Source organism: Felis catus, chromosome E2 (genome assembly GCF_018350175.1).
Source record: "Felis catus isolate Fca126 chromosome E2, F.catus_Fca126_mat1.0, whole genome shotgun sequence".
Taxonomy (NCBI): Eukaryota; Metazoa; Chordata; class Mammalia; order Carnivora; family Felidae; genus Felis; species Felis catus.
This window is the reverse complement of record NC_058382.1, coordinates 57652791-57792479: the sequence shown is the minus strand read 5'-3', so window position 1 is coordinate 57792479 and position 139689 is coordinate 57652791. Positions and strand designations below refer to the sequence as shown.

At 58.6% G+C, this 139689-nt stretch overlaps 2 protein-coding genes, 1 long non-coding RNA gene and 1 other non-coding gene across 4 annotated transcripts in view; 2 read left to right on the top strand and 2 right to left on the bottom strand.

The window, feature by feature from the left end:
* ZDHHC7 (zinc finger DHHC-type palmitoyltransferase 7) overlaps window positions 1-1935 on the top strand; it is a 10454-nt gene extending 8519 nt beyond the window's left edge. The window contains exon 6 of the mRNA XM_023245899.2: window positions 23-1935. Within this exon, the coding sequence (XP_023101667.1) occupies window positions 23-199 (177 nt within the window). The 3' untranslated portion in view covers window positions 200-1935. The remainder of the gene's footprint in view (window positions 1-22) is intronic.
* LOC111558005 overlaps window positions 1-19534 on the bottom strand; it is a 27739-nt gene extending 8205 nt beyond the window's left edge. Inside the window, exons 1-3 of the long non-coding RNA XR_006590167.1 lie at window positions 16180-19534; window positions 9014-9122; window positions 3615-3775 (exon numbers count right to left, since the gene is read on the bottom strand). This is a non-coding gene — a long non-coding RNA (uncharacterized LOC111558005). The remainder of the gene's footprint in view (window positions 1-3614; window positions 3776-9013; window positions 9123-16179) is intronic.
* Window positions 19535-28508: 8974 nt separating this feature from the next.
* Window positions 28509-28615, top strand: LOC111558196. The gene has a single exon (XR_002738777.1). It is a non-coding gene; the product is annotated as a U6 spliceosomal RNA (small nuclear RNA).
* A 29837-nt stretch (window positions 28616-58452) lies between these two features.
* Window positions 58453-118622, bottom strand: CRISPLD2 (cysteine rich secretory protein LCCL domain containing 2). The gene is made up of 15 exons (XM_003998300.5): window positions 118474-118622; window positions 104354-104668; window positions 98981-99099; window positions 96194-96326; window positions 95751-95866; window positions 92980-93080; window positions 88858-89001; window positions 87090-87150; window positions 84155-84221; window positions 83571-83701; window positions 81790-81833; window positions 79187-79259; window positions 77541-77616; window positions 71719-71852; window positions 58453-61032 (listed from the first exon to the last, which is right to left on the bottom strand). The coding sequence occupies exons 2-15, from the start codon at window positions 104591-104593 to the stop codon at window positions 60978-60980; spliced, it is 1494 nt and encodes a 497-aa protein (XP_003998349.2). The 5' UTR covers window positions 104594-104668; window positions 118474-118622; the 3' UTR covers window positions 58453-60977.
* Between the last annotated feature and the right edge of the window lie 21067 nt (window positions 118623-139689).

The window sequence follows — 139689 nt, the reverse complement described above, 5'->3', positions numbered from 1 at the left end:
CTGCTCTCCTTTCTGCCCCCAGGAGATCGAGAGGCTGAAGAGTGAGAAGCCGACGTGGGAGCGGAGGCTGAGATGGGAGGGGATGCGGTCTGTCTTCGGGGGGCCCCCCTCGCTCCTCTGGATGAACCCCTTCGTCGGCTTCCGGTTGGGGCGGCCGCAGACCAGGCCCAGGAAAGGAGGCCCAGAGTTCTCCGTCTGAGGCCCGTCGGCGGACGCGGAGGGGTTCAGTCGAGTCCGGAAGGGCGGCGGCAGCTCACCTGTGACCAGTAGGGCGAACGGAACCGACAGACCAGTTGCCTGCAGCGAGCACTTTTATGTTTGTAGTCACAGACCGCAGACTGCCCACGTCAGCGACCGGGGGCCGGTTTCCGCCTGTACGACTAACAGAAGGTACGTGGCCGCGTGAAGAAGTGTCACGACCTTGCTGCACACTTAGGGTTCTGGTTCGGGACACTGCATTTTCTAAGAGGTTGTGTGGGGTATTACACGGGTTATTAAAATCCTGTGTCCTAAAGCTGCTTTTTTCAGTCACGAAGAGAAAAAAAAAGTCAGTCCAGTGAATGAGAATTCTCCAGCTTCACGGTTTCAGGGCGTTCCTGTTGGCCCTGGGATTCATTAGTGCGCGCCCTTGATCGAGGCGGGGCCCTGACACAGAAAACACTTTGGTCTCGATGAGCTTCGATACTTTGCACTGAGTTTGCGAACGATCTGTGCACTGAACGGTGAAGGTGGCCTTCGGCACGCGCCCACGGCCCCGAAGAGGCCGCTTCGACCCTGTCGGCAGGTCTGCGTGTGTGTGCGCGCGCGTGTGCTTAAGATGGGCGGTGTTGTTGCGGCGACCTGACAGGTGACAGCTGCGTGCGGCCGGCGGGCTGCTTTCCAGAATCCGAGGTTTCAGGGATGAGGGGAGAGCTGCCTCGGGACCCTTGTCCCCTGGGGCTTGTCATGAATTATGAATGTATTGCATTTTGGAGAATGTCTTGATCCAAAGAACAATCACTCCCGTGTGGTCCTTCGTTGCCCTCCTGTTTTGACTTCATTTTCCAGGTCCCAAGTGCGTGAGGGCCTCGGAACTGATGTTTTTTTTTGTTCCAGCCACATCAGGAGTGTCCAAGCGGCACTTCGGTGAGAAGTCTCGCGGCGGCCGGGTACGCCGTGCGGCCGCATGCCGCTGCCGGGGGTGGAGGGGGGCGGGCATGGCCACAGACACTCGCAGAGAGACACGGGCGGCACGGAGGACGTGAGGGGACCCCAAGGCAGAGCCCCGGGACCCCGAGCCTCAGTCACTCGCGGAGTATTCAGGACGGCAACAGCTTTATTTTTTGTGTCGTTCATGTTTGTTTTTACACCACGTCCCAAGCGATCCAGTAGGACCTTTGGTGCAGAGCTTAAACTTCCATCAGAAAGCAAACAGCTCCCCTCCGTGGGGACTCGCCTTAAACTTGCCCGGTCTGTACCTGTTTTGCGGGACTCCGGACGAAGCGGTCCTTGACAAAGCCCGAGGCTCTCCTCCAAGCCTGCCTGCACGCTGACGAGAGCCGGTGTTCCCCTCCCGGCTTCTACGCCTTTCCGTTCACCCGTGAGCTGTTTGGGTTTGGGTTTGGGTTTTCGTTTTAAGGAACCCGCACCCTGTCCTAGTCAGGCTTCCGCCCCTGCTGACGCAGATCCACGGGGGACCTACCCGAGACACGCAGCTGTAGCCGGGCGAGCAAAGCGGAGGGATGTCCCGGAGACGGACTGAGAGCCGCGGGGCAGGGGCCGTGTCCCCACCAGAGGGACAGGCCCCAGGGGCCCAGACGCGGCGAGCCGCCAGGAGTCGCGCTGCGTCACACGTCTGCACATCCGTTGTCCGCGGTGGGCGCGTGTGTCCGGCTTCGGTGTGAGGCTTTTAACGTGTGTACCTGTTTATCAATAAAAAGTGGTCCAAGTGGCGGATTCCCGTGAGACTCGGCAAGTGTGTGCAGGTCCGGTGTCCTCGCCGCCTCCAGCACCGCCCGTGTGCGACGCGCGGCGGCCCCTGCCGGCCCCAGGCGCTTCGGTAGGTGGCGCGGGTCCTCGCACGCTGTCGCTGTCTTCGGTAGTTGGCTTCTCCCTGGTTCCCGGCACCCGCGGCCCGGCAGGTGCCGTCACTCCCGCGGCGTTGGCCAAGCCCCCAAACGCCCCGGCGCCCTGACGAGCGGCGTGGGCCTTCGGCGCTGCCCTCGCGGACTTTGCCGCGCCCACACTTCACATCTGCTCCGGCGGGGCGCCTCGCGTCCCACTTCGCTTGGTTGTGAGCATTCCTGCAGTGTTTCTGGTGCCCTTTGAAATAAAAACACTTTTTAAAAAATCTGTCTCGTGGATCCAGAGCCCCGGCGCCTACAGCCTCATTCGACAGACGTAGCGTTTGTGCTCGAGGGAGCCACAGGCCCGTGAGCGGGGCGGCCGGGCCGGGCACTCCCACCGCCACGGAGGGAGGAAGGGCCCGCGCCATCCCGTGAGGCGCCTGCTGGCATCCCAGACGGGTGGGAACACGGAGACACGGCCCTGAGCACAGACGCCGGGCCGGCGGCGACCCTCAGGCTCGCGTCCACGCAGGATTTTGCTGCCACGTGCCCCATGTCCCTCCCCTAAGGGTGTGACGCTGACTCCGTCCACAGGAGTGTGACGGTGGGGTTAAGATGGAGAGGGAAAACATTATCCGAGTAGAAAGGTGGCTAATCCCGTCTTCCATCGTACGTGAACTCGTTTCGGCCGCCTGAGCGGAGAAGAGCGTCCTGCAGGTGGCCCGGAGTGGCATTCCGACGCTCTCGATGAAAGGGTAAGTGGCCTACACTATGGACCAGGGACCAGATTTAAGACTGTCTCCAATTTGAGCAAAGACACCCCGAAGACACAAAGCGAAGATACGCTGCTACACATCTGCGACTTGTTTCGCGTTGCTGTTTTAAAAGCTCGCTTATTTAGAGAGGGGGAGAGAGAGAATCCAGGCAGGCCCCACACTGTCCGCGCAGAGCCTGACGCGGGGCTCGACCTCACGAGCCTCGAGATCAAATCAAGAGCCAAATCAGAGCCAAAATCAAGAGTCGGACGCGTCACCGACTGACGGAGCCACCCGGGCATGCCAGGTTTCGCTTTTGATCTGCCGGAGCAGGCAGGGCTCGGTTGCCAGGCCCGATGGGAAGGGCGAGGAGATGGTACGCACAGCACATCTGCCGTCTGGGGCACGCTGCCGACTTTCCCTTCCCCTCCCCGCTCGCCCCCTATATCCGCACCCCGATACCGTATGACAGCTCGAGATGACAGAACAAATGCTGCTAAACCAAGTAGGGTACTACGACGGGGTTTGTTCCTAGAGCTAACGGTGCCGTGTGTGTGCCCTGTTCCCTGTCACTAAGTCTCCCTCCGCCCCAGCCCGCCTCCCTGGTTACGGGGTGGTTCCTGCCTTGCCGCCCGCCCCGCTCCAGGAGCCTCGGCTTCTCCGGGGGTGCCACGTAGCCGTCCCGAGACGCGTGCGCTCAGGCTCCCCGCCCCCCGGGGTCCACATCTGGATGCCACAGCTGCCCCAGCACATTTCTCTGCCAGCTCCCTGAGAAGGTTCGGGGTTGTCAGCACGTTAGCCTGTTTGCACATACCTGTATCCCACGGTCGTCTCGGCTGACGGGCGCCGTAAGCCAGACTGCGGGTTCTCATTCAGTCTTTCAGCTGCTGAAGAGGGTCTGTGCCTCCTCGGATGGAACCCCATCTCCTCTGCTCAGGCTCACGCACCCCTTCTGTCTCAGACACGTGCCTTTCGCTTTAAAAAAAAAAAAAAAATTTAAGGTTTATTCATCTTTCAGAGACAGAGAGAGGCAAAGCATGAGCGGGGGAGTGGCAGAGAGAGAGGGAGACACAGAATCCGAAGGAGGATCCAGGCTCCGAGCGGTCAGCACAGAGCCCGACGCGGGGCTCGGACTCACAAGCCGCGAGACCATGACCTGAGCCGAAGTCGGACGCTCAACCGACTGAGCCACCCAGGCGCCTTTCACTTCTGGGGGCCGGGGGTGCTGTGCTGGGTTACGTCTTTGCGAACTTCATCCTGTCCGCTTTGTTTTTCTCCTACAGATTGAATGTCGCACTGCCTAGACTGGTGGTGTGATTTTCTTTCTTACCGTCTATTCTTTGTTTCCTGGAAACATCCTTAACTTTGTCTCCTAGGTGAATATTTTATTCAGGCAGTGGTAGTTTTAATATCCGAGAACCTTTTGTTTATCCTTTGTTCTTTTCTCCCTTTCTTAAAAAAACAAACAAAAAAAACCCACCCAGTTTTTTACAAAACTGGTTTTAGATTTACAGCAAAACTGCAGGGAACGTTCGGTGGGTTTCCGAATGCCCTCGTACCCCACTCCCGGCCCCCAGCAGAGGGCACCTCTGTTACAGTGGTGAGCCGACCCGGACGCATCGTTTCACCCAAAGCCCATGGTTCACATTCGGGCCCACTCTCAGTGTGAGCTCTGTGGGTTTGGGAAAACGTGTAAGGACAGGTGTGCACAGGTATCTTCACTGCCCTGAAGAAACCTCTGGGCCCCGCCTGTTCGTTCCTTCCCCTCCCCCCACCCGGCAGCCGCTCATCTTTACTGTCTTCATAGCTCTGTCTTCCAGAAAGCATCGTGTCGTTGGGCTCAGACCAGACGCAGAGCCCGTTCAGATTGGCTTCTGTCGCTCAGCGACGAGCGTACGCGTTTCCTCCGTGACTTTTCGAGGCTCGGGAGCTCATTTCTTTTTAGTGTGGAGCGATGACTTCGTTGCCGGGGTGTGCCGTAGTTAATTTAGCCACCCACCTCTGGAAGGGCACCTTGGTCGCCGCCCAGCTCTGGCAGTTACGAGGAAAGCTGCTTCAGACGTCCGTGTGCGGGTTTCCGTGTAGACCTAAGTTCTCACCCCGTGTCTTCTGCCCTGGAGTTGTGCAGTCGAATCCATTTTGAGATGAGTTTTGTGTAGGTGGGAAGGTAAGGGTCCAATTTTCATTCTTCTGCATGTAGATCTCCAATTTTCCCACCACCACCATTTGTTGAAGAGACTGTCCTCTCCCCATTATGCGCTTTTAGCACCCTTGTCAAAGATCAGCTGACCATAAATGCCTGGGTTTATCTCTAGGCTCTGTTCCATTCCGTCGGGCTGTATGTTTGGGCTTATGCTGTTACCATACTGTTTTGATTACTGTGGCTTTGTAATATATTTTGAAGTGAGGAAGTGTGATACTGCAGCTTTATTCTTTGTTCTCATGATTGATTTGGCTATTTGTCATCTTTTCGTAGTTCTAGATGAAGTTTTAAATTATTTTTCATGGGGCGCCTGGGTGGCGCAGTCGGTTAAGCGTCCGACTTCAGCCAGGTCACGATCTCGCGGTCCGTGAGTTCGAGCCCCACGTCGGGCTCTGGGCTGATGGCTCGGAGCCTGGAGCTTGTTTCCGATTGTGTGTCTCCCTCTCTCTCTGCCCCTCCCCCGTTCATGCTCTGTCTCTCTCTGTCCCAAAAATAAATAAATGTTGAAAAAAAAATTTTTTTTAATAAATTATTTTTCTATTTCTCTAAAAAATGCCATTGGGACTTTGACAGGGATCACTTTGAATCTGTAGATCAATTTGGGTAGTGTGGGCATTTTAATGATCCAATCCATGAACATGGGATGTATTTCCATTTGTGTCTTTAACTTCTTTCACCAATATTTTAGTAGTTTATACAAAGTTCTCCTTGTAAGTTTATCCCCAGGTATTGTATTCTTTTTGGTGTAAGTGGAATTGTTTTCGGAATACCCTCTTCAGGTAGTTTGTTGTTAGTGTGTAGGTATGTGACTGATTTTTTGCATGTTGATTTTATATCTTGCAACTTCTATTACATTTGTTTCTTAGTTTTAACAGTCTTTTTGTTTTGCTTTATTTTTTGTAGAATCTTTAGAGTTTTCAATATATAGGATTAGGTCATCTGCAGACAGGGACAGTTTTATTTCTTCCTTTCCAATTTGGATGCATTCTACTTCTTTTTTGTGTTTAAGCGCTCTGGTTAGGATTTCCAGTATGATACTAAGAGTGGTGAAATGGGCATCCTTGTTCCTGATTTTCACTGCTGAGTGTGATGTTAGCTGTAGACTTTTCACACATATATTATGTTGAGGTACATTCTATTTATAGTTGAGCTTTTTTTTTTTTTTTAATCATGGAAGGGTGCTGAATTTTGCCAGATACCTTTTCTTCATCTGTTGAGACAAGTGTGAGATCCTTATGCTTTATTCTGTTAACGTGGCGAGTCATATGAATTGATTTTTGTTTGTTGAACCACGCGTGTGTTCCAGGGATGACTACCGCTTGGTTGTGGCGTGGGGTTCTTTTAATCTGCTATCGGATTTGGTTGGCTGTTGTTTTGTCAAGGATTTTTGCGTGTCCTCTCGTAAGAGATACTGGTCCGTGGTTTTCCTGCAGCGTGTCTGTGTCTGGCTGTGGTGTCAGGGTAATGCTGGCCCCGTAAAATGAGTTTGGAAGTGTTTCCTCCTTTTCGGTTTTTCCGAAGAGTCTGAGAAGGACGGGCATTAATTCTCTCTTAAATATTTGGTAGAGTTCACTAGGGAAGCCGTCTGGTCCTGGACTTCTCTGTGTTGGGGGGGTTTTGATTACTGATTCAATTTCAGTATTATTTACAGGACTGTAAAGACTTAATAAAATCAGAAACGAAGGAAGAGACATCACAACCAATGCCACAGAAATAAAAACGGCCACAGGGGACTACTATAAGCAATCATATGCCGCCTCACTGGACACCGAGAAGAGAGCGCCTTGCCAGAAACGTACAGCCTATCAAGACCGAGTCACGAAGAAACAGCATAGCCCTCAGAAAGAACTGACAAGGACAAGTGCCGGGGGTGTGTGCGGGGAACAGGACGCTCTGCGTGAGTGTTCCGGGGTGCAGCCGTGTTCATGGCACATATTTTGAGGAAGGATTTTTTGGGGAGGAGGAACTTGAGACCTCAAACTGATGAACAAGGAGCATTTCCACTAAAGGAAACGTTTGACTTCGTCTTTCATTCCTCTTCTCATTTTGATGGTCATCCTTGGGGACGCCAAGGAGGGAGGAAGGTGGGGGCTCCTACCCGGCCCAGCAGTTCCCAGGGGAACCCCAAACAGACAAGCACCCAAGCCTGCTGCAGGGCACATGAACCTCCGAGAGCCTGAAAGTGGCCACAGGGACGTCTGCGAGGTGACGGGTCGGACGTGAACTTGGCCCCTGCACGTTTTCCGGGAAACACAAACACAGCGACTCCGGGAAAGACTGGACGAGCGCAGAGGTCCACGGTGACGTCACTCGATCCCACGGACGAGACTCGGTATCGCCACTGTCACGCTGCCTCCCTTCTCGTGTCTGCCCACCCAGATCCTGGAGGTACCCGGCCCGTCGTGCAGCCGTCTCTCTCGGGACCGAGTTGGGCAGTGGGCGCTCTGCTGCGTGGATGAGATTTTCTCCGGTGCCGGCACATCCCAACGAGATGATGAGATGGGAGCAGGCTTGTATGTTCACTTAGGACCCTCGTGCCCCTTGGGTTCTTCTTAACAGTGGTCTCACGCATGGGCCCTTGGGTGCAGAAGCTCAGTAAACACAGCATTATCCTGACTTCACGGTCAGGCTCGGCCGTGTCACGGGCACGACCTACAAGGTGGCACGCCAGCTGTGAAATCCCTTCTGTGACAAGCTCCTAACGTGGGGCGACCGAACGCGACGTGCCCCTTGGCCACGGGGAGGCATGCGTGTGTGTGCGAGGACACTACCCACGTACAGCGACTGGCCCTCCGAAAACCCAGTGGCTTGTCTTCACCTGGCCAGTAGAATTTGCACGAGTTCTGAGAGGAGCTCCCAGTGCGAGGTTTAATAATAACGATGCCCAGGACACCATTTCGACATTTGCAGTTTCCCAGATGCCCTCCTGGACCTGATCGCATCTCACTACAACCTCGAGGCAGATAACACTGTGCGCATTTCATACACCAAAAGACCGAGGCTCCCTGAGGTTACAGAAGGTCCTCACTAGGGAGGGAAGGAGGAGGATCCCACATGGCCATTCTGGCTAGCATCATCTAGTTCTCCTGTGTTTTTATTTTTCTAAGTACTGAGTTTAAAAAGTAATAAAAATATCTTCTTTGTTTTTTATTTGTTTTTGAGAGAGAGAGAGACAAAGCACGAGTGGGGGAGGGGCGGAGAGAGAGGGAGAGAGGATCCCAAGCAGGCTCCTCACGGTCAGCGCAGAGCCCGACACGGGGCTTGAACTCACGAAACCGTGAGATCACGACCCGAGCTGAAACCGAGAGTCCGACGCTTAACCGACTTGACCACTCAGGCGCCCGTAAAAAAAACCCTTTTCTGAAGAGACAAATCGAAAACAGTAACACGAATTGCATCTTTCACTGAGGTTATTTCAGTAATATTTCTAGCACATACTTCTGAACTGCAGAATCTAGCCTCAAAACGCCATCGTTGCTTCCAGGCTGCATCACGGCCCCGCGACCCCCCTGTGCGCCCGAGCGACGCCCGTCCACGTCCCCGTGACCCCTTCCCTCCAGAGAAGCCTTTGTGTTGGTCCCCGCACGTGTGCAGGTGCTGGGCCCAACCCGGGATTTCTGGGCTCTGCCCCGATATTCAGACCTCATACTTTAGTGTCTGGGATGTGTGTGTCCACACCTTAACACTCCCTGGCTCAGACTCCAGCCCCACGTGGTCTTTTCTCTGTGAGTTTAACACAAATCCTGGGGAGGGTGGGGGCGGGGGGGGGGGACAGAGCTGGGTCAATGGCCAGGACACGGCCACCACAGCCTTCATCAAAGCCTGCAGGAGCCAGCTGCGGAGAGAGGGCACCCGGGGAGAGGGAGGGCACTCTGGCCCCAAGGGTCCCAGGCGGTGAGTCGGAGAGGCTGCTCCAGGACCCACGGGTGGCTCCCGGTGGCCATTTATGTCTAACATTAACAGCAGCAACTTCATAATAATGTGAGAAGCTGGCTGACTTCCCAACTCACCTGGTCATCCGGAAGCAGCTCACAGAACTCCAGGAGCACCAATTTCTGCCGCTTACGTCACCTTGGTGGCCGGGTCCCTGTGCGGGCGGCCAGCCCAGGGGCGGGAGCGCTGAAAGGGAAAGGGGTCGGCTCTCAGCGTGGTATCAGCATCATGCCACCAGAGGGCACCACCAGACCACAGATGTCCCCGTGCCGCGCAGGCCACAGACTCCTCCTACCCGGGGCTCTTCCAGGCCTGTGGTCCACACACGCTTACGGACACCTAATGCCTACTGTGTGCCAGTGAAGCCTCTGCCCTCAGTAGACATCAGTATGACAAAGAGAATACACAGTTATATACTGTGACTCGTGCTATAAAAACAGCAAGGAGAGGGAACATCAGGATGGACATCACGGAGAGTGAGAAATCAGGTAAGGGCCGGGGAGAGAACAGCCATGCAAAGGCCCTGGGGCAGGGAAAGGCTGGTTTACTGCAGTCTATCCACTAGGTTAGTGAGAGTTCTGTCTCTTTGACATCAACCCGGAATGGGAGCTGCTTAAAACCAGAGAATGCTGGGGTGGGAGGAGCTGCTGGAGCCCACATGGCCCAGCCTGCTGGGCTCAGAGAAGGTGCCCGGGGGCCGACAAATGCCCACACGAACGGTCGCCGGCCAGGGGAGGCAGAGGCTCATCCGAAGCAGGTTTCCTAAAGCACAGGCTAGCCGTCTGCAGACAGGCCTCTGAAGACGAGGGACTTCAGACACCTTCCTCCGGGGTGGGCAGCCAGGGTCCTCGGTGGGCACACCGAGGGCAGTGGGAGCAGGGGTGACGTCTGCCGTGGAAAGCAGGGGAGGGGGGCCGAGCAGCCAGGAGGGGTCCGTGCACGGCTTTTCTCCGACCTCAGTCTAGGTGAGACCCTGTCATCTGGGCAGCAGGGGCAGTGGCCTGCTGGGTGACCTGGGCAGCCTGCCGGCGAGGGGCTCCATTCGACACCCCGACAGCTCGGTGACCAGGTGGCGCCCGTGAGGGTCCCCGCTCCACGGGCGGATTGGCTCCGAGTGGCCGTGGAATGTGGCGGAAAGAGCCTCCCAGATGCGGCTACGGTTCCCATCCCTGCCACCTTCCAGCCGCGTGGCCTGGGGCGCCGCCTTCCCCTCCGTGCCTCAGTGTCCTCATCTGCGAGACGATGGCTAATGGTTCTGCCTCGTGCAGTCTGCGGGGGGACTGGAGCCACGGGGCTGGCCGCGACGCCTGTGTGCGGCAGGTACTCGAGAAACGTAGTGCCCGCTACGGGGTGGGGGCTTCGCGGCCACGCAAGACCTCACGCCCGCCTGCCGTGCAGCGGGCGGTTGGGTTCCTCGTCCGTCTCTTTCGCCCTTTTCTTGGTTTTTCCGGACTAACCCTGTGTTCTCGCCTGAGAAGGTCTTGAGGGCTTTTTTTTTTTTAAACAAATAAAAACTCAAGCAGCTCAACAAAACCGAGTCCGTTTACAACAAAGTCCCACCAGAGCAGACGTTTAAACAGGCCACGGCTTAGGTCTTGAGAAGCCAGAAGCATCTCGATGTTTGCCCGGGCCTTTCTCCGCTGGGGGTTCTTTTCCACCCGCCCTCCCTTCTCCCAGCAGTGCCCGAGGAGGTGGGGGCGGCCATCCAGGCGCTGGACCAGGGGTGGGCACTCTGCCCCCGGCTGCGGGAGACGCCGCGGGCCGGTGCTTGACCCGGATGTGGCCCCGGGGCTTTGGTAAAATACCTTGAGTGAGTCTCACGCGTACAAATCAGGAGAGCTCACCTGGAAATGCAGAGTCACGGCTTCCCTGGGTCCCGGTTCCTACCTGGCCAACCTAGCTGGCAGCCGCTCCCCTAAATGCACACGAGCCCAGGACAGCATTTGAATTGTTTTTATTTTTATTTTTTAAAGTGAGCTCTGTGCACAGTGTGGGGCTCGAACTCACGACCCCGAGACCAGGTCGCATGCTCTGCCGACTGAGGCAGCAACGGCTTGTTTTTCTTTTGAAATAACGTATCGAAGCGAAGTTCGTGTGACATAAAACTAACCGTTTTAAAATCAGCAGTCGAGTGGCATTCCGTGCCCTCCGAGCGTTGGGCACCCCCACCCCGGGAAGCCCCGTGCCCGTCAGCTGCCGCGCCACTCCTCCCCCGCTGGGACCACCCATCCGCTTTGCCTCTGTGGGTTTGCGCCTGCCGGACACTTCTTATAGACGCAGTCGCACAAGTACGGTCACCTCCCTTCACGTGGCGCGTCTTCAGGGGCCACCCGCGTTGTGGCCCGGGTCACAGCTCCGTCCCCCTGCTCGACACGCGTCTACCCCTGGGAGCCCAGCCCCTGTCCCCACCCCACCGAGACTGCTGGCTCCCTGCAGCCCCGAGGGCCACTCACGCTAGCAGCTGGCATCCTCTCCGGGAGCACGGGCCCAGACGGCCGGCCACAGAGTGACGTCCTGGCCGGTCCCTGCCCGGACATTCACGCCCATGTCTGTGTGCACGCGTGCGTTATGCGACGGCCACATAACTGTCAGGCACGTGGCTCTTTTTCACTCGATGGTGTATCTTGGGGATCATTCCACACCCACGCAGAGACCCCCCACCTTGTTCCCTGCTGCACGGGGTTCCACTGCACGGCTGCCATACCTACGTGGGGAGGGAGGTCCCCGGCCCTCCACCACTGTGACCCTCGGGTGTGGGCCAGCCCTGCCCGCGCTCCCACACCCAGCCTGGCCAAGCCCTGGGCCCCATGCTGGATGGGAGAGGGAGGTCAGAGATGTCCTCTGGTTCCCTGGCCTCTAACCTCCCAGGACCAACTCCTGACGGCATTTGTACCTCACGGACAGGGGGGAGATGCCTATTAATTGAATGAATGAAAAAGTGAATGGCTCCTTCTCATTGTTTAAGGCCCAGATCAGATGTCACCTCCTCCAGGAAGCCTTCCCAGGGTCTTAGCCCTTCCTCTGGGCCCGCAGGCCCCTACGCTCGGCACAGCATATAAGCCCACTGGTCGTGGCCCGTGGGTGCGGTGTCGGCGGCCACCACACTGGCCTCCACTGGTCCTGGTATCTTCCAGGGGTGGCCAGGACCCCAGCACAGAGCTAGGGGTGAACGGAGAGGCAACGATGCCCGGTACGCAGCCAGGGGATGAACGGATGGGGAAATTCACATCTGTCGTCATCAACGCCACATCTAAGCACAACGAACAGTTTCTAGGTCCACCCAGCTCTGCAGTCACACCCATTTTGCAGACGAGGAAGCTGAGGCTTTGAGAGATACAGCATCTTGTGTGACGCCACACGGTTCCTGAGCGGAAGCCCGGCTGACCCGCTGACCACATCTCTCCGGCTCTTCCCCACCCTCCTGTCGGGGCTGGAAGGGACCACAGGAGCAGAGTGTGCTGGGGATGCTGGGTGGTGAGCTGAGGTTCAGGGGGAGGCGGGAAACACGACCCACGTCCTGGCCCTCTCCGGGGTGCCGGCGTGGAGCATGAGGACAAGGGGGAAAGAGGTGACCCCATGGCCGCGTTGTGTTTGCACACACTCTGTATAAGAACCAAGGCTGGGGACCAAGCCCTTGGCAATGGGAGGGAAGGGGCTGGGCAAAGAGCCAGCCCCCGAGGAGACCCACCGGACCGTCCTCAAAGCCATTCCCCCACCCCGGGTGCCTCCTGAGGCTGGGGCTGCCATATTGGCCCCAAAGTCCAGGTCATGATCTGCCCCCCTCACCGCTCCTTTGGGGACAGTGGGAGGGAGGAACCCGTTCACTGAAGGGAGACTGAGGATGTCACAAGGGCTTCGGCTAAAAGAGGAGAAGCAAAGGGGAGCCAGGAGCTCGTAAGATGATGCGCACACGCGAGTACATCTACACGACGGGTCCCCCCCCCCCAATTAGAGGATGTCTTCGCCCACTCAGCTTCCTCCTCCTCCTCCCTGCCTCCCAGAGTTCTGTTGTTCCCAGGCTGGTTCCAGGTTTTAGGCAGAACTGGGGGGAAATAGAGGGAACCAGGACCTACAGAGGCAGGAGAACCCAGGTGACGGTTCTCCCCCTTATTGTGGAGATTCCGGACCCTAGAGAAAAGCGATGGGACAACCAGCAACACCGGGGAGAGGAGGCCTGTCTTCATCATCGGGCAGGGTTGAGGCCGGGGAGGGGGGTGCAAGGCCAAACACGAAAGCTGGATTTGGGGGGTGAGGTCTGGGGTCGCTGCAGGGGGGTAAGGGAGTCGTGGAGAAGCAGCCGCAGGATTTGGGAACCCTAATGGTGGGTTAAGAAGCAGATTCCCTTAGGGGCTCAGTCAGTTAAGCGTCTGACCTCAGCTCAGGTCATGATCTCACGGTTTGTGAGTTCAAGGCCCGCATTGGGCACTCTGCTGTCAGCACGCAGCCCGCTTCGGATCCTCTGTCCCAACCCCTCCCCGTCCCCCCCCCCCCCCCGCTTGCTCGCTCACTCTCAAAAATAAACATTAAATTTTTTTTTTTAAGTAGATCCCCTTAATGTTTCTAGGGCATTGCAAGTACAACTCCAGATTCCTTGTGGGTCACACTTGTCTGCAATGCCGTCCAGACTGTGCTATCTGGAACCCCAGCTCATACTAGGGTCACATCCACAAAGCCCATCTCACAACGAAGAAATAACGTAATCCCTCACAGCTCGGAGAGGCTGGGGGTGTCATCATTCCACATCAAAGATGACAGAACGGGGGCGCCTGGGTGGCGCAGTCGGTTAAGCGTCCGACTTCAGCCAGGTCACGATCTCGCGGTCTGTGAGTTCGAGCCCCGCGTCAGGCTCTGGGCTGATGACTCAGAGCCTGGAGCCTGTTTCCGATTCTGTGTCTCCCTCTCTCTCTGCCCCTCCCCCGTTCATGCTCTGTCTCTCTCTGTCCCAAAAATAAATAAACGTTAAAAAAAAAAATTTAAAAAAAAGATGACAGAACGGAGGCACAAGGAGGTCACGTGTGTGGCCCAAGCTCACGGAGCTAGAAAGGGGCCAGACCGGGACAAACCCCGTGTTCTCCGGACCCCAAACGCTGACCTCTTTTCTCCACCCAGCTCTGCCCCTGGGGAACGATCCTATGACACCGAATCGTCTCTCTCTCTCTCTCAGAGTTCAGTGTTTGGGGCCAAACCTGAGTGAGGTTTGCTGCTTCCTCTGAAAAGGTTGGCCTGACCTCAGGGCGCCAATGCCCGGCCACCGGCAAGAATCCCCCATTGGTGGGGTGGGCTAGCGGGCAGGCTTTTCTGGACACGATTCAGTAGAGACTCAGATGACCCAACAGACACACTTGCTGACTTCTGTGGTCGAGACACACGGGACAATTGCAAGGTGTCAAGGGTGGCGATGCCCAGCGTTGGCACGGAAGAGTGGGGGATGGGCTCCTCCCGTCTGTGCTGGTGGGAGCTTAAACGTGTACCACTTTTTGGAGAGCCGGCTCGACGCTGCGAATCCAATGACTTCAAAAACACCAGGTCTTCGACTCGGCAGCTCCACTTCGAGAAAACACAGCCCCAGGAAATAACCGTGCGCGATGTAATTATTCTCCTTCACGCATCCGTGGGCCTCAGACGGAGGGCCCCGCGTGGTCGGTGGAGTTCGCATCTGACTGCTCGACTAGAACAATTTTCTCCCACGGGCTGGCTGTGCTGCCCCCCAAATGGGACGGCATGCTGGCTGCTTTTAAAAATAGCGCCTAATGAGGCATACAAATTTCTATTTATGTCGTGGGGCTCGGCTTCCCATTCCAGAAGCCACAGGATTTTCAGTCTGGAGCGGACCTTAGGGATTTTCGAGTCCAACACTTCCCAAAGCGTTATCGCCTGAGAGGGCAAGTTAAAGGGCGGGTGAGACGCTTTTGGGGAGCGAATGATCACGGGTGACAGGAAAGTGGAACCTGTTCTTCCCTGCAGGACTTCTCAGGGCCTTTGCCATACGATGGGCACTGCAGGCAGAGGGAGGGTGCGGTGTTTCTGAGCCATGTTTGGCCGCTGCCTTCATCTTCTGGGGGCTGCTGTGACAAAGGACCAAGAACCGGGGGTCCTGAAGCAAAGGACGTGCTCTCTCACAGCTCTGGTGGCCGCGAGCCCGAGATCAAGGCCTCGGCGGGGCCGAGCTCCCTCTCACGGCCCCAGGGGACGATCGGTTCTTGGTGGCCCCAGGCCACCAAATTTCCTCTTCCTACAAGGACCCCACGTCTTTGCACCAGGGCCCACCCCACCCTAGTATGACCACCTCTAAACTTGACATCTGCTAAGACTCTATTTCCAAATAAGGTCACGTGTTACAGATGGCCACGAACGGTCAGGCCAACTGTTCACCCCGACACAGACGGAAAGCCCTCAGAGCCTTCTAAGCTGGGGAGGCACAGGAACACCCCCTGACCTGCCTCATTGGGATGGAATGTAGGGGCGGTGGGGGCGGGGGGCACAGGGACAGCAGCGGGAGCCCCCGGTGAGGTCCGGGCGAGAGGAGACATGGCTCGGGCCAGGCGGAGGCAGGTGCAGGTGGGGGGGAAGTGGCTGGCCCTTGGGCTGCATTTTGAACACCCAGCATCTGAACGTGTGACCCCAGAAAATGAGGCATCAGGGGATAGGGGCCCGAGACGTCAGAATGACAGAGGTGCCCTCAGGGGGGCAGCCAGCTGGTTACCAGACAGTTTCGGGAGGTCTGTTTTGCCACCAACGACGAGCCGGTCCCCTAGTATAGCCGTCAGCCCCAGCTGCAGCCCGCTCCTGTTTCCAGAGAGGTCCCACTCCCAGAATGGCCCACGGCGCCCCCCGGCCCCGAGCCACCTCTCATCTCACGCCCCAGGGGCCTACACTCTGCCTCGCACCCCAACTTTCTGCGCCCCACGTGCGTGTCCTGTGGGACACGCCTGCCTCCCTGGCAGACCAGCCGGACCTTCCGCCGGTCACTCCCCCTCTAGGGGCCTTGCTGTCCCCTTCTGAAATACGGGGTTCCAGGGCTGGAAGGCGGTCATCTGGCGGTCGCCCTCCCAGCCCCCGTGGCTCTGCAGAAACAGCACCCCGCCCACACGCACGGGGCCCACGGAGCCTTCCCGGCAGGCGGTGTGTGCCTAGCCTGTTCTGGGGACGGAAGGCCGTACCCGGTCTGACCCCCAGCTCCAGGACGGGCGCCACTGTGGGTGCTCAGCAGACAACAGGGCCTGCACAGTGCAGGAGAGGTCACCTGGGTGGGGAGGCTCCTGTGGCTTCTGGTGGCTCTCAGTGGCGGTGCGGCTTGGGCTGGGCTGACCAGTCGGCCTCCAGGCGTCCAGCGGCCACAACCTCAGGCCTGGACGGAGCCCGCTTCTGTTTCGACAGGGCCGAGGGCGGTGTGAGCTCAGGGAAACGGGTCGCGCTGCCCGGGCTGGAGTCACCGACCAGCTCGCTGCCCCACAGTCGCCTCCCAGGCTCTCCACGAAGCAGGTCACAGAGCCAGGCGGCTGTCCTCATTTGAGCTCGGAAATTTCTTGACCTCTCCCCTCTGCCGGGAACTCCGAGGACTCGGTCCAACATCTGGGCGGGAAGGAGGCTGACCCGGGCGGGCAGCGGGAGACGCGGTTGTGGAGAGCTGAGCGACGGCGTGGGCGTGGGGAGCCCCCCGAGAGCCTTGGTTTTTCCATCTGGGAAACGGGGTGTCGCCGGCCGCCTTCCCTTCAGAAAAGAGCAGCTTAGCCCCCAACAACGGAGGAAGCCCTTAAGCTGTGGACAGAGGCCAGCCTTGCCCTTGGACGGGTTCAGATGGGAGGAGACCAGCACGTTCTCTCGCGTCCGTCTGAGCGGTGACCGGAGGGTGACAGCGGCAGTGGGCGCGGGCGGGTCCCGGGGCTGTTGTAACAAAGGGCCACCAGCTGGGAGCTCAGCCCAGCGGAGGCGCAGTTCTGGAGGCGGGGGGTCTAAGGTCAAGGCGCGGGCAGGTGGCCCTCTCTCTCAGGGATGCTCGCTCGCTGCCCCGGCTTCGGGCGCCCCCGGCAGTCCCGGCGTCTCTGGGCTTGCCGACCTGTCACTCCAACCTCCACCTACACCTCCAGTGTCACTTGCCCTCCTCCCGGTGTGTCTGTCCAAGTTCCACTCTTCTCACGAGGACCCCGTCACTGGATCGAGGCCCACCCTAATCCAGCACGACCCCATTCCCCCGGACACCTGCAAAGACCCTATTTCCAAATCAGGGCACTCACAGGTTTGGGGGTAAACCTGTCTTTCTGAAGGACACGTCCTTCTCATGCTGACGGCCCCCCTGGCCATTTTGGGGGAGGGGGGAGAGCCAGGCACAGCCGGGGACCCCTGGGCTGTCCCACCCGCCCTCACAAACATACGTTCCGCGTGTTTCCCTCCCGGGGGCGGCCGGCCAGAGGTCAGCCAGCTGCCCGCTGGCAAAGCCAGGCCAGGGCTGGGCCGTGACCCGGGGACGGAGCCCAGCATCCCAGCGCCAGCCCCGCACCCAGGCCGAGTCAAGGACAGGCGGTGAGAGCAGGAACTCCCGGCAGAAAGAAACAGGTGCCTTTGCCTATCGGATCGCAGCATGGCTTGACCTTGTCGAGAGGGCCCCGTGTGACTTCCAGGCCACGTGCACAGACCCCACGGCAGCACCAGCCCGGCCAGTCCCCTGGACCGGGACCGGATTGGCTCACGCGCTCCCTGGAGGCTGGCCCCGCGTGGGGTCCAAAGAACACACTGCCCAGAGAGGTTTGGGGACCAGCCTGAGGTCACACAGCCAGCAGTCAGGGTCTACGCGACGGGCCAGGGGCCTTGCCTCCCGTCCCGCCAGCAGGAACCTCGTGGCCTTTATCCACCAGGATGGCGTCTGGCAGAACGCCCTGGTTCCCGGCCTTCCTCACAGCTTCACAGCGGCAGCCGAGAAGAAAATGTCCCCCTCGCACGCCCATCCTGCCTGGGAGCCGCCGGGGGCTCAGGGCGGCTGGACTCCCCGCTTGGGCCTCTGGAGGTCACGTCACTGAGCATCAGCTTCCTCCGCGGCGACACGATCGCGAGCTGCAAGGCCTGAGCGGCCGAGAGGATTAGGGACCTCCTCCCAGCCAGCAGGCACACAGTAGGCGCCCGGACAAGGGGACGGTTCGATTTTCTATTGCTTCTGGAACCAGTTTCTGCCAACGTAGCAGCTCAAACGACGCCGACTGTCCGCATCCCGGAGGTCAGAAGTTGAGCACAGGTCTCACTGGGCTCAATCAAGGGGGCTCCAGGGGACCACCCCACTCCCTGCCTTTCTAGCTTGTAGCTGGGTGTTTTCCTGGGCTCCTGGCCCTTGCAGCGGTGTTCACAGCCAGGAAGTATCTTCCCGAGCCTTCTTCTCTTTCCCTGATCCCAGCTGGAAAGGTTCTGGAATTTTAGGACTCAGTGGTTACCTTGGGCCCATCTGGGCCACCCAGGACGACCTCCGTATCACAAGGTCCCAAAGCCAGTCGCGTCCGCAAAGTCCCTTTTGCCGTGTGAGGTCACATACTCACGGGTTCCGGGAATTGGGGCAAGGACGTCTGGCGCGGGGGGGGGGGGGGGGGGGTTGTTTTGCTGACCACAGGTGAGTGGAGCTGAATTCCATCGAGCGAGGGAAGCCGGGCCTGGGCTCGGGCAGTTCTTTTCGGAGGCAGAGGATTCCACTAACACCAGCTCATTCAAGAACCATTTCCATCCTGTTGTTTTTGACTCTCTCCAAAGAGGCTCTGTCTAGCCAAGGAGACTGGGTCAGCGCTGCCAAACCTTCGCTTCCAAATAAACCCTACTAGGAAATTTCCATGGGACCAGGCCCTTTTCTTCCCTCACAAACCGGCCTGAAATCCCAAGCCCAAGCCAGGCTTCTCGCGGAAAGGCCATCGGACCCCGTGCTCTCCAGAATGGGGCTTTTGTCTTCTGTTGGTTTTGTTTGTTTTTCCGCGTCAAGCTACGTGGCATGCAGGCAAAGCGAACCTGGTTGAGGACATCATCACCAACTTGGAAAGGGTTTTCCAGCCCTCCTTGTCAAGAGGGCCTAAAGCATCCCCGCCTAGGTTCTTTGGGGCTCGGTCCCCATTGCCTTCAAGGAGTGCTCAGCCGTCTCGCAAGCCAGGCACGTTCGCAGGGAGCGTGTCTTAGGCCAACACGCAGCCAGGCACACAAATCCCACCCGCCTAACGCCCTGCATCCCTTGACCTTGATTTACCAACAAAGCATTTACCAACGGGCTCGGTGTCGGACGTTTCCGCGTGGATTAAATGCGTTCGTTTTGGATTTCAAACAGGTTGCGGGGACAGACATCATCCCGTGAGTTCGCCCCACGGTGCTGGTGTCCCCACTTTCCTGAGGAGGGTATGGGTGGGACAGGGGAGGGGACTGGGCCATGGCCACTCAGCTGCTAAGGGGCAGGGCTGGGGCTGGAGGCTGAGTCTCATCACTTTACATCGTTCCAGTCTCCGGTGGCAACACTCTCTACGGTGATAAGAAATCCACGTGGTCGGGGCGCCTGGGTGGCTCAGTCGGTTATGCGGCCGACTCTAGCTCAGGTCATGATCTCACGGTCTGTGAGTTCGAGCCCCAGGTCGGGCTCTGTGCTGACAGCTCAGAGCCTGGAGTCTGCTTCAGATTCTGTGTCCCCCTCTCTCTCTGCCCCTCCCCTGCCCATGCTCTGTGTCTCTCTGTCTCAAAAATAAATAAAACATTAACAAAAATGTTTTTTTCAAAGAAATCTATGTGGTTTTCGTTCCAGCTTCCGGGCATAAGAGCTCTCCTAAAACCCTAGTAACTTCTTCATACGGGCATCTTTGCTTATCCCTAAGGAGACCGCTTCAACCACACCTGAGTCTATGCTAATGAGGTGACCCTTGTGGCCCCTGAGGAATCAGCTGGGCAATGAGAAGGTTGGAATTTGCAGCCCTACCCCCAAGCTCCAGGCAAGGGAGAGGGGATGGAAACTGAGTCAGTCACCAGCGGCCGGTGACTACTTCTGTCATGCCTTCCTAACGGAACCTGTATAAACACTCTGAATGAAGGGGTTTGGAGAGCCTCCGGCTTGGTGAATGCACCCATGTGCCGGGAGGGTGGCACCCCCCAATCTCCATGGGACAGCTCGTCCTTCTGGACCTCGCCCTGTGCACCCCTTCACCTGGCTGTTCATTTGCGTCCTTTATAATAAACCAGTAAATGGAAGTAACATTTCCCTGTGAGCTGATCCAGCAAATTCTCAAACCTGAGGAGGGGGTGGGGGGGAACCCTCAAAGTGCAGCCAAGTCGGACAGAAGTGTGGGGGACCTGGGGACCCCCTGCTTGTGACTGGCATCCGAAGTGGGGCAGTCTTGGGGGTCCGAGCCTTACACTATGGGGTCTCCAGGTAGCGTCAGGATCGAATTAAGTTTAGGACACCCAGCCGGTGTCCACGGTGAACTGGAAAACCCATTCATTTGGTGTCGGAAGTGTTATAAGTAAAAAAACAGATCTGTATTCCTTCGTGCATTTGCTCACTCAGCGTTTGGTAAGTTCGTCAAGTCAACTTTGTGCTGCTGATAAAGTGATGGACCAGAAAGGCACGTTCCCTGTGCTCCACAGCCACGGCCCCCCGGGACCCTGCCTCCCAGGACCGCTGTGTCACAGCAGGCATTCTGGGTCAGTTGGTATGGGGTGGGGCCATCCCTCGGGTAATTCTTTAAATTCCTTTTTAATTTAGGTATGTGGCAGGGTGAATAATGGTCCCCAAAGACACCAGGTCCCAATCCCTGGAACCTACACACATTAGCTTCCCTGGCAAAGAGTTTCCAGATACGACTAAGGATCCTGAGATGCGTCAACGATCCCGGATCATTAGGTGGGCCCGAGAGCGATCGCTTGTGTCCCTATAGGGAGGGAGAGGGAGATGTGACCACAGAAGCAGAGATGGGAGGGATGTGGCCACAAGCCGAGGACAGCTGTCAGCCACCAGAAGCCGGAAGAGATGAGCAAGGATCGTCCCCGAGAGCCTTCGGAGGGAGCACGGCCTTGACACCTTGATTTCACAGTTCCGGCTTCCAGAACCGAGAGAGAATAAATGCAGCTCTCTCACACCCCCAGGTTGATCGTATTTTCCCACAGCGATCACAGCAAACCAACACAAGGAAGGGCTTACATTCGGCAAGAGGCGCAAATCATCAGCGCACGACCCGGGCACACGTACCCACGCGTCACTCTGTAGGCCACCACGGAACATCCCCAGCATCCCCGGAACGCACCCTGGACATAACTCGCTCTCCCCACCGCTGCCCGAACAGATTAGTTCTGCCTGTTGTAGAGCCTCATGTACACGGGATCATACGGCGTGGGCTCTGATAGGAGGCTGCTTTCTCTCCGCTCACCATCAGTGAGATTCCCGCAGGTCGTTGGTTTTTTTCCTTCTCTATGGATATCATTCCACCGTACGAAGAGCTCATAATTGGTTCATCTATTCTGTTGAGGGGCCCTGGGGTTGCTCCCAGTTACCAGCTATTACCCACGAAGCTGGTAGGAACCTGAGCTTGTGGTCTTTTGCAAACCTGGTAGGAACCCGAGCCTGTAGTCTTTTGTGGATGTACGCGTTCATTTATTTCAGACCCACACCTGGGTCCGGGCTGGTGTGGGTCTGTAGCCTCCCAGGTGATCCAAATGCATCATCAGGTGTGAGAACCGCTGCTCTAGACTGGCGGTCCCCGAATGGGGCTGCCTTTGCCCCCCAGGGGACCCTTGGCAAGGTCTGGAGATGTTTGGGTTGTCGCAGCTCAGACGGGGTGGGGGGGGGACGCTAACGGAGTCTAGCGGACGGAGGTCGGGGAGGCCGCTAAGCATCCTACTGCACGGAAGGCAGCACCTGCCCCCGCCGCACACACCGGCCCCGATGGCCAGGAGGCCTGAGAAACCCTCCTGCAGACCGATGTCACGACCGCGCGCATGAGTAACCCACCTGCACGAAAGCTGCAGCGCAGAGAACCCGGTTCCTGCGGAGAGGCGGGCCGGGCCGGCAGCGGTGAGGGGCGGAGCCGCGGGCCGATCTTTCTCCAGCTTTGTGGAGATCTTTCTCGAGTGGCCTCCTCCGCCGTGGGCCTTGAGCCGCAGCTCTGAGGCGACTCCCTGCGGCACGGGGGCGCTGGGTGCATTTCTGACACCGCTCCCCGTTCTGCAGTTTCTTCCCGGGTCTGTTGGTTCCAGGGACACGGAAAGCCCCCCCCCCGGGGGGTGGTGTGGGGGGTGGGACGCACGTCTTCTCAGGCGCTGCTGCCGAGGTTTGCTGAGCGAGGGGAGGAGTGGGCTTCCCACGCTGCGCTGTTCCAGGCGCAGTTCCAGGCAGCGTGGCGCAGGGGGCGCTGCAGTGAGGTTGGCGTGTCCACCCAGCGGATCCCAGCGACCTCCATCCGCCGGGGGATGCCTAACGGTGTCGCGCAGGCAATCTCGGAGCCTCCGTGTGCGGGGGCGATCGGCTGGCTGTTCACCACCCCCTTTCCTCTTCCTCCTTCCACCTCTCCCAGCATCCCTTGCAGTCAGGTGCGGCCATGTGACTGAGTGCAGGTGGAAGCCGAGCTGCTCGTAAAAGCCTCCCACACCTGCCCCTCCTGGCTCTGGCCCTACCTGCCAGCTGGGAGCAGAGGGCGGCTGGTGGGTGGCGCAGCCACAGACAGGAACAGCCTGGTCCCTGAGTCCCCTGCTGGACAAACCACCCACCTTACGCCTGCTTAGTGCTACTGAGTGGAAAACAAACTCCGGGTGTGTGAAGCCACTGAAATGTGGAGGCCAGCTTGTTATAGCAGCTAGCGTGTCCTTAACTGGCACCCCAGGCTTCCCCAAACTGGGGATCGGGTTGGTGCCCCAGGCTTCCCCCAAACTGGGGGATCTGATTAGCGCCCCAGGCTGCCCCAAACTGGGGATCGGGTTGGTGCCCCAGTCTTCCCCAAACTGGGGGATCTGATTAGCGCCCCAGGCTGCCCCAAACTGGGGATCGGGTTGGCGTCCCAGGCTTCCCCCAAACTGGGGGATCTGATTAGCGCCCCAGGCTGCCCCAAACTGGGGATCGGGTTGGTGCCCCAGTCTTCCCCAAACTGGGGGATCTGATTAGCGCCCCAGGCTGCCCCAAACTGGGGATCGAGTTGGCGTCCCAGGCTTCCCCCAAACTGGGGGATCTGATTAGCGCCCCAGGCTTCTCCAAACTGGGGGATCTGATTAGCGCCCCAGGCTTCTCCAAACTGGGGATCGGGTTGGCGCCCCAGGCTTCCCCAAACTGGGGGATCTGATTAGCGCCCCAGGCTTCTCCAAACTGGGGATCGGGTTGGCGCCCCAGTCTTCCCCAAACTGGGGGATCTGATTAGCGCCCCAGGCTGCCCCAAACTGGGGATTGGGTTGGCACTCCAGGCTTCTCCAAACGGGGATTCAGTTAGCGCCCCAGGCTTCTCCAAACGGGATTGGGTTGGTGCCCCAGGCTTCCCCCAAACTGGGGGATCTGATTAGCGCCCCAGGCTTCCCCAAACTGGGGATCGGGTTTCAAGTCCACTCCAGTAAGAAGTGATTCCTCCCCCAACAAGGACCTGCAACAAGAATGAGGATGAGGTGCTGAGGCACCACCGAGCGGCGCGTGACCCGGGAGAGGGCAAAGGCTGTGGCGGCAGCGGGCGTCTCCCGGCCATCGAAGAGGGTTGTCGAAATCCCCGGACGGGCGTTCAGAGGTGCAAACACGAGTGAACCATTCTTTGGTCTAGTTCTTGTCAACTGTAATACGTGCACATAATCACGTTAATTTACACATAATCGAAGTCACATTGGCTCTTGGGAAGCACACTTTCTACTCTGACCTGTCATGAAATCCACGCAAACTGAACTCAGCCTCTCACGGCAGGGCTCTGTTGCCCCTAGCGCCCCACTGGTGTCCTGTCACTTGTGTTTCGTTGTCTGAGCCGTGGGACTCTGAGCCCCGATACTACTTGGATCCCTCCCCGGCTTGGCTGTCCTGTGACCCTCCAGCAGGGTCACCGTGCGCCTCTCCCGCCACGAGCGCGCCCACCTGCCCCCTGGGCCATATTCCGCTCTCCCCACTGGGGCCCCCAGAACTTCTCGAACCCGACACGCCGCACACAAGCTGTGGGAAGCAGGCCCTTCTGTCAGGCTCTTTCCCGGTCCCCACCAACGGCCTCCATCCCGTGTCACAGGGTCCCCAGTGCCTGTGTTTCCCGGGTTCCCAGAGTGAGGCCAGCGTGGGCACTGGAGAAGCGGGGTGCCCCTCCTCCCTCGCAGCTACCTCTCTGGTGGCCGAGGGTCTCCTCCGTGGCTCCTGCTCCCTCCCAGACCCCGGCACGCCTGTCCCTTCCTCCCAGACCTGGAGGTCACGTCCGGCGCAGCTGAGCTCCGGTCACAGCGCAGCCCTCCGTGGCCCGCACGACCAGCTCCCCGCGTTCGGTTTGCTCCGTGGAAGTGCTCGGAGGAGCATGTTTCCCGGGCTGGACCCCGATTGCCACGCGGGCCTCCACCCCTCCCACCTGCCTCTCTTGATTTCCCCCCAGAGCACTTCCTTCCTGCCTGGGATGCACCCGCCCTGCAGCCGCCCCTCCGATTCACGCGGAGGCCAGTCTTCCCCAGGGTGGCACTTTACGGGAGAACACCCGGGTCTAGGAGATCCAGAAGCGTCGTCACGTGCATTTGGACACCCGACCTTCAAGACCACTGACTAAGGACTCGAGAAAACCGCAGGAAGTTACTTTGAAGCTCAGAGCTGAGCCCGTAGCCCTTTGTGTCTGGTCTCCTGCCCGGGCCCACGCCGCATTTCATGGCTGGTTGTGACAGCAGAAGGCGTGCTGATGGGGGGGCCCCCCAAAAGAAAACCTCTGACCCGCTTTATACCATTCCTCCCCCCTGGAGAAGTAAAGCCAGCAGCCAGCGAGTGACAGAGCGTATCCACGGGAGCAAATTTGCTGCAGAAACAGGTGATATGTTTGCCCCAGCGTGCCTGGTCTCTCCGGAAGGACAGAAGTTGCTGCTAACCGGGACGGAAACGGGGTGTGGGTGACAGGAACGCGGGGTTCCTGACCATCCCTCTGGCGTGTTATACTGGGCAAGGGCGTTACTTTCTGCAAATGGGGGCGGAAAAACATCGCATCCCTCTTTCCAAAAAGTCTGGTTGGCTCGATTCATCCTGTCTGAAACACAGGGAAAAGAATGAAAAAAACAGCTGCCGAGAGTCTCCAGCTCGGGGCCGTGCTCTGCAGAGGTTCCCTGAGCCAGACTGAGCCCTGGCCTGCCGTTCGTGATAAGCATCTGCGGGCTCAGGCGGACACGGGTCCCAAGCACACAAGGGAGGGTGTGGGTGCGGCCGCCGGATCTCCCGTCTTCTGGCTGCTGGGGGCTTATCTGCCTCCGGTAATGCGGAGGATTAGACTCGCCGTCGTCCCGTCCCTCCTCACTGGCTGGCTGAGCCCTCGCACAGACTCATCTGAGGTCTGAGATCAAAGGTCGCAGATGACTAAAGGGACGGTGATCAGCACCCCTCCCTTCCCTGTCTGAAGTCAGACCCAGACCGGGCCCGCTGGAGGAAACCCGGGCCAGGCAGACCTCCCATTGCCTGTATCTGCTGCAGGCAGCGGTCGGGTCCTTCTGGCGTGTCCTGGAGAGCCTGGCTTGGTGGCATGCCTTGGGAGGCTGGCCCCTGTGAGCTGTGTCCACCAGCATCAACAGGGCGGGCGTCCCAGAAGGACTGTGTCTCCGGACTCTGCAAGGAAGGCTTAGAACTCCGGCCGCGGTTCCTACAGCCTGGGGCCGCCCGGGAGCATCGAAGACGCCATTCCTCAGGCCGCCACCAGAGGGCACTGTCCAATGCCACATCACCACTCCCCGTCTGAAACCTTCCGGGGCTCCCCGCCGCCCTTAGGAGAAAGCCCCGATTCGTAAATCCGGCTTACCGGGCCATGCCGATATAGCCACTGCCCCTCCTGGCTTCTTCTCACCTTCGTGCTCTGCTCCGGCAATAACGGCTGTCTCGCAGTTCCCGCAAAAGATGACATTTCCTGCGGCCGCGGGGCTTCTGTCACCCCCACCCCCGCCCGCCCACTTGTCAGAAGGCTACTCCGCTCCTCATTCGCTCGCCCACTGGGCTCCCAGGCATCCTGTACGTTTGCCCTCCGACAGCAGGCCGTGCAAACGCCCCGATGAGCTTGCGTGGCCCTGAGTGGCAGCGCCGGGACCCTGACCTCCTCGGTGGCACCTGCACGTGCAATTCAGTCGCAGATTCTGTCTTCCCAGCTAGACCGCCAGCGCACCTCGTCGCCGGACGCCCCAGGCCCCTACGAGGCCCGTGCAGCTTTGCGCACCGCTAGAAGGCTGCCTGCAGGGGGCGCTGGTGCCAGCCGCCAAACGCTTCTGGAGGCGGCTCTCCGGGGCGCCTACCCGGTCGGACCACCGGGGTTCAGGGGGTGCGTGTTACGAGCCCCAACACAGCCCGTCCTGATGCGTCCACCGCCTCTGGCAGCCGTTAATTAGCTAGTAACTGATAAATCGATAGATTTATATCAGGACATCATTTTTCTATGAGCTTCACAAACTAATGGCTGGATGTGTATTTAATACAATAATTAAGTTGATGGTTCAGAGAAGGCCATCCTTCCTCCCTCCTGTACTCACGAGATACATTTTCCCACTCGGCCTGAAATGTCACAGTGAGAGTGTCATTTCTTGGGCGTAGGGGACACGGGGGCCTGGCAGGGGGTGTGCGGCTTGGTGGCCCTGGGGGGGCATTTGAACCTCTTTCATGTGGGGGTCGCCCCGGTCCTTTCCTGCCAGCCCCCTGTCCTGGCTTCAGCCCCGCCTTCTTCATGGGGTTGGGATGCTGGGAAGCCAGGCCGGGAAGGCCCTCCCCTGGCAGCCAGGCCGGCCTTGCTGCTGCCCGAATCGGGGAAGGGAAGGGGGAGACCCATCGAGAAAAATTCAGCAGAAACAAATGTCTCAAAACAGTAGCTGGCCACACGTGAATCGTAACACTGGGTCAGAGCCGTGAATCAATCGTTCTGGGCTGTCTCTCCCCCCAGTCCGTGCCTCCACCGGTCAAGCTGGCAAACAGAACCATGGCCATGGCAGACATCACAGATGGATCACAGCTCTCCAGGCAGGCATCACCAATCAAGCTGGGTGAGCGAGAGAGTATCTGTTGGCCGCCTCTGGCCATCCTGTCGGACCTGATGTGTGTGGCACCGTGCTTGGCATGGGCATTAGGAGCTTGGTAAATACCTGTTCAGCGAATGCAGGATGACGCTGCTTGTTCCCAAGATGTAACCTCTGCCGACCAAGGCCACCGCTGCACTCCTGTGGCTGTGTAGTCTGGGCACTGAACAAACACACCTGGCCGGGGCATCGGGGGCTGAAACCCAGCTGTGAGCTAGCAGTGGCCCTGGCCGTGGTGCACGGCCCGGCGATCCCTTCCGACGTTCTGGGCTTTACCCGGCCCTGGGAGACGGGGCCCAGAAACCCAAAGCCGTCGGCTTCAGACAGCAGCCTCTGTTCCAGAAAACGGAAGCTGGGCGCAGAGGAGAGTCGTCGGGCCCGAGCAGGTCCCATCCACGGGGCCCTGGAGCCCCACGGTGGCTCTGGAATGGTGAGGAGAGTGGCGTGGGCGGGCTGACTGCCTAGCGCTCACCCCGCTGGGTGGCCGATGGCGAACCTGACCATCAGGGCAGTAAACGGAACCCACCTGGTTCCACGTCAACACCAGAAATCTCGTCCCCGAACCACGAGAAGCACGTGATCACAGCTCGGCTTCTCCCGGCTGATTTCCCCTCACCCTCTTCACTCACGGCCGAAGACGTTCAACGGGGAGGCGAGCGCCTCTCATTCACTTCATTCAAATGCCTGTTCCCCTTTTTGAAGTACGAGGAAGTCCCAGTTCACCAGTTCGGACCCAATGCAGCAGTTTCCGTCTCTTTCAAACCTGACCCTTCATCTCCCATAGTTCCGCGCTTCCTTCTCACTGGTCCGGGGCCAGCCGGGTCTGCTTCCACAGCCCTGCAGGTGCGAGGCCTGGCGCAAAGCCAGCTCCAGCCGGGAGGACCAGGCCCTCCGCTTCCCTCCCCTTGGGAACGAGAGGCCACATCTCCTCCAACCTGAGAGGCACAGTCCACACGCTTAACATCTCTGAGTTGGTTTACACGTTGTACATCACTGTCCCACGGGTGTTGGTCGTGACGCAGGTGTCGTGGGCTGGGCTGTGCGACCACCGTGTGTCCCGAACTCCCCCCGCCCTCCCCCCATTCAGCATCTCTGCAGGCAGGGGCGCATGGTCTTTCATCGTTGCACCATGTCATGATTATGAAGTGGGTTTAAAGCTTTAGTCCTGACACGCGGACTCTCCTAAGAAGGGCGGCCGTCACCACACCCTTGGTGGCGCAGAGAACGGGGACCGCGATCAGTCTGAGTGCAGAGGTGACGTGGAAGAGCCAGCGTCTGAAAGTGAAGACGTTTAGGGTCTTCCGCAACTCGTTGGTTTCTGCGGCGTTAGGCGTGCCCCAGAGTGTTATGTCTACGCGGAGATGAGTCAACAACAGCTCTTTTGCTAAGTGTCACATGAAAGCTGCATGATAAATGTCCGCTAAAACTGGAACAGTACAGAGAGGACAACACGGCCCCTGTTCAGCGATGACACACAGATTCGCGAAGCGTTCCAGAGTTTTAAACAATCCACAAAGCTAAAAGACAGCCTCCGGAACGGGAGAAGATATTTGCAAATGACATATCTGACAAAGGCTTAGTGTCCCAAATCTATAAAGAACTGATACAACTCAACACTCAAAAAAGCAAATAATCCAATTAAAAAATGGGCAGAGGGTTTCAAGAGACAAAGCAGATGAACATAAGGGAAGGGAAACAAAAATAATATAAAAACAGGGAGGGGGACGAAACAGAAGGGACTCATAAATATGGAGAACACACTGAGGGTTCCTGGAGGGGTGGTGGGAGGGGGGATGGGCTAAATGGGGAAGGGGCACTAAGGAATCTACTCCTGAAATCATTGTTGCACTATAGGCTAACTAATCTGGGTGTAAATTGAAAATATTTTTAAAATAAATTTTTTAAAAAATGTACGTCAAAAAAAAAATGGGCAGAAGGCATGAACAGGCATTTCTCCAAAGAAGACACCCAGGTGGTCAACAGACACATGGAAAGATATTCAACATCGCTCATCGTCAGGGAAAGGCAACTTAAAACCACAGTGAGATCTCACCTCACACCTGTCAGAATGGCTAAAATCAACAACAACAACAACAACAACAACAACAACAACAGGAAACATCAGGCGTGGGCGAGGATGTGGAGACAAAGACCCCTCATGCACTCTTGGTGGGAATGCAAACTGGTGCAGCCACTCTGGGAAACAGTATGGAGGGTCTTCAAAAAAGTTAAAAATAGAACTACCCTGCAATCCAGTAATTGCACTATTGGGTATTTACTTCCAAAATACAAAAACACTAATGCAAAGGGCTACGTGAACCCCTATATTTATATCAGCGTTATGGAAGCAGCCCAGGTGTCCATGGGCAGATAGATGAATGGATAAGGAAGATGTGGCATATATACAATGGAATATTATTCAGCCATAAAAAAGAATGAACTCTTGCCATTGGCAACGACACGGACAGAGCTACAGAGGGTAATGCTAAGCAAAACGAGTAAGAAGAAGGCAAGTATCATATGATTTCACTCATAGGTAGAATTTAAGAAACAAAGAAACAAACCAAGAAACAGGCTGTCTTTTTTAAAAAATTTTTAAGGTCTATTTTTGAGAGAGACAGAGCGAGTGGGGGAGGGGCAGAGAGAGAGGGAGACACAGCATCTGAAACAGGCTCCAGGCTCCGAGCTGTCGGCACAGAGCCCGACGCGGGGCTCGAACTCACGAACCGTGAGATCATGACCTGAGCCGAAGTCGGACGCTTAACTGACTGAGCCCCCCAGGTGCTCCCTGGGCTCAGAAGATTCTCGAAGCAGCCCCAGGCCTCCTTCTGTTAGTGAAAAGCAGAGTGGGATGGGGAACAGCGCTGGGCTCCCATTCCTGCTCTCTCTGGTCCCATCGACTGCCCACCCCTGGCTCCTCCCAGGTGGGGGGCAGTCCCGGGAGCTGCACTCTCTACCACACTGTGTTGGCCTGGCGGGTACTTGGGCAAAACCTCACCGGCTCACCCCTAGTGCTCTGACACCCACACAGCTTTCAGGGTGGAGGCTGCTGGGAGCAGGGCTCGTCCCAAAGCAGTTTTTCCGGGGTGACCACGTGGGGACACAGTCCACCCAGGTCACGGCTCACCTTGTTTGAGCCTCCTGGGGGCCTGGCCGGCCGGCTACTCACGACGAGTGTGACCCATCACCTGCTCCTCCCATAGAAACGTATCGAACACACGCACACACACACACACACACGCACGTGCGTGGACACTCCTAGCCCCTAGAATGGTGCTCGGCACACAGTCGGTACACAGTAAGTATCAATTTAGTGAACGAGTAAGTCATGAAATGAGTCCTCGTCGGTGGGAGGGCCCATCCACAGGGTTAAAGCAGCCACAGTCCTTTCTGGCCAAGACGACACAGAACCCAGATGAGATCGAGACAGAGCCCCAGCCTCTGGCTGGGACCATCCACTAAGCCCGGCTCTGCGGGTCCCACTCCGGATCTGCCCAGCAGCCCGGACGCGCACTCTGCCTCTCGCGGGAGAGAGGAGAGTGGGGGGCTGCCTGCAGGAAGGGGCTTAGAGATGGCAGGTGGGCCGCGGGCAGCCCAAACTGGCTGGAGCGGGGGATCTTCTGAACGCCCCAGGGGGATGAAAAGCCAGAGCTGGCCCGGCCCAGGCCACAGCTGAGTAAGCCGCAGGCAGGAAGTGTGCTATGAGCCACTTCGGGCCGGACAATGTCTTTTTAAGTGGAAATGTCAATCGCCTTTGAGAAGACTCCATCCTTGGGGAGCGGCCAGGTGTCTCCCTGGCCAACGGCCTCGGGCCGAGCGTGGGCTGACCCAAATCGGAGACCAGCTCCTACGTGGCACTTGGAAGCTGGGGGGACTTGAGGGGTCCCCAAGCGGGGCTGCGGAAGCTTTGGCCTAGGAGGAGGGGAGATTGCTGATTATTCCCTTCCCTCCGTTCCTTTCTTCTTTCCTTTCCCTCCCCCTCTTCCTGTTTTTTTGATTTTGCCAGATATTTATTAAATGCCTACTATGTCCCAGATACTCTGCTAGGCACTGGGGATTTGGGAGTGACTGAAGAGAACAAAAAAATCCTGCCTTTGTGGAGGTTACATTTTAGTGGGAGAGAGGGACGATAAAACAAATCAATGAAAATAAGCTTCAGAAAGTGGTCTGGGGAACAAATAAATAGGAGAGGGACGTGCAGAGTGGTGGGGGGCAGGGGGGGCGGCTGCAGAACTCTCAGCTGGGGCAGCCCAGGAAGGAAGGTCTCACAGAGGGTGCTGAGGAAGTAAGATCACCGGGGAAGGGCATTCCGGGGAGCGGGCACAGCAGGTGCAAAGGTCCTGGGGTGCTGGTGTGCCTGACATGTCTGAGGAACTACAAGAAGGCTCAACTCACCCAGTTCCTCCTCTGGACTGTTGCAGAAACTTCCCCTTGTCCCACCGCTTCCAGGTTCTACGTCTCTGACCCAAGGACGAGCCATGAGTGTCCACTTCCCGTGTGACGCTGCTCTCCGTTCTGGGGACTTGGGTGGGGAAACAGACGGGTCTGCCCTCTCAGTGGTTACAGTCCAGTCCAGATACCGAAACTCCAGGTCTGGGTGGATGTACGTGTACGTGTCTTCTCCGAGCTACATGACAGGGAGTCGCGGCCAGCAGACTCTTCTACCCACGCATCCGTGTGACAGAAGCAGCCCACACGTCCCCCCAAAAGAAAGGGCGCAAATGCACAGCACCGACTGGGACGCAGCCTGAAGGAAGGACACCCTGCCCGAGACCACGAATCCGACGAATCCGATGCTCCAACTCGCAGGGGCCGAGGGAGTAGCCCAAGGGCGCGTGGGCTCCGTTCTGTAAGATGAGCAAGTCCCACAGACCTGCGGCACGGCACAGAGCCCACAGTTAGACGTGCCGTGCCGTGCGCCCGACAGCGTGCTGGGAGGGTGGGTCCCTCGCTAAGTGTGCTCGCTCTGAATGAATGAATGAATGAAACCTTCGGAGGCGATGGGCGGCCTGCGGCACGGATCGTGGCGACGGTTTCGCGGAGGTGTCTTCACCTCCAAACCCATCAAGGGGCACACGCTAAACACGGGCAGCTCTCTGAACGTCGCTCCTACGTCGATGAAGCGGTTTAAAAATCCCTGGGTGGACAGGTCTCGAGAACAAGGACGTTGTCTTGCTTGACCGCGGTGTGCAGATCGAAGGCAGGAAACTCGCACGCACACCATTCTGGTATCCAATCCATTTCACTTCTGGTCCGGGTTCAAATCGCCCCAGCTGTCCTAACTATGTCCTCTGTGGCCGTGTTTTCTTTTTCTAAACCACATCACCGCCCGGGGACCCCACACTGCGTTTACCTGCCATGTCTCCTGGGTCTCCTTTGCGCAGGAAGGGGGCACGTGGCCTGTTTTTGGTCTTCCGTGGCATCAGTTTTCAAGTCTACAGGCCAGCTGTTCGGCACAATGTCCCTCGCTTGGGGTCTGCCTCAAAATCAGACCTGGGTTCTCGCGTTCGGGGCAGGAATACCACGGAAGTGATGTTATGTCCCTCTGACCGCATCCTCTCCAGAGATGTGACGTTGGTTTGGTCTAATATTGATGACGTTAGTGTTTTTTAAAACGTAAATTGGGGGCGCCTGGGTGGCTCCGTCGGTTGAGCGTCCGACTCCCGCTCAGGTCATGATCTCGCGGTTCGTGGGTCCGAGCCCCGCGTCGGGCTCGGTGCTGACGGCTCAGAGCCCAGAGCCCGCTTTGGATTCTGGGTCTCCCCCTCTCTCTCCGCCCCTCCCCTGCTCACGCTCTGTCTCTCTCTGTCTCAAAAATAAATAAACGTCAAACACATTTTTTTTAAAACACACAAAACCGAAAGTGTATTAGCCCCAGGAAAAAACCGATTCCTCAAAATCAGTTCGTAAGTTCCCTGTAAAGCGGGAGGCTCACAGAAAGCTTCTCTCTCGTGAACAGAACATCACTGTGCTTTTGGTCCAAGATGTGTTGGATTTCTCTTCCTCCTACGATGACAAACAGATGGAGGCAGTTGAATCTGGGAGTGAGCATGCTCGCCCCAAATGCGCAACATAAATACAGAAGCGATCACCAGGAGACTCACAGCCCATCCTGGAACAGGGCCCGTTTGTAGAATGACCATATGCTGTGTGGCCGGTGCTCCGGGCCCCAGAGCTGGTGCCTCCGCCCGGGTCGGGGTGGGGCAGCCCTGCTCGGCTGGGAGCGCGCGCTGCGGAGCCACGTGGGGGCCACCGGCCTCGGCTCCCACCTGCCAGGCCGGCGTGGGTGGCCTGGAGGTTGCTGATGTCAGTTTGGACCGCTTGAATAGGCTTGGGTCTGCTTGTTGTCTCCACGGAAAAGTGACCATTTTCCCCTTTGTAAATTATAAATAATCTGTGGGGAAGTACTTTGAGACTATGAATATCCTGTTCCTCCAGACATTGTCCCCCGCGAGGTTTTCAGCATCCATGGATGACCACCATCGCTAGTGCATTTATTTGGAGGCAGATGTCTTAGTTGGCAGATACGTGGTTGCCTGGGAGACGCTTTCCTTCGAAGAGAGCGTTTCTTCTTCTTCATTTACTCACTCATTCCTTCTTTTTGCTTCTATGCATGCAGCATGGGTGCTTCCTCCATCCTAGCCGCTGCGGGGGGAATGCACGGGCGGACGGGTGTATCAGCTAGCTGTGGCTGTGTAACAAATCACCCCCCAACAGTTATCTGTAAACATTTATGATCGCTCATCGTTTCGGTGGCCCCGGTACTTGGGAACGGCTCAGAGGGACAGTTCTGGCTTGGGTTTCTTGGGGCCAACACGCAGGCGTGACAGCAGACAGAGGATCCACTCACGGCCGCCACGTTGGTGCTGGCCGTTGGAGGGAGGCCCCACGTTTCTCTCCACACGGGCTCCCCACAGGCTGCCCGAGGGTCCTTCCGGCATGACGGCTGGCTTCCCCCAGAGCAAATGACCCAAGAGAGGGAGAAGGAGGTGGGACGGCATCACTTTCGCCACGTCCCATCGATGAGAAGTGAGACTTAGCGAGGCTGGCCCCTGCTGAAGGGAGGGGAATTAGCCTCCACCTTTAAAGGTCAAAGAACGTGCGGACGGACACGAGCTCCTCAGAGATTATACACAAGGTCACCTTGTGACCCAGACATCCCCCTCCTAGGTATATACCCAGGGCAATGCAATCAGGGACTCAAACAAGTGCTCGTACACGGATGTTCCCAGCAGCACCAATCACATCAGTGAAAGCAGGCCGACAGCCCGAGTGGCCGGCAACCGACGATGGACTAACCAAATGTGGTCTAGCCGTGCGACGGAATTCCATTTTGTCCTAAAAAAGAAGGAAGAGCTGACACATGCTACGACACGGATCCACCTGGAAAACCTCACGCCGAGGGAAAGACGCCAGACGCGAGGGGTCACGTCGTGTGTGATTCCACGTGTACGAAACGTCCAGGATAGAAAAATCCAGAGACGGGGCCCGGGGGGGGCGGGTGGGGAGGGGGGGCCTTACTTCGAAGGGAGGGACACGTTTTGGAAGTAGGTAGAGCAGAAGGTCGTACAGCGTCGTTAAGATCCCTGGATGCCAGCGGCCGTGTCACTTCTGAACGGCTAAAGGTGCGTGAGGTGAGTTTGCCTCGGGAAACTGCTTTGGAACACAAAACAAAAGTCCCGCGTTGGGCAAGCCTGGGCAACGGGGAGACCAGTCGGAGCTGTGCGGTCTAGTGGGGTAGGGATGCGGGCAGAGGGAAGGCCGGGGAGGAGAGGGGTGCCCCGGATTCTAGCAAGGAGAGGGGAGGAGGGGGGTGCCCGGATTCTAGCAAAGAGAGGGGAGGAGAGGGGTGCCCCGGATTCTAGCAAGGAGAGGGGAGGAGAGGGGTGCCCCGGATTCTGGAGGACGGGGCAGGCAGTGAGGACTGTCAGGGTCCGGTGCACAAAGTCCGCCGGCGGCTTCTGGAAGAAGAGTGATGAGCTGTTTGTACACTGAGTTTGCGGTGCTGGGGGCGGGGGGGCCCTTGCGGGGGTGCCGCGCATGGGAGCGTCTGCCATTGAGTGAGTCAGAGGGAGGGCACGTTCCACATCCATCTGGGGAAACAGGCGACATGTCTTGTCATCTGAAACCGGGCCTCCCCACCACATTCCGGGGGCCAAGCCCCCACGTCGGAGCGGCTGGCGTCTCGGCTCAGCCCGGCGACAGACTGGTGAACGTGTCTGTGCCAGGTGGCACGGGGGGGGGGCGTGGGGGTCTGTGGGTTGCTGGGGAGCTGTGCTCACGTCAGAGGCATGTCCCAGAATCCCCTGTGCTTGGCCCAGCTGAGCAGAACCTGCCTCGTGTATGCGGGACTTGCCCTGGGGGCTGGAACCCGGGCACTTGGGCGCTGGAGGGAACCCACTCCTTTACCCCCTGAACAGGGAGCAGAAATGCTACGGAAGATACCCAAGATTTAGAGAGACGTTTGGGGATCGGAGTGGACAATACTTTAGTCAATACCGAGCCTGGGATGTTAGCAGCCCAGGCAATATTCACGACCGTGTGAACCTGAGTCCCCGCCTAAGAAGGCGGGCGGGTGGGCAGTGGTAATCCCGTGGCAAGGTCTGGGGTATGTCGCGGGGTTACACGCTTGGGCTCAGGGTCAGACGGACCTGCAGCCAAGGCTGGCACTCACTAGCAGTTTATCTGGGGGTCAAGTCACCCGACCTCTCTCTGCCTCGACTCTTCCTTCTGTGGAATGGGCTGCCCGCCAGAGGGCGCTGTGAAGACGTGCGCGGGGCGACCCCGGTGATTATCAGTCGTTACCTTTACACGACCGTGATACGCCTGGGGTCCCGGCCAAGCTTTATCTAACCCCCGTCCTGTCGACACCTGTCTGGTATCATGACGATTCTCCCCATTTATTAGGCGGGGGGTGGGGGTGGGGGTGGGGGGAGACGGTTCAGTTCAGGGGCAGTTTGGGTGGGTCACATGCATGTGATCCCAATACGTTCCAGAAGGGTCTGGTCTTAAAATGGCCACAGGGTTTGGGAACTTACAGAGCGAAGCCTCAGCTGTGGGCTCCAGACCCTTGCTGGGGCTGCAGGGTGCGAGCAGGTGGTTACTGACCAGGACTTCCCTGGGTTTGGCTTCAGTACCTCGGGGGGGAAAGCCACCTCCCAGGACAGGGGCTGGACAGAGCGGGTCCCGGTGGGCACGCCCACATCAGGATAACTGAGGGGGGTGCCGGTAGCCATCTGTGCCCGGGGGGACAGGGGAGGCAGGTGCCTGGAGAGGGCAGCAGGAGGGACCCATCAGCCCCCCGGAAGGTCTATAGGCAGGGCCCAGACCTGCGGGTGTGGGACATGGACAGCCAGAGACCCCCGGGGAGGAAACTACAGGAGTAAATACCCACTTACCTCCTCCAGCTCCTGGTGATGTCTCCCACTGGCCAAACCCTACAGTACCCTGAGGGCAGCTGGCCCCTACAGGTAGGCCCCAGGACACAGAGGGTGCAGGACGAATCTAGACGAGCGAGGACAGCCGTCAGAGCAAGCCCCACATCCTCAAAGGCCAGACCGGGAGGGGCCCCACCGGGAGCCATGGTGATGGCAGGGTGGGCACTCCCTGGCCCCTGGAATCTCACACGCGGGCCTCACAAGGGAGAGGAGGGAACCTTATCCTGCTGTTTGTAAACCTGAGAAAGCCAAATGGTCCTTCTTAGAAGCCAGGCCCGGATCTGCCCTGGACATCTGGAAAACATTGCCCTACTCCCCAGTCTCCGCTGACGGTCCTCTGCTAACGCGGGAGTGGGTCCGAGCCGACAGGGGCCAGGGCACCTGAGGAACGTCACATGCGATGGCCAGAGGGACAGCCGAGAGGCAGATCTCACTGGGATCCTAACCTACCCGAGGAGGATGGGCATAGTGTTCTGGAACCTTCATCCTGGTGCGTGAGGCCTCATCTGAGGCCTTCTCTCCAGACCCTCAGCCGGCTTCACATCCTAACACACCTCGAGCCCCTTCCCCGTCAGGAAGGCCGGCCCAGCCCCCTCCCCGCCCCACCGCCGCCCCCTTCAGCTCTCAGGGAAACACCCCCGTCTCCCCAAACTGGCTCACAGCCCCGTTGTGAGCTCTCGGAGGCCCTGGTTAAATAATCCGTCACTGGTCAGTCCCCCGGCTGTCAGCCCCAGGCCGGGCAGGGCATGGCTCCTGGATCGCGTCCACGCCAAGCTTTGTAAGGGGCAGACACTCGGCTGTGTTGAACGAACGGATAGGTCACCGGAAACCCCAGAAACACATGTGCTTCTGCTGCTGCAAATGTGCTCAGAGACACGCGGATGACAGAATTCCTCACTTTTCTTAGATGCGTTTTCAGTGTTTGGAAGGAGAACCACAACGGCACCGAAGCTACTTGCCGACGTGACGGGGACCGAGAAGGTGGTCACAGAAAAACCCTCTGCGGCTTCTGAGCTGCTCCCCTGTTCCCAAGGGGACCGAGGTTCCCCCGGGGGAGGCGTGGCCACCCAGGGGGCCGGGCCGGGCAGGGGGTGCTGGAACCCGACATCGTTCCGGGGAACTGTTTCCCCGCGTGAACCTTAGGCTGAGACCTCAGGTCCCCGTCTGTGCTCCAGGAACCGTGGTGGAGAATTCTGTCTGCCCAGGCTTCCTTCGGGGGAGCGGCCGGTCCAAAGTGGGGCGTGCCTCAAAATGCAGATTCCCCGGGGGGCGCCTGGGTGTCTCAGTCAGTTAAGGGTCCTACTCTTGACTTCGGCTCAGGTCACGATCTCACGGTTTGTGAGTTCGAGCCCCGTGTCGGGCTCTGCGATGTCCGTGCGGGGCCTGCTCGGGATTCTCTGGGCGTTTCTCTCTCCGCTCCTCCCCTGATCGCTCTCTCTCTCTCTCTCTCTCAAAATAAATAAACATTTAAAAATGCAGATTCCCGGGCATTGAGGATTTAGGAGGTCTGGCTAGGGACCCCCCAACAGGAAAGGGCTTGACAGAGCTCCCCGGATGGATGGCCCCATCCGTGGCCACTGGCCAGTCTTAAGTGCTCACGTCTGGACACCCCTCGGGGCCACCTTGGTGGGTTTGCCTGAAGGAGCACACTGAGTATCAGGGTGGCCCTTATTAGCATTCAGATAAGCAGAATGGCTGACTCATCACCAACATCTCAGAAAGCCAGGTCTGGAAAATTTGCGTAAGAAAAAAAAAAAAAGCTGAAATTCACAGGAAAAAAGAGAGGAACGGGTTTTTCTTTTTTACAGGCTGGAACCAATTTGGGGGTTAAACCAGCTGCCCACACAGATTGATTTTAGCTTTTCAAGCGTTATTCTATATGATTTATTTCCTGCTAAAGCATTTGACGTCTATTGTGTACATGGTTTCCATTTATTCTGGAAAGACATCTCCTCCGGCGTTGGGGAGGTCCTACTCGGACCCAACGAAATCAAAAACAACAACAAATGGTTTTGATTTGGAGAAACAAAACCCACAAGAAGACAGACGAGTGAAATACGTGCTGATTCCAAAAGCAATCGTTAGACACTCCACAGTGAGTCAGCCGGGGCCCCTCTGGCCCTCCCTCGGAGATCTAGGTCCAAGTTCTGCTGTGTGTCTTGGGGCAAATTACTTAGGCTTTCTGAGCGTCTGTCTCCTCAACTCTGAAATGGGGACAGCAGTTGGAGCGCCTCACAGGGAGGCTGAGAACATCACTGAGATTGGATACGGTACACGGCGAACACTTAGAAACGGTCATGGTCATTACTCGAAAAACAACCCCTTCGAACCACCGAGGACTGGCTCCCCCTCCCTGGGCTCTAATACGTGGGTTCCTACTGCAAGGGCCCCAAAGAGAACGGGTTAACACCTGGATCCCAGTTTGGGACACGGAAGTGACTTATGACAGGAAAAAAAAAAACAAGTGAGGCTCCAGGAAGGATAAGAGGGACCCATTGGTTCCAAGGGCGCACAGTCGTCTTCTGAATCTAAACAAATCTTTTCATCTGGAAGGAAAGGCGCCTTCTTTAGGTTTGCAGACCTCATAACTGAGTGACTCTGCACAGCCATGATAAAAAAGAAAAAAAAAAATCTTGGAGAACGAAGAACTTTCCACCAGTGGATGTTAAGGCAGGATGCAACTCAGGTGTTGGGAAAGGGGTTTCTGGAAGGATCGTCAGGGCGGGAAAGGCCACCAGCATCGCGGACCGGGGTTGGGGCGGTCGGAAAGCTCGGGTTTTGCCACGAGTGTGGGGAAGGGGCCGCAGGCTGCCCTGCTCCGGTCCACCGGCACATCCGGGCAATGGGGAGACCGGCCGGGGCCGGGGCCAGGAGAGGGATTCAAGGTCAGCCCCGGCACAGCCAAGCGAAGGACAGAGGCACAAGGGCAGGCCAGGTCAGCAGGCCGGTGGCAGCCCCTGGGCTCCAAACCAAGCCGTGGCTGAGCACGCCGGCCAGAGTCAGCACAGAGATGCTGACTGGGCCTCAGAGAGCCCGGGAGCTGCCTCCAGGCCCAGAGGTTCCCGGCAATCACCCCGCCTCTGCCTGAGGACAAAGGCCGCTCACCCTAGGCGACGCTGGGGAGGGGCTGCTGAGGGGCCGTCGGGGAGGCCAACGTGGCAGAGAAGCCTACGTGACCTCAGCGTCCGGGGAAGCACCCCGCGGCTCCGGCTTCTCAGCTGTCACGTGCGCTCTGACTCGAGGCCAAGCTTAGCGCGGGTCTGGAGGGGACTCAGGACAGGGACAGCCCCCAGGTTCCAAGACCCTTCCCCACAGGACAGGGGCAGCTCACGTGGGTGGCTTAGTCTCCCCACAATATTCATGAGCCCCTCTGCCTGGTGTTTGAGGTCGGGCCCTCCGGATACAGAGCCTGAGGCAAGGATTTGGTACGAGTAGTTTATGAGGGAATGTAGAAGGGGACAGATCAGGGGGAAGACAATGAGGAGGGAGGTCCTGAGTGGGCAGCCTGCTGGGGACCCCAGGGGACGACTTGGAGCATCCTGCCTGAGGGGCAGGGAGCTGGGGATGATATACTCCTGCTTGTCCTTCTTTGCTAGAGGGCCGCTCAAGGGACATAAACTCCTCCAAGGGTGACCGACCATTCCAGTCTGCCTGGGACTAAGGCATCTCCCGGGTTCTCTGGGACTTTGAGTGCTAAAGACGGGAGTGATCTGGGCAAAGTTGGCACAAGTTGGTCACCCGACCCTCGGGCTTTTTGGGGGCCCCTGATGCATGCTGAACTTGCTCCTGTGGCCAAAGAATGTCTCAGACAGGGCACTTCAGGCAACAGGCGGTTGGCATGAACCACAATGGCGAGTTCAGAGGGCTTACTTGCGTCTGGGGGAGGTACGCAGCAGATCTGCTACACCAGATCAGTACCGCACCCCCCCCACCCCGTGAACCTGTGACTGCCCCACCCCCCATCCTTCCAGCCGCGTCCCCTTACTGACTAGTCACAGCACTCCAGGCAGCCGCCATGTTCCACAAGCTCTCCCGATCCCTCTGACCTCAGGACCTTTGCACCGGCTCGCCCCTTTGCCTCGAAGTCTCTCTCCCGGACACGCACGGAGGAAAACGGAACCTCCACGAGACAAGTTTGTTGGGTCTGAGCAGTGCACGATTCCCAATGCACAGAACAGTGCCCGGCACAGAGTAAACATTTACCCACTGAACACTTGAATGAAACTCACAGAAAGAAAAGTCTCAAAGGCACCCGGCGACGAGACTCCAGACCTTTCCACCCACGGAGGTTGCCTGCTCCAGAGGACACGGGGGTGCTGTCCAACGTGGACGCCTGAGAAACGCTTGGGATTCTGATGCTTCCCTCAGCTGTTCTGCCGCCTCCAGCCCCGAGCCTCCCCCGATCCCTGAAGTGGTCATTAGAGGGGACGCGGCCCAGGACCAGGATTTCCACATTCCTCCCCTTTAGCAAATCAACCTGCAGACCCTTGTCGAATAAAGCGAACGGTGTGCTTTTGCCTTCCGTAAAGCAGAGGTGGGGAACCGAGACCCTCCTGCTTCCCAGTTCCCTCGTGGGGAGCCCAGAGGACACCCCTAGGGACTCAGCACAGGGCAGACACAAAGCTCTGAGGAGCTGAGATCAGAGCTCCCAGCCGAGGGTCGTTACGTGCAGAGGCCGACGCAGAAGGTCTGAGCACGTCTGACCAGCTCCCGGGTGATGCCAATGGCCTGTGGCCAGGGCTTCGAGCATGCAACAAGCATGCATTTGGCAACGTCCCCCCTCTCTGCCGGAGTCAGGAAGGGTTGATGATCTTGCCCGTAGCTTCCAGAAGCTCAGCAGCGGTGGTGTGTCACAGAGAGGAGGCAGAGGCCCTCGGGGCCACCCGCGGTGTGAGAATCGAGGCAGCCTCTCAGGTACATTCGTAAGTCCGTGTGTCTTAGTTAGGACACAGTGTACTCACAACGTTGTCTGCTGTGACAAAGAGGCCCCCCGGTACGTTGGCTTAAACGAGACAGACGGTATTCTTCTCACCGTCCAGAGGGAGGTGGTCCAGGGCTAGAAGGGCCCTGCCGGCCTCAGCACACGGTTTTTACGCCACCAACACAGACTTGGCTTCCCCCGCCGACGGCCAGTGACAGTAACGCGTCCCCCAGACAAGTCCGGAGGCCCCGCGGGGGCTCCGCAAGTTGCTCAGGAGAACAGTCAGTCCTCCCTGCGGCCGCCTTGGACAGAGGGGACGCCCACCTGCCCCTGTGCCCACTGCCCCAGCGCTCGACGCTCGCGTCTCCCTGTTCCCTGGCAGGAGAGGCTCAGCCGTCCGGAGCGGCTCGCTCTCAGTGTCCCCCCCAGGGCCCCCTAAGCCCCTCTCACCATCCCCCCCAGCCCCATCCAGCAGCACCCGGCCGTCCACACCTTCCCCCAGACAGGAACCCCCAATCCTCCCGACCCCGAAAATGCAGCGTCCCCTTGCTCTGCCTCTTCCTCGAGGACTTCTCGGGAATTTTATAAGCGAGCAAAGGTTTCACAAAGAAGTAACCTAACAAAGGACGCACGCGTCCAGCACGGTGCCTGCCACTTCCCTTCGTGACTGTCCTTCACGGTAAGGGTGTTACCACACTCCTCTTGCCCCTGTTTTGGGGAGGGACGTTGGAGGGGGGGGTCAGGGCTTTCCCGAGGTCACCTTGCAGGGACACAGGCGAGCCGAGGTTTGCATCCAGGTCTGGCCCGGCCCCGGTCTCCGTTGCCCGTTCTGGGCGGTCGCAGGAGCTGGCTGCACAAAACCACGTCCTCTCGCCGGCCTAAGCAGCTTGTCCACGTTTGCTTCCAGAAGGGTGGTCCTCAGGGTCCCCTGGGACCATGTCCCTCTTCTCCTGCGGGGGCAGGATACAGAGCTGGCACACGGGGCCTCGGGCTGGGTGGGGAGGCAGCCGGGCTCTGGCTGGCCGCCCGCTCCGGGGCCAGGACTGATGCATCAGCAAAGACACGGCCCGAGCCGCAGGGACAGGCTCTCCTTGGCCAAAGGACGCGTGGCCTCTTGCCCTGGCTGGGCCTGGCCGCTTTGTTCCTTGAAAGGAACCCCAGGAAGCTGAGGAGGAGGCGGCCGGCCTCCAGCCACGTCCCCTGAGGCTGTTTCTCATCCCTACACTGGAGCAACAGCCTGTTTCCTGCCTCCGGGTGCGGGTGAAGGCCCAATGAGATACTGGCAGAGAGAGCATCTTGCAAACTCACTCCGTTGAACACGTTCCTTCGTAGAGAGCCTGCAGCCGGTGAGGCCGGGGAGGCGGGGCCTGCAGACACGCGGAGTGGGGGGCCACGCGGGGAGCTCAGCCCTCCAGACAGGCCCCCAGACTATCACAGATGAGCTCGGGAGCCCTGCGGTGCCTGGGCATTCTGGAAGGTTCTGGAGGGAGGGCAGGAGGGGAGCTGCGGCTGGAAGGATGAGCGGGCGGCCAGCAGGCCGAGTCTGGAGAAGGAGCCGCCTCGGAGGTGGGAGCCAGTCAGAGCCCCCGCTCCCCCCTGAGCCTCGGAGTCTGACCCGGGCCTGCTTCAACGCAGTGGGTTTCTCCCAAGCAGCCGGCTGAGGCTCCTCACACGACAGTGGGGACCGAGGCCCCGGAGGGAGTGACCTGCCCAAGGGCATGCAGCCGGGACCTGGTGGAGCCTTCCCACCATAGCCCATGCAAAGGCCCAGGGGTGTGGGGAGCGGGGCTAAAGAGTCTGTGCTGGCAGATAGGGGCAGGCCCTGGGGGTGCCCCCTGACCCTGAAGGGTGTGGGAGGGTGATGGGAGGCCACGGGAGGGCCTGAGCAGGAGAGGAGACAGGGCCGCAGACTCCTTCGGCCCATGTGGCAGGAGCCCCCGCCCCCCCTTTCCCCAGTGACTTTCCCTCTGGCCCGCTGTGTCTCTGCTTGGGCCCTCTCCTTCTGGACAAACATTTGGAGCAGGGTGGGGACACTTCCTTCTGGAGATAAGGTCTGGGCAGGCCTCCCTGGCGGCTGCCTTCAAGGACAGCTGTGGATCTGGACCTTGCCTCCCGGGGGCCTGGAGCCGCTGGGATTTTTCTGATGAAAAGTCAGCCCCAAGGCCCTGAAGATCCTAGGGGCTTAACCCATCTCGAGGTCTGCCCGGTGTTTACAGACAAAATCCAACCCGGAAAGTCTGCAGCCTTTGGAAACAAGCCACGATTTGACGGGCTTGGCTTTGCTGTTACGGGGGCCTGACCTTGAACAAGGGGCAAGGGTCCCCAACTTGGAGACTGAATTGAGCTCAGGTACCTTTCCTAAACGTGTTTGCTTAGCAATTTGGGAAAAATTTTAAAGTTCACAGGTTACCTCCTCCCCCCCCCCCATTAACAATAAAAATAGCTTTAGGGCATCTCCTGGGCAAAAACATGGTTTGTTTTGTTTCGTGTTTTTAACAGCTCTTATGAGATCTTATCCACCCCTGACACAGTTCAGCCACCGAACGTGTACAAGTCAGTTTTCGGCATATTCACAGTCACGCTGTCAATACAGTCAATTCTAGAACATTCCATCACCCTGGACCCTCAGGCTTCCCCTTCAGTCCTTCTACGCTCACCAGCCCTGGCCCCCACGAATCTGCTGTCCCTGTGAATGTGCCTGTCCTGGATGTTTCAGAGCCACGGGATCGTACGCTACACGGTCTTCGTGACCGGCTTCTCTCGCGCAGCTGTCAGGGTGAGCCCACAGAGCGTGCACCCGTGGCCCATGAACTATTCCATCGCGGGACGGACCCCATTCTGCTTACTCATCGTCGCGGGTGCGCGTTTGGTGGTTTCCCCTCTCTGGCTGCTGTGAACAGGGGCCGAGCGCATCCGCAGACAGGTTCCTATGTGAACCCAAGCGTTCGTTTCTCTTGGATGCATCCTGCTTATGCGGCCGTGGGCGCTGTTACCGTCCCCACTGTTCAGGGACAGGAAGGGAGGAATCAGAGAGGTTGAGTCACCGAGCAGGGTGGCCCAGCTCGCGTGAGTGTGGAGCAGGGATCTGAGCCCTCCCTCCCTGTGGCCTCCCGACGGGTGGCCGCTCTTCTGGCGCCTGGAAAAGGCCCCGTGGCTCCTTTTTAGCCACATCCATGCTCGTCGTAGAGAACCCGTAACCCTGAGGCCACGGTCTAATTCCTCCTCCTGGAAGTCATTCCAGCTGGGTCACGACGCGGTGCGACCATGACTGACTCATCCATCCAGCAGGGTAAACCAACCGCCTGGCCCGGCGAGGACAGAGGCCCACGGAGGGGGATGCCCTGCTCTAGACCAGCCCCCCGGGGAGCACGCTGCCCCTTCCGTGTTCTTCCTGTTTTTCCTCAGAGCCGCATCGACACGTGTCTGGAAATCAATCACCGCTCCTGTCTTGCCTGACTCATCACAAGGGGTAGCTCCCAACGCGGAGCGGCGCCCCGAGAATCCCCGGAAGGCTTGTTAAAGCCCAAGTGACCAGGCCCAGCCCCCAAAGAGTCTGAGGCTGTCTGTCGGTCTGGGGTGGGGCCCGAGAATCTCCGTTTCCAACAAGCCCCCAGGTGAGGCTGGTGCCCCACTTGGAGAACGTCTGCAGTACTGGGGCTGGTCCGCGGGGACCTTCTTTGTTTTTTGGGGTTTTTTTTTTAAATTTATTTTTTTCAATGTTTATTTATTTCGGAGACGGAGCATGAGTGGGGGAGGGGCAGAGGGAGGGAGACACAGAATCCGAAGCGGGCTCCGGGCTCCGAGCTGTCAGCACAGAGCCCGACGCGGGGCTCGAACTCACGAACCATGAGATCATGACCTGAGCCGAAGTCGGCCGCTCAACCGACGGAGCCACCCAGGCGCCCCGCGCAGGAACCTTCTTTGAATCATGAGTAAGATGCTTGGGCCTCTGCGTGGGCAAAACCGTGGGTGCGAAATTATTCCTGCCTCACTTGCGGACCTTTCTGGACCTCTGCCTGGTGTTCTATATGCTAAGGAACACACTTATTTGGAATGAAGGAGTGGGGCTCCCTAGACGGGGGGGAGGGGAGGGGTATTGCCACTTACCGGGGTATTAATCGGGACCCCGGGATCTAGATTTATAAACCGATCCCTGGTGCTCTGCTGCCCCCTGGTGGCGGGCAGTTCTGCACCACCTCCTCGGGGAGGCACCCCGTGGTTGCCGGCTGAGGCCGGGGTCCCTGCCCTGGGGACCCGGAGGCCCGGGTCCTCCACACTTGCTCTTTCTTGCCAGCTGATCTGCTAGCAGTCATTTGTACTTGAGTAAGTTGCAGCCTTGACTGTCTGCTCCTGGGAGAGTTCCACCTCCAGCCCACAGCTCATCACGGCAGAGCAGGAAAGCTCCCCGGCGGTTCTGTGTTGCATATGCACCAGCGAAGCAAGGGGCCCCGGCTGTCCCTCCAGACGCCCCCCCCCCCCCCCCAGAGCAGCCGTCTCCTCTGACCCTGGGACACGCGGGTCAATGGTGCCTGAAGGCAGGGATGTGATGAACTTTCCCGGGGGTGGGGGGCAGGGGGAGCAGGAGGAGAGGCCGGTGACCGTGGCCGGATTTGGCAACATGCTCTTTGCCATCGTAATTAAGCTAAGGATCTCAAATGAGATCATCCTGGATCATCTGAGCGGGCCCTAAACCCAAGGACACGCGTCTTTATGAGACACAGGCAAGGAGTCAGCACGGTCAGAGGAGACGCTGTGTGACGACAGAGGCAGAAACTGGGCGATGTGGCCACAGCCAAGGGACGCCTGGAGCCCCCGGGAGCTGGAAGAGGCAGGAAGGACCGTCCCTCAGAACCTTCAGGGGAGGTGACCCTGTGACACCCTGATCTGGACCTCTGGCCTCCGGAGAGAGGGAGAGTGTTCTTTTGTGGTTTTTAAGTGACGTGGTCGGTGAGCATTTGTAACGGCAGCCACAGGAAACTCACGTAATCCATATCAGTGTATCTATACGTGTCTAACTACGGGAATTTCTATCTAGAGAGAGAGAGAAAACAGAGGTCCCCCTTGTGGATGGGTCGCATGGCAGGGAAGAGGACAATATCCCACCCGTGTCGGTGTTTCCCCAAGTGTGGCCGGGGGAGGGCTGGCGTCGCAACTGCCTGGGGCCTTTGTCAAAGATCAGGATCCCTGCACCCACTCCCAGACCGATGGCACTGGCCTCCCAGGGCGGGGCCCCTGGAACGGGCATTTCAAACCAGCTCTCCGATGGGGCCGGAGGTCTGGGGACCGGCGGTCCCTGGATGCGGCCGTGAGGGTGACCTGAGGACAGGTTGGAAGAACCCCATCACACAAGAGGCGTCAGGAACGTGTCCAAGGCAAACAGGAGGGGAGGCCATCGACATGCCTTCCTCGAGGCTGGCGTGTGCTGCGGGCCCAGATGTCCGGGGTCACAGGGACCCAGCTCCACCCCGGGGTGCAGCTGCTCTAAGGGAGGGCCGGGGGCACACAGGGGCCGCTGCCGCGCCGATGTGCGCACTCAGCACGCTTGGCCTCCCCAGGGTTCTAGCAGCTGCTCCCTATCAGCCTGCTCCAGGAATTCCAGGCCCGGGACCGTGGCCAGGGCCGACATCCTGGGAGCAGCTGGTAGGGTGGGCCGCGGGGCCATCTGGAAGATTCCAGGCCTCGGGGAACACTTATGTAACCGGTTCAGCGGGGAAGTTTGGACGATGGCTTAGCTCGGAGCCAAGGACAAACAGTGCTCCACACTCTGGGCCAGGAGGCACTGCGGTGGCACCTGGAGCCCGGGCCTGGTGACAAGAACCTTCTCTTACTCCTCAGCCCCTCGACACCCCCTCCCCGCCCCCCAGGGCGCTCGTGCTGTCAAGGACAGAAGCGCCCACGGTGCTCCGTGTAGGGCTTGGCGCATAGTAGGTGCCCAGCGATGCTGGTTGAATGGAGGCATGCCCTTACCACCACTGTCGCGGTTACTAGGATCGCCGTGGTGGCTTTCTGAGAGACGAGAGAGACAGAGTGTGAGCGGGGGAGGGGCGGAGAGAGAGGGAGACACAGACTCGGAAGCGGGCTCCAGGCTCCAGGCTCTGAGCCATCAGCCCAGAGCCCGACGCGGGGCTCGAACTCACGGACCGCGAGAGCGCGACCTGAGCCCCAGTGACCACTACTGTTGCTCTTTGGCCAAAGCAGAACTCTGTCCGCTAAGTTTCTTTGAGGAAGGGCAGTCGCCTCCCACGCGGGAGTTCTGGGCTCCCTGGAGCGGGAGCTCAGCCCCGAGTCCCATGCGTCGCGGAACCCAGACCCCAAAGGCTCAGAGTCTTGCCCGCTCAGAGGCAGAGGGCGACCCGCTCTCACTACCGGGAGGCACGGCCCTTCCTGCACGTTTCGGGAGCAGGGCGGCGCCTCTCCCCTGATGGTTCTCTTCCCCAGATGGTTCCCGAACGTCAGGGCACCACCCCGCTGTGCCCCTTCCCTCAGGCTCGCGCTTTCAAAGCACCCCAGCCGTCTTCCGTCCTTCCCGAACAACGCGATGGCATCCGTGCCGGGGGCTTCTGCAAAGTGGTTCTTCCCTACCCGGATCCTGTCTTCTCGGGGCCAGAAAGGAAACGAAACAGAGCTCGTCTCCCGGCCTCGGGAGCCGGGGGAGGGTCACCTCTTATGTTTTGAGAAGCCCCGGGGCTGCAGGAAAACGCCTCCCACCTCAAGCCGCGGTTTGCTTTGCAGGTGTCTTTGAGAGAAAGGGAGAAAGTCTAACAGGGAGGCTAAATTCAACAATGAACTTGGGGCTCGGCACTAAGCACAGACCCTGCTTGGGATTCTCTCTCTCCACCCCTTCCCCAAGGCGATTGTCTCCCTCCACCCCTTCTCCACTCTCTAAAATTAAAAAAAAAAAAATTTTTTTTTTTTTTTTTAAATAGAAAGGAAAGAATTGGCTGGAGGTCTCTGACCAGGGCTGGGTGATGGCCTCCCACCTGGTTTCTGGCTTCTGCTCCGGACCCCAACAACCCATCTTCCACACCATCGCTGGAACGTGCTTGCAAAATGCAAATCTGATCACATCGCCGCCCCGCGCCCCCCAAGGTTAAAACCCGAATGGCTGTAGCCCACTGCTTCTGGGATCAAGACCAGATTCCTCCTCCAGGAAGCCCCCCTGTCTGCACACACACACACACACACACACACAAAGACCCCCACCAGGGCACCACCTTCCTTCCGCTCACCGCTGTGCTCACAGGTGTCTGTGGACGCGTCACCCGCCCTCCCCGAATCACGGCGCCTCTGGGAACCGCTCTGTCGGGGCAGAGAGCACGCGCTCTGAAAATGCACCGTGGGTGGAACGAATGCCAACGCTCTCCGCGCCGTGCGTGACCACAGCGTCAGGGCGGGGTTAAAATTCACGTGGCAGGGGCAGGCCCGTTTTCCGGACCCCGGCCTTCAGGACACCCACCGAATTTAGGTGTTGCCGCCCCACAGGCTGAGGACGGCGCGGTCGTGCGGATTTTCCTCTCCGGGAGACACATCTGCTCCTTGGTCTAGGGAATTTCTGGAGCTCGTCAAAGAGGGGAGATTAGAGACCGCGAGCCCCTGAACCCCAGCGGGGTTGTGGGCAACTCTCCGCCTCCCGGGCGTGGGAAGGTACCAAAGGCACCCCATCCTGCTGTCCCTTCTCCTTGCTCGTGGTTTGGAGATGCCGTGGTCTGTCCCATGACGACACCAATCACGGCCTGCCATTATCGAGGAGCGAGCCACCAGGGGCCAGTGTGTGTGTGTGTGTGTGTGTGTGTGTGTGTGTGCGCGTGTGTGTGCGCATGCACACACGCGTGCATAGTTGACTCTGCCTGGGGCCATGCTGAAGGACAGCTGCCGGGGGAGCCCGAGGCCACAGGTCCAGCCCGGAAGAGAAAATGCCAGACTCTTCCCGTGGCCAGCCTCTAACCTCTAACCCCCCCTCCTTGGCTAGAACTTTGGGGTTAGGTCCCGAGGCCCCGGGGCCGACGCAGAAATGACGCAGGAAGAGGCCACTGCGGGTGGCACGTGGAGAGCGTGAGGCGATCCCGAGCCGGGACCCATCGCTGCGGACACCTCAGGGTTTCCTGCTGCGATCGGTGTCCTTTTGGTTAGAAAAACAATCCTCCTCTTACCGAGGGGGCAGGTGGTGGGGTTTGTTACCAGCAACAGGAGAAACCCGCACAGTCTGGAAGGAAAGCAGGTGGCCAAGCAGGGAGATGGGGACCTCGTGCCACAGCATCTGGGCCGCAAATGGGGAGAACGACGAAGCGTTCGAGCCTCGGAAGGATCACGGCTCTGCTCAGCATCGCCCCGCTGTCGCTGCAAAGGCGAGCCAACGCTCCGGGCCCTCTTCGTGTCTGTTCTGGAGACAAAGCTCTGGAGGCTTACACTCCAGACCCAGGGCTCGTAGGTGGCAAAGTGGGCCCGATTCCCTACCCGCGCGCCTGCACCTGCCGTGCGCCCCCTCCCGGGCGGTCCGAGCGGCTGGGGTGGGGGGAGGACTAGAGCCCAGGGGGCAGGTTAAGGTTAAGGGCGGGGCCCTGGGTCCTCTCCCCGCCCCCCCCCCCGCTGTGGGCACCAGTGGGTCCCAGCCCCCGGTAGATGTCACCCCTCTTTCTTACGGGGTGGCGGTGGTGGTGTTTGGGTGTGAACCCCAGGGCTGCCGTCCCAGCCCCGAGGCCGCAGGCCAGCGAGTTACACACTCAGAGCCGGTTTCCCACCTATAAAAAGGGCTAACTCTACCCACCGCATGGACTTGCTGGGAAACACGTGGCCCCCTCCCCGCCTCCCCTAGCTTTTCCTCTCCTCCTGCCCAAACCGTTCCCGCCTGGAAGCCTTCCCAGCTCCCAGCCTGCCCCAGACAGGGGCCGGGGGCCCCTCAGCACCCGCACCTCTGCGTTGGAGTCTCCCCGTCCTTCTCCTGTGTCTGTGGGTTCTCAGAGGGCAGGGGTGAGTCTGCCTCTTTGACCACGGGTCACCTCCAGTGCCCGACACACACAGGTGCTTTTGTCCCCGTTGGAGCTGGCGGGGGGTGGGGTGGGGAGGGGAGGGTGTCCGGGGCACCTGTGGCACCTCAGGGCTGCCCACCCGAGCGTGAGGATGTCCTGCGGCCACTCGGCGGGCTGAGAAGGCACAGGTGTCCGTGTTGGGGACGTCCGTGCCTGAGCGAGACGTCCAGACTGCACTCGTGACGGCACCGGGTTTTCTAGTCATTATACTCTGTAACTTTTTATTTTGGTGTAATTGCAAACCTGCAGAAACGTGTGTGTGTGTGTGTGTGTGTGTGTGTGTGTGTGTGTGTGTGAGATACTACAGCGACACATGGGTCCCTCCTGTTCTGAAACGCCTCCGTGTGGATTTCCTACCAACAGGACTCTGACCTACCGCAGCACGACCCGGGTCGGGGACACACGACCACTAGGGCAGGACGGTGTCTTTGGTTCCCCGTGAAACTACGGTCGCCCGACACCCAGCCCGTGTCGCGGCTGCCCCCACCCAAGCGCTCTACGGCCGTCCCTGCACCTGGGCCCGCTCACTTGCTGTGGCTAAGCCGGGTCTCTCGTCCCCCTAATCCGGAGCCTTTGCCTCTCTTGACTTGCTGTTTTTGAAGAGCGTGTTTCTCATTTGGACCCGCGAGCTGGGAACCGGGACAGCCGTTCTGAGCCAAGTTTGGAGAATGAAGCGCGTTACGAAATGGATGCCCCCACGTCCGGTCGGCACCCGTGTCCTGCCACGTGGCTCCGGCCTGTGGCTGTGGCGCGTGCGAGGGTGAGGGTGGCCCGGCCCAGCGGCGAGGGGCATGCTCCCCCACCTGCCTGCTGAGGCTCAAATCCCAGGGCCGTCCCTTCCAGGCTGGGCGACCGTGGGCAAGCTGCTCACCCTCTCTGTGTCACGTGGAATGGGGACGACACGGGCACCCACCCCGTGGGATCGCTCCGAGGACTGAGACGTCACTATTCGTAAGGAGCCCATGGGCAACAGCCAAGTGCCGCGTGCTGTCGTGAGCAGCTTCCGCACAGTCTCAGGGAGTCCCTGTCACCCCCCCTGGGAGACAGGAACCGTGACTGTCCCCCCGGTGCCGATAAGGAAACGGAGGCACAGAGAGGTTAAGGTTAGGGAGCTGGCCCAAGGTCACACAGCTAGAAGGTCCACGCCGGGGCTCTAACCCACGGGCTGCTGACCCTTCGGTTACCCCACCCCCATCCGATGGTCCTGGGGTGAAAAAAGTCCGGGGGGAGGAGGGCTGACGGCACAGGCATGAGGGCGTGGGGAGAGCATCCCCAGGAAGCGGAAGCCCCGAGATTTGAGACAGCGGGGGAAACCGAGTCGCGGCCACGCCACGCGGGGGTGAAGCCCCGCTCAGGCACCTACCGGCCGTGTGACGAGTTTCCGAGGCAGGTGGCTGCCCCGCTGGCACCCCGAGGGGGGCACTGAGGCTGGGCACACCCCACGAGGCAGGCTGAGCTGGGACGCGGCACTGCGTGCGCGTCCCCAGCACTCCCTCCTCGGTCACCGAGGGCGGCCGGGTCTGTGCGGAGCCCGGCCAGGACCTGGCTTCCGCCTCTTGTCTGCGCATCCTCGGCTGGACGTTGGAACTCACGCCTCGGTTTCCTCCCGGGCAGGTGGGCACGACCACTCCCGTGACGCGGGGCTGTGGTGAAGACCGTGGAGGCCCGGCAGGCTCAACCCGGTGAAGAGAATCAAGCGGGCCCTGTGCCGTGACTTAGCGGCCTGTTTGCCGCCGTCCCCGGGCGAGCGGGGAGGCCCCGGGGAAGGATCGAGGGAGGAGGGCAGTGGTATGGTTCCAATTAAGCTGTTTATGTGCGTCCTTGTCCGGCGACAAATGTCTGCAGTGACGGAGGATGGTGGTTTCAGTTTTCCGTTTGGGATCAGACGTCTCGCGGGGAGTGGACGGTGGGTGGTTCTCGACCCTCAGGCCTGCTCCGGGCCACCGGCTCGGCCAGGGCGGGACGGTCCCCCCAGGCCTCGGCCCAGGGCCGCTCGGGGTCCTGACTGTTGTCCCTACACACCTGGGCCCGCACACACCCCTGCGTAACAGCACCAGCTTGTTTGGGGGTAAGACCAAGTTCACGAGCATCCACACCCATCAGCAAATGCTTCTGTCTCCACTGACCCATTTGGCCAGAGCGGGCCGTTTCCAGGCCAAGCCGGACAGGGAGGGCGGAGGGCTGCAGGCAGATAGGAGGGCCTGGTAATTTCCATCTTGATTTTCAAAGTCCCACAGAATGTGCAGGCGAGCCAGCGCAAGTCCGGCTGCAAGGAAGCTTGACAGGAAGCCTCTGCGGGGACGGCGGCCCGGGGTGGGCCCGCGGCCGCGGCTGGCGAGGCGCCTGGCCTCAGTGGGCCTCGGCTTCCTCGTCTGGAAATGTGGCGTCCACACCTGCCTCGTGGGCTCGTGAGGAGGAAGAAACGTGAGGAAGGAAGGAAGGGAAGAAGGAAGAAAGGGAGGGAGGGAGGAAGGAAGCAAGGAAGGAAGGAAGGAAGGAAGGGAGAAAGAAAGAAAGAAAGAAAGAAAGAAAGAAAGAAAGAAAGAAAGAAAGAAAGAAAGAAAGAAAGAAAGAAAGAAAGAAAGAAAGAAAGAAAGAAAGAAAGAAAGAAAGAGAAAGGAAGGAAGGAAGAAAGATGGATGGATGGATAGATGAAGGAAGGAAAGAAGGAAGCATGGTGGATGGATGGTCTGGCTACAGGCTGGGGAATTCTGCAAATTCTGGAAGGAAGTAGGGGAGGAGTCCCTTCTAGGCTCCTGTTTCCCAGGCTGACCTGGGAGCTTCCTCCCACCTCCCCCACCTGGCTCCGGCACAAGAGGAGGTCACAGCTGGCCCTTCCCAGTGCCCTTCGCTCCTGTGAACAGAAGAGGGACTTGTCACCCAAGGACACTGAGGATCCCACAGGACCTCAGGGAGGGCGGGCGGACCAGGCGGGAAGGTTCTGCAGCCGGGGAAACGACGCCCAGGGTCACGGCACAGAACCGGTCTGGTGGCACCCGCCTGCTGGGTGGCTGAGTGTGGGCTTGTGGCCCCGGCCGGGGGCCTGGACTCTCCTGTCAGCCCCAGGCCCGCGGTTGCCACGTGAGACACAGGAGACCCAGTTCAATTTGACGTGCAGATAAACAATGAACCCCCAGAAGCCCCCACCGTTCCCCTGAGAGAGGTCTCTGGACACCAGCTTCCTTGCATCAGGGGCTCCCAGTTCAAGGCCAGGGGAACAGGACGCTTGGGTGCACCCTCGCTGCAAGGGAGTCTGGGAAGCGAGCATCAGATGCTGGCAGTCTCTCCAGGGGAGGGGGGGCTCCGCCTCACGGGCTGGGGAGCCCCCCAGACGATGGCCGGCACCTGGCTTTAGGGTTGTCCTCCCCTCTCCTCCGGAGAGCCCGGGGAGACGGGCCAGATCCTCCCACATCTCTGTGTGTTCCGTGAGGTTTTGGCTTTTGCGACGCCAGCGTCCTTCCATCTCCGCCAGAGACTTTCATGTCTATTTACATACAATCCCCGCTGAAAGGAACTAGGGCTCCTTGGAGAAGACGGCTGATCCAGGGCCAGGGCGAGGAGAGTACAAGACGAGCCGGGAACACGTTGTCGTGCCAGAAAGTTGTGCCAAAACGGATAGGACCATGTCAGGATCACGGAGAAGCCAGCTGGAAGGCGCCCCCCCACCCCTGCCGCAGCCGGGGGTGAGCGGACAGCGAAGGAGGAAATGATAGAGAAGGGCGTTGTGTAGGCACGAAAGAGGACTCGGCGAGCCGTCCCGGGGTGTGTGTGCGTGCGTGTAAGGTATGCATATCACGTAGCAAGTACTTATAAGACACAAAACCCAACACGTGTGTGCGTGGGAAGAAACGAGGAAGGGGATGGGCCAGCATCTTGCCAACCAATAAAGGTGGACGGCACAGTGTGATCACAGAAGTTTCCGTCGGGCAAGTTACCATCTGACAACTGCCCTGGGATACTCGTTTCGGGCCAGAATGATCTCCGAGGGCTAACACCAGCCACCGAGGGTTTCGGGGGGAATGGGGCGTCTACACGGTCTCAACACACGTCTCCGCAGGTTAATGATCTGGAGGGTGCGGGCGGAGGGTGTATGGGAATTCTGGTGCCGTTCTCGCAACCGCTCTGCACGGCCGAAACGATGTCGAAATAAAGAGCTGAGAAAACAGACGCCAAGCCTGGCTGGAAACTTAAAAGCCAAAATTCACCCTCTTGTGCTTGGGCTGTCCCTCCGGGGCCTCCCTTCCCCGGGGCCGGAGCCGGGAGGGCGGGTGCTGCCACTATATCATCAACTGCTAAGAACCTGAGGTCTTAGGACCAGAGGACCCAGAAAGTGGGGGGGGGGACCCCCAGAAAGGAGAGCGCTGCAGCGGGGGCGTGTCCGAGTCTCCGCTGACCCTTGAACTGCGCAAAAGCCCAGAGCCGCGAAGGCCGGCAAAATCCAAACGATTTCGGCTGCAGGCCGTGCAGTGTCAGAATTTGAGTCCAGGCCAAGTGAATTTCCCGCTCAAAGCAGAACAGTCTAGTCTCCCTGGTGCGTTAACACAGTGTCGAGATACAACCTAAAATTACCAGACGCGCAAAGAAACCGGTTTGCAAGGTCCACACTCGAGAGAAGGGGCCAGTGAACTATGGCTCACAAACTGTCTACTTTTTATTTTTTTTTATTTTTTTTTATTTTTTAACATGTACGTCCAGATGAGTCAGCATATAGCGCGACAATGATTTCAGGATGACCTTGTTAAACGGCAGCATCTATTTGGAGCCCAGCCCGGACCTGGCACATAGGGGCACCCGCATAGGTGAATTCCTTTGCCGCCTTCCCCTGTCAGGGGGGTGTTGGGGGCGGTGGGACGGGGAGGAAACCCCCTGGAGACCGCAGCCACCATGGCGTAAGGAGGTGAAAGCAGGTGCTTGCTGCCGGGCCGGCCCATCCCCGTCCCTCGTGGTGACAGCCACAGGGCACACGGAGACATCTCTCCCCCCACCTCAGAGCCAGGCCAGGTGCCGACGGAGGGAGCAGCACGATAAACTTAAACTTTTTGTTGAGCTTATCTATTTATTTTGAGAGAGAGCGCGCACGAGCCGGGGAGGGGCAGAGAGAGAGGGAGAGAGCGAATCCCAAGCAGACTCCGCGCGCTCAGCACAGGGGCTCGAACCCACGAACCGCGGGACCGTGACCTGAGATGAGACCAAGAATGGGACGCTTAACCGACCGAGCCACCCGGGTGCCCCTTAAGGATCCGGACGAGTTTTTAAGCCCCACTGGAGGTTCAGGACAGGTTTCGGTTTGGTGTGAAACACTGGAAAGTGGATAGGTGACCGACGGAAGGGACCCCACGCGACATGATGGCTCTAGGACCCCCTGCAGAGCCACGAGGCTATTGTTCTTTCCTTCTTTTAGAACGAAGCTGTCATGGTCTCAGGATTTCGTGGCCCCACGTCACCGTCCCCGGGTCCTCAGGGCGCTCCGGGCAGGGCAGCGTCGGGAAGGGCAGGTCTCTGCCAGCAGGCCAGAACCAGGGAAGGGGCCTTAAAGTCATTCCGGTCCGAGATTCTTCCAGCTTCTGCTTGTATTCTTCTAGGGACAGGGAGCTCACTCCCTCTCCACGGGAGCCCTTTCATCTTTGGGCAGGTCTGCCAATTAGGTAGAGATCTGTCTCCCTGGGGCCCCACACCCGTGGGCGTTAGCTCTACCTGTGGTGCAACAGGGTAACTGTGCGTGCACGCCAGGTGTGAGCACATCTCAAGTGTGGCCCCACCTAGTCCACAACCACCCGGTGGAACAGACACCGTGACCATCGCCCTTTTATGCAGGAGGCCGTGATGCTCAGAGAGCTTTAGGAGCTTGCCCAGCCTCCCACAGCTGGCGGAGTGGAGCTGGGATTCGAACTCAGGCACATCTGGGTCCTGACTCGTAACTCCTTGTGCCCCCGCTACGGAAGCAAGTCTGCACGTGTTCAAAACAGCCTCCGAGGCCCCCTGGGCCCTCTCTCTGCTCTTAGGGAGCCTTCCCGTTCTTCCGGGGGCTGCTTGGGACAAGCCTAGGAGTGGGCATGTGGCCTGTTTATGGGGAAGGGGACTTAGAACAGCCCCAGTGGGTGACACCGGGAACGATTTCTTCCCTGATGAGACGAACATCGTGGGAAGAAGGCCCTTCCAGTCCCGCCCAGCGACCTGTCTCAAGCCCTGAGCATGGGGACGGCGTGGGTAGGTGGGGGGGGGGCATCCTGGGCACCGAGGAGGGGTGAGGATTTGTAGGGATGTCCGCCAGGAGCCCCCAGGAATCATCTGGTTTACCCCCCCCCCCCCGGGCACCGGTGATCGCCGTGAGGCCCCAGAGAGCAGAGTGGCTTGTCTGAGGTCCCGGTGCCGGTAAGAGGTGGGGACGGCCCAGGGACTCCCCGGTGCGTGCTCTCTGCCGCCGTGTCACCTGGTGCTGAGCCCCCACGACACTCAGCACGGACTCACACTACTCTACCCCGTCTCCGGTCACTTCTACGAGGAGGAAGGTGGCCCCCTCCTCGCGGCCGCCGCCTCCCCCAGCCGATGCTGCAGCTTTGACACGCGGAGGTTTGGGGACAGCACAGGACTGAGGTGTCCCGGGACATCAGGACTTCCGGATGCAGGAGGAAGGGGCTGCAGACCCAGGGCGGGGGTGCGGGGGGAGGGAGCTTCCCGGTGGCCTGTGAGAACCGCCATCAGGGCACTTCTACGGACTTGACCTTGCACTCGTCAGAAACCAGCGTTCGCCCAACACCGGTCGCTGTCCAGTCTCCGTGAGTTGGGCGCCCCAGTCGCACAAGCGCTCGTGTAATATTTTTAATCACATCGACATTTAAACAGCCTAAATATACTCATCACGGAGGAAAGCTATCCCACCCCCAGTGAAAAGAACATAAACAGAGGTGACTGAGCACACAGAGGCAGAAGCGTGGACGGTGGACGAACAGGGCAGCCAAGCCCCCGAAAGCCTCCCGCGACTGCCGCGTATTGGGACGCGCGGGGACACACGGCTGCGATCTCACCGAAAGGGGCTGGTGTGCCCCCTCGCTCCCCAAGTCCATATGTTGAAGCCCTGACTCCCAAAGTGACTGTACTCGGAGACGGGACCTCTAAGGAGTTCATTAATTCAGGTTCAATGGGATCATAAGGGTAGGGCTCTCGTCCGATAGGACTGGTGTCCCTCTAGGAAGAAGCGCCAGGGGCACCTCGGTGGCCCCGTCGTCGAGCCTCTGGCTTCGGCTCAGGTCATGATCTCACGGTCCGTGAGTTCGAGCCCCGCGTGGGGCTCTGTGCTGACGGCTCGGAGCCTGGAGCCTGCTTCGGATTCCGCGTCCCCTTCTCTCTCTGCCCCTCCCCAACTTGCGCTCTGTCTCTCAAAAGCAAATAAACATTAAAAAAATTTTTTTTTTTAAAAAAGGGAAGCAAGCAAGCAGCAACACGAGGGATGCACGCACAGAGACAAGAAACGGGGGAAGGCGGCCGGCTTCCCAGCCCTGCGGACGCCTTGACCGTGAACGTGCAGCCTCCAGAACTGGGAGAAAATAAATCTCTGTCGTCTGAGCCCCCGGGTCCGTGGTGCTTGGTTGGGGCCGCCCGAGTGGACGAACGGCTGACACACAGCATATGCTCCGGGGGCGAGCAGGGTGTGCGTCACTGGGAGCTCGAGAAACGTGCAGGCGCCCGGGCCCCCGCCCAGACCCGCTGGGCCGGAAGCTGCATTTTGGCAACCCCCCTCCCCCCACCCATGCCCGGTCTGCACCCTTTAAGGCACACCCCTCTTGCCGCTTGTCAGGCGGGGGTCTCCCCGAGGCTCCAGAAAATACCGCGGGGACTGGCACCCCCGGGCCCGTGTGTCACACGCGTGGCGTAAACACAGTCGCGAGGCGGTTTCCAACGTTTTATTTTACAGACTGTTCGGATTTGCCCGACGAGAGACACGTCACAGAGACACGTTAGAAATCAAACCGGGTTTATTGAAACAACAAAACAAAGGCAACGTGGTCCCCGTTCGTGCAAAGCACACACACACACAATTTACAATAAACTTTTTGTACACAGGAAGTAGTAAAATACATCATTTTTCATAGAAAAAAGCACACATGTAAGCTGCAGGCTGAGTGAGCCTACAGACAATATAAAAAAAAAAATCAGAAAGAACACGGTGGGGGGCAAAAATCGGAAGGAAACGAGGACTTTTTCGTTTGGGGGGCAGGGTCAGACCCTGAAACACCGCTGGCCTGATTCGTCGTCTCTTTGTGGGTCAAGTGCCCACGGGGGCAACGGGTCCTGCGAACACGCGAAATGAGAGATGGTCTCTGACTACAGGGGCCGTGCCTTCGTCGGCCTGTTTCCATCTTCGGAAGGAAAATGGTTCCAGTTTCAAAACGTTTGGGAGCACGGGAGGGACGAGTTCCGGTTCGGGGCGGTGGGGGGGGGAGGGAGGGGGGATGTGTCTATCCCGTTAGACGGGCCGGTTCATAAGACATGCGGGGACCCAAACGAGCCCCCAGATGATGGGCTGGACTCGCTCTGGAAGTTTCAGACTCTCCCTTGGGTGGGACGCCTTCACGGCCAGCCCCCCCGGGACACCCGCGGGCCGCCTCGACTTCTAACAAGCCCGGAGCCCCAGCGAAGCCACAGCCGCCAAAGGCCGGTCACAGAGGAGAGTCTGATGAAGCGGAAGTCCCGCAGCACAACCCTTAGAATCCAGAAGTTTCCAAGTACCCAGATCTTGGGCTGTAACGAGACCCGTCACTGACAGGCTGACCAAATTCTTCTGCTCTGACATTCGGGGTGGAGACGTCAAAACGTACAAATTACTACAAGCCCACAGGGCACAGAGCGGGGAAGCGGCTAGTTTCAGCTCTGCGCGCGAAGAGTTTCACGGCTCTCACCAACTCCCTCCGGCCGGAGGGAAGCCATTCACCTCCAGTCTGTGAATTTAGTCGGGATGCACTCAGCAGCCTGGAACTTCCTTCCCCGGGGGAGGCTTCCTCGTCCGGACCATCCCAGCTTTGCTTTAAAACAACCCCGACAAAACGAAACACGACAAAAAACCCGTCTGCCGGTCCCTTGGCCTTTCAAATATTTTGACGGCCAGGTGAGATCGGGTTTGAAACCGGTGTTCCCAGAGGTGACCTGCCGGCCGGCCGGCCGGCCTGGGGGAGGCGGGGAGAGCGTCACCTTCTGCGGAACAACGCTATTTACCAAAGGGTGTTTTCTTGCCCTGTGGGTTTTTGGTCTGGGCTTGTGAAGGACTTTTGCAAAGTGGAAACCAGAGAGCCCCACGCTCCTCAGAGCCGGAGGAACGTCTGGCAAGAGCCGTTCCACAAAAACAGGAAGAGAGATCCTTCTAGAGTGTTGCTTCTTTTGCTGTTATGCCGCAGGACGGTTTCATAACCACACGCGGCCCCCCCCTTCCCAGAGCTGCTAACCTCGGCGAGGAATGTACTGAGGAATCCATTCCTCCCGCTGCTAAAAACTGGGTCATCCCACGGATGGGGACTCTGCACATCTGACTGCCACTTTTGCAAGGCAGCAACGGAACAGTGGAACCGACGGGCGCTAAGAGTTTTGTTTAAAAAAAAAAAAAAATTAAAAAGTGAGGCTGTCGACAGAACCACTCGCAAAGCAAAGCCCCGGTGGGAAACATCGTGCATAAACCAGTCTGGGCTGGGGTGAGGGCCACGGGGCGGGGGGGGGGGGGGAGGGGGCAAAGAAAGGATCCTGGTTCATTTGTCCTCAAGGAGACCAAAGGTCACGGCAGCAAACAGACGGGCCACGCAGACACAGGGAAGGACGAAGACGAGATAAATCTCTGGGGTTACTGCGGAACCCTAAAGAAGCCAGCCCTGCCGTCCGCAGAACCAGCCTGTGCGAGGCAGGGTGCCGGCGAGGACGGGGACCGGGGCCGAGCCCGGGCCTCACGTCCCCGGCCCCTCGTTCCAGCCCATTTGTCTGACCAGCAAACATTAAACCCATTTTCCTCCACTGGTGGGGACGGACTGTGTTTTCAAAGTTTTTAAATAACCACCTTCCACCCCCTTCCTGAAACCCTTTGGATGCTCCCTAAGCCCCTTCCCGCCCCCGCCTGCCTCCCGGCGTGAGCTCCGGGTCCTGCCACGTCCGCAGGCCTGGAACCTTCCCCACCCCCCCATCCCCCCCACCAAAGAGCACCGGGAAGGAGCACCTTGGCGACTGTCCCTGCAGAGGGGGCGCTCGGACCGAGACCCCGGCCTCAGCAGGGCCAGTCACCAGCCGTCCGGCCGGCACCCCAAGGGCGCGGTTTCTCCGTGTGGTTTCAGACAAAGGCACAAAGGGTGTGACACTGAACGCCATTGACAGGAAAGTTTCCTGCCTCTCTATATCCCCAGCCCACCGCCCCCCCCCCCCCCCCGCCCCAAGTGAAAAAATAAAAATAAAAAGCAAAACCCTGAAGCCCTCTCGAAGACGCCCCCTTCTCCCCGGCGCTGGGAATTCACTGCCTGACGGCAAAGATCCGGAAGGCCTTTCCGTCGCGAGGGGTCCTCAGGCTGAAAAAGAAGGCAGAGGCCACGTTACCGCAAGGTCTGGAGGGCGTTTTTCAGGTAGCCGGGAAGGGGGAGCTGGGTGTCCCCTGGCCCCAGGGTGGAAGCATCGTGGCCCAGGGACACTCGCCCGCAACTGCTGGACACACGGCGTGCCCCTGCCAGGAACAGCTGGCAGGCTCCACTCTTTCCGCGAGCCGGCCCGGGGGGCGGGAATCTAGGTCAGGCAGGGCCGCTAACTCATTCTCCTTGAACTCCGGGAGTCGCCGGCCCAGCCTGTCTGAACCGAGCGCACCCTCCGAGACCGCTGCTTGGCATCGGCTGCCCCCCGCCGGCTCGACCGGTGGCCGTCTGGCTGACCGATCGGCAGGACAGCATCGTGACGAGGACGCCTGAGCCGCTGTGATGAAAATAGCACACGGGCTAGGCTCGGAGGCCGCACGCTCTGTACGCGCCTTTGGCCTTCTTCCCCGGGGGCTGCGCGAGTGACCCTGGCGTGCAGGCGAGGAGGCTGAGGCAGCGAGAGGGAAGCAGGACTCCCCCGAGGCCACGCAGCCGCCCCAGGTCGCGCATCTGGTAGGTAACAGCCACCCTCTCAAGGCAGGGGTTAAATCCCGCAGCTAACTGAAGGCTTTCAACACAAACAAAAGCAAGACAGCGCTGCTGATTGTCACAAAGCCACCAAACTGACCCCTTTTCGGTGTCCAACCCAGTGATTGTTAGTGATTTTACGGGCTTGCGGAATCCCCTCCACAAACCCCCCCGAGAAAACACCACCCGCACCCAGTTTGGATCAGTTCCCCTCCCACAGGCCCTGCCACCTTCCGTGCGTATAGACTGGCCCGTCCCGGACACTTCGCGTAAACGGAGTCACACACGACGGGGCCTCGTGCCGCTGGCTCGTCTCGCGCAGCTTGGTGTCTCTGGGGCCCATCCCCCGTGGTGGCCTGGTCCCTGCTTCATCCCTCGTTAGGGCTGCGTAACGCGCCCTTCGGGGGACGGCCCACATTTTCTTCACCCATCCCCCGGGTGAGGGGTATTTACACCCCGTCCGCTTCGGGCTCCCAGGGCGGAACGCTGCTGTGAACGTCTGTCGATGACGTGTCCGTAAGGACACGTGTCGGCCGATTCTCGGGGACAGACGGCTAGGAGCCGCACCTGCGGGGTCACACGTTACGTGACGGCTCTTTCTTAAATAGCCGCCAGAGGGTTTCCCAAAGCAGCCGCACCGCCGGACGTGACCCCCCCCCCCCGCCCCCGCCGCACGTGAGGGGTGGGCAGGGTCCCCACGGTGTCACCAGCACCTGCCGTCTCACGGCTTCGTAGGCGGCTGCATAGTACTCGGTTGTAGGGAAGCGGCAGCTGACCGGGTCCCTGTTCACGGACACTTAGCAGGTCCCTAATACTCCGCTCTCGTCAACGGTGCCACGGGGGGCACGGGACTTTCTGCACGGGTCTGAGGGCACCCGGGGATCAGCCCCGAGGAGTAGAGCGGCTGGATCGCAGGACACGTGCTTGTGCAAGCCGGGCGGCTTGCCCGACGGAAGGTTCCAGCGACCGACCAGTCCCGTCGACAACATGCCCGGCGGCCCGTTCAGCCCACCAGCTGGCCAGCGGCGCGTGGGATCCGGCTTCTGGTTCTGGGCCATTCACAAGTAGGGAGGGGCGTCCAAACGGAGCTTTCATTTGCATTTTGCTCGTCCCCGTGAATGAGTCTGAGCAGAGGAGTAACAGCCCGGCCGTGACGTCGCCATGACTTCCTGTGTGGGGGGGGTCTCCCCTCCCGCCGAGAGGGGCCCGGGTTGGAAACTGTGGGACCGAAGGGCCCCCGCGCTCTCAGACTTCTCGGCCAGGGCGGCGGTCCTCGGGAAGCAGGCCGCTCGGAATTCCTGCCTGTTTTCCCCTCGCCTCATGGCAGCTTCGTGCTCTTGGCTACCCCGGGGCTGAACTTCTGGAACGGGCATCCGATGGGAGCACTTGGCGAGATGGGGCTGCGAGGAAAAGCCAGGCAGTCCAGACGGAGCAGAAGGGGGGCCGCCGGCCTCCGTGCCAGCAGCTCCCCCCGACCGCGCAGGGGGACAGTGGCCGTGCCGGGGCCGCGGTTACCCCGGCCGCCCTGCTGGTTTCTGGAAAGCTCGGGTTCCAGGGCCCTCCTCAGGCCTCTGGGCTGCGAGACTTCCCCAGATCCTCTGCCCAGATGAACAGTCTGGAAGAACCACCCAGGGCCGCAAGGCTCTCGGCCATTCCTCGCGGCGGGCAAGCCACGCTGGGGAAAATACCAGGGCTCGTGTCTCTGACCTACTACTGTATGTTTTGCAAACGGGGCAGGGGGTTCTCCGCGTCACAGGGCCCCAAACGACCCAGGGACGGGGGGCCCTTCAGGAGGTCATCCGGCCAAGCACCCAAGGTGCCCGCGTGACTTGCCGACCCCCACCGAGCATCCCCATCGAGCAGCCCGCCCACGTCGGGGACGAGGGCAGGCCCACCGAACGGGACGTGTGTTTCTTAACACATCAGACCAGCGGGCGGCCGTCGCCCAGGGGGTCGGCACCACAGGCGTGGGGCTCGGCCGCTGTCTCAGGCCAAGAGTCCCTCCAGGTTTGGGCTCCCCGAAAAAGCCTCTGGGTGGCTCCCCATCTGTTCGTGCCCCAAACGCTTACTGAGCTGCAGTCCTGCCGGCCTGTGGGCGGCTGTGCGGGTCTGAAGCGTGGGTGTGACTGATGGACCGTAAACCAGCCCGTCCGCCCTCCGGCTCTACACCTCGCCCTCGATCCTCTCTGGACTACCTGGGACGCCCAGACACAGAAGGGAGCGCCCGTCGCACAGCAACTCCGGGCGATGTTCAGAAAAGGGGTTTTAGGAATCCCTCAACGGGTTGTGAACCCACTTCTGAATTTGTTCATCCGGCCACTGTGAAGCTGAACACCTACTGCGTGCCAGGCACGGGCCGCGTGCTGGGGACACGGGGTTAACGGGGCGGGTGGGGTTCTCGCTTTCACGGAGCCCAGGCTGGTGGTAGGGGCTAAACGGCTACGTAGGCTAAGAGATAATCCCAGAGAGCGACGGGTCCTTGGGGAAAGCCACCCGGGGATACGGGATCAGAGGAGGGCAGCGGTGAGGGACGCAGGGACATGGGACAGAGCAGCGTGGGGAGGCAGCAGCTGTAGACGCAGGGGTGGAGAAGCCCTGGTCAGGGAGGCGGCATCTGTGCGTTGGGATGAGCGACAAGGAGATCCCCCCGCCCCCGCCACACACACGAACGGGAAAACACGGCAGCCGGGGGTCCGGGGTCGGGTGAGAATGGGTGCGACAGCCCTGGTCTCAGGGCGTCCCCGGAACGGAGAAGCCAGCGCGTGATGGGTAACGAGGAGGAACGAGGCGTCAAGAGGGTGGACGGACGGGGGGATTGCATCAGCTGTGACCCTGCGAGGTAAGGGGAGGGGGGCTCGTCCCGGCCGCCCTGGAGGCCGCTGGGGGCCCGTGTCACCAGGGGCTGATGTGCTGCTGTGACCAGCCCACTGAAGGGAAGTTGCCTTGCGACACTGTCGGGAAAGCACACGGGCTTGTGCAAAGATGTTCTCTGCTCCGTTGTTTATCACAGCAGAGAGCACAGGAAGCAGGCCGGACGTCCGTCGGCTGGGTTAGAAGCGGTGGTCTGTCCACACAGGGGGACAGTGCATAGCCATCACGTGGATGACGGCGTGGCCACATCGGACGTGGCTTGGAAGGACCTTCGCCAGCTGTGGCTCGCTGGAAAAAACCATTAGCCTGACAATACAGGGGGTCTGACCCCTTCTAGGTAAAAACAAAAACAAACAAAAAAAAAATAAGGTTCTTGCGAACAGAAAAAAATCTGGAAGGAAACACACCAGAATGTTCACAGTGGTTGTTTCTGGGACTGGGATTTCCAGAGGTAATTTCTTAACTTTAAGACACTTTGAGCAAATGATTTTAGGACTTTAATTTCTTAAGATTCGTTAAAACATTTTTTTTTCTAATGCTTATCTCTTTGAGAGTGCAAGCATGTGCAAGCAGGGGAGGGGCAGAGAGAGAAGGAGAGAGAGAGTCCCAAGCAGACCCTGAGCTGTCAGCGCAGAGCCCTCCGCGGGCCTTGAACCCACGGACCGCGAGATCACGACCTGAGCGGCAGCCAAGAGTCGGAGGCTGAAGTGACTGAGCCACCCAGGCGCCCTCGTAACATCGATTTCTTAAAACCATTTTGAAATGTAAATTGTTTCCGGAGGCCTAATTTTATTTTGAAAAGAAGAACAGGAAGGAAGGAAGGAAGAGAAAGCCAACACGCAAGGCCCTTGCAGAGCTGGGGAGAACCAGAATTGGCGGGAGAAGCCTCGGGAGCCCCTCGGGCTGACTCAGCGCTCCAAGAGCCTCAGCTGTTGGCGAAGTCGTGACCAGGGCGCCCTGGGAAGCGTCCAGGGTCTGCGGCCTCAGGGGGTCACAACTCAGGCCCGGTTAGCGGTCTGCAGCCTTCCGGTGGCCACTCACCCCGACCCCCCCCCCCCCCCCACCGCGTGAGCCCGCGGCCCTGCCCAGCTGGACGACCCGACAATGCCACCGCGGTCCTTACGCAATCTTAGCACCTGTGGCCCCTGCAGCCACCCCACGAGATCTCCAAGGTTCTCGCCACTTACAGAAAGCGAACCCAGGCTCGGCGAGATGATGCGATTTGTCCCCAATTAAACACCTGTTTCAGGTGCCACCAGGATGGGGACCCAAGAGGGTGGAGACCCCGGGACCCTCTCCTAACCGTCATCCTAAGCCATCAGGCTGTGGCCCTGCTTTCTCTGAGGGTGACACTGGCCCACCCCAGGTCGCAGTGGGGGGCTGGGGTGCGGGGAGCCCCTTGGGAGGGGAGGCTGCAGCCCCACGAGCAGCCGCGAACACAGGGCTGCGTCCTGGAGCCGCCGGTGAAGGCCACTCCGGGAGGGACCGATGGCCGCTTGGTCGCGCACACAGACTGCATGACGGCACAGCAGGGGATTCGGGGCGGCCTGTCCCCGGAGAGACCGTGGGCTCACCCACGAGCTGGCAGCTCGCTCCGCGGACTCACGGGACCCAGCGTCACAAGGACTGCGGGAAAGGAACTCCTGACCGTCCTTCCGGCTTTTAAGCGTGCGATTTCTTTTTTATTATTAAGAAATATCATTCCTATGTGTGTGTGCACACACGCGTACATAATATGTATAAATGCACGCGTGTGTATATGTGTGCGTATTTTGTTTGTTTCAAGGAGGTGAAGCCTATTCTCCCAGAGTCTCACCTGTTTACTGATCTCTCAGGAGATTTCAAGAGTCAGAGTGCGGATCTCATCTGCAGGACCTTGGCCGATCCACTTTGCTGAGCCTGCTTTCCGCACAGGGTGTGTGAACGCGCCCTTTCCTTGGGGACATTGGGCAGAGGATGTGAGTCTGTCCAGGGCAAGCGCCGGGTCGGGGCGCGCACCCAGCAGGAGCTCGATGGCCCCGAGCTGCAAATACTGTCCTTCCTCCTGAGTTTAAACCCCGTTCTCCCACCAGGGGAGGGGTTTCCCCATCAGCGCCTGGCACCTGGCGGGTACACGCACGGTGATGAACGCGTTAGCCGCACGAAAGCATCGACTCCGGGGAACCGTCTTCCGTGAAATGTAAAAATATTTCGGCGTGATACGAGCTTCATTTTGATTTTCATGTGCGTTGTCTGTATGGGGGCGGAGGCTGGGGGAGGGGCAGGATGCCCTGAAAGGCTATGAAGGGGCAATTCACGGAGGTTAACCGTTGGGCACCTGTAGGGAACCCTTATTTTCTACTCCCTAGACTTCTTATTTAAATAAGTACGTACTTCTTTTCTAATAAATACTTTTAAAGTTACAAACAAGCGTACCCGGGCACTAAAGGCTCACTCGACCCCTCCTGTCTACAGTGGGGCGTCACGCGTACTGGTGGAGAGCGTGGGCGCTGGGGCAGGCGGCCTGGGTTCGAGTCGTGGTTCCGGCTCACCTCACACGAACCACTTAACCTCTCTGTGCCTCCCTTTCTTTACTGATAAAGTGAGGATTCCTGGGGTCCCCCCATCATGGGGCTCTTGGGGGAATCAGGTGTGCCAACGTGTGTATAGACCTTAGAAGGTGGGAGGGGAAAACCCACCGGTTTGCGAGCAGAGGGAGCCCGGCGCCCGGCCTTGGCCCAAGCTGGCGTGGGGGAGAGGGCAGAGCTCATCTCATCTGGAAGCAACAGCTTCGTGGTGCCGGCTCAGCTTCTGGGCGCACGGAGAGATTTTCAGACGCCCAACCCTTGAGAGTCCAGAGCCGGGGTGCCCAATATGGCAGCCGCCAGTCACGGTGGCCACGGAGCACCTGTGGCTCGCCCGAACTGGGGGGGTGCTCTATGTGTGCAATACGCAGTGGACCCCAAGGTCTTATTTGAAAAGGAGAATGCATATTCTTTCGTAACTTCCTATTATACACGCTAATATTTTGACATCCCAGCTAAAATCCCACATATCCTAAATATCTCCTCCCATTCCTTTTTACTGCGTCTACTAGAAACTTTAGAACCCGTGTGGCCTGAAGAGCGTGCCAGACGGGCCCCGGGAGGACAGTGCCGGGCCCACAAAAGCTGCTACATGGACTGTCCACCTTTGGATGCAGGTCCGTCCGCACAGATGCCACAGAGACCCACGGGTCGTGTCTGTTGACAACAAGTGACCAAGAACATTATCTGTCATTGTTGGTGCATTTCCCAATCTCTCCTTGTGAAACCTGCCTTTTCAAAATGGTCCCGGTCTAGGAAAAACTCCTGAACGGACATTCACCCAGATGTCCAGCTTCTTTCTGAGAATATTCGGGCAAAGTCCAGTTCTAACGTCAAAAGCTCTTCCTGATAACCTTTCCTTTCCTCCGCTATCCTTCCCGGACACGTGTGTCAGGACCGAAGATGCCTGTCCTCTTACGATGCCCCAGTTCTACAGACACCTCTTTCAAAACTTTCAGGAAATCCTCTTTTAGAAAAAAAAAACAAACAAGAAAAAAACCCACCACTAAAACCCAAGTCACTTCACTTTACAGCAGAACCACCTTTGGCCCGTGTGCTGAGAATTCTGTTCAGGAGGCTTTTGTTTGTTTTTCTGGAGGATTCCCTACGTTTACAAGGAAGTTTGCTGTGAACAGGTCCCCGAGGGTCCAGCAGCCACAACTCCCTTGGGGACCCACTGTGACCGCTCTGGGGTCCCAGCAGGCGTTTGGGACAGAGCCACCCTCCCGGCCCAGGCTTGGTTCCCACGGTCCCTAATGGGAACAGGCTCCGCGGAGACTTCTCAGTCCTGGCTCTGTGCAGAAGGTTGCTGAGGTCCCATCGAGACAAGGGCAGCGGGGGGGGGGGGGGGGGCCTGGAAGGAGCCATGCCTCCGAGGAGGGGCCTCCAGATAGTGAGACGGGCCCCTGCTGGATGTGCTCAGCCCCCCGAGCCTCCCTCCGTCATAGTGATGCCCGGGGCCCTACTTCTGTTGTCATTTTTCTGGTCATCTGTGCCCCCTCTAGATGACAAGTCCCACAGGGGCAGAGATCAGGCCGTGTGCTCCCTGCTGGGTCCCGGTGCCTGGGACACGGTGCGGGCTCGCCAAGTGACAGGGGAGGGCACACCGGAAAGATGGTGGTAAGGAGGGGCTCCTGGGCGGTGCTCTCCCTCCAGTCCTGAAAGATAGTCCACAGAGGCTCTCGCGTGCGTGTGAGAACCACAGCGCCTCGAGGTGCGCAATGACCTTGTAAGTTGCTGTGGCGACGAGGGCCACCGGCTTCACCGGGCACTCACGGTGAGCCACCGGGAAGTGCTTGGCACACACAACCTCCCCACAACCGCGTGACACAGGAGGGACCGAAGCCCAGGGAGACGCCCACCCGAGGACGCCCAGCTGGCGGGCGGGGGGAGCAGGGTCCCAAACGCCATCGGGCCCCGCGTGCCCTCCTGGCCTCGCCTCTTGCCTGCGTGCAGGGTGGACCCTGTCATCTCGCTGCCCCGGGGCCCCGGGACGCCGGGACCCAGCCCTGGTCCTGGCACCCCATGAAAACGCAGCGAAAGAATGAAGTTTAACCACAAACGATCGGAATCCCGCACGGCGTGTGCCAGGGACACGACAGGCCGCCTCACGTCACCGTCCCGCGTGCGCCAGGGCCCCTGGAGGCCGTGTCCACACAGAGTGCCCAGCCCATTCCCGGAGCTTTGGACTCAGCAGGCCTGGCGGGGGGGGGGGGGGGGGCAGGCTCGAGAATCCTCCTTTCCAGCAAGCTCCCTGCTGATTTAGATCCTGCTGGTCTGGGGGGCCGGTCTGAGACCCCCCGCCTTACCACTACCCCAGGGGGCAGGTACTATCACCTTCCCCTTTACAGGTGGGGAAACTGAGTCACAAGAGCGCATCCGAGGAGGAAGGGGAGCAGGATCTCAACTCTGCATTTGCCTAGAAACTCACTAGAACCTTCTGAACAGCCCAGCGGCCATCAGGCACTTCGGGGCCTGGGAAGGGCTGCCTGGAAGGTATTTATAATGACGGCAGCCACCCTGGGGGGTCCCTCAGGAAGAGAGAAAAAATGACGGGTTTCCCGGGGTGGGGTTGGTTACAGCAGGGAAGAAGCCACTTTGGGGACCCGTCCCGGTCCCCTGCCGTCCCCGGACACCCACCTGTGGGGGCCGCACGTGAAGCCGTTGCGGCCGCCCTCGGGGGGCCGCTGAGCTGCTCGGGGGTGAGCCGGGCAGAGGGCACGCGGGCCGGTCACCACACTTCTCAGCAAGACCGTGTCCTCTTTGAGGGGAACAGGGCTCAGCAGAGCGGTGTCCCGGGATTTCTTTCCCGCCTGCCCAGGAAATTCCACCTAATCACTGCCTTGTTTCCCTCCCATTAAAACCAATGGAATTTCCCTTCATTAGGCTTTTTCCAAAAAAGGTGGCCCAGGCTAAAGAATATGCCAAGGCTGTTAGCTCTGGCGGTTCCGGGCTAAGGGCAGGGTTACCGCGGGGCCCCTGGGGGTCTGGATGTGATTCTGCCGCGTCTCCACGTACAGCTGAGACTCCCCAGCAGGCTGGGAGGCCGGGAGGCCGGCACGGGCACCGAGCTCCTTGGAGCCACGAAAGCCCAGGCTTCAAGGTTCCCGGCAACTTTTACGTTCTAGATTTTATACTCTTTTTCAAAAGAAGGCCCCCTCTGGGCGCCTGGGTGGCTCAGTCAGTTAAGCATCCGACTCTGGCTCAGGTCACGATCTCGCGGTCTGTGGGGTCGAGCCCCGTGTCGGGCTCTGTGCCGACAGCTCGGAGCCTGGAGCCGGCTTCGGATTCTGTGTCTCCCTCTCTCTCTGTCCCTCCCCTGCTTGCGCTGTCTGTCTCTCTCTCAAAAATAAACATTAAAAAAAATTTTTTTTTATAAAGAAGGCCCCCTCAAATATAAAATGTCAGCATTCCCCTCTGTTATGGGCTCAATTGTGTCCCCCGCCCCAATTCCTATGTTTAAGTCCCAACCCCCAACGTCTCAGAAGGTGACCGTATTTGGAAAGAGGGTCTTCAAAGGGACAACTAAAGTAAAAGTGAGCTCACGAGGGTGGACCCTGACCCAATCAGACCGTCCTTAGAAGAGATTAGGACGCAGATTCGCAAAGAGGGGGGGCCGCGTGAGGACACAGAGTTGGCCGTCTACACAACAGGAGAGAGGCCCCAGAAAAGCCCCCCACCCACATGTGGCTCGCGGACCTCCAGCCTCCTGAACTTTGAGGATAGAAATGTCTGTGCTCTGAGACCCCCCTGCAGCACTAAGAAGAAATACACCCCCGACAGGGATCTGCCCCTGGGTGGTCTGAGAAAGGCTGGTGCCTTGTGTGAGCTCACGGGGCTCTCAGGAGGAGGCCCCAGGACTGGGGCCTGGGTCCCCGGGCTGTGAGGCCTGGGACTTGCTTCCACGGACAGCAGGGCACAGGTGAGAATGAGCGGCATGGGCCAGAAACCGGTCTGGCAGCCCGAAGCGGCGCTGGGACCCCTCGTGAAGAATGTTCTGGAAAGGCGTACCCAAAGCCTTTGACGTTTGCTCCAGCAACTGAAGCAAACGATTGTGGCAGGTGCAAACGTCCCCTGCAAGGCTGCTTACCACGGTGACGATCAGCCCCTGGGCAAAGCGCTGAACTGTCCAACCGGGAAGGGGGGCACGGTGCGCTCACCGGACGCAGTCGTGTGGCCTCGCCCACAGCGACACTGGGAGCGGGTTTGGGAGCGGCCTCCGTGACCTACTGAGGGCTCGTCGCTCTCAGACGGGCACTGGATTCATCCTCCAGCAACCGTGCGAGGCCAGGACCAGTTTGGTCCCCCATCACGGGTGAGGAAACTGAGGCACCAGGAAATGGGGTGGCGGCTCACGGTCACAGAGCTGGCGAGCGGCAGAGCCTAGTCTATTGGATGCCAGACCCTGGGCTCCTCCTTCCGTAAGTAACTATACTGTCACCTCGCTATAGAGGACCACCGCGTCACCACGATCTGCCCCTGCTTGCTCCGCAGGGGACGACGCACGCTCCTCCGTGCCCAGAAAAAGTCCCACCGCGTCTCCCGGGTGCTTCTGAGCTTTCGTCAGAGAAAGAAGTTCTTGTTTTTAAAACAGAAAGGCAGAGAATTCCGGTGGGAATGCCCTTGGCTGGCCTTGGGTGTCGAGAGCCAGAAGACGCACCCCTACCTTTCAGACTGCACTCCGTTCCTGAGCGAGCCCACGTAGGCCTTCTTTTTGTCCACGGGCATCACATCCACGTAACCCCCGCTCTCGTGCCCGATGACTCCCGCGTGCACGGCCGTCTTACAGATGCTTGAAGTCTGGAAGCACAGAAGAGCCGCGATCAACATCGAGAGTGTTGTGCTCGTGGGTGAGGCCCTAATGCCATCGGCCAGCACTTGGTGGCCTGGTTGGGGGTGGGGGAGGGCGCTGATCAAGTTACGGCTAAGAAACAACCATCGCCTCCTTGATTCCCCCGGGGGTGTGCCAGGCACTGAGCTAGATGCAGAAAAGTTCCGCAGGGAAAATAAAGACTCTGCCTTCAGGGAGTTGAGGGAGACCGACAAGTAACAAATACGCAAAATAGCAACTCTGCCTCCGAAGGAAATAAAGCCAGATCGGGAGACAGAGTGGCTGGGTTTGGAAGGGCTCTTTTAGGAGAGTCAATCAGGGGTTCGACTGCTCTCGGTGTGGTACTTGAGCTCAGATTTGGACGGCAAAAAGGAGTCGGCCACAGCCCGGGAACAACTCTGGGCAGAGCCACCCAGGCAGAGGGAGCAGCTTGTGCAAAGGCCCTGGGGCCTTTGCGTGACCTCGTCATGTCCAAGAAACAGAAAGAGGGCCGGGGAGGCCCAGACCCAGCATCTTCCACACCGGTCAGGTGGCTCGCACGTGTGGCCGGGGCCTCACCCACCTGTACCCAGATCCGTCTGTGGGGCGCACAGCCCCCCCCCCCCCCCCCGTGATCAGCAGGGCGAACACGGACTCTGGGCTGACCGTGCCCCAGGCCCTGGCCGACCACCTTTGGCTCTTATCTCGTTTACACTTCCAGTGAGACGCGTAACTGCTGCTATCCCCGTTTCACAGGCCGGGAAGTGTGGGTTTGGGGAGGTCCGAGAACTGGGCCAGGGCCACGCGGGCAGCTAGTGGCTCCGCAGAGATTCCAGCTGAGGCCTGGTGGAGCACGAAGTCTGTGCTTCTGGGGTCCGCGGGGTCACAGCCTCCAGAGACGCCCACACCCCCACCCCCAGGGCCCGTGAGGACGTGGACTCACGCGTGGCCGAAGGCCCCCGCAGAGGTGACTAACTTAAGGGCCCTGTGCGGAGATGAGCCTGTGTTACCGATGGGTCCACAGTCATCACAAGGGTCCTCACGAGAGGGGAGGCAGGAGGGACAGAGCCAGGAGGCGGCGGCCCAAGCAGGGGCCGTGGGCGGCCTCTAGAAAGTGGGAAAGGCAAGAGAACCACAGGCGGCCCTGGAGCTTCCGGAAGGAACGAATTTCTGCTGGTGGCTTGACCCTGGAGAGACCAGTATCGGGCTCCTGACCTCCAGCCCGTAAGCATGTGTTGCTTTTAGGCCACGAACTTATGCAGCTTCTAATCGTCCCCTGATAACAAAAAAGCTTCCACTGATGAGGCCCCTGAAGTGTGAGGATCTGCAAGCCTTCAGAAAAGAGAGTCAGCGGGAGATCGGCCCCAGGGACGTCTGAGAATGTTAGGCCAGGCTGACGGAGCCGCTCAGAGACAGAAAGTCAAACCATGCCCACGGGTCAGGGAGCTGACTCCGGTGCTGCCTTCGCTCATGACCTAGTGACCTGTGGCCGTGGCCGTCACGGGGGCTTAGCCGGCAGACCCCGTGCGTGTTGAGAGCCGCCAGGGGGCCGGTGCGTTGTGCGATCGCGTGCGGTGCAGGGAGCGGAGGCGAGGCTGCTGCCGACCGTGTCCCAGCTCCGCAAACACCGCCAGGTGCCTGTCACCCGGCGGGAAGGTGGGTCTGGCCTTTGCTGCCTCCCAGGGCCCCCTGTCTGCACGGTGCCTGGGACCCAGCAATCACCCGTGAAGCGACTCGGGTCCCGACCGCTGGCCAACCGGGCCGGCACCTCCTCCGGGAAGAGGCAGGGCGGCCAAGAAGAATCCTGCACGGTCCTCCTTTATGTGACGCGTCAGCAGGGGTCAAGTCCACAGACACAGCACGGGCAAAGGAAGCGTCTGCTGAGGTGCCCCTGGCCTGGGACAAGCAATCCGCCATCCAGCGGGTTCCTGACCCCAGACGTGAGTGGGCAGATCGAAAGGGGCTGTTTGGAAAACCCCCGTTCGTTCGAAATCCCACGCGGGGCCGCCACCCGGTCCTGTTCCGAACCTGCCGAGCCCCCTCCAGGCTGTGGGCCCCGGCCTCCAACCCCAGGCCCTTCCAGAGAGGCCGCTGGCTTTGCAGAAGAAAGTCGCTTCCCAGTGGCAGAGGCCGCCCGGCGCCCTGGGAAGCTAATACCGCGGCCGAAAGGGGGAGGGTCCCAGAGCCAGAGCGCACACCCGCACTAAGGCCCGGAGGACAGGACCGCGTGCGGGCTGTGACTCAGTCGCTTGAGTTACTGAAAGGCAGTTGCGGTCCTGCGCGGCCCCATCTTTCCTCCGTCAAGAGGCAAGCTGGGCGAGGTGGCCTCCAGGGGACCTGTGAGGCCCCAGAGGGTCGGGCAGAACTCTGGGGGCCTCTGGGGTCAGCAAGAACTTCCCTGATTCTAGCGCCCCGTGCGGGGAGACCCCTCGGGCTCAGGGAGACCAGGACAGCTGGTCGCCCCGTCTGCACAAGGAAGCCTTCTTAATGCCCGTCCTGGGGAAAGGATCCGTCAGCCTCCAGTTCCCAGGAAGGGTTTGTGCCCCGCCAGGATTCTGAACCAGTGCGCCTGCCTCTGTCTCCGAGAGAGACGGGGGGGGGGGAGGGGACTTCCAAAACGCAACGATCAGCTTAGAGCCCCCCTAAACGCACGGTCAGTGGAGGCGAGCTCGGCGAGTGAGTACCAACACGCTTACCGTTCTGACCGCCGGGCAGAGCGGGCCCGCCGCTCGCTACGCTGACCGAGTTGCCAGATGTGAGGCCCCGATCCCGCCTCCCGCAGTCCCAGCCCGCGGAGGCACGTCCCCCAGGCTCAACGCTCCCAAGAGGCCGTGCACGCTGCTTTTGTGCCCTCCGTGACGGCCCTTTGCCTCCCGGGCCCTGATTTCTGGACACCAGTTGTGACAACATCGAGCCCTCGGCCGGGATTGTGAGAACCTCACACCGCCAGCCCGATCCTTCTCGACAGCCGAGTGGGGGTCATCGTGGGTAACATTTGGGAGCGTGCACCACACGGGCCCCGTTGTGTTTCACACGCAGAAACGGAGACGTCTCTCAATTATCCTCCGTGGGAGGGGTTACTCTCTCTTCACAGCGAGAGGCCCCGGGAGGTTAAACGATTTGCCCAGCAGCCCGCAGCTGGCCAACAGCAGAGCGGGGACCCACTCGGAGCCGGCAAGCGGGACGCTACTTTTCACGGGAGTATAAGAGCCTGCAAGGGCTATCGTGGAGCTACTACGGGCTCCGGGGTTGAATGCGGGCCAGAAGCATCAGCATCATCTGGGAACTTACTCAAAATGCAGACTCTCTGGCTCCCCGCCAGATTCGGAGTCAGAAACGCTGGGGTAGGGCCCGGAAGTCTGTTTGCACAAGCCCTCCGGGGAATTCTGATGCGTGCGGGGCCCAAGCGTGAGGACATATCCAGCCACCGAGGGAGATGGGGAGAAGAGGTAAGAAACTGAGGTCCAGGGTGGGGGAAAGGCTTGCCCGCCATCTCACACCTGAGTCGTAAACTCGCACCTTGACCCGGACTGTGCTCTTTGGGCTGCACCCCGATGTCTCTCCTGCCTGCAGCTCACCACAAAGTGAGGCGAGCAGGCGGAAACGGCGGCACTATGAGGCCCTTCGAAGATCTGGAGACAACTCTCCCAAAATAAATCTCTTAGCTAAACAGACATTTTCCAAAAAGGCATCATCATTTCCCAGAATACAGAGTGACCTAGAAACCGAGGCCAACAAAGAACCTCTAAAATGGGATGGAGCTTGCTTCCTTCTCTCCTTACTCGGCCAACCTCCTCTCCCCGTCTCCCCACCCTGTTCCTCTCTTTTCCCCTTTTTTCTTTCCTTCTTTTAGTTTCTGAACAGCTTAACATTTAAACATCGACTAACGCCACACCGTCACTTATTTATTCCTTCAACAAACATTCACCGAACAATCATTTATGTGCCGAGCTCCGTTTGGAGCACTGTGGTTGTTCCAAAAGCTCAAAAACCTAGTGAACAAGGTAAACACTCCATAGGGCTCTTCACCCACGTGCCTGTTCACATCAGTGTAATTATGAGTGCAGGTGCATTCAAGCAAGGCACAAGAGAGTGGGGAAAGGACAGAGCCTGGAGCAAGACCTTCCTGGCACCTCACCTTGGCCTGTGTCAGCTGTGTGATTTAGGGACAGCCTAAAGCTGCCCTGTAAGATGGGGACACCTAAGCCTGTAAACCTGTAAGATGGGGACACCAATACTTAGAAATGGTGTTTTTAAAGCACCTAAAACAACAAAAGATAGCTTTATAGTGTTAATTTCCATCAAGTTCTCCTTGCAGTTCTAACCTTCAAGAAACAACTTTATATGTTCAGCTGCTATGTTGTTTGGCGCATACAGATTTGATCTCATAAATCTGATCTTCATAAATTATACCTTTTGTGCCACCGTGCAATGAATTGTGGTGTCCCACTCAGTACGTTTAACCTTAAATTCCACTGTATCAGACAGCAATATTGTCACTCCTGCTTCATTGTTTCTCTGCATTTGGCTGGAATCACTTGGCCCTATCCCTTTACTTTTCAATCATTTTAAAACCAAAGTCTCTGTCTTTTAATAGCAGACTTTGGCTCAAACATTCACTGTAACAATTGATATACATTATTTTACTCCTTCATTAAACTTTCAAAACTCAGTTTGGGCTTAATGGCTTCTGAGAAGAAAAAAAAAACTCATTTGAAGAGGAAAGGACAAAAAGGGAAAAAAAAGGGTGAGCCATGAAGGTTGGTTTGACTTTACAGGACTTAGTGACCTCACACTTACAGGAATCTGGAACAAATCAGCAGGTGGAGGCAAAGACAATGGTCGTGGGCGGGAGAGAACAATTAAAATGAAAATGGAAAAAAGTTGAGTAAAAACGTTAGCCGTTAGCCGGGGATAAGCAACGCTGATCTAATCATGAGATTTTTTAGATCTCGAAGATTCCCTGGACTAGAAAAATCCCAGCTGGCTCCTTCCACAGAGAGGTAAGCAACTTGGCAAGAAATCACACAGCCTGTTGGGCAAGGCTGTGACCACATTCCCATCTCTCGGGACGCCACGTCCCGCCACCCCGGGCAACTGGAGGGAACAGACTACGTTCTGGAGGATTCGCTAAGAAAACTCAGGCTGAAGCTTCCTTGCTAAAGTCAGTAAGGAAATACAGACGAACAGACTCCGGTGTGATAAGAGTGGTCATCAGCAAGTAGTAAATTAGTGTCATTTGTATTTCCTCCGGTGTTTTTAGCTAGGCGGGCACGTAGCCAAAGAGAAATACCGTGAGGAGAGTGGACCAGTTCTATTAATGCATCAGGAGAGCCGGAAAGGTGTTAAATATCCGGAAATGAAGTTCGTGATACAGGAAAGCCGGCACATTACAAATGCACCTCAATGGGGAAGCGGGAGTCAATCGACCGAACTATGAGAACATGTGCGTGAGACGAGGTACGCCTGCATCTGTATTCGTGAACATACACGAGCGGAAGTAGTCGCTATGAACCGGGAAACGGGGGCAACGGTTGCAGAAAGAAATGCTGTGGTCTAAAGTCAGCTAGAGACACAGGAGTGAGATCTCGGGTTTCTGGCACCCAGACTTTGGAACGTGATTTCTGAGGGCTTAGCGTGCTTCGAGAGGTGGTCCCGGAAAACACCAGCATACTCACGTCTGCGTAGATGTTAGTTCCAAACACGGGAGCCCAGTAGGACGGCTCGTCTTTGCAGTGTGCCGGACAGTGAACTCTGGAAAACAAGACACGTTTGTGCGATGGTCACGGCCAGCAGAAAACAGGTCCCGAGAAGCGGCTGGCCCTCCCTCTTGGAGCGTCAAGGTTTAACGACTTGGATGGGAAAGGAAACTACCACAGCGTGTACTCTCTGAGGAAAAAAACATATACCTCTCGCACCCTAGCGGTGGTAAAGATATCTTCCCTCTTCTTAAATCGTGCACACGGAATTTTAAAAGTCCGTACCAAAAGAGGCACGCAGAAACGAGGTGAAAGAAAATAAATATGTGAGAGATGGGAATATGGGCTTGTCGGAGGTCATACCTCCCACTCTCGGGGGTTGGCCAACTCATACCGGGAGTACATCACGGAGATTATACTCAAAAGACTTTTTTAAAGGCCGGTTCCCTGCATGAGGGCGGAAAGGGCGGAGGGCCCTCACCTCAATGAGTCAGACTAGTACAGAGAGGGGGCGCTGATAACCTGAGGCGGAAGAGGTTAGATCACCACTGCGTCAGTCAACCACATCCCTGCTGTGGGCCTAGAGGATTAGGAGAGCACCTCAAACTGGAAATGGGTGGGCCCCAGCTGGTGTGAGAGATTCAGACCAGGGAAAAGCATGAGCCCCACCTAAGAAAAGGTTTTTTTTTTTTTTTTTTGCCTTTATCTACAACGGTTTGCCATGTTGCTGGAACCCAACCCAGGGACCAGGAAACCAACATGGCGTCCGCAAGCCATCTGGCCCCAAGGCAGGCAGGATCTTGGGAGGCAAGAAAGGCAGACAAAGGGACTGGGAAGTTAAAACAGTCCTGCGGGAGGGAGGGGACAGGAGTGGACCGAGAGAATATGCGTGTGAGATTTTAAGAAAGAAAACAGAATGTGGGAACGAAAACTCTTTCTGACTTTCTCTAGAACGGCAGGCCAGAAACCTCTGTTTTCTATACTTGTACCGTGTCAAGCTCTTGTTTTTGTTCATTTGTTCTTTCCAAAATAACTTCCTTGTGCTTCTCTTTAATATTTGGGTTTACTATTGAATAGTTAATAAAAGGATGTGATCCTTGGAACATTCAAAGGGGATCAGCTTCGCGGCGGAGGGCCAGTGGGGGCCAGTGAGAGGGCCCCGAGGGGAGTGTGAACAGCAGAGGGGAGGAGTGGGGGGGTCCCCGTCCAGGGTGTGCCCCTCACCAGCAGCCTCCTGGGGCTCTTCCCTGCTCACACCTTGGGGGTCTCCACATGTTAGTTTTAAGGTCCGTCTCATGGAGGGAGAAGGGTTCACAGCTCCCGAGAGGACCTAACAGGCGCCTCAGAAGGAAGTGTCACCGGGAACCTATTGTTTTGTCACGAAGCATCACCCTCCAAAAATCAGCCGGAGAAGGTTTAGGCAGCGCACGTAAAACCTAAGTGTGGTCCAGGCACAGAATGGAAACCACCGTGAAGAAGGAACCACCGACGTGCTCAGCAGCACAGGTGAGTCTCGAAAGCATTACGCAGAGTGAAAGAAGCCCCACGCGATGACCCCCGACGCAACATGACGCCGCCTTCTCTCGGCCCCTGTGTTGGCAAAACCAGACGCTAGGCAGTCTCACCTTGGGCAGTGGGTCCCCGGCTTCTCGAACGGGCAGAGCTGAGCAACGGTGGTGTAACAGTCCAAGTCTTGCACTGGGGACAGGAACGCGATGGGAAACGGTCAGGTCGCTCGCAAGCCGGGGTCTCGGGCTACCCGCCTATGAAATGGGCTGCTGGACAGCCGGGTCCAAGAGGCTCACTGGGCCTTCGGACAGAGGTGGGATGGGAAGCCCACAGGTGCCCGGCCCCAGCAATGCTGGCACCTCACCTCGGGCCCCTCAAGGGGTGAGAAGCCCCGTGGCCTGAGCGTGGCTACAGCACAAAGGTGTCACCACCCTCGATCGTTCCTCCGTCGGACCCACGATACCTTTCATTTGCTTTTCTATTTTGAAGCTGTTCACCTTCCTTCTCTTCACGGTAGGTATTATTCCAATTATAGAGTTGGAAACAGAGGCCCAAAGGCCAAGAGACAACCCTGGGTCTGCCCAGGACACGGTGGGAGGCCAGGCTTCTGATTCCCAGTCTAGCGATCTTCAAGGTCACGTGGGTTTGAACAACAGAGGTAAAAAGGGGCTCTAATACTGCCCACCTGTAGTCTCCGCGTGTCTTCAGCTAGTCTGGGGCTCGGCTAACTCTTCCGAAAGGGCCAGAGGGCAAATATTTAAATATTTCTGGCTTTGGGGGCCCTACGGACTACGTGGCAACCACTCAACTCTGCTGTTAGGGCAGAAACCAGCGACAGAGGACGTGTAAACGAATGGGCATGGCTGTGTGCCAATAAAACTTTATTTACAAAGACAGAGGGCAGGCAGGATTCGCCCCTGAGGGTGGCAGATCGCCAACCCGTGGTCCCGCCTATCATTTGGGTGGGTCGGGGATCGATGTAGCAATCCAACAAAGGGGACTGGTTCACTACACCAGGGGCCGCCGTATCGTGGCAGGCAGATGAGGTCATTAACACTGGGTTCATGGGCCGCCTGCGTGGCTCAGTCGGTTAAGCGTCCGACTTCGGCTCAGGTCATGATCTCACAGTCTGTGAATTCGAGCCCCGCGTCAGGCTCTGTGCCGACAACTCATAGCCTGGAGCCTGCTTGGGATTCTCTGTCTCCCTCTCTCTGCCCCTCTCCCCCACTCGTGCTCTCTCTCCCTCTCAAAATAAGTAAATAAGCTTTAAAAAAGTGGCTTCTTGGGGCGCCTGGGTGGCTTGGTCGGTTGAGCGTCCGACTTCGGCTCAGGTCATGATCTCACAGTCCATGAGTTCAAGCCCTGCGTCGGGCTCTGTGCTGACAGCTCAGAGCCTGGAGCCTGTTTCAGATTCTGTGTCTCCCTCTCTCTCTGCCCCTCCCCTGCTCATGCTCTGTCTCTCTCTGTCTCAAAAATAAATAAAAGCATTAAAAAAATAATTAAAATATTTTTTTTTAATTGGGTTTAGAACACCACTTAAAGGCACAGAAGTAGCTTCCTGATACAGTATTATTTGAAGAGAAAAATCAGGTTACCAAACTTATGTAATTCTGTTTCAAGTTTTGAAAGTGTATCAGTGTGTTACCAGGGCATATACTCGTAATCAGAGGGAAAACACCTTCAGAAGTATCCACCAAAACGTTCACAATGTTATCTGTAAGTGGCGGAGTCTGGTCAAATCCTTTTTTTTTTTTTTTTAAGGCACCTTTGTATTTTTAAATTATCTGCAATGAATAGGCATTATTTTGTAATAAGGAGAAAAGCCGCTATGTGTTCTTATAAAGACATCTAATGAGATATTCTTGCATCCAGGGCCTGTGACAAGCCAAGAACTGCTTTCCCAAAGGAAGGGGTTGTCGGGCCAGCTTCCCGAGGAAGGTGCCGGGCGGGGCGCCCCTACATCTCGGCTCCCCTGAGACCGTCCCAGTCAAGCGCTCTTTCTGCACGACCAGAACCCAAGGCTCCGCTTGTGTCCGCAGGACGCCCCCCAGGGGTACGCCCTCCCCCGCCAAGTGAACGCACCGTAGACAGGATTATACAGCGAGGCCGGGGAGGGCACGGACGGGCCGCGTGCTTCCTCAAGTTTCCCCTCTGTCGTTCAGGGCAGACATTACTAATCTATCGAGACCTGTTTTCTGAGGAGCCCAGAACAAGGCTGCAGAATCCTACTCAATACTCCACCCACCATCGCCAACCAACAGAAACAGACTCTCCGTCTACAACCTATTGGCTGCTCCAGACCCAGGCATTAGGACTTCTGGGACATTCAGCTGGGAACCCCCGGGGCCTGTGTCGCCCGTTTAGCGATTTAGGGCCGATGCCAGGTGCAGATACGTTTAGAAACTAGTTAAAGAATCAGCATTGTCAGGAACCTCTTTAAAAACCCTTTACGAGGGGCGCCTGGGTGGCGCAGTCAGTTAAGCGTCCGACTTCAGCCAGGTCACGATCTCGCGGTCCGTGAGTTCGAGCCCCGCGTCGGGCTCTGGGCTGATGGCTCGGAGCCTGGAGCCTGTTTCCGATTCTGTGTCTCCCTCTCTCTCTGCCCCTCCCCCGTTCATGCTCTGTCTCTCTCTGTCCCAAAAAAAATAAATAAACGTTGAAAAAAAAAGTAAAAAAAAAAAAAAAAGTAAAATAAAATAAAAAAGACCGGCCAGCTTACCTTTTACTTTGGACACCATGAACGAGCTGGAAGGCTTGTACTTGCTGGAGAAGAAAACAGGAGGCTCAATGCAGACAGAATTGTTTCTAAAAGTGCAGGGTTTCTCCCATGTTTGTTTTATTTCGGACTCAACTTTGTGTTTCCCTACTCGTTTCCCATCAGCTTGAAAGCCCTTAGACCATTCTCGGGGGGGGGGTGTCAACCTACTTTGTGCCAAGAGCCCCTCGGGCAGGCTGGTGTCCCGCTCAGAATAGTGACTTTAAGATGCAGACCATAAACTTAAAAGGTTAACGGGAAATCAGTTATTGGTGGGATCACTACCAAAGCATCAAAAGGAATGTGTGGGGCCCCTGGGTGGCTCGGCCGGCTGAGCCTCGACTTCAGTTCAGGTCATGATCTCGGGGTCTGTGGGTTCAACCCCTGCATCTGGCTCGCTTGCGGTCAGCAGGAAGCCCGCGTGGGATCCTCTGTCCCCCACTCTCTCTCTCTGCCCCTCCCCTGCTCACGCTCTCCCTCAAAAATGAATAAACATGGGAAAAAAAGGAATCTGCCTTTGGGTAAGAGCTGTGCTTCCTTGCAAATGCACTCGAAGCAGAAACTGTCTTCCAACCACTGTCTTTCCAGGGTCCTGATGGCAGACGTTTGCAGACGCCTCACCCCTACTCCCGTTGGGGACCAACACTCCGCCAGCAAGAAATAACTATGTTTCAATTAGAGGTTGGAGAAAATAAAGCTTCCGTTCGCTTTGTGTCGAGGTTGGCAGACTCCCTGGGACGCAAAGAACTGCCCTCCAGACGCAAAGCTGGCCGCCGGGAGGGCCCCGACGCGGCTCCGGGACAAGCTGTGCGGGCCACGCGGGGCCCGGACCCGGCCGGCCCACGGCGCCCTCGGTGCCCCCGCTGAGCCTGGCGCGGTGGCCGGCGTTAGGTCACCGGGCCTCCGCGAACGCACTCTCTGCTTCTGTTTAGACATCCTCACTCTCGTGGTGACGTGGCCCCTGAGACCCCAGCTAAGGCGAAGAGGGAATCTTGCGAGCCCTCTTGTAGAACCAGACCTTTCAAGGGGGAATGACTCATGCGGTTTTTGAAACGTTCTGCGTGGAACCCCCTGGAACACACACAGGCGCTTTGGCCGCCGTGACCCTGGCTGCAGAGGCGGGACGGGCCCTGACGCAGGGAGGCTCTCTTGATGCGAGGCACCGTGGCCCAGGGACGCAGGGAGCTGGGGCAGGGGCCTCGGTGTCCCTGCTAGGCCAGGCTCTAGGTGTCCTGGATGGGGGGAGGGGACTCCCGGGCGCGAGGGGCCTTTCCAGGGGCGACAGATCTTTCCCAGCGACTGTGGGAGAGCTGCATCGTTTAAAACACTGGCTGCCTGCACCCGTGTGGACCAGCCGGGTCCTACCATGGCCCTCTTTCCCCAGCGAGACGCCGTCACCCGGAAGGGATGAAGACACCCGCCCAAGGTCACAGAGCAGGGGCGGGGGCACCAGGTCTGTCAAGAATCAGCCTCCAAACCCAAGGATGGGAGGAAAAAGCAGGAGTTGAAACTCGGCCGAATTAAACACTTAAACGCACGCCCAGAAAAACCCACGCGGGTGAGAGGCGGTGAAACGCCTACGGGGTGATGTCTGAGCTACGGCGTTCAAGTTCACCGTGGCAGTTTGTTTCCCTGCGTCTTGATATCGTTCGGTACTTTTCAAAATTTCGACAATACTTTCATAACCAGGAAAAAAAAAAAAAAAAAAGAAAAGTGTTAAGGAATCCTGAGCACGGGACAGTTACCTCAAAGACTCCACGCCGTTTCTCTCAGACCTGACGAAGAAGGGGACCTTCCCGTTCCTGGTGACGTCCACCAGGCCACCTTTGGCGTCCAGGATCCCGTAGTGAATGGCGGCCCGGCATATGCTGGACGACTGGGGGCGGGAAGGGAGACGGTAAGTACGTCTGAATTCACCTTTGTCCAGTCTGCTTTGGAGATGCCCGAGGTTTTGTCCCCAAGCCACAAAAAGCCAAAACGTCGGGCCAACGCTCACCCCGCTTCTAACTCCCGCCTTTCCCCAGAACATGTCTTTGCTCCTGGGGTTGCTTATCTGAGAAAACCCATCCGAGGCGCTTTACGAACTAAGAACGGTGACAAATGGCCCTTTCTCCCCACGCAGCGAGGCATATTAACGCTCGGCCTAACATGGAGACTGACCTTCACGAGGGTCCGCCCCGGGTCCCAAAAGTGGCTTTACTAGTCTGTGCGCCCAGAGACAGGCGCACATCAGCTCTGGGACGGAGGGGGTGGAAGGAAAAAAACCTCCTTGGGCCCAAACCAGCCACCTCCGTTCCAAACGCGCTGGGAGTCCACACGGGCCACTTACGCTTTCGTAAAAGAGAGTTCCGAACACCTGCGCCTTGCTGCTCAGGCAGCCCGCTGGGCACTGGTACCTGATGGAGAAGAAAGCAAATGATTCCCACAGGTGAACGTGTGTGGATGAAATCCCACCAGGAATTCATTGGGGTCCTTCTCCTCTGGAACTTCTACTACGGACACCAGGGAGAAGCAGGCTCCGAAAGTTTTCAAGGGAGTCACGACAGGCCCAGGTGAAGTTCATAGTCACGGGAACACCATCGTGGATTCAATTGGACCTCGTTTTCATGTGTTTAACATTCATGTTATAGGGAGGGGGGCGCCTGGGTGGCTCCGTCGATGAAGCGTCCGACTTCAGCTCAGGTCGGGATCTCACAGTCCGTGGGTTCGAGCCCCGCGTCGGGCTCTGTGCCGACGGCGCGGAGCCTGGAGCCTGCTTCCCATTCTGTGTCTCCCTCTCTCTCTGCCCCTGCCCCGCTCACACTCTGTCTCTCTCTCTCTCAAAAATAAACATTAAAAAAAATAATAAAAAGATTCATGTCAAAGGCAGAGACACCGACCGATGGACAATTCACGGAAGAAAACCAAGTGGTTTCAAAGGCACCAGAACAAAAATCCTCAAACATCAGTCATCACAGAAGGTGCAGATGGAAAGGACAAGCCTCTTTCTAGGTGTCAGATTCCAAGGGGTTTTGTTTTTTTTTTTTTTCTTTTTAGATAGGATAAAATGCAACGATGGTGCTCTTGCCCAGGAAAAGGCACCTTTCCAGAAAGCCTTAAAAATGCCTATCCTTCAATTCTTAAGTTTTCCTTGTAAGCGCGTAGCCCAGGCCAGAAGCCGGAAAGTCAGGCCCACGCACTGCACCAAAGGTCTGGAATCGTTGAAAGACCCGGAAGAAGCCGGCACCGTCGGAGGGACGGCCTAACACATTTTTGTGCGGTCGTACGTTAGGGTATGATGCATCCGCGAGAAATGAGGGTTTTGGAAAACATGCGACTTCGGAAAATCTTAAATGAAAACAGTAGCACGTGAGGGGCGTTAGCTGTGGGAGCCTCCCCGGTGCCCAGAAAAAAGACCGGAAGGGAAGCTACATCAAATCTCTACGGATATCGCGGAAGGGCGGGGCATCTTTAGTTTTTTCTCTACACTCTGGTGCTGGTGGTGTTTTCCTGAATTACTGACGATACCCGTGAATACTTTTTAAAGTCGGGGGAGGGGGGGGAGGCCCGGTCAATACTATAACTGTAAAAGCACCGTGGACAGAAAACTGATGAGCCAGGGGATGGGCTGACTTCCAGGAGGCGAACCGTGGACACTCCTGTGTTTGCAGGTGGGGGGAGTCGTAGCTCCTGATCAGAGGCCTCTAGTGGCCTTCGTGTGGCCGGACCCCTGCCTTCTCCCTGCTTGCAGAGGGTCCCATCGACCCCCGGCTCCGGAACGTTCTCGAGGCTATCTGACGGATGTTCTCCAACCTCGTCATTTTTTTCCCACTGACGACTCTGGCGTGATGTTCTCCTCACGAGCTCGCGGTACAGAAAAGCACGTCACCGCGGAGGGACAACTGGGCCCCAGGGCCACGCAAATGTGCCCTCGCGCCGTGCCCGGGTCATTCCGGCGCCCGTGGTTGCCGCATTTGCTCGTCTGTCGACAACCCGACTGCTTTGACGTCTTCGGCACCTGCTGGCCCTCGAGCCACCTCGCCCTGGGATGCCCCGGGGCCACTTGCTAATAACGTTCCTGCCAGAGTCCGAGCAAAGCCTCCCCCTGGCACACCGAATTCCGAGTCGCCCGGGTTCAAAGCAGGATCTGCTGCCTTCTCATTCTGGTGTGCGCACTAAACAGCACGATTCGCGTTCAGGGGAACGGTCGCCGGGAGCCACAGGCGGACGAGGCGGCCGGGCTCCACCACCGACACGGGCTGCCAGCCACGAGCCTGGGGTTGCGCGTGACCCCGCGGCACGTGGTGGCCGCTTGCTGCCCGAAAGAGCGGCCCAGCGGCCGCCTCGCCAGACCCAAGCCCGGCCTTCCTGGCAATCGCTCCTCAGCGGCTGAGTGGGCAACACGAAGCGAGCCCATCAGCCGGACGGATTCATTCAACTGCCGGGGAACAACATCCTGGTGGCTCTGACTCCAGTGGGGACGCGGGTTTCACAGCCGTGCAGCCGGATCTGCCCGCGGCCAACAGCGCCGGCTCACACGTGTCCTCCCACGGCCCCCGCCCTCCCCTGCTCTGCACGGGACCCGGGCCACCCCGCGACCCCCTTCGCGCAGCAGGTGGAACGGGGCCCCGGCCATGCACGAGCTCCGTGTCTACAGCGCATCTGCCTGGGGATTCTCTTTGGACCAAGGACCCAGAGCGTCCGTCACTCGGGCCCGTCCTCCCCACGAGACGTGAAACGCTTCACTGGAATATTCGTCCAGGTGAGGGGACACCCGGTGGGAGCCTGGGCCAGCTCCCTGGTCAAAGGCTATCAACCGGGACTGATTTTAGCCCTCAGGGAAGGTGGGGCAGTTTCTGGGGCCATTTTTAGGCATCCCAGTTGGGGGTGGGGGTGCTCCTGGCATCCAGGGGGGTGAGGCCAGGATGCTGCTCGACGCCCTCCAGTGCACAGAACAGCCCCGCCCCAGAGAATGATCTGGCCCTAAACGTCAGGAGTGCCGAGGCCGAGAAGCTCGGGTCTAGGCACTAAACGGTGGCAGTCGGAGGGAGCTCTGAGACGCCACGGCCGGTCTAGCCTATGTCAGGGAAGGAGCCTGCCTAGCATCCCGCTCGACCCGGCACAACCGTTGTGCTAAGAGTAGAGGAGGGCATTTTCCCCCGAGTCTCTACCCAGCTCGGCCCGGCTGGCCGGCAACGCACTGATCACGACGTGGCCCGTGACCGCGGCACGCGCTTCGAAGGGGGTGCAGGCGTCGGCCAGAGAGGGGTGCAGCCGGGCCTTACCTGTTGCACGTGGACCCTTTGCACTTGTCCTTCATCTTGGTGTCACAGCTGACAACTTGGGCTAGGAGAGAAGTGCGGAAATACACGTCACAGAAGCAGGGGGATCGGTCTGAGTTAACAGACACCACCCCCCACTCCGAAGAACTTTCTGGAACACTCCGGAATCCGTGCCACAACCTGAGCAGGAGCAGTGCCCACTGGCTGCATGCTTCAGCTGTGAGGTTCCAATCCCCGACCTGCCCCTTTAATTTTTTTTTTTCAACGTTTATTTATTTTTGGGACAGAGAGAGACAGAGCATGAACGGGGGAGAGGCAGAGAGAGAGGGAGACACAGAATCGAAAACAGGCTCCAGGCTCCGAGCCGTCAGCCCAGAGCCCGATGCGGGGCTCGAACTCACCGACCGCGAGATCGTGACCTGGCCGAAGTCGGACGCTTAACCGACTGCGCCACCCAGGCGCCCCAACGACCTGCCCCTTTAGAGAAGCAGTGTGACCTTGGATATGTTCCTTCCCCTCCGTGAGGGTGTGTCCGCATACGGAGAGTAGGGATAGGACCTTGGGTGCTGTTTCTGTCAGCGTTAACTGAGAACGTGCATGTGGCTTTGGAGGGGGGGCCTGATACGCACCAAGTGCCCTGAAGCCCCAGAAGGTTCCGGAGGGTGGGACTTACAGGCCTTCTCCAGCCAAGACCACTGCTGTCGAGCATTACTTTCTTGTCTGTCTTACAGGGACACGTCAGAATCCTGGCGTGGGGTCAGAGTTTGTCAAAAAGACTTATTATTTGGGCGCCCGGGTGGCTCAGTCGGTTAAGCATCTGACTCTTGATTTCGGCTCAGGTCACGATCTCACGGTTTGTGAGTTTCGAGCCCCACGTCAGGCCCTGCGCTGGCAGCGTGGAGCCTGCTTGGGATTCTGTCTCTCCCTTTCTTTCTGCCCCTCTCCTGGTCTCACGCTCTCTCTCTCTCTCTCTCTCTCTCTCAAAAGCGGATAAACATTTAAAAAAATCTTGCTTGTTGATTTGTCTCTCTTATTTAAAAGAAAGAAAGACATTTATTTTGTAATGTTAAATTATCATTTTCTTAATGGAACCGGCTTAGGGGGAAGCAGAGAACCATGAGTGGACGGCCCAGGCCTGTGTTGTGCTCGTGAGAAAACACCCCTCCAGAGCCCCGAACCTTCAGGAAAGGCGCTACCTTGGGGAAACGGAGCACTGAGCTCCAGCCAGGGCAGGTGAGGGCATTGAGGGGCAGGAGAGGGGAAAGCCTGACAATACCCTGCATTTGGGGACTTCCAGGAGCCTTGGGGGGGAGCGCGGGTGGCACTGCGGTGATGACCTCAGAGCTGACACTGGGTGGCCCCCATTACTGCAAAGGATGCTCAAAGCAACGCCACATGGGCCTTACTGTCCCCTTTTATGGATGAGCAAACCAAGTCTCGAAGGGGCCAGCGAGGGTCCGAGGCACCAGAGCCGGGCCCGGATGCCCGCCCTGCCGGCACCTCCAGGGGGACCCAGTTTCAGCCCAGGCCCCCCGATGAAAGGGCAAGGCCTCACCTCGAAATACCTGCCTGGCGGGAAAGGCCCCCCAAGCACCACTCCCATAACGCTTGCTTTGGAAATGACTTAAAAGTATCCTTTTTGGAAAACACCTCGGGGCGGCGCGTTTGTACCCAGACCCGCCCTGTGTCCCCACTGTCTGCCCGCTCGGAGCCCTCCCCACCCCGCAGCGCCCCTCCTGGCCCCCCCCCCGCAGAGGCGGCCCCCACTCACTCATGTAGTTCACCGCGGCCGCTTTCTTGGGCTTCGTGGGTCTGGTCACCCTCGGCTGGACCCAGACGTGCTTCTCTTCCGGGACGGGAGCCACCTCCACCTCGTTCATCTCGTCCGTTTCGGGTTTGGAGACGAAAGTCTCTTCTTCACGGCGGGGGCGGGGGCGAGACAGACAACACGAAGGATGCCACAAAAATGCACTTTGCGGGGTGGCAGGGGCGGGGGGGGGCGGGGGGGGCGCACGGAAACGGCGACCGGGAAACCGAACTTGCTTGCGGTTCGCTTTCACAAAGACTCGTTTCAGCAGCAGAGAGAAAGTTCCACGGCAGCACCCAGCCGGCCAGGGGGCATCCCACCCGCCCAGGCGAGGCGGCCGGCTCTCTGCTCGTCGTGTTTGCTTTGGACCCGGGGGCAGCCGCGACCAGAGGTGCGAACCCCAGTGCCCGCACCCGGGTGGTCACACTGGCTCCTTGTCCTACCTCCTCCCGCTCGCCACCACCTGCCCGAGGGCGCGGCTTCGGGGGGCCGCCTCCCCGTCCGAGCCCAAGCTGGCACGGTCTCCCCTGAGCTCCCTCTGGCCCCCGGGGCTCTCCCTGGGGGAGGGGCCTTCCTCGTCTGTGCGCCCACCGTGGCGCACGGGGCCCCGCGTCGCTGTCCTGGGACCGCGCTGTGCCCGGCCACCGGCAGGGTCTGCTCCCTTCCGCGCGCCTGTGAGTCCCTGCTCAACCGCGGCTTTCGGGCTTTCGGGCACCGAAGCTTCCCTGCCCGGCGCTCACGGCCAGCTTTTCCACATTCAGAGCCGAAGCTGGGTTGAGTTAACCCATCTCCGGGTTAAACGCAGAGTTACGTCACCCCGCTGCCGTCGCTTCTCCAACCTCGACCACGACCCCCGAGTTTTCAAACACGCTCAGTGGCCGCACAAATTCCATTTCTCCTAAGGATCAGGTGCACCTTCGAGTTTGCATCCTGAAAGACAACTGCGAGCCACTCCTCGGAACCACCCTCAGGCCGCCACGGTGCCACGGTCCCAAAGGGTGAACTCCAGCCGAGGCGCAGAAAAGTGTTGCCGGTTTTATTTCCTTGAGGCCTTGTCGAGGGCCGACTGATGCGTGCGTGCCTTTGCCGGGGAAGCCCTCCCACCTTCACGGCGTGCACACCCGTCCCCCAGGGGCGTCCGTGGACCAGAGCTGGAAACTGCTGCCTTAGAGCCACCCCCCGCCCCCCGCCGCCCAGTGACGATGACATTCGGGGCCTCCCCGGCCTCTCTGTGGCACCAGATTGAAATCCAAGTCCTGGCGAGCGCTCACGAACCCCCTCGCCTCGTTCCTGAGGAACAGCGACCTCTGTTCTCCAAAGGGGGAACCAAGTGTCTCGGAGCTAAGCAAAACAAGCATACAAACGAGGGGCCAAGTGTCCCCTGCTTTTCAAGGCTGGGGCGCTCTGCACCTGTGTCCCTGGCCGGTCCCTCAGGCGAGGAGAGCGGGTGGGATTTAAGGGGGGGGGGTGCGGATTTAGGTCCAGAGCCGGGGTGCTATCCTAATCAGAGCTCTGTTCACAGGTGCGATGTCACCACCACCTGGAAACCCCCTGGGGCCAGGAGCGAGCCAGCCTGTTTCTGTCCCCCCCCCCCCCCAACGGACATCCGGCTCGGCACAATTTTGCCCAAATAAATCTGCTGAATGAAGGATGAGCTAAGTCTTAAAAAGAAGTGTGTCTTTGAGTTCTTGGGGGGAAAAAGAGGAAAAAAAAAACAAAAAAAAAAAAAGAAAGAAAGAAAGTCCCGGCTGAGTTCAGAGGCATTCAAGATGGGAATTCTGGCATTCGCCACTTGTAGCCAAAAGCTATCGGTGACGGCTTTTTACAAAGACCCCGGGTTTGCCTCTGCGTCTGGCCGCTGTTCCTGTCAATGTCGCCATTCAGGTTGGCCCTTCAACCGAAAGCCAGAGCTATCTCGGGAATGAGCCGGGGTTTCTTCCACTGGCCTGTAGGATTTTTATACCTCATAATCGTGGCTTTATTCAGCCGAATATAGTTTGCTAGAGCATTCGAAGCATTTGAGGCCTCACTATTTAAGCAAATGGGCAGACAGTCCTCGCCCTCAGACGCACACATGAAAAGAGGTGTGCTTACCCAGAGGACAGGCTGTATTTGAGCACATCCTAATTAAGGTGCCCCGCGTACAGCAGCACAGGACTGGGGAAATTCCGTGCCCAAGTTCACTACAAGGTTACGGTGCACGCTGTCCAGCCCTGGGGGTTCAGGGCACACGGCTGGGCCTACGTCCTCCTGCGGCTTCCTCCGTAGGTAGGGACAGAGCTCACGGCTAACGTCTTCTGAACACAAACCGTGTGACCGCCCGCCGGCTCGGCCCTTCCTCGGTGTGCGGTCCCGTCTCCCCAGGAGGCATGATCAGCCCCATTTCACAGACAGGAAAACCGAGGCTCAGAGAGGCTAAGCTACCCGCCCAAGCTCACACAGCTGAGGGTCACACTGTCCTTCCGTGAAGCCCATGTCCTTGGTCGCCACACAGGGTCCCGGTTTCAGGCTGGAGGGGCGGAAACTTCTCTCACAGTCTATCTGTATCCCCGCTCCATCTACCATTATAGGTCAAGGCCTTGCCAGGCACCCTCAATAAACGCTTATTAAGTAGCTTACGCAGATAAGCTGCTTTAGAGGAGACTTTCTGCGTGGTTGGCTGTGGAAACGGGGAGTCCTGCCAAGGGAAGTTGGGCGTCTTCCACCAAAAATAAAGAAACGAGTACAAAGGCTTCATTGGGTGGGTAACTGAGCATCTAAGGTGCCTTTGTGTGCGTTTGCTCTTTGAAAATGACCCTCTGGGGGTACCGGGGACATATGTATTCAGAACACATCTGCTACAGGACCCTGGAGGCCCCAGGGTGAGCGGGCAGCTGTAACAACAGGTGACCAGGGTTCACGAGGGGTCTCCGTACAGTAAGACTGCAGAAGCAGGTGCACTGCCTGTGTCATCAGGGAAGCCTCCCTGGAGGAGGTGGGACGCCAGAGCTGTGTCTCCAGGAAGAAGGTCGGACCCCACGCAAGGGAGGGAGTGCCACCACACCTGCCCACTACTTCTCCGAGGGGTAAAGGGCCCGTTCACCGAGCATCATGTGCCGGCGGCTGGCGGGAAGGAGCTCCCGTCCCTCTCTCTGCTTCCTCCCAGCAAACCGCCACAGAAGGAGTCTGTCGCTGTTACAGCTGGGGAAACGGAGGCACAAAGCAAGCCAGCGGTATGCCAGAGCGCGCACCGCCAGTGACAACACAGATGCCCCCCCAGCCCAGGCGGCTGTGGCTTGGGCCCCTGGCGCCCCTCACGGAGGGGCTCCGAGAACAGTGCTCTGAGAACAGCCCTGTGGTGAGATCAGGTTTCCGCAAAGAACAGCGGGAGAGCCAAGAGGCCAAGAGCGTCCCTCCCTCACGCTCCCCAAATCAGCCCTCGGGATCCGACGGGGGACTCACCCCTGCTGGGGTCACTGGAGTGCGGCCAGAGGCCCTGCCTGCCAGGGACACGGGGAAGGCCGGTCAGGCCCGAGTGCCAGCCCCCGCCCGCTTTCTCGTACCTCCGTGACCCCCACTTTCAGGCAGGGAGACTGAGGGTCAGGGAGGGGAGGCAGCCTGCCCAGGGTCCCACTGCTGGAATGCGGCGGGCGGGCTATTCTCAAAGCCGGTGTGTGGGGCTCATGAGTGCAGGACTCCGAGCGGGGACACCCAGGGGGGTTTCCCTAAAGACAAGGGTGTGGAGCCCCAAAGACAGAGAAGAGGGACGGGCCAGCGGGAGAAACCGCAGTTCGCAGCCTTTCTCTCTCCCGGGCTCATGACCACACGGTCCTCACAGCTCCAGACACAAGTGTGTGCTCCGCTTCCTGCTCTCGCCCCGAGGCTGCATCTCCCTCCCCAGGGGCCACCTGCTCAGGAGGCTGTCATCCCCAGCCCCGCCGGATGACAGTCAATGCCCCCGCGGTAAGCCCCGTGGCATCAGCTATTCCCCTGGGAAGACACACATCACTGCTCGTGGCAATGACCCCGCTGGACCTCTGTCCCGTCAGGTCTGCATGTCGTACCCCGGATGGGAGCAGAAAGGCGCTCCCGGGGGTCACGACCTACCTCGGTAACACAAGTTGTTCCTGCAGCCGCCTCCGTAGCTGGGCGGGCACTCGGAGCAGGGCCGGCCGGTTTTGTAGGGGGCTTCTCCAATCCAGTTCCCCCTGCGGACAGACCAGAAACACCATCGGGGGGGGGCCGCCACCCCAGGGCCTGGGGCGCCCCCCTCTCCCCTCTCCCAGGCTGTCTGGGGGAGGAAGGAGGGCATAGGTTTCTGGGCAACTGCAAAGAGTCTAGAAAATTCTAGAAGAATCCCAGTCGTGTTCTGTCACATCAGTGTGCGTGTCTACATACCCCTTCGGCCCCACACCTGCCCGTGTCCTGGCCTACGCGACTCTGAACGCCGCGGGCCACCCCCTACCCAGGCCCCAACACCTTGGTGCTGGGAAGCTTCTGAGATCCCCCTCTGAAGCCACTTCTCAAAAGTTGGCAGAGGTTTCATCGCAGTCTTTGGCCCCCAGATGGGCTCGTCCCTCCCCACCAGCCAAGTCTGCCCCCCATCTAGGGTTCCACATTTCCTCAAAGACGAACCACTAACGTTTATGGCCTGATGGCTGGGTGCCAGGTCCTAGGCCACCGTCCTGCGAGAGGACAATGGTCCTTGGAGTAAGCGTCCCCCCTGACACACGAGGCCATCAGGCTTCGGGATCCCCCGCTTCTGCCCAAACACCACCCCCGAGCCCACCCTGTCGGCCACCCCCCGGGTCTGGCCCCCCGGGGCGGCGTCCTGAATAGCCAGCGGCTCGGACTCTTAGGAAAGAGGCCGCGGACGCCGCGGGGTGCGAGGCGGCAATCAAAAAGGCCCGCCGAACAGCCAACACTGTGGATTAATCTCGAACACCCGGTGTTGAGCAGAAGACACCAGGCGCGAAAGAGCCCATCTGCCTGGCCCGTTGCCGTGTGGGTCCCAACCAGACAGACTGACCGACGGGGAGAGATGTCGGAACGGTGGGCCCTCTGGGCAACACCCTGGGCCCCTGAAAACACTCTCCGTCCTGGGCTGGGTGCTAGTTCCATGGGTGTAGACGTATCATACGGACTGAACGTTTGTCTTCCCGCCGGCCGCTAATTGAGGCCCTCACCCCCAGTGTGGAAACGGGGCTTCCCAGGAGGGAAGTGGGGTTCAACGAGGCCACAAGGATGGGGGGCCCTGAGCCACCAGGACTCGAGTCTTTATAAGAGGAGACACTAGGGCCCCCCCTTGCCCCCCATGCACGCACTGAGACGCCACATGAGGGCACAGGGAGGAAGAGAATCACCAGAACCCGGCCTCGACCCGGGGCGCACAACCCCTAGAATGTGAGCCCCCAGCCCCTGGCACTGGGTCACGGCCGCCCGCACGGGCTGGTCCATGCAGACACGGGTGGGATTTATCGAGCCGCACACTTAAGACTAGTGGGCACCGAGGACCGCAAATCGGTTTCCTAATGGGACAGATCATGAACACGGAATATTAAAAATAAAGGTCTGTCAATCATTAAAAAAAAAAAAAAAAAAAAAGACTAGCGTGTACCATACAGACGTTATTCCTTTTGGGGAAAGAACAACAGAAAAAAAACCAGCCGGAACCAAAAACAGGCAGCACTTTTTTCTGCTAGGTTCTTCTGGTGGACTTTTTTTTTTTACATCAACAGTCAAATGGAATTATCCCTCACCCGCCACCTGCCACCGGGCCGGGGTTGTGGGGGGGGGGGGGTCCCACCATCGTGGGCCCATCACTGGTCTTTGTCAGGCCTGGGCCTCCCCCCAGCGATGACATAATCGGCCGGCCCTCAGGCCTGCGGGCTGCCGAGACGCGGCCAGATGCTTTCACCCAGAGTGGCTATTTTCTTCCCGACCTTAGCGATGCTGCCCCCCACCCCCCGCCCCCTGCCGCCTCCTCGCGGCCACTCCCGGCCCAAACCAAATAAGTGAGGTCATTTGTATTGCATTCGGTCACGGAGCAAGCACGCGCCAAGGGCACACCGTGTGCGCGGCTCGGGGCGAGGGTGGCGGCCAGCCCTGTGGCCAGCGTGCAAACCGCGGGCTGCCCGCTGGGAAGATCGTGCTCTGAGAATCGGCACGTATTTGAGGGGCAAAGGGGGTGAATGAGTGAAGGGACCAGTGGCACGCCGACGGTATCAGCATGGCGTGAGGAAGAAGGGGGCTGCCACACAGAGGTGCCACACGGGCCTTCCCAGCGGGGGAAGCGTAAAAATGCGAAAACCAGGTCTAGCATGACTTTGTTTGCTAGAATGCTGTCCGCTGCGTATTTTTAGAGAAGAAAAAGACCAGGGTATTGCCATGGCACACCCCACTGGTTGGCCGGTCAACAGCTATTCCCACTTCCGATTTGCTCGGACGGTCCCAGATGACCGGCAAAGCCAGTTAGGGCAATTTCATTGGTTAAAGCCAACTGGGGAAATCTTGTGCCCCCCTCGTCTGTGAGTGGCCTGGTTCTGGCCAATGATGTGAGAAAGTGGGCCGGGGGTGAGGAAGGCCTGAGAGAAAGCTCTTTTCTACCATTCTCTTCCCTTTAGTTTGGGGGGATGTGATGGCTGGTGCTCTGCAGCCATCTTGGGAGCAAGAGGCTAGGATAGCACAGCCGGGAAAGAGAAAGAGCTTGAGTCTTCGCCGATACTGCGGCGCTTTTCAGCTACACCGGATGCACCCATCGCTAGGTGTGTCGTTATGTGAACTCGTGAAGAGACTTCACCACTCAAGCCGATTTTAGTTGGGTCCTCCATGGCCGGCGAGCGCATCCCAGCCCTTCCAGCCACGTCACGTGTTCTTACTTTGGAGAGTAATTGCACACGAGGTAGACCGCGTTCTCCCAGACATCTCCCCACACGTTCATCCTCTGGCAGGTGTTCACAGCACAGCCGACCTTGTTGGTGGCGGCCCAGACTATCTGAAAAGAGGACACCCGTGTGTCAGAGTTAAGGACGAGCCAACACGACGTGACCTCGATCTACAGGCTGCTGGTGCTAAAGGGGTATGATGTGAAGCGGGGAACGACCAGGTTTTTTTTTCCCCTCACCCCCTGAAGATCCCTACGTTACACTCTCAGCTTCCGTACTTGGGTCACAAACACCAGCCCGGCCCGCCGGCGACACCTGGAGTTAACGCCACGTCAAAGAAAACAGTTGTGGCAGCGAGAGTGCAGAGTTTCCCGGCTGGGTGGCGGTCCTGCGCGGCCAGGTGAGTGAAGGGGTTCGGGGGGCGCCTGGAGCGTTACCTGCGTGTAGTGGGTGCACATGGGCCCGGAGCACCTCTCCGGACACCAGGGGTCGCACTCGTGGGGGTAGGGGTACGTGTAGTGCTTCACCTCGTCGTACCAGGACTGCACATGGAAGCCAGGAGAACGGTACCTGCGGGGGCAGACCAGCCTGTCACGTCCCGGCCCCCGCACCCCCAGCAGACAGAGACCGCAGCTCCCAGCGCCACCACGCACGGGCAGGCGGGAGGAGGGGAGGCTCCGGGCAAGAGGCCGCAGATGCCGCCCGGCGCCTGTATCACTGCCAAGAACCCCGACTTGCAAGGGCTCCCCTTGCAAGGGTACCCCCGGGGTCCCCCTGGGCGCCAGGAGAGTCCCTGGGGGGCCCACATGCCACCTATGTGTGCGGGAAACGTCCGCCCGGCCCGCAGCGAGCCATTCTTTACGTTACAATCAAGCGCACATTTGGGAAAATATACGTGGCCCCTGAGCCCCACATTTCCCAGATGTCGCTTAAAACACAGGTTGACGGGGCGCCGGGGTGGCTCAGCCGGTTAAGCCTCCGACTTCGGCCCGGGCCATGATCCCACAGTTCGTGAGTTCGAGCCCCGCGTCGGGCTCTGGGGCTGACAGCTCGGAGCCTGGAGCCTGCTTCCCGTTCGGTGTCTCCCTCGTTCTCTGCCCCTCCCCCGCACATGCTTGCACTCTGTCTTTGTCAAAAATAAATAAACTTAAAAAATAAAAATAAAAAAAACAAAGCAACAACACAAGTTGATTTCAGGCGTTGAGTCCGTTTAAGGTCAGTGCAGAGAACAACAGCGAGTAACTGTCCAGGTAAGGCTCAGATAGGACATCCACAGCGGCGGGGAAGGTCTGAAAGCTGGGAGATGGCTGGCTACGGGGGGGGCGCGGGTCCCTGGCACCCCCAAACAAGAGCCCGGAGGCTCTTGTTTCCACGTGGTCACGGCTGGCCGCACTCCTGCCGGGGACCCCAGGAGTCAGATACGAGGCGGAAAAGGAATTCAAGACACAGGAACCGGCAGGCAGAGCTCTGCGGTCACGTGGGCAGACCCTTTGGGGAACTTCCTATTTAGGGTTTTATCACCCGAGCCCTCCCTTGCCCCCAGGGGGAGGGGACGCCTGTCCCCACCCGGTCATCACCCTTGCCGGCCACTGCTCCGTCCGCTGGGTTGGCATCATTTTCTCCTTACCAGGAGGGAAAATAAACTGGATGTAAATCCCCAGTCACCGTCACCAGCAAGTCTAAACAAAGCGGATTCGATAAAGAGGAAAGACGAGAGGGGTCTGGCCGTGTCCACGAGCCCTGCGGTGAGCGGACAGTTGGAGGTCTTGGAACACTGTCAGAACCCACAGTGAATGGTGGCGGTCTGCGACGTGGCCGGGGAAACGGCCTCTCTCCTGAGGGCCCACGTAGGAAAAGACGCTCGCGGCCACACAGCCACAGAGCGAAGGGACACTCTGGCCCGCCCGTTTCCCCGGAGCGCCACGGCCGGGCTGCCGCCGGGTCCCGGAGAACGAGGGGCTCTTTGGGAAGGCAGGTGGGCACGACGCACCCAGGAGGGGCGAGACCTTAGCGCCCTCTGCACTGTCACACCTCCCAGGGGGGTCTGAGGCAGCTACGGCGGAGGCTAGGTCCCAGGATGGAGCGGCTCACTTTGGGCCTGTCCGCTGGGCGGCCCGAAGGCAGCCTTTGCCGACGACAGCCGGGACGGCTACGGAAGAGAAAACCTGCCTGACGTCGTCTGAGGAGGGAGGATAGAGGATGAAAAGCTGTCCTGGCCACCGCCTCGACTGTGTAAAAATATGCCAGCCCACAGCCAGATGCTACGCCAGAGTCAAGCGCGGGCGGCTGAGCCGGGGCCCTGGGATGAAGGGCTTCCTCCCTGTCGACGTTGTCTTTTCGTGCGACCGGAGGACAGATTTTATCAAAAGCAGAATTCACCCAAGGACAAAAAAAAAAAAAAAAAAAAAGAAAAAGTGTGAATTCGCTTCCGGGAAGTCACGTGTCTGGGCCCCTCGTGACACCTGCTCCGATTCTGTCCCAGGAGAGCGCGTGGCCTAAGGGAAGGGAACTGCTCGTGGCCACGCTGAACGCGAGAGCCGGGAACCATCTGGGCTCCAAGTCAGGCCAACCCCGACCCGTCCTTCGAGGGGACGCTTCAAGTCCAGTCCAACTTGTCAACGGTAGAGGCAAAGCCCAAGGGGGCCCTGAGCCCCCTGGCTGGCTCTGGGTCCGGGCCTGGAGGACTTGGGGACACAGCGCATCGTCCGGCTGGGCAGCGGGTCTGCGCTGGCCCAGAAGACACGTTCCCCACCCCCCACCCCCGCCCCGTCCTCTAAGGAAACCACCGTCAGCCGCGCAGGGGCTCGGCCGTGCGCCCAGCTGACCCCGGGGAGGCCAGGGGGCGACATGTAACAGACCACCGTCAAGAGGCTCCTCCAGGCAAGGGGGCCTTGGCCGTGAGAGCCGGCCTGCCCCGGACAAGGAGGGGAGGAGGAGGGCAGCCGCTCGCGAGGCGGAGCCTGGCTGGCCCTGGAGAATGAGCAGGACTCAGACATCCGAGGGCGGAGAAGACCCTCTGGCCCGTCCCTGCAAGCAACGTCCCCGTGTTCCCAGCTCACCCAGCCGGCTCCCTGAGGAATCCATTCAAGGACACGGAACGGAAGAGCCCGGCTCCAGAAAGCCCGAGCCCGGCGATCGGCGTCTGGACCGACGAGCAGGCTGGACGTGACAATGGACCGTGGTGGCCAGTTCACAAGTGAGGGCGGGACCGCGGCGGCTCTTACCTGCCCCAGTGGACGGCCAGGTTCTGCCCAAGGGACACCAGCAGACCGGTGGGCCCGTGCTCCCAGATGCACTCGTGAGCCCACGCCGCGGCCGACCTCTCCAGCTCCTCGTCCCAGGTCTGCAGGGGGAGGGGGCACGGGGGAGGCCAGAGTCAGGCACGGGTGTCAGGACCGAGACTGCGGCGACACCCCCACTTGGGCCCCAGGTGGAGCCGCGGGCCGGGGCTCAGCCCCTTGGACACCGCGTTCTGTGCACACGTCGGACGGGTTCCTGAGCCGGCAAGGGGAGAGCAGCAGGTCAGCCAGGAGCCCAGAGAAGCCGGGCCTCCAGCCGTTCTCACAGCTCCCGCCCGGGCTCGGACTTACCGGGGACCCCGGGCAAGCCCGTGGCACGGCCTCCCGGCCTCTGCCAACTGCCATTGGCCTCATCCCCGCCATCGGGCAGATACAGCGGCCTGCGGGGCAGGCAGGGGCTGTCCCCTCTCTGCAGAGCCCCAGCCCCTGGCACACAGTAGGTGATCACTGAAAGACCGTCGGCCAGAGCCCCGGGACGTGGCCGGGAACGTGAGGCTGCGGGACCCCGGTACGGAACCCCCGCCAAACTGAGCGCCTCCCCGGCCTCCTGCCCTGCCACCTCTTTCCAGCCTCAGTGACACAGAGTCCCGAACAGCCAGGGGCATTCAGACGTCAGACTCCTCTGTTGCCGACAGCACCCTGCCTTTAGTGCCCACCGAGCGCTGTGCCGCTTCTGCCTGGGGTCCTTCTCCAACGCCCAGGCACAGCCCGAAGGGGGACGGGAGCTGACATCCCAGAGGCCACACGCAGTCAACAGGGGACGGGCCTGCCTTCGGGCGGGTGACCTGCCTGCTGATGCCCTTTCCTTAGCAGATCTGAGCCCCCGCTCCCGCCATGAGACGCCCCCTGTATTGTAGCATGATGTGGCACCACCTTCTGGATTTACGGGTCACCCCCTCCCAAATACACTACGGAACCAACTTGGTGACTCCTTCTCCAAGCAGTGGACCACCCAATGCTCCGGGAAGGAATAGACACCATGCACCGGGTGGGGGGGACACAGTGGGGATGGGTGGCAGCTCGCACCGAGACCTCTCTGGAAGCGGCCGGCCGGCTAAGGTCCTTCCCGGAGCCCAGGGAGGCAGGGTGGAGCCTGTGCAGGCAAGGACCCCGCCCTGAGGGGTTTCTCAGAAGCTTCTCAGAAGCTCACTGTTTATTCTGAGCAGCGTGAACCCTGTGTGCCTTTGGTCCGGGGCCATAACATCTTCTACAACTCAGCGGGGAGGTGCGCGGGGAGGGCGAGGTCATGCCTGGCAGATCTCGGAGGTCAAAGGCGTCTGAAATTCTGGCTGGAGATAGGCAGACTCCACACGTGGTCTGCACCAGGCCGCGGCCAAACGGGGACCCAGCCCTCCCCGCCCCTGCATCCGAGGCCTCCTCCCGGGGTCTGCCCTTCACCTCCCAACCGCCCCCTCGGTTCCGACCGTGCCCGGCACGTAGTAGGGCCTCAGAACGATGCTTCCCGAACAGAGGGGCGCAGGGCTGGCAGTCAAGGCTGTGACTGTGTGCGACACCCTCTACTGCTCAGTGCCCCCCTGCCACGGCGGTGTCGCAGGCCACGACTCTCGCCCCGGCATGACGCACGCGTGCCTGGGTGAATGCAGGCAGGGCGGACCTGGCCCCCTGCTCACTCCAGCCCTCAGGGGTCCCCTCCAGTCCCCACCTGGCCCCTCACCCCCCCCCCCCTGCTCAGCCTGTGCTTTCCCAGCTGAAGATGAGCCCCGCCGACCAGTCCACGTCTCGCGGAAGGAAGGACACAGGTGAATACTCTTTACCCCCCAAAGGGGTGACTGGTGGAAGAAAGGCGGAAAGAACAGGGCCGTGAGGGCACCGGGGAGAGTGTTCGTGTTGCGTGAACCTGGGTGTGGGGCCCCGCGCTGCCCCTTGCTGGCTGTGTGACCGTGGACGAGTGGCTTCACCTCTCTGGGCCTCTGTTTCCCCATCTCGTAGGGGGGCTGCTGGTGCCTGCTGGAATAGGATTTGGGGGGAGGCTGAACGAGCAGGCATCCAGCCCCCAGGTGAGGTGCGAGGTGGCTCTCAGTAAACACTACAGGAGCATTAAGGAAATTCACTTTCTCAAGCACCTACCCTGCCCCCGCCCGGGGCAGTGCACTTGCCAGGGAACAGTATCAGCCCCATTTTCTTATGTCATTGTCACCAGTAGCCCGTGGGGTAGGTCTGATTTTCCCATTGCTGCAGACAGAAAAAAACAAAAAACAAAAAACAAAAAACCTTGACGCTAAGAGAGGTTAGGTAACTTGCCTAAGGTCACACAGCAGGAAGTTACAACTTTACCAACCCAGCTTTAACTGGCGTCCAAGGTTGGGGATGGGGGGGGGGGGGGATTGATAATAGCAATGATATGTTAACACATATTTAGTCCTCATGCATCGTCTCATTGACTTTTCTCAACCACCCTAGGAAAAAGGGACTTTTACATCCCCATAGTGCAGGCCAGGAAACGTTAACACAGAGAGGCTAACTAATCTGCCTGAAGTCACACAGCTACCAAGCCAGGAAGGCTGGCTCCGGAGCCTGTCCGCTTATAAAACCTCAAAAGAGGGTGCCTTAACTCTTTGGAGATTGAAAATCCACCTTCCGGGGCACCTGGTTGGCTCAGTCGGTTAAGCATCGGACTCTGGATCTCGGCTCAGGTCAAGATCTCACAGTCCGTGAGCCCCGCGTCAGGCTGTGTGCCGACAGCATGGAGCCTGCTTGGGATTTTTCTCTCTTCCCCCATCCCATCTCTGCCCCTCCCCCCACCTCTCTCTCTCTCTCTCTCTCTCTCTCTCTCTCTCTCTCTCTCTCTCTCTCTCAAAATAAATAAATAAACTTAAAAACAAAACCACCTTTCAATGCTGAGGCTATTTCAAGGGACCGCAGCTCAAAGCCCCGGCAGGCAGGGCTGAGCCGGAAGCGAGATTTTCATGACGTTTTCTCGAATTATTGCCACTTGCTTGTCTGGAAGCAGGATGCACAGAGGGGCAGCACCGGGGAGAGACTGGGACTCGTGCCTCCTTCCCTGCCTCGTGGCCCTGCTCAGAGGTGGCCCCGACCACACCCGTGAAGGCTCAGCTTCCCTGAAAGGCCGTGTAGACCCAAGGACCCAGATCCCAGCTCCAATCCTGAAGTCATGCGAGTAAACAAACACGAAAACACGCAGGCCCGTTCCAGGCTGCACTGGGACCCTCCCTGCTGCGTAGCTAAGCCCTGCTCACTTGCGCTGAATCTCCCACAAGGCCCCTGGGCAAGCACGGGGCAGTGACGAAAAGACCAGCATAAACCTAGCCTATTCCCAAAAGGAGGCAGGAAGCAGACGGGATCCCGGGGGTTTGGGGCTCAGTCAAGCTTCAGGCCAAGGAAAATTCTCTGCTCCCTGACGGGCACCACACAGGGCCTTGGGGTGGGGAGGGGCACGGGAGGAAGACTGACCTGTCCAGAGAGGTAGAGAGTGTCCCTTCCCCACAGGGACCAAGGCCAAACCACCAGGTCCTGGGAAGGATGGGGGAAGAGTCCACACCCAAAGCCACAAAGAAATCCGCTCTAATTCTCGACGGCTTTAACCCTAAAAAGGTCTGCATCAGCTGTCTCATACATCAGCATTTTGAAAGGGTGCCCACTCTTCCTCCTAAGATTAGCACAAACCCCGGGGCGCCCGGGCGGCTCAGTCGTTCAAGTGGCCGACTGTTGGCTTTGGCTCAGGTCATGATCTCAGTTTGTGAGTGCGAGCCCTGTGTCGGCCTCTGTGCCGACGGCGTGGAGTCTGCTTGGGATTCTCTCTCTCCCTCTTTCTCTCTGCCCCTCCCTGGCTCACTCCCTCTCTCTCAAAACAAAACAAAGATTAGCACAACCCCTTCCGAGTAAATGCCCGGGTGGTTTTCTTGAGGAAAGAAAGAAATGGTTTCCTAACAAACTCCCAGAGGACAGCCGTGCTCGGGGGTGCTCTGCCCACATGGCTAGCCTTTCACGTGCCCTCTAGCCGGGGATGGGCCACCTCGGGAGGGCACAGACGGTGACGATGAGGGGTCTGCAGGCACGTGGGATGACCCCTGACCACGAGGGCCTCCTACGTCACGGCACAAAGCACCATGAAAAGGGACGGTGAAGTCCAGGGGAGGGAGACGAGCCGGGTACCGAGCGACGGTTGCTTACGTCGGGATAAGGCATGAGGTGGGGACCAGACTCCTGCGGGACGGAGGGCCTGCAGCATCTTCGGGGGACCCCGAACGGCCTCTCAAGACAGAGGAGTTCCTGATCAGAGGCCCCGAGTGCCAGGCCTGAGCATGCGGGCTCCACCCTGGGCACACAGGGGCCTGGAGGCTTCTGGGCAGGAGACAAACCTCGTGAATGTCAGGAAGGTAAAAGGAAGCAGGGTTCAGGACGGGCCAGCGGGGGCCACATGGGAGGTGAAAAGCCCCAGGGCTGGTTGAGGTGTCGGGGGACAGGCACAGAGGATGGAAAATGCTGGAGAGGCCGTGGATGCCGGCGGGGGCCGTGCGGGTGCCAGGGTTTAAACGGAGTGCGGAGAGGTGGCTTTGAGCCTGGGTCCCGCAGTCGGTTCTGCCACGACCGGCTCTGACCTGGGGCCTCAGTTTCCTACTCTGTAAAATGGGAGGACAGCAGCAGCTACTTGATGGGGCTGGGGCGACCGGAAGCGGTGCGGGCAGGAACGGAGAGGCGGGCGGGGAGGCAGGGCTGGGGGCACGGACTTGGGAGAGCCGGCTAACCTTCTACTCCTCCGTGTCGGATTTCCCCAGGGTCACGGGGGACCCTCCGCTGTCCCCCGTCTGCCAGCCCCCTCACCAACAGACACCCCATCTCTCACGGACTCGGCCCCCGCTGCTGCTCCGACAGAGCAGGGTGGCCCGAGACCGGCCGGGGACCAAGCTGCGGCGTGACGACAGTGACCAGGGCCCCAGGGGTGAGCACCTGTGCCCCGCACTTTACGTGACGTCATCACACCGTCCCAGAGCCGTGAGAGGAGGGACTCTCGAAGTGGAGGCCGAGGCTCCCTCTGGCTGGGGACACATCACAGCCACACGCAAGGAGGCAGTGGGGCTGGGACTGGGCTCCCCAAAGCCCAGCCCTTAGACGGCCTCGAGGACGGGCCGGCGGAGAGCCACGGGCGGGACCCGGGCCGGGCTGCTTCACGGGAACTCACAAGCGCTGTCTGGGTGTGAAGGACGGAGGCGGGGGGGGGGGCGCTCTCTCGCCAGGAGACCCCGAGCCTGCCCCCGCCCCGCCCTCGGGACAAGAGCAGGTGCAGCCCAGGCCCCCCGGCGGGAGCGCGGCACTCACCATGTACTCCATGTTGGAGGCCGGGGGGTGCACCTGGCCCCGCAGCTTGTTGTGAAGCATGAGGATCTCCTCCTTGTCCGACCTGGGGATGGCCCTCCGGACCCGGGAGTGGGGCTTGTCCTGCTGGTATTTACTGAGCAGCTCCTCCAACTGGGTGACGTTGGGCAGGAAGAAGCCCTGGGCCCCGCAGACCAGCAGCAGCAGCCCCAAGGGCACGACGCCGTTCAGGACGCAGCTCATGGCGCCGGGCAGGCAGCGGGGACCGGGGCGACGAGGCGGGCTGGGCTCCCGAGGCGGTGCTGGGGCGCGAGAGCTCTGAAGGGAAGCGGAGGGCAACAGGGACATCAGTCAGTATGAGACCAGCGACAGCGCGGGCTCGAACGGGGCAGAGAGCAGGACAGCCATCGCTCGCCCCGCCCTGCAGACGTGAAAACCGAGGCTCGCGGAGGCTCAATAACCAAGGATCCCCGCCCCCCCCCACAGACCGTGATCCTCGTCCTGGCTTGTCGTCCGGTCCGAGGGGACAAGGCAGGGCTGGAGGGTGTGTGTTTGCTCACCGGGCAGAGTCGGTCAGTGACTGGGACCTTTACTGGGCATCTATCTCTGCGCCAGACCCCGGGACGCAAAGATGGAGAGGACACTGTGCGTCGCCTCAGGGAGCTCCCACTCGGGCTGAGGACAGAGGCGAGGAAACCCACAGTCGCCCCCGGCGGGGCGGACAGCGTGAGGGACGCCGAGCCACCCCGGACCCCGAGAGGCTCCACCTTTGCCTCAAGCCTCCTCTGGTCTCCCCCGACATGAGCAGTAACCAGTTCTCACCCATCGGGTTGGCTGGGTCTGCCAGGGGCACGACGCAGCGGGCAGGGAGGGACGGGAGGCACAGCCTGGAACCCAGGAGCCATGGGAACGGGGCAGTTCCCACTCTGACCCTGGAAACTCTCCAGGGTCCTGGAAACTCTCCAGGGTCCTGACCGAGCCTTGCTGCAGACAAAAATAGCCACCATCCAGCAGGGAGGCCCGGCTCTCTCTGGATCTTTCGCTCCCAGGGAGTTCCCTCTGGGGCAGAGCCCCGGAGACCGGACGGCACATCAGTCCAGTAACGCAGACCCCCGGGGTCCCGACCTCCCTCCCGGGTTAGTGGCGTCACCATATATGAACATTTCCCAGCTGCAGAAGGCCGGCTGACAGAGATGCCAAGATGCTGACCCTGGAGACTGCCATCGGACGGACTGAGAGCAGAGACCGACGTCACAGAGCGGCCACCGGGCGTCACGACCGCACCGGGTCTGTGCGTCCCGGCAGCTCGAGGGCCAGGGCGCCCCCGCAGGCGCGAGGCGTGAATTGCTCGTATGAATCAACCGTGACTCGCCCGAAGCCCGGGTAGGGTCAAATCACCTGGGGGCCCCACTCAAATGACTCCCCCACAGGGACAGGTAAACACACCGTGGGGCACTGGGTCCCAGGATCACACAGCAGGGCAAAAGGAACGACCCATGGCCGTGGGAGCGTCAGCATAAACAAATCCCAAATACGACGTCGGGTTAGATAAGTAAGTTGTAGCGGGGAGCCTGGGTGGCTCAGTGGGTGGAGCGTCCGACTTTGGCTCAGGTCAGGATCTCACGGGTCATGACCTCAACCCCTGCATCAGGCTCTGCGCTCACAGCTCGCAGCCTGGAGCCCGCTTCGCATTCGGTGTCTCCCTCTCTCTCTGCCCCTCCCCTGCTGACACTCTATCTCTCAAAAATAAATACACGTTAAAGAAAAAGAAAAAAAAAAAAAAGAATGGGGCCTCCTGTGCCCAGGGCTCATAGGCTGGTCCTTCTCTGCCTGGCCCCCATGAGAATCCGTGCCCGGGAGATGCAGACTTGCCCCAGGTTGGGCCACTCACAGCACCTCGTGGGCAGCATGCCCAGGGCACTGTTGGTTCTGAAGGTGTTTGGGCCTTGCCGGAGCTCGGGGGGCCTGGGGGTCCCCACTGGGGAGGGGCAAGGCCCGGGTCCTGATGCTCCAGCAAAGCCTGTGCTGCAGGGGAACCACAGGGACAGGAGAGCTGTGGCTCTGTCCCCAGATACACATGCTGACACCCCCGGCACCTCAGAGTGTGGCTGTGCTTCGAGGCAGGGCTTTAAAGAGGTCATGAAGTTCAGACGAGGTCACTAGGCGGACCCTGACCCAATCTGACTGCTGTCATCATAAGAGAAGGAATGAGGAAGCAGACAGCCACGGAGAGAGGCCCCGGGAGAAACCCACCCGGCCCACACCGGGGCCTCGGACCCCGAGCCTCCAGAACGCGAGAACTGTTGTTGGAGCCGCTGGCCGGTGAGGCCTGGTCACGGCTGCTGTGGCAACCTCACACGTGTGCACCAGGCAATAAATGGATGAAGGGGACTGCGTTCCTGATTTCCCGCCGGCCGCTGCACGGAAGGAGGCAAGGGGGGCACGGAAATCAGGAGACCGAGCCCCACTTCCCGGGGCCCGTGCGCGGCATCCGGCCTCTGCGGCCCCGATAGCTCAAATCACAACTGAGTCTCCCACCCACAATCAAAAAATTAAACCGGTTTTTCAAACGAGACACGTGCGCTGTCCAAGGCTGCTTGCGGCTTCCCGGTGACAGGCGCGCTCCCCGACCGACCCAGGAGGCTGACGCTGATGAGACCTACCTCTCGACGACTCGTCTTACCCACCCGATGAGCCAGGGGTTTGGGCTCTACTGCGCCCATTTCACAGGGGAGGAGACTGAGGCCTCTGGGGTTTCAGAAGTACCCAAAGTCATACAACAGGGGAGCAGACGCCGTGGGCTTGGGACACAGCCCTTCCCTTGCGCTGCCCTGCCTCCCCGAGGGTGGGCTTCCTGGAGGAGTTTCCGGCCCCACCCTGCCAGGGACAGGCCCCGCGACAGCCCAGCCTCAACTTACAACCCTCTTTCCACTGGCCTCTGGGTCTGACAGTGGTTCCTGGCCATGAGAAGGCGCCCATGTGTCACCCCCCAGGGGACTAAAACCTTTACATCACGGTGACCCTTCACCAAAATGCACCTCCATCACCAGCTCTGGTGGCCAGCCAACCTCCATCTGCCAATGTGCCCTTGATGGCCCCATGCCAAGCTGACCTCCGACCCCCTGGCACGGACAGATGCTCTCTGATGCGGACCCCTGATTCTCCCGGGGTTGCTAAGGGCAAACCTTGTTTCTAGAAAAGTTCTGCTCCATTCTGTCATCCCTGGCCTGTTCCCACGGCTTGAGCCACGCGTTGGGGACGGCTGCCCAGCCCAGCAGAAGCACCCTCCGGAAGCTACGGCTCTCCCTGGCCGCAGTCGCAGAACCAAGCCCGTGAGGGTGCGAGTAAGAGTGGCACCGAGGTCTCACGAGAACATACCGGATGTCAGGCCAGCGGGGGAGGCGGGGAGGGAGACGGACGGCAAGACCCCAGCCTGGCAGAGGGAAGTCGCAGGGATCAAATTCCCACAACACTGCCCGGAGCTCTTAAATGCATCTGGAGTCCGTCAGGGAGGTGGCTGTTTCCCACCCCCCTTTACAGAAAGTAAAACCGAGTCCGGGAGACCCTGCCGGGCGTCTGTGAGGCAGCCAGTTAGGGAGGGAGCCAAGCCGTGACAACCAGCTTTCTGAAAGCTTGGGGGAACTTCCTTTTTTTTCCCTTAATGTTTTTATTTATTTTTGAGAGAGACAGAGGGCGAGTGGGGGAGGAGCAGAGAGAGAGAGGGAGACACAGAATCCGAAGCGGGCTCCAGGCTCAGAGCCGTCAGCCCAGAGCCCCACTTGGGGCTTGAACTCGCGAACCGCGAGATCATGACCGGAGCTGAAGTCAGAAGCTTAACGGACTGAGCCACCCAGGCCCAACACACGGCTGCGGCCGCGGTAGGGGCCCTGAAACCCACACGCCACCCCGCCAGGGCTCTGTGCACCTGTAGGGGATCAGCAGACCCTTGTGTTCCCGACCCAGCAACGGGGTGCCCTCACGGTCACCTCCCGGGCAAGGCCGCCCCCCTCCCCCAAACCCGCCTCTCGGGAGCCAGTGAGAGAAAGAGGGCTTGCTCCGGATTCCGTGCGTCACCCTCGGGGGCTGCCTCCGCCGTGTTTGGGAAAGCCTGCCAGGAAGATGAATCTCCGCGCTGGGCTTGTCAGCAGTCAGCCGCGAGAGGCGCCAAGCTCTTCCCTCCTGCACATGCTGTTCCCACAGCTCATCCCCAGGCCCCGACCTGCCCCCCCCCCCGCCCCGCCCGGCCCAGGCCAGGCACATTCACGTCTGCTCTTTCGGTAAAGACTCAGCTCCGGGGTCACTGCTGAATCACACACCCCGGGACCCGTCAGGCTCATTTGCCGCTGAACCGCCGACATCAGACAGGTCGGTGCTCCATAAATATTTGTGGAGTGAATGTGTGGGTCTCCTCCTCCCGACGAGATCAGAAGAGCCGTATAAGGCCTCCGTGTGGCGCTGGCTTCTCGGTCGTCCCCCGCAGCCCGGGCATGTAGCTTCTCGGGGCCCCAGAGGCCACGTCCACAGGGCAGAGGGGAACGACGGGGCTTGTCTGACACTGGCGAGTCAGCGGTGAGCAAGCCGGACAGGTCTGCGGACGTGCTGACGCGCCAGGAGGCTTCCAGAAGGCGGCGGCCTCTCACCTGAGTGCTCGCTGAGGAGCAGGGCTTCACCCCCCTGGCCTGGTTGGGGCCATGGGATGAGCCGTGTGCTGAGCAACGAATGAGACAACGAACCTGAGCGCCTCGTACGCGTTCCCTATTATCATGACGACGACGATGCTCAATGTGCCACAGAGCATCGCTTGGGGAAGTTTCTAGAAGGATGGGATCAATAATGGGGAATGGAGTACTGTTCTCTCTTTGTGACTTCACTGCACTATTTCAAAGCCCCGCCTCTGCCTTGACGCGCGAAACCTGATTTTGGAAAATTGCATTACGTGTGTGATGCTTGTGGGGGTCAAAAACTCTCCCCCGAGTTTGAAACACACTTTACTCAGTACGTGCCTTGAGCCGTGACCACTTTCTCCCGGCTTTCTGGGTAAGCAGGTTCCAAGCCATCACGAGCCAGGTCTGGAGCCTGGCTGGCTCAGTCGGTAGAGCACACGACCCTTGATCCTGGGGTCATGAGTTCAGGCCCCAGGCTGGGTGTGGAGCCTACTTCAAACTTTTAAAAATTAAAATGAGCCCAGTCTGGGCATTAATGTTGACTATCTGGCCGGGAACTGCCTGTACATAGGTACACGGTCATTCCAATTGACAATGACCCAGTCACGTTGCCCGGACTGCCACGAAGCTCCACCCCCTTCCAGGGCCCAGCCTTGGCTGAGTTAAGAAGCCCTAGACCTCATCACCCCGTGTGGTCATGTTGTGCCTGCTGGTACCATTTGCCTCTCCAGCTGGACCGTGTGCTTCTTGAGGGCTGGAACCAGCGTGTGTGGATAAATGTCTAACAACCGACACTCAAAAAAAAAAAAAAAAAAAAAATTCAGCGGGGGGGCGCCGTCGGTGGAGCGTCCGACTTCGGCTCAGGTCACGATCTCACGGTTTGTGGGTTCAAGCCCCGCGTCGGGCTCTGTGCTGACGGCTCGGAGCCTGGATCCCGCTTCAAATTCTGTATCTCCCTCCCTCTCTGCCCCTCCCCCATTCATGCTCTGTCCCTTCCCCTTCTCAAAAATAAACATCAAAAAACGTTTTCTTAGAATTCACCCTGATAAGTACTGTTTGCCAGTTCCCTTGGTATAAACATTCCCACTGTGGCCAATTTCAAGCAGCCCGTGTGAGGTCACTGGACATGGGATTTCTGGAAAGTCTCAAGCTAGCACAGCAGCACGTGGTCTTTCCATCAAAGAGACGGGACAGACACTAAGAACCTCACGGGCAGAGATAACAGGGAAGTTCTGAGTTTTTATTAGCCTCGTTTTCAACAGGACTCATTCAACTGTAGGTTTATGTAATTTGAAGTTTGACGATGGCTGTGTTTAACTGGCTCACGACCTTTCTGGAAATTTAACAAAACGTCACGAGCCGGTTCCAGCACGATGCCGGCTGGCACTGAGCCTCGTTCCCCCTCACACCCCAGCGGGTCTTAACTGTCCCACAAACAGTTATCCCAAGTACCACAGCCAACAGCCGGGGAGCGCGCACGGGGCGGCGCAGGGTGGCGGGTCCCCCACTCCCCGTACTCCGCAGGCCGATGGGATCACCGCGGTCGTCGGCCCCGTCTGATGCGCGAGGGGCCGGAGGCTCCCACACGAGCCACTTGCTCCGCAGTCAACACAGAACGCCCGTCGCGCCCTGGTCTCTGGCCCACCCTGGCCGTCGGGGCGGCTCTCCCGCCCGGCAGGGCACCTCTAGCCCCCGGCCCGTGCCAGCCGGACTCACTCAGTGACATACCGGCCCAACGGGACAGCAGCTAACCCGACAGGCCCGGGGGGCCCCAGGCCCTGCTCTTTCTCAGAAGCACAAAGAACTCAAAATGTGACTAAGGCCAAGGGCAGATCCCAGTCATACCCACAAACCACCCAAAATTCTAGGAATGGAGTGGTGGCTGGGAGTGGGGAGGAGGGATGCCCCGGCGTGTCTGGGGCAAATCCCAGAACGGGCCAGAACCTCCAGGGAAGAGCGTCTGGGTGAACACCAGACACCCCGGGCCGTGGAGGGGGGAAAGCGGGGTGGGGGGGGGGGTCTCGTCCTCTGCAGGATCCAGTCAGTGTTTCTTAAACTCTTCTCCACAGGATCAGGGCTGGACACAGCGGGAACAGGCCTGTGCCCTCCCCTGCAGTCACCCTGCCCCCAGCCCTGGGCTGTCCTCAACCCAGGGGCCGACAAGATCCTACAAGAAACCCCATTCAATCTTTTTAACACTATGCCGAGAACACACAAAATCCTGGACAAAGAGAGAACTCATTTTGCAAAAAAAGAAACTAAAAATCAGGAGTGTTCAACGTCAACCAAGAGCCATTTTAAAGCGAGTAGACAATAAAATGCTATATTCTCCAAATCCCCTGTCCTTGACTCCTGGGGCCCCTCGTCTGCCTTCTCGTACACACGCGAATATTTAGCAAAGCCTCAGATAAATGGCAGGGAGCCTCCGGCCCCCAAGGACAAGCAGGCAAGGACCGCCCGAGGGCAGTGTGGAAAAGTGTGGACGTGGGGTGAGACCCGGGTTCGAACGGTGACTCCCCCCTGCGGAGCCCCGTGCTGCCCAAAAGGTCCCTCAACCTCTGAGTCTCGATTCCTCAGGGGGACAATGAGGCCCTGAATTTCTCCCAGGGAGAGAGGATAGAGGGTAAGAAGAGGAGAAGAATAGTGGCTCCAGGGGTATCTACCGACCGACCGACCGACCGTGTCTTTGCTTTCTCCTCCCGGGTGGATTCAGGCATCTCAGATCATTTCTGCTACAGGCCACGGGGCACCTGCCCAGCCTCCTGCCCGACATGCACGATTCACTGCTGTCGGGTGACATCTGTGAGGGCGAGTCACAGCCCCCGGCTCTGGACCAAGCTCAAAGACACCGGGCACGAGAGTCTTACGGCACCAGGCTGCGGAATCTCCACACTGCCCTGCAGATGAAAGTCCCAGGGCAGGCCCTCAGGGGGCCACAGAGTCCTTGGGATAGTCGAGGCGCACAAGGCAGTCTGCCCTCGAGAACCGGAGGAGACATCACGACAGACAGTTAAGAAAGGCGTGAGGACGCGGCTTGGAGAATGGGGATGGTAACGTTCGGCACAGGAGGGGACGGGGCCACTCTGGTGCGGTGGACGGCAAGGTCCCGCTGAACTCTCAAGGCAAGGGAACGCCACACAGCAGGGACCACAGGGACAAAGCCTCAGGGACGGTCACCGTCTCGGCATGACCGAGGACAGGCACAAAGCCCGCGGAGCTGGGGGGAAACGGGGGTGCTGTTCACGTCAAGTTCAAAACCAGGCAAGACCAACCTAAGGCATCAGAGGTCTGGAAACGGTGGCCCCTGGGGGCGGGGCCATGGGAGGGGCCTGGGGCTGGTCAGGCTCTGCCCTGGGGCGGGCGGCCAGCCCAAGCACTCTGGGAAAAGTCCCCCCCCCCAGCACAGCCCACGAAGGGGTGTGCATTCCTCTCTGCCTTGTGAAACTTTAAGGAAACTTTTTTTTTTTTTTTAAGTTTGAAATCGCTCTGGCTTCTGTTTGAAGAATGGATCAAGGAAGCCCTGAGCGGCAGCTGCCCCCGGGGCAGGGCGGGGTGGGGGGGTGGGGGGGAGGTCGCAGGGCAGGGGCCCCTCCAGGGCCTGGCCTCTGACAGCCCTTCAGAGCGGAGCCCGGATGAAACCCGGCGGCCGGCTGGGGCCTCCCACTTGGACCAGACACAGACTCTCGCAGACAGGGCGCAGTTCATCCCAAGTCTGAGAGGGCACTTTGTCCAGCGACGCCAAAGCTGAAAATACCTTTGGTGCCAGTGACGCCCGAGCCTTGAAGGTTCCCGGGAATAAACAGGGTTTTCAGCGGCCAGGCGCTTCCCCCCAGGAGAACAGACGGGCTGTGTCGGAGCCGGTCTGGGGGCGGGAAGGGCAGCGGCCGATACACACACACGCAGACACGTTTTCGGGGCCGTCCAGGGAACGGCTCATTGTTTCAGAGGGGGCGTGTGGGGCTCACACACAGCCGTGCTTCGAAAGCTCCGAGGCACACAGGGCCCCACATGTGCCCTGAAGGAAGGTGCCAGAATCCCCAGGGCACTCGCTCCGGCCCCAGAGCAATGAGTGCCACCAAGCCGAGCCTTCTTCCGGAAGAAAAGCTAGGAGTCTGCCGAGAACTTGCCAAGGGGGCCTCTGGACCTTGCAGGGAGGTGGCCGCACCGGCCCCCAAGGGCTCTTCCTCCCGTCTGGCCGTGTGAGCTCCCTCCGGTCGCACCGGGCGCCCCGAAACAGAACCTTCCACGCGGCTCCACACCACCCACCCCCACTAGCCGGCCATCCCCACCCGGCCTCTGGGCTGGCGCCCCAGAGCCAGGCTTCACCCGCTTTCTAGGGCGGGACGTCCCGCGTTCAGGCCTGCAGCAGAGAGCACCGTTAGGACACAGATTGCTGGCCCCACGCCCCCCAGCCGCTGCCCCAGACTGTAACGGTCTCAAATCCCGTGCCCCACCTTAAACTAATTCAGCATTCCCCAGACTCCAATCCTCGGCAGACCCCGTTCCCCAGCTCTGCCCCACCTTCCCACCGGCTACCCGCGCTGGGCCGTATTTTGTATTTTTCCTCGAGATGGCCCGCATGGAGGGTTCGCAGCAACATACCAGTAAAGGGGAATTTTCGGTCGCCACCACCTACAAAGAACACGATCAATTCTGCCTTGACTGGAGGGGAGGAGTAAAACGTAACGTGTGGAAATCAGAAAACAAGGTCCTCCCAGCTGGGCATGAACGCCAGCCCCAAGCGCTGACGCCCGGGGTGCTCTGTGTTTGCCGTAAAGGGGAGCAGGGTGCTGGGCAGACGTTAGGGGCAGACAGCATCACCCACATTCGCCCTGACTGCAAAGGACAGCTCCTGGATGGGGGGGCCTTGGCTGCTGGGTCTGTGCACAGGCTGAGTCACCTTGGGGACCAGTAGGGACGGCACCCCCCACTTTGGGGAACACTGTCCATTTCACAGTGATCTGCTCCGAACTGCACGCCCTGCAGCCTGTAGCAGGAAGTTCAAACTCAGTACAGCTCAGGCCGCCTGCAGGGAGACACCGGGCCACCCGGCCTGATGCTTAGATTCCCAAGCCACACCAGACTTCTCACCATTTTCCCTAGGTGCCTGGCCCTTCCCCATCCCCAGGCCTTTGCACAGACACACGGTCCCTCTGCCGGGGGCGCTGTCACTTTTCCCTGTGTCTGTTCCAGAAGGATCTCTCAGGCTCTGATCAAGTCAGTCCCAGCAGATGCCAGCAAGGTCCCAATCCCAGAGAGATCAGAGAAGGCTCTTTCCAGTCCAGGAGAACTTGAGAGCAGGCTCAATGCTCCCAGGACCACCTGACTACAAACAGAACGGAAAGGTCTAGGGGCGCCTGGGGGGCTCAGTCGGTAGAGCGTCCGACTTGGGCTCAGGTCACGATCTCACAGCTCGTGAGTTCCAGCCCCGCATCGGGCTCTGTGCTGACAGCTCAGAGCCTGGAGCCTGCTTCCGATTCTGTGTCTCCCTCTCTCTCTGCCCCTAACCCACTTGCATTCTGTCTCTGTCTCTCTCAAAAATAAACAAACATTAAAAAAAAAAAAAAAAAAAGAACTGGAAAGTTCTGTTCTTTTTTCCTTCTGGGATACCGCCTTTCTGCACTCACAACGGGACGCGGTCCAGAAATCTGGATTGAAAATGTGGGATTTCATCATTTATAATATTTTTTAAGTGATGGTCCAGAGGTTGCACGATGCGCATTAGGAATTTCTTTTTCCCCCGGATCCCGTGGTTTTGTCTAAGCTGACACAGCACCCGAGACAATCAGAGAAGAGAAATCTCCTTGGGGCTGAACCACAAGAAACCGTCTGTCCTTGCAGCCTTGACAAGGGGTGTCTGTCCACAAACACCCACAGTTGCACAGGCTGGGGCACAAAGTCTCAGACAGGATTCTCTGCCAGTTGCTGCTGTGACCCCGGGTGGAATGTCAACACGTCCCCCCAAACACCCAGACGCCAGATTCCCCCGTGTCCACCGTGGAGGGCACTGATCTATTCTGGAACGAGACGACCTATGTCGATGCTTCTTCAAGAAGGAAGCCAAGAAGGGAGAATGGGTAAATGAAACGTGGTCCATCCACGCAGTGGAATATTACTCAGCCACTGAAAGGAATGGAGCCTGACACACACTACAACATGGACGAGCTTTTTATGGGGCGCCTGGGTGGCGCAGTCGGTTAAGCGTCCGACTTCAGCTCAGGTCACGATCTCGCGGTCCGTGAGTTCGAGCCCCGCGTCGGGCTCTGGGCTGATGGCCCAGAGCCTGGAGCCTGCTTCCGATTCTGTGTCTCCCTCTCTCTCTGCCCCTCCCCCGTTCATGCTCTGTCTCTCTCTGTCTCAAAAATAAACAAACATTAAAAAACAAACAAACAGGGGCGCCTGGGTGGCGCAGTCGGTTAAGCGCCCGATTTCAGCTCAGGTCATGATCTCGCCATTCCCGAGTTCAAGTTCCGCGTCAGGCTCTGTGCTGACAGCTCGGAGCCTGGAACCTGCTTCCGATTCTGTGTCTCCCTCTCTCTCTCTGCCCCTCCCCCACTCACGCTCTGTCTCTCTCTCAAAAATAAATAAATGTTTTAAAAAAATTTTAGGGGTGCTTAGGTGGCTCGGTTGGTTAAGCGTCCAACTTCAGCTCAGGTCATGATCTCACAGCTCATGGGTTCGAGCCCCGTGTCGGGCTTTTTGCTGACAGCTCAGAGCCGCGAGCCTGCTTTGGATTCTGTGTCTCCCTCTCTCTCTCTGCCCCTCCCCTGCTTGTGCTCTCTCTGCCTCTCAAAAAAAGAAAGAAAGAAAAACAAAAAGGTTACGGCTAGTCCTACCAACCACCACCCAGATCTGTCCTACCCTGCCTGTTCCAGAACAGAGCGTGCTTCATTTAGGACTTTATGAGAGGCTTGGAATCCCCATCCCGTGAAGGTCTGACCATCTACTCAACTCCGTTAACGGAAGATAAAATGAAATGGTGCCTGTGTTGTATTTTCCTTGCTTGACAAGCCATCAGCCCCGTTGAGTGATGCTGGGCTTGCACATCTGGGACTGATCAAAAACCACTGACTTTACAAAAAATAAAAAATAAAAAGCTTCCTAGGTCTGGAGCAAGCAGACACACAGGCACCTCCCATACGTAGTAAATTACACTGGTGACAGAGACAAGAAATGTTCCAGCTCCCACAGGCCGAAGAGGTCAGCATTTGAGGGTCCTGCCTCCGGGAGACGGTTTTCAAACGCAGCCTACAAAAGGCCAGAGACCCAACGAGGGGTCTTTGAGGGAGGGACGGAGCGTGGGACTTGAGCCAAGGCCCCAGGCCCTCTGTTACCAAGTCCAGAGATGGGGCTCTGGGAGCCAGCACGGATCTGGGTCCCAGAGCAGGGTTCTCCGCATGGCGACACCGGTACCTGTCAGCAGAGTGGAGCCCGAGCCCTGGGTCAGGACAGCCCCTCTCCAGGCCCATCCTTAACCCGGGCAGGGATCCCGACCCCACACGGCACGAGAGGCCCTGACCAGCCGCAGCAAGCAGGCTAGCCACTGGATGAACACCTTCCTCCAGGATCTGGAGGGGGGCCCAGCCGGGGGGGGGCGGGGGGGAGGAGGGGGGCCAGCTGTCCCCTGTCCTGGCTGCGTCATGTTGTATACATGCCTTAATCATCCGAGACTCAGTCTCCTTCTTGTAAAAAGGAAGACAGTGCCCACCTCATAAAGAAGGCAGTGAGATCATCCATGTAAAACCCTGAGCACATCTGGCTCATTCTAAGCTTCGGTACCAGGTGCTGGTATTCTTATAAATGTCATCATTGCTGTTCCACTTCTACGTCTTAAGAGACTCCGTTAAAAAAACCAAAAAATCAAAATCGACTTCTTTCTCCTCCCAGGGCGCACGTCACTGGGAACTTGGGGCTTGGGCTTAACTCTGCCGACAGTTTTCACCTGGAACCCTCTCGGACAATACGACATCTCGGGTCAGGTCCAGAGGGAGAGTTAGCGGCTGGGCAGAGAACTGTCTTCAAGGAGGCAGGACCCAGCAGCTAAGAGCACAGCGTCTGCAACCAACCAGCCAGCCAGCCAGCCAAGGGTCCTGAGGCACAACCTTTACCTCTCCGAGCCTTGGTTTACTCATCTGTGAATTGGGGACCAAGAGGCCTCCTGCCCAGGTGTGTGCCAGGGGTGAAAATGCAGGGAGGTGGCATGGCCTGACACCTGCCACACCCATGTAGAAGCAGCCAGATCAGAGGCAGAAACAGAAAATCAGGTGCACAAAACACCAAGAGTCTCAGAAGGCCTCTCGGTCTATCTGGAGAAGAAGGCGTGCCCCTCACCGCGTGCTGCTGGACCCTCAGCTCTCAACCTGGCCAACTGTGAGCCTAGAAGACCCCACTGGGGTAAGGCAGGGTCACGTCATTCTGCCAGAACACGGCACCCAAGTGCTCAAGGTGGAAGTTCACAAACCCACTTTGCAGGACAAGCTAGGCATTTGCACAGGCTCCCAGGCGCTTCTCTCGCCCGGAGCAGTAACTCACCTTTTGCCCAAAAGACGTCCAGTTCAAGTTAGACTTCAGTGGGCGGGCACCAGCTAAGCCTTTTCTGGCTTGTCCACCAGCCGAGCCCTGGGCAAGGTAGGCTCTGACTGTCCCTCTGGGGGTCTCCCCAGGGCCGCAGAGCCGAGCCCTCAGCGCTCAGGTCAGGAGCCTCTTCCCCCAGCAGGAGTGTATGCAGATGCCCACTCTGGCCAAGAGACCCCCGCATGCGTTCCCAAACCCGCAGGCACTCTGACGCGCCCCGCGCCTGGACACCTCCATCTGGAGCTTTGGAGGCAGGGAGAGCTGGGCTCCATCCAGCCCTGGCTCGAGGTGGACAGACCCACTTCCCCTCTGACCCTCGGTGTCCTCATCTGAAATATGGGAAGAGAAAGGCTACCTGGCAGGTTTGTTGCAAATAAAACCGTAAAGGGGCGTGGCCCTGTAAACCGGGGCAGAACGCACAGGCGGGTGGATGACCGTGGCCATCCACGTGTGGGTCGACACATTCAAACCCCTGCAGCATCCACGCCATCAGCTTTCCGTTTACTGACGCCCACACTGTACACAGGAACGCAACAGATGCTGGCGAACTGCGTAAGGGAGGCAAGACTAAATAAATACCCGGGGGGCTCCCGGAGCACGAATATGCGGTCAGACCGTCAGACCGGCTTTGAGTCCCGACTCCCTCGCCTCCTGGCTGCGAGGTCTGGGGCAAACGTCTTGTCCCCGCTGAGCCTCAGTTTCTCCACCTGTGAAAGGCCACTCGGCCGGCCGAGCCGGGTTCCGAGCCGCAGGCAGCGCGCCCAGCACAGTGCCTGCGCAGAGTGAGCCCCAAGAGACGGGGTCTGCCCGGGGCCCCTTCACCTCCTCGGAGATGGCGGGAACGGATGGCAGCTTGGAGAGGAGAGGAAGCGAAGTCACACTTACCTCCGCAGGGCTCCCCAATCACCGGCGTCTCCCGTGTCGTGCAGCGGCAGCAGCGCGGACACGGCGGGCACGGCGGGCTGGTCGCAGAGGCCGCGCACCGGGGGCAGCGGAGGGATGTGGTGGACGCAGGGCCCCCGCGCACCGCCTCTTGTAGGCTCCTCGCGCCACGCCCCCCCGGCGGCCAGCGGCGCTGATAGGGCCGTGGAGCCGAGGCCCCGCCCCGGCCCCGCCCGTCCCTCCCGGAGAGAGCCGCAGGCGCCGATCCGGGCGGGCGGGGTGGGGGGCCCCCGGAGCAGGCGACCAGAGATCTTGGCTGGAGGAGGACAGGACGCGGACGCGCGCAGTTTCTTCACTGCGACCATGAAAGTACCGTTTCCACTGAGCGCTTACTATGCACCCGGCGAGGCGCCAAGCACTTTCCACCAGGAGTTTGCAAACTTACCAAATCCCATCTCCCTGTGGTTCAAGTGGAAAATGGGAACAGGGAAGTGACCTCCCGGGTTTGCAGCAAATAAAACCGGGAAGGGTGTGGGCTCCGTAAACTGTGGCACAGAATACACATTTGCTGAATTTACTCCCATCCTCCACACGGTGGTAGAAAACTCCACTCATCACACGCACAGACACACACACGCACACACACGGCCACAGGCACACACACGTACACAAGCACATTCCCAGCGTGCAGATAAAGAAAGGAAGGAAGCCTCAAGAGATGGTCCCGGATGGGGGCAGTTAAGCGATGGTCCAGACTGGGCACTTGACCTTCACGATCCCAGAACACTGTTCACAGGAATCCAGTGGTGTGGTGGAAGTGGTCCCGTTTCACAGATCAGACAGCTGAGGCCTGGAGAAGAGAGTGCCCGGAGTCCCGCTGCTGGACAGCAGTAGGCTTGGTCTAGCTACATTATGCCCGCAGGCATTTAGCGTCCTTAACCGGTGCAGGTAACTACCTGGTCAATTTAGAGCCAGGAGAAACTGCCTTTGAAACACAAAAATCCAAGGCCCTGGCCAGCAGGTGAAGAAACCAAGGCTAGAGGGGCTAAGGGACTAGAGGAGGGGGTGGACCGACTGTGTGCGGACCAGGGCAGGAAGAGCCTGTCCTCATGGTGCCCGTCCCTGCACAAAGACCGCCAGGAGTCCAGCACTCTGCACCAGCCCCTGTGCTCCGAAGCACCAGCAGGGCGGACAGGCCCCTCTGGGATCTCCCGCGTCAGGGGCACGCGGAAAGGTCAGAGCATATGGGGGTACAATGATGGAGAGCGAGTGGGGCAGGGACGAGGGAAGGCCCTTCGATGACTGGCAGGGCACGTGAGGCACAGATTCAGAAATCCGCAACGCTTGCCCAGGGTTTTGGTGCAGCTCAGAAGCAAACAAAGAGCGGCACAGGCCTCCTGTTACCTTCGTTTGTTTCCTTCACGTTTCTCACTTTTGCAGCATCATGCCAGCTCAACGTTCACCTAATACTGACTAAGCAAGCACCTACTGTGTGCCAGGTTCTGTTCCAAACACCGTGGGGTACTCAGTGGTGCGCAGACAGGTCCAGAACATGTGCCCCGTTTGACAAAGGACAAACCCCAAGCAGAAGAGATGCTTCTCAGGCACCGGGCCTCCCCCGACCCCCAACAATTCTCCAAGGCTGGTGTCGCTGTCGTCAGGAAAGGCACAGAGGCCATACTGCTCCCGAGGGGAGGAACTGGGGTTTGGACTCACGTTGTCGTCCCCTCAGCTGTCACTTCTGCCATACTCTCAGTCGAATCACAGAGCTTGCCGAGGGTCAAGGAGACAGGATGTCAGTCACACGTCTCAACAGCCGGAGATCAAAGCGTTTGCAGACGAGATACGTGACAACACATGGCCTGGCCCCGAGCAGACCCTCAACAGAAGAGAATCCATTCTTCTTAGGGGACTAAGCTAAGTGGTCCAGTGGAACGGGCACCATATTTCCACCTCCATGGATGAGTGTCAATCCTGACCCCACCATGCACAGCTGTGTGTCTTTGCTGAACCCACTAGAACTCTCTGGGCGACAACTGCCTCCCGGGGGACAGACTGAGTCCGTAACTCGCTGGTTGGCGCCATCGTTTGGAACCGGTCAGGCTGGGTCCCAATCCCAACGCCTCCGCTTTCCAGCTGCTGGCCTGTCCTCAGGTCCCCGTCTGTAAAGTGAGGGTGACGACGATGGCATCCTTCTCCCTGTGGGCGGCCTTTAAAACGTTAAATCGTTTCAAGGTATAAGTTAATTAAGGGAAAATAATTAGAACCGGATCTGGCCCGTAGCAGGAAGTAGTTAGTATCGTTGCTATCAGAGCCAACCAAGTAAAACAAGAGACCGAGAATTGTGATTTTGGTGAACAGTTTTCCACCATTGTGCAATCTCAGAATCTAATTTCCACAAAGTAATATGCGAATTTGAATCAGATGATGTGTCATGGGGAATGTGGGTTCCTGAGAGGCCCTGAATGGGAAAGGGCCAAGATGTACCCGAGCCCTCGTGGGAAGGGACTGGCCACTTCTCTCCTTGGACTCCCAGCCAAGGATCCTTTTTGCTAGCCCGGCAGGAGTCAAGTCATGGAGCATTTGAGACAGAGGAACGTCTTTCGGGCTATAATGGAGCATAGCCTGAAGACGGAGCATGTATGCAAGCCTGTCCCGAAATCCAGAAGGTCCCTCCCTCTGCCCACTTGCTCTCAGGGCCCAGGTGGGCTGCTCAGAGGGCCGGACACACAAGTGCGGAACAGTGGGTCGCACCAGATGGTCCCGAAGGTTCCACCATTCGGAGCAGAGGCCTGGTCTTTCCTTCCTATCTCGACGTGGTCGCCACAGGGCTGGTGGGTCTGGACTCACACCAACATCTTCTGCACCAGCTGTTTTCATCAGAAACTCTTGGGCTGGACATCAAGAGCCCAGGGGACTTCCAGCTTCTGGTCTGTTCCTGCCACACCCGTTGAGCAGCTGCAGAATCGAGCCTCACTGCGCCTCAACTGGCATGAAAGGCCGCTGACCATTTGCGACGAGGAGACGTGGAGGGGGTGCCATTTTGCGATGGGCATGGCTTTGAAAGAGGAACCAGAGGGTCATGAGCGACGATGGTGACAATCGTGTGGTCCTCTGGGACCTCAGGGGTGGGTTTGCTTGGCTTGCTAACAGAGGACAAGTTGCTGTTGGCAGGCAACTCTCTGGGGGCCGTGCAGGCCCCGCCGGTGGGGAGACCTGGGGCAAGGTCCTGACGGAGTGAGGTTGTAACGGAAACGCGCGCAAGTCAGCGGAGGCAGAGAAGGGGCTTCTGGGAGGGCGGCAGCTTGGTGTGGAACCCCAGGACAGACAAGACCCTCAAAGAACCAGAGTCGGTCCTGGAAGGTGACGATGCCTCGTGTGCGTTTCTCACAGCCCCGATTTGGGGGCCCTTCCGCCCTCCCTCTGCGGCCAGGCCTCCTCCACCTCCCGTGGACGTGACCACCACACCAGCACGGCCACACACCCCTACTTCCACGGACGGGTCAGGCTGGGCCCAGGCACCTCCCAGTCGTGAATCCCGGAGACAGAATCTAACTGGCCCTGTTTGGGAGCGGACGTCCACCCTGGTCAGTCGAGTGACACCCAGGCAACACAACCACGACGGCAGGCACCACGGGCTGGGGGGACGGGCCCGATGGCCAGGCTGGTGGGGGTGGCCCCCGAGGAGTCTTCAATCCTTCCGAAAGGGGGGACCCCACTTTGTAGTTTCACGAGGCCCCCTGCTCATCCTGCTTTGACGTTAATCGTGGTCAGCCCACGCCAGCGTCCGAGACATGCCTGGGTTCCCGCCACCGTCGGGGTTTCCGCGCCCTCCCTCTCCGATCTCCAGGCATCAAGGCCAAAGGACGCCACGACCATGACTGGAAACTCTTCAGGAAACCCGGCTCTTTTGGTGAAGGCTGCCACGGTGATTGCTTTCTCCCTGGGTCACGATCAGGCTTTTCCAGGGAGGCTTGGCCCGGAGGGTCACGCCCAGGGTGTGGTGTTTCCGGAAGATTCTAAACCTTTCTGTCAGCCTGGGAGGAAGCCAAGCCTCCGGATGCTGCTCATCTCCCGGGTCCCCCAGGGCCTGTGCTGGGTCCTTCTGGGAGCTGGGCCCCTGAGGGCAGCACCACGCCCCCTGCTGGGGAGGGGCCCTCGCACACCTCCTCACGGCCCGAGCTTCCAGATGCCCCCTGGGGCCTTGAATCCAAGCCCCATCAAGCCTGCCTTGACGTCTCTGTCCCCCCGTCTCCTCACCTGTAGATGGGAATACGAATAGCACACGTTACGGTGCCATGGCCGGGAATGAGCTAGTAACGGTTGAGAATCCACAGTATCAACCCTTCTATCTTCGTTCTCCAAGTTGTCCACACTCCCGTTCCTATAAACGCTGTGCCTGCCAAGCATGACCCCCCTCACCACCCCACCCCAGAAAACAGTCAAATAAGTCTGTGGTCAACGTTTGAAAAGCAGGGTGCGTGAGTACATCTGGTGACGGATGACCACGGACGGGGGGGGGGGGGGGGAGTGTAAGCGCCAGGATTTGTCCTCGCCCAGAACCCCGCGTCTGAAACCCAGGTGTCGGCAGGACCGTATTCCCTCTGGAGCCTGAAGGCGGGGGATTCCTGCCTCCCCCGGTTTCTGTTCTGTTCGGATCTTGTCTTCTTCGAGGGACACCAGCCACGTACGATTAGAGCCACGGCAACTCTGATGGCATCTCATCTTACGGCACCTGCCAAGATCCTTCTTCCAAATATGGCCACGTTCTGCGGTTCCGGGTAGACGTGAGTTTGGGAAGGAAACCTCCTCCCTCGACTCTGGACTACATGACCAAGAATGTGGCAGAAGCGACGCGTGCCCCTCGCGGAAGCCCCCCACCATTGCTGTCAGGAAGCCCAAGCCGCCCTGGGGGGGAGGAACCAACAGCGGGCGGCAGGCCGGGACCCGCAGACGTGCCAAGTCCCAGCAGGTGCTTCGACCCGGGGACAAGCGTAAGAACGACCTCGTCCTGGGGGCAGGTATTCGGGATCACGGTCCTCAGTTCCGTAACAGGGGTCTGGCGCTCATCAGGTCTTGCTCTCAACCCAGGCGGAAGGTGAAGATGTCCCTTCAGAAGAGAACTGCCCGTGTAAGTCGCTGAGAGATCGTTATGACGATGGCTCCCAGGGAACCCTGCGTCCCCGTGTCCTGTCCCTTGCGTGACCCTGCCCCTTGGAGCATCCAGAGGTGGCGAGGATTTCTCTTGCGCGTGGGCTGGCCACGTGATTCACGTTGGCCAACAGGCCGTGGTGAAATGAGGGGTACCCGTTCCAAGCTTGGGACCGAAGGGCTGTGCAGCCTCTGCTCTCGCGCTCTCAGACCGGGGACAGCTGTGGAGGAGCACGGTCCAGCTTCCTGGAGGTGGAGCGGCCACACGGAGGCAGATCAGGGGGCTGAGCTGTCAGCCAGCACCATTCGAACGAGTGACCTTGGCCCCCCCGCCCTACTCAAGCTGCTCGCGCGAGCCCAGCGAGACCACGGAAGGGCCAGACTGCCACCCTACAGAACGTGAGAATGACACGGTGCCGTTGTTTGAAGCCCCTACAGTTTGGGATGCTTTATCGCGCAGCGAACGCGAAGAGAGCACGTCGTGGCGTGACCACCGTTGTCAAGGAGAGATCCTTCGGAAGGCCATCCGTTTCCCCCCCAAACAGCCAAGGCTCCAGTAAAAAATCCCGGGGAATATTCCATGCTTCTGATATAGCACCCCCACCCCTGCAAATTCACATGTTGACGTCCCAGCCCCCAGGACCTGAGAAGGGCACTGTATTTGGAGACAGGTTTTTCTTTCTTAACGTTTATTTGAGTGAAAGGGGGAACAAGCGGAAGAGGGGCAGAGAGAGACAGAAAATCCCAAGCAGGCTCCACGCTCAGAGGAAGGGGCTTGATCCCACAGCTTTGAGATCATGATCTGAGCTAAAATCAAGAGCCGGACGCTTAGCCAAGTGAGCCACCCACACGGCACAGGGAGATAGGGCTTTAAAAAGGTCATTAAGGAGGGGCGCCCAGCTGGCTCAGCCAGCGGACGTGTGATTCTTGATCTTGGGGTTGTGAGTTGGGGCCCCACATGGAGTGTAGGTTACTTAAAAAGGAAAATCTTAGGGGCGCCTGGGGGGCCCCGTCGGTTAAGTGTCCGACTCGGGCTGGGGTCTGGATCTCACGGTCCGTGCGTTCGAGCCCCGCGTCGGGCTCTGTGCTGACAGCTCAGAGCCTGGAGCCTGCTTCCGGATCTGTGTCTCCCTCTCCCTCTGCCCCTCCCCCCACTTGCCCTCTGTCTCTCTCTCTCAAAAATAAACATTAAAAAAGATAAATAAGAAAGCCTTCTTTAAAAAAGGTAATTAAGATAAAACAAGGTCATCCCCACGACTGGTGTGAAACCAATTTCTCTTGTTGAAGCCCCCCGGAGCCCCCTTCCCCCCGCCCCAGTCTGGCACATTGTCACAGAGCCCAAGCAGAGCCATGCAAGGCTGCGGTCCCACCTCCCTGCTTCTCCACACCTTTGAGCTGGAAACTTGAACTGACCTTGACTCAACCCCTGCTTTGTCATCAGACGACAGGGAACCAACTGTTCCTTCCCCCTGAGGGCCCAGCTGGCCTCCAGCCCCGAGCCCCCGCCTGACGCTCAGGTGCCCACTCAGTCCTCTTGGACTAAGAGCTTACTTACAATACGGCCCTTGCAGTCTGTTGTGCAGTCCACACACATACTGCAGGGCATGTGCTGTTTTCTCCCTTCTCCCTTGAAGGACCCGAGGCCCAGAGGGGCTGCTCATCCCGCATGCGTGCACAGCTGAGGCTGTGAGCCCCAGAACCTCCAGCCTGCGGCCCACCCCCCACACGGGTGCTCCTCCTCACCTCTGAGGTTCTGTGGTTGGCTGAATAATGGCCCCCGAGGAGGTCCCTTCCTGCTCCCTGGCCCCCGTGAATATTAGGCCACAGGATGCCGCCTTCTGGGGCTGTTGTGACAAAGAGCCACAAAGGTGGGGCGGGGACAACAGAGCAACAGAAACTCGTGCTCTCCCAGCTCTGGAAGCCAGAAGTCCGGAATCAAGGTGTCAGCGTGCTCCTTTCTCAGCTCCCGCTGGCCGTGGACAGTTGCTGGCGTTGTCTCCTCAGGCCCCGGTCTCTGTTTGCATCTTCAGGCGGCCGTGTTCCCTGTGCGCCCTGGTCCAGACTTCCCTTCCCTTCCGAAGACGCCGGTGCCTGCCTGGATCAGGGCCCATCCTGACCCACTACGACCTCGGCTTGGTCCCATTTTCACACCTCGCAGACCCTGTTTCCTAACAAGGTCACATTGGGGGGGGGGGGGCTCTGTTCCACCACACACCGTAAAAGGGACTTTGCCTATGTGATTAAGGATCTTGAAGTGACGAGATTATCCTGCACTACCCCATGGGTCCAAGGTGACCAGGTGGGGAAGCAGGGGAGTCAGAGATCAGAGAGGAGGTGACGTCGTGATTGCAGCAGAGGTGGGAGCGATATGCACTGTCGGCGGAGGAGGGGCCACAAGCCAAGGGACGTTGGGGGCGGGGGGGGCTGCCTCCGGAAGTTAGTGAAGGCCAGGAAGCGGACTCTCCCTGGAGCCTCTGGAAGGAGCACAGCCAGCCCTGCCCACACCTTGACTTGGGCCCCGCGAGGCCCATCCTGGACTTGTGACCTGCAGAACTCGTTACAGGACACGGACACAGACCCACGATCGGCTACGTCTGCCAACGGGGCACGGGGGCTGCAGAGCTGGGCCAGGGGCCCCTGCACCGCCCGTCGGTGGGAAAGCCCCACGGAGCAGCACAGCGCAGAGCGGCTTCCAGGCGGAGGGCTGTGCAGGCTGGGCAGCTTGCGGACCACACAGCACCGGCCTGGCCCGGAGTCATCCGGCTCCGAGAGGCGCCCCTTTACCAGAAGGGCCCCGGGTTTGCCCTTATGATTTTTCCAGCGATCGAGTAACACTTTCCAGATGCAAGCCCAGTCCCCCCAGTCTCAGCCTCTGCGTGGTCTGGGAGGTTCCTGTGAGCCACTCGGGGGGGGGGGGGCGCTTTGGCCCTCGTGGCCGTCACGGCACCCCCCGTGCCCTGGAGTGCCTGCAGGGTCCCGGTGGGCAGCAGACGCCCTGCCACCATCTGGGGAGCCTGGACGCGCCTGCAGGAGCCCCGACCGGGCCGCGGGCAGAGAGCCCAGGGCATCCTCGGTGTCTCCCCGAGCCACCAAGCTCCACACACCTCTCAGGTGCGTGGACGGGGCAGCCGCTCGCTCAGAGATGTGTGTACCTTCTGTAACGGGCGGGTGGGGCGGTGCGGGGAGAGCCTCCCGCCGCTGGGTCTCCCTCAGCTCTCCCCTGCCTGAGATGCTAATGGGGGTGGAGGTTGGGGTCCTTGCGGTTTTGATGGGGGGACGGCCCACCCCCAGGACCCCAGACCCATCTCTGAGGCACAGGAGCCAAGGTTAGTAATCTGGGGCTCTGCCGGAACAAGTCCCCACAAACAAGGGTGGGAGGCGCTCAAGACAACAGGGGTTTCCTCTGTCCCACTTCCGGGGGCCCGAAGTCCAAACTCAAGGCGTCAGCAGAGCCACGCACCCTCCAAGGACCTAGGGGAGAACCCTCCCTGCCTCTTCCAGTTGCTGGTGGCTCCAGGTGTCCCTGTGGCCACATCACCCCCGTCTCTGCCTCCGTCCTGTTGTAGCCTTCTCTTCCTACAAGGACACTCGTCACTGCGTTCTGGGGCCCACCCAGGTGATCCAGGACGATCTTGGCCTGAGAGCTCTGCTGCTGGCCTCACATCTGCAGACGCTCTGCCCAAGCAAGGTCACATTCACCAGTTCTGGGAATTGGCGCTTGGATACATCCTCTTAGTGGCCCCACTCGACGCACTAGCGGGCTCGCCTCCGGCGGGTGTCCCCTAGCCAGGCCGCACCGGACGCGGTGCAGAGACCACGTCTCACTCCCGCTGCCTCCTCAGCACGAGCACAGGGCCCACAGTTGAAGGGGAAGGCCTTTTAGAAGGCCTCGTGAAATTACGTATTACTCATGTCAGCCAGAGGAAGGAAAGACAGAGCTAGGAGATCCCAGCAGGACGGGCCCTCTCTGGGACAGCTTAGAGGTTAAGACCGTGGGTTCTGATCACTGGACACCCCAGGCTTAAAGCCCAGCCGCTTTCTTAGGGGCCTGAGCCCCACAAAGTGGGGCTAACAACAATGTGAACCTCAGAGTGTTGTTGGGAGAAGGAGATGAATTAATGCGGGTAAAGCTCCGGGTATGGTACCTGGCATATTGTTGGGCCCAAAATGCTCCCCCAAAATTGGTATGTCAGAAAGATGTACAGGCCACCCCAAGAACTTCACAACGTAAGAATGGAAAACACTAGTTAAGAGAAATAGCCTTTGGCCAGGGCAGTTTTGGATCATGGAATACATCGCTCCGGAGAGACAGAGGCTTAGCATGAGGGAAGGAAGGAGAACCACACGGAAGGGGAGAGAGGTGAGCACGTCATTGCTGTTGGCTGAGCTTCTGTGCCATTACCTAGTTTCTCCCAAATTTCCAGGACTCTCCACTTTGTTCCTTTGAGGATTCCAACCATCGACACCACAACTGTGAGCTTAAGGAATAAAATGCTTCTGGTGTTAAGTGTATTCTGTTTCCTAATGGTAACCAGGGGCAAATCCAAATATGCATTGTCATACTGACCTTTTCCTTAACCAATCGTCTTGGAATTTGGTCTCATTATTTTAGGGAAAACCTCTCCTTTCTCTACATCCCCTAATGAACTTTCAACTTTGTAAATATCTGTAAGCAAATAATAAATTGGAATCAGGCAAGCCCTGCAATTAATCCAAAAGAAGAAAAATGAGAACAAAGTATCAAAGATGTGAGACAAACTGAAAACAAAGAACAAGAAGGCAGGTTTGACCTCAACTATGCTAATATTTACATTAAACGTAAATGGTCTAAACAATCCAATTGAAATGCAGAGGCTATCAGATTGTATGAAAAGGCAAGGCATGATGTGCTGTCTGCAAGAAACCAACTTGAGATACAAAGCCCCAGACAGGTTAAAGCAAAGGGATGAAGGGGCGCCTGGGGGGCTCAGTCGGTTGAGCGTCCGACTTCGGCTCAGGTCACGATCTCGCGGTCTGTGAGTTCGAGCCCCACGTCGGGCTCTGGGCTGACAGCTCGGAGCCTGGATGGAGCCTGCTTCGGATTCTGGGTCTCCCTCTCTCTGTTCCTCCCCCGCTCACGATCTCTCTCTCAAAAATAAATAAAGAATAATAAAAAAAAAAAAACTTTTTTTAAAGTAAATACTGTAATACTGCCTTGCTGGGTTTACAGTGTATATGGACCACAAGGGCACAAAGTTGAGGGGGGCAGGGGAGATAAATGGAAATGTACTGTTGCAATGTTCCTGCATGTTCCTGGAGTCATTCACTAGTAACCTCAACTCAGCTGCAGGAAATTAAAGATGCACAGTGAAATCCCCAGAACCACCCTGAACCATGATGGTGTTTTCCGTGGCCCCGGGGAAAAGCTTGTGAAATACACTAAGCAAAAAGTAGAGAAAAACAACATCATATCAGGGGTATAATCCTAAATACACAGGGGCACTTGGGTGGCCCAATCGGTTAAGTGTCCTGCCTTTGACTGCGGCTCGAGGTCACGATCTCGTGCTTCATGAATTCGAGCCCCAAGTCAGGCTCTGCATGGACAGTGTGGACTGGGATTCTCTCTCTCTCTCTTTCTCTGTCCCTCCCCCACTAGCTCACTCTCCCTCTCTCTCTCTCAAAATAAATAAATTAAAAAAAAAACTATATACCGAAATCCTAAATATATAAAAGGAACATAAAAAGGCTAAAAAGAGGGGCACCTGGGTGGCTCAGTTAAGCGTCTGACTTCAGCTTGGGTCCTGATCTCACAGTTCACGAGTTTGAGCCCCACATCGGGCTCTGTGCTGACAGCTCGGAGCCCGGAGCCTGCTTCGGATTCTGTCTCCCTCTCTCTCTGCCCCTCCCCTGACTTCGGCTCAGGTCGTGATCTCACAGTTTGTGGTTTCGAGCCCCACGTCCGGCTCTGGGCTGACAGCTCGGAGCCTGGAGCCTGATTCGGATTCTGCGTCTCCTTCTCTCTCTGCCCCTCCCCTGTTCATACTCTGTCTCTCCGTCTCCCTCAAAAATAAATAAAACATTAAAAAAAAAAAGGCCAAAAAGAAATACACGGTCATGTGAATGAGATTATGGAATCATTTCTTTCCCGCTGTTCCATGCCTGACAAAAATTGCTTACAGAGGGCATGTGTTGCTTTAGAGGGAGATGTGCAAAACAGGAAAATGAAAGAAAAATGAGTGGGAGGGAAGAGGAGAAAAAAACAAGAAGGGAGAGAGGAAGGGCCAGAGGGACCGAAGGGAGGCAGGTGGCAGGGCGTCCCGCAGAGGGAGGACAGAGTGGCACGTGCAAGCCGGGAGCTCCCCCCCCCAACCCGCCCCCCCAGGGCACCGTTCAACGTAGGCTGATGGCGACCTGCCAGGACAGGGCATCCCGGGAACTTGCAGCAGAAGGACACCTACCTGTCCAACAGTCCGCACCCCTAGCCGCACCCTCTGGGCTCATTACGACCCCAGGGCAAAGGGAGGCGGGCTGCCAGCTATTCAGTAACAGCGGCAACCCGATGGAGCCCTTGCAGCTGTGCAAGCCCCCCCACCCCCGCCCCTGCCGTGACCTGTTTCTGAGATTCATCAAAATGACGGAGTCGGGGAAATTTCTGGCCCTACCTCCTTAGAACCGGACCTCTCTGAGTCAGTGCTGCTGCCCAAGACCGGGCCGGGTCAGCGGAAGGGAAGGTTAAGAAGTTCCCCAGAGTGACGTGGTCTGGCTCCATCCGAAAAGGAGCCAACTCCGGTGTGTGTCCGGCTTCCCAGAATTCTTAATCAAGCTCAGCTGGCCTGCTGTGTTTACCTGGGGGCACGTCGGCGTTTTATTTTCTTCATTATCCTAAGAGGCACCACGAAAAGGGCACCGTGTTGGAGTCTTCGCCACAGCGCTTCCTTGCTGTGTGCCCTTGGGAAAGTCACTTCCCTTCTCTGGGCCCCACTCTTCCTGCCTCTCAATGAGGGTCGTGAGCACAATCTACCCCACAGGGCTGCGGGGCAGCTCCACGAGAGGGCCGTGAAGTGCTTAGGACCTGGTGAGTGCCCGATGGGGAGCGTGCAAGTACGCGTTTAATGAGCGGTGGCACTCGCCGTGAGTATTAAAAATAGAGATTCTTGGCTGTGCGCGCATTCACTCCCTGCATGAGTCATGCCCTGTGAGTGAGCAGAGGGAAGGAAATAACAAAGATGAAAGGCGAAAGTCAACGACACTGGAAAGAGAAAACGAGGGAAAAGCAATGAAACCAGAAACTGGTACTTTAAAAAAGACCAATAAAACTGGACAGACTTCTGGCACGATTGACAAAAAAGCGGGGGGAGGGGGAGAGATGGGGTGGGGGGTGGGGAGACACTCATGACCGATACCCAGAATAAAAGGGGCCTATCACCAGACCTCACGGACACTAACAGGGTAATGTGAGAACACTTTAAGTATCTCTATGCACATAAACTCAACGATGCAGATGGATGAATGAGAAAAATTCCCGATAAAGCACAGACGACCAGAACTCATCCAAGAGGAACCAGTCGCCCACGAGTCCTATTTCTTGGCCTGTATCTTAAAGAAATGGAACTTGTAGCTAAAGACAAGAAATCTTCAGGCCCAGATGGTTTTACTGGTGAATTCTCCCAAATATTTAAAGAAGAAACAACACCAATCGTACACCAGTGTCTCCCAGAAAATGAAAGAGAAAGAAATCCTCGTCAATTGATGTCGTGAGACCAGTATTATTCTGACGCCCAAACCATACGAAAACAGGACAATGTACAGACCCGTGTGCATCATGAACACAGACACAAAACTCTTCAACAGATATTAGCAAACTGAATCCAGCATTACATAAAAAATAGAATCTACCGTGACCAAATGGTGTTTATCCCAGGAGTGCAAGGCTGGCAACGTATTAGAAAAGGAAAAAATCAATCGACATACTCCATCGTATTAACAAAGAAGAAAACACACGATCATATCAAAATTGGTGCAGAACAAAAAAAAAGAAAAAAAAATTGGTGCAGAACAGCATTTGACAAAATTCAACACCCGTTCATGATAAAAACGCGCAGAAAGCAGAGAGAAGGGAACTTCCTTAATGTGACTAAGGACGTCTACAAAACTTCCTTGGTTAGCATATACCTGATTATACCTGATGGAGAGAGACCAAGTGACCTCCCGTAGATTCGGAAACAAAATACGCACACACGCACACACACACACTTACCATTCCTAAGCTACATTTTACTGGAAGGCCCAGCCAGCGAGATATTGCAAGAAAAAGAAACAGACTAGAACAGAAGAAACAGAACTGTCCCCGTTTGCACACATCACTGTCCACGTAGAGAATTTTAAGGAACGTGTAAAAGTAGCTGATTGAAATGAGTTGAGCCAAGTCTCAGGATACAAGGCCGACAGAGTTCAATCCTATTTCTATACACTCGCAATAAGCAAGTGATAACAGACATCTCAAGGATAACGCCATTTACGATTGCTCCTCCAAAATGAAACACTTAGGTATAAATCTAAATTTAAACATGACTGGTAGGTTTCCTGAAAGCACCCAGGGAAGAAATCAAAGGCCTAAATAAAGGGAGAGGTACGGTGCTTATGGACCGGAAGATTCGACGTCACTAAGTTGCAAATTCTCCCCAGGTTGATCTCTAGGTCTTGACACATTACCAAAGAAAATTCCAGCACAGTTTTTGTAGACAGAGGCAAGCTGGAAGTAAAGCCAATGGGGAAAGCAAAGGACCCAGAAGAGAGAAAATACTTGTGAGAAAGAGGAAGGTTGAACTTGTTTGCACCTGTGCAATCTGCCCTCCCTCTGGGCTCTCCCACCCCCCACCCTACCCTCCACCTGCCATCCCCCCCCCCCCCCCCCGGCTCTTATGCACAGTCTGCCCTCCCTCTGGGCTCTCCCACCCTCCTCTTGTGCTGGGACCGGAGCGCACGCCGTTGCTTCCCTCCCAGTCCCGGGCCCCGGGCCCAGGGTCCTCCCACAGACTGTGACTTCATCAAAATGGGCGAAATTCTCACCTCCTTTCACTTCTGATCTCCCCGCAACTACAAGCCAATCACGGCCCTGAGCTGGTGCTCAGTAACGGTTTGAAGAATGAATAAATCCAACTGAAGCTGCCCCAAGACCTGATTCTGGTGATGGTTAACAGTGGACTCAGGGCGAGTATTTCTGGGCAGGGGGCGGGAGGCGAGTGGGGAAGGCTGTTTTGTGATGGCGGAGGTTTGCTAGATCAGCGACCCCAAGACCCCATCTGCACCAGCACAAATCCCCAGGAGAGGTCTCCTTAGCCGTTTACAACCGTTTACAGCCCTCCGAGCGGACTGGCAAAGCCCCTATAGACCTAGTTATTAAGTATCAACTGGGATTCAGGCTGGAACCATCCCGGGTTTGGAAAATGTTTTTCAGATTTATTTTCCAAGTGTTTCATGAAACCCCAAAGAGATTTTTCCCAGGCCTATTTTCCCCAGAAGCTGGAAACCCGTAAGTATTTGAAGGAGAACTTAATCCTTAGGTTTAGCCTTTTGTTTGTGCTGAGCTCACCCCAACGGAACGGCACACGACGCCCGGGGGCTCGCACACCCCGCGTCTGAAACGTGCAATTGGAAACTTGCCCTCCGGGCGCCCGCCGGGAGCCTCACGGCCCTTCTCAGACCAGCACTGAAGTCCAAGCAGGCACACGCTTGGCAGACGTGTCCCCGATTACTGGACTCAAAAGAAGTCCCCCGGGTCGCAACGAAACCAAACTGCACGTCCTGGAGAACCAGGACCCCTCGGTCTTCGGGAAGGGGACAGGAGGGGCTCCGGCTGGCCTGGCCTGCCAACTCCGGCTGGAAGACACAGAGAGAGGGTCAAAGCATTTTTAAGCTTCCAAAAGTAAAAAACACCCATCGTAGAAACCTCGGGATACACGTACAGCTAGGTTCTAGCCAGCAACCTACAAAGACAAGCACTGGGGATGCTTTTAGACGAGCGTATTTGCTCTCGGGGCTCCGCCCTGGCCTTCGGGGACGGGCTCTGAAGGTGGCAGACGTGTCACGGGAAGGTGCGGTGGGGCTGCACGGACGTCGGCCCTCGGCCCCCTGGGAAAGCTTCAGGCCGGACACGGGCGGGGCTGTCCTCCCGGTGGCCAGCCTCGTCCCTCACACCAACTCCATCCAGAAACACGGGAAACCGCTCTCTGCCCGTCCCACAGAGGCCGTGACATCGGGGTGGGAGCAAGGCGGAGGAGACGGGCTGTGCCACGATGGGCCGAACGGGGCGGCTCTGCCCAGCCCCGCGAGCTCACCTTCATCTTCCTCGTTCTCACCTGGGACGCACGCGTTCCCCCCCTGCTCCAAGAGGCTGGGAGCATCAGGAGGACCCCAGGGGAGGACTCAACGGGACCCGTTTCGCCTGGCGTCTGACTACGCGGCGCGCCTCCGATCGATGCTTTCAGGGCATTTTCAACCATGAGAGTTGATCACTTCGAGGGTAACGTGGAGTCGATGCGGCATTACTAAAACACTGGCAGGCTCCGGCCCTATTTCTGTGACCTTAAACCTCCCTACTGTGAATTCTAACACGAGGGGACTCTGAGCCCGCCGAAAGGACTGCGCTAACCCCGCAGTGCGTTTACGACCGTGACGGGAGCGCCTCGACCGGCGTCCTCTCTCCCGGCTGGTGGTCTCGGAAGACTGGGTGACAGTGTCCGCTGACGTGCACTGTAGGGTCACCCCAGGACCTTGCACTTGCCCTCCTGAGCCCCCCACCCTCCGCCCCAGAGAAACAGACACGCACGTGCACCAGAAGAGGACTGTCTTAGCTTCATGCGGCCCCTCCATCAGCAACAGAGTCACCAACACACGGTGGCCCTCCCACGTGGCTCATTTCAGAGAACTAACCCTGAGTAAAAGAAAACATTCAGAGTGCGTGGTATAGAATAGCATTTACGTGAAGGCCCAAACGGTCAAAGCTGTCCACCGCGGCAGTCCCCAACCGGGGGTGACTCGGGCCATGCAGGGAGGTATGCTGGGCTGTCACGACCCGAAGGGCTGGAAGCCAGAACGCTAAGCCCCCTAGGACGCAAGGGAGGCCACCCCTCGCCACACACAGAGAATGACCGGCCCCAGACGCCCACGGCGCCGAGCGGAGTAACGCGGGGACCCCCGGGAGCTGCGAGGGCTCCCTACGTGTCCGTGGGTGTGTCGGTACCCAGCCACCCGTGGAGCGGCACACCCCCCCATCCCTGCGCTCTGTCCGCTGGGTGCAAGCTGCCCCCCCCCGACCCCGCCAGCCCAGCACGGCGCAGCCTGGCCATCGCCCCCACTTAAGTAGGACAGGGCGTCTCGGTCGATGAATTACTTTTACTCAAGTGAAATTAAAGGGTTGGGTTGCCGGGTCTCCCAAGTCAAACACAAACCATATGAACACGCAGACTCGCGGCAGCCGCTCCGTGCTCTTTCTCAATATTTTCCAAACCACCACCGTCGCAACATGTAAAAGCACAGAAGCCTCTAGAGTTTACGCTCCGCCTCCCCCCCCCCCCCCCCCCCCCGACTCCGCGCCCAGCCCCGCCCCAAGGTTTTATTGCTTTGGCACCATCACTTCAGAGAGCTCATCATTTCCGTGAAAGGGGGGCAGGGCCGGGCCCACCCCTTCCTGCTCCACACCAGCCACAAACCTACACGGGGCCGTCAGCGCTGGTGGCTGTGCAAAGACGCAGTGTGGGTCATCTGCCCGGCGGGCCCCGGGGGTGGGGGGGGGGGGTCACTTCCGAAGAGCTGGCGTGCAGCTCAAGTTCTGAGCCACGACTTACTCCCGTCCCGTCCGGGGCGAGAGCGGGCCGGCGACCCCACGAGGAGGTCCCGCTGTGGCCACGGCTCCGGGAAGAGCGCACCGAGACCCAGACCCAGGACGCAGAGAAGCCACCGGCCCCGCTCACTCTGGGTTTCTTCGCGGGATTTTATTTTCCCTGTGATGCATTATTACCCCCGTCACCAGGACCGACCCCAACACACGGACAGAGATTCGGTTCGGAGAGAAAAACGCTCCGAAGGCACAGTAAAAAACGTGGGTTCTTCGGGCGCTGGCGACATAAACAGCCCAATGCCCCAAGAGAAAGGAGGCCACCGCGTGCTTGTAAACGACGGATGGGCTCTGGGGCCAACTGGACGGACACCTCCAGTCTCTAAAACGAGTCTCTAAGATGCAAACCATTCTCGGGTACTGAGACCTGCAGAATTCGAGCGAGCTCCGTCTCCAGGAGAAATGAGGCTGCTTCCTGCAGAGATGAGGGGGTTAGCGTTAACGAGGCTGATTCGGCGGCTGGTGGCGAACACGGCAGCCTGGCACGGAGACCCGCGGACTCGTCAGCACCCCGAGGCGCCCCCGGGCCCACGCCCCTCCCGGCCTCCTCACTCGCACCCTCTCTCCTCCCCCTGCGCCTCCGCTCCCCTCCCGCAGCCTCACCCCTTCTGTGCCCTTAACTGGTCCCAGGACAGAATTAAAGCACATTTTTTTTTTTTTTAAAGCACATTTTAAAGTGTGTGCTGTGGTTACTGAATGAGAGGTGTGCCTTCTTGTTGTGAGCGTTGAGTTGAGGATCTTTATTTATTTGAAAACAAATCTTCGGTTGTTCCCAATCTTAGGTCGGACTAATCTTTGGTTTATTTTTCCTGTGTTCTAGTGACTTTGATTTTTTTTTTCTTTTTTTTAAGCCCCATTAGAGCTGTAAAGAAAAGTAGACATTAAAAAAACACAAGGCGAAGGGCACCTGGGGGGCTCAGTCGGTTGGGCGTCCGACTTCGGCTCAGGTCACGATCTCGCGGCTCGTGGGCTCGAGCCCCGCGTCGGGCTCTGTGCTGACAGCTTGGAGCCTGGAGCCTGCTTCTGATCCTGTGTCTCCCTCTCTCTCTCTCTGCCCCTCTCCCACTTGTGCTCTGTCTCCCTCTCAAAAGTAAATGAACATTTAAGAAAGAACAACACAAAACAACAACACAAGGCGTGTGCAGCCAGGCCCCGACTGTGCATCTGAACCAAAGGGAGGCAGGGGTGCAGTAAACTTTCTACAGAGCTGTTCAGGAGGACTCCCCTGGGGCAGTCTGTGTGGGGTTGCCCACTCCCCACTCACGCTATATTTTAGTGGAAATGTGGCTGCAGCAAATGTGTCTCTGCCGCGGTGGGCCCAGACCAGGCAGGAGACCCCACCCAGCTGTCAGGGTAGAACGGACGCATCCGGAATTGACAAGACGGCAGAATTCGAATGAGGGAACCGGAAGAAGAGTCAAAGCCAGAGGCGGGCCAAAGACGGAAGTCCAAAGGTGAGGCGTGAGCAGTGAGGCCCTGGCCTCGAGCCCTGCGATGACACCAGAAGGGCCACCAGCGCCCAGGGCTCACTGACCCCTGCCAGGGCCGTGCCGGGAGGTCACATCTACTAACTTGCCTGGTCCTGCCCCTGATGCGATATGGCAGCTACCCTGGCCATTCGATGGACCAGACACGGGGCCACCTCCCCAAGGTCACACGGGGCGAGTTCGCACTGCAGGCTGCCTCGCTTGTTGCTTTTATTTCACTGCCACAAGCATCCGGGAGCTCACGCGCACGTTCCCTTCCATTTGGCTGCAACACCTACCGGCCTCTGCCATTCCAGTTTACTCCCGAGGGCTGAGCTCAGTAAAGCAGGGCAGGGACGAGGCTGGCGGGGGGACACCTGCACACAGGACAGGCTCCTGAGCTGACCCAGCTGGTGTAGATACTAAAGTACTGGGGCGCCTGGGTGGCTCAGTCGGTTGGGCGTCCGATCTCGGCTCAGGTCATGATCCGCGGTCCGTGAGTTCGAGCCCCGTGTCGGGCTCTGGGCTGACGGCTCGGAGCCTGGAGCCTGTTTCGGATTCTGTGTTTCCCTCTCTCTCTGACCCTCCCCTGCTCATGCTCTGTCTCTGTCTCAAAAACAAATAAATGTTTAAAAAAAAAAAGATTTTTTTTAAATGAATAAATATTAAAAAAAAAAAAAAAGTACTCAAGGGGTCACCAGAGGACCAAACGTCTTTACAGAAGCAGGCCAGGTCCCCACAAAGCCCTGTCTTAGCCACCAGCAACATCTTCACAAGGAAAGGATCCAAGCCATAAGCCAAAGGAGAGTCAATGTCCCAAAGAGGGCAGAGGGAGGCAGGGCAGCTGGAGAAGGGAGCCTAGGGGCGGCAAGCGGGAGCACCCAAGGGTGACCGCAAAGGATGCCGCGGTGCCCTGCTGGTCCCGGCCCCCAAGGGTCACCCTCAGCAGTGCAGGTGGTGGCTCCGTCTGAGTCCGCTGCCCGCACTGGGAGGTGTGACCCCAGGTGGCGGCGTGCGTCTGAAGCCATGGGAACTGGGGTGTCATCCTAGAAAGCACGTGTCACTCACTGCCAAGTTAATTCGCACTTTTCTGAAAGCGCAACAGACACTCTGTCACTGCGTCACCCGCCAGGGGGACCCACTCGCTGGCCTCGGACGTGAGGGCGGGTGTGTGCTGTTCCCAGCTGAGGCACCAACTTACTCGTCCCGGGCCTGAAGCTGCATGTGACGAGAACAAACAGCGCAGCGAATCCAGTCCTGTGGCTGACAGAAGCCGTCGGTACGTGGTCACCGGGCAAAGAAGGACCTGCAGACCGGCAGTGCGGAGGCGCAGCGCGGGGCCCCACCGACGTCAACAGGCACTGAGGGAGGACGGGGTCAGTTCGCGCGTCAGCAAGTAAATCCACATCGTACACAAGAGGTTTTCAATCTTTTTGTTTTTCTTTTGAGGCAGTGTGCGTGTGCAAGTGTGAGCAGGGGAGGGGCAGAGGGAGAGGGAGAGAATCCCAAGCAGGCTCCATGCCGAGCACGGAACCCGACACAGGGATCAATCTCACGGTTGTGAGATCATGCCCAGAGCTGAAATCGAGAGCCGGACGCTTAACCAACTGAGCCACCCAGGCGCCCATCACTCTTTTTTTAAAAGCGGAATAGTAACTTTTTCTTACGTCACATGAAGAATCCCCAAATTCTCTACAAATACATGAAGAGGTTTGCTTTCTTTGAAGGACAGGTGGGAAACCCAAGGGCAGTTCACCAGACCCAACCTCGGAATCCCTGGGTGATGCCGAACCCAGAAAACCACGCAGACGGCTGCACAGCACAGACCAAAACTCACTCTGGAGGCGCTGAAATACTTAAACGGGAGAAAAAAAAAAAAAAGCCTGTATTAAAAAAAAACAAAAAGGCAAAACAAAAACACAGCGCTGAGGTTTATCCGGTTCCCAAGGATATCTCAGTTGTGCCGAGAACAACGTGAACGCTCCCCAAGGTCCGTCCGGGAACTCTGCAAATGCACACACACAGGCTTGCGTTTTGTTGGTTTCATGCAGAATAAACAAAGCCACCCTAATATTTTACTTGTTAGAAAACACACAAGAAACTTTGCCAACAAATAAACGGCAAGCGCTTCAAGAGTCAACCATGAGAAAGCGGGGCTCGTAAACAGAACATCAACACGATCACTCGGCGTGGAGTCCTAAGGTCAAAAGCGTCAGGACCTTGAATGCGGTTCTCTCCCCCCACCCCGCCCCTCCGCCCGCTTGTGCAGGTGCGCGTGCACTCTCCCCCTCTCTCAAAATAAAGATATAAACTCAAAAAATAAAAAATAAAAAATACATAAAAAGCTGGTTGTCTCCAAGGCAAGGTCACCTGATAAAACCCTCTTGTGTTCAGCAAATCAGGGCTTGTTAGCAAGTGATCTCAGCCACAATCCGGGTGCAGGAGACACAACCAGGCCTGAGGAACAAAACGTGTGTAACGGGGAGACATGGGCAGCACGCGCCGTCCGGGGGAAGCCCCTGCTCAACGCACAGCGACACGCCCTTCCCGTGGGAGCGGGGGCGCCAGACCAGAGACCGAGCGGCTGCCTGACGGGGCCCAATGCGTGTTGGCTGGTTCATCGTTTGCTCCTTAAAAGAACAAACGTCACCGTGTGGGTGACGGGCTGTGAAGCGAATGTCCTTTTTCCAAGGAAATACATTTTTCTCCAAAAGATATGAGACGGGA

What these genes read in the sequence shown, in the direction of transcription:
- CRISPLD2 (XM_003998300.5), bottom strand. Translation starts at nt 104,593, where the DNA reads ATGAGCTGCGTCCTGAACGGCGTCGTGCCCTTGGGGCTGCTGCTGCTG. An exon ending in CCTCCAACATGGAGTACATG is followed by an intron (nt 99,100 to 104,353) that starts GTGAGTGCCGCG and finishes CTCCCCCTGCAG; the next exon opens with ACCTGGGACGAGGAGCTGGA. An exon ending in GTGTGCAATTACTCTCCAAA is followed by an intron (nt 93,081 to 95,750) that starts GTAAGAACACGT and finishes GTCTGTCCGCAG; the next exon opens with GGGGAACTGGATTGGAGAAG.